This window comes from Elgaria multicarinata, chromosome 2 (genome assembly GCF_023053635.1).
Source record: "Elgaria multicarinata webbii isolate HBS135686 ecotype San Diego chromosome 2, rElgMul1.1.pri, whole genome shotgun sequence".
NCBI classification, from domain to species: domain Eukaryota; kingdom Metazoa; phylum Chordata; class Lepidosauria; order Squamata; family Anguidae; genus Elgaria; species Elgaria multicarinata.
This window is the reverse complement of record NC_086172.1, coordinates 79,684,696-79,803,912: the sequence shown is the minus strand read 5'-3', so window position 1 is coordinate 79,803,912 and position 119,217 is coordinate 79,684,696. Positions and strand designations below refer to the sequence as shown.

The 119,217-nt window shown below is 42.3% G+C and overlaps 3 protein-coding genes and 1 long non-coding RNA gene across 9 annotated transcripts; 1 reads left to right on the top strand and 3 right to left on the bottom strand.

The window, feature by feature from the left end:
- Nucleotides 1-3,372: 3,372 nt before the first annotated feature.
- On the bottom strand, nucleotides 3,373-68,255 carry ZDHHC5 (zinc finger DHHC-type palmitoyltransferase 5). Of its 5 annotated transcripts, XM_063116913.1 has the most exons (13): nucleotides 68,171-68,255; nucleotides 48,007-48,942; nucleotides 47,516-47,704; nucleotides 20,111-20,232; nucleotides 18,903-19,060; nucleotides 16,479-16,651; nucleotides 16,213-16,315; nucleotides 16,045-16,136; nucleotides 12,053-12,185; nucleotides 11,524-11,647; nucleotides 10,442-10,554; nucleotides 6,087-6,976; nucleotides 3,373-5,108 (listed from the first exon to the last, which is right to left on the bottom strand). In XM_063116913.1, the coding sequence occupies exons 3-13, from the start codon at nucleotides 47,617-47,619 to the stop codon at nucleotides 4,943-4,945; spliced, it is 2,178 nt and encodes a 725-aa protein (XP_062972983.1). In that variant the 5' UTR covers nucleotides 47,620-47,704; nucleotides 48,007-48,942; nucleotides 68,171-68,255; the 3' UTR covers nucleotides 3,373-4,942. The 5 variants fall into 5 exon arrangements, with proteins under 5 accessions (XP_062972983.1, XP_062972981.1, XP_062972982.1 ...); XM_063116911.1 differs by having other exon boundaries at nucleotides 47,516-48,942; XM_063116912.1 differs by lacking the exon at nucleotides 68,171-68,255 and adding an exon at nucleotides 63,783-63,800 and having other exon boundaries at nucleotides 47,516-48,942.
- Nucleotides 68,256-80,816: 12,561 nt separating this feature from the next.
- Nucleotides 80,817-86,250, bottom strand: CLP1 (cleavage factor polyribonucleotide kinase subunit 1). Its single transcript, XM_063116893.1, has 3 exons — nucleotides 86,174-86,250; nucleotides 84,403-85,027; nucleotides 80,817-81,927 (listed from the first exon to the last, which is right to left on the bottom strand). The coding sequence occupies exons 2-3, from the start codon at nucleotides 85,006-85,008 to the stop codon at nucleotides 81,256-81,258; spliced, it is 1,278 nt and encodes a 425-aa protein (XP_062972963.1). The 5' UTR covers nucleotides 85,009-85,027; nucleotides 86,174-86,250; the 3' UTR covers nucleotides 80,817-81,255.
- Nucleotides 86,251-91,582: 5,332 nt separating this feature from the next.
- On the top strand, nucleotides 91,583-98,867 carry YPEL4 (yippee like 4). 2 transcript variants are annotated; one of them, XM_063116894.1, is made up of 5 exons: nucleotides 91,583-91,770; nucleotides 93,608-93,931; nucleotides 94,222-94,265; nucleotides 97,185-97,293; nucleotides 97,689-98,867. In XM_063116894.1, the coding sequence occupies exons 2-5, from the start codon at nucleotides 93,791-93,793 to the stop codon at nucleotides 97,776-97,778; spliced, it is 384 nt and encodes a 127-aa protein (XP_062972964.1). In that variant the 5' UTR covers nucleotides 91,583-91,770; nucleotides 93,608-93,790; the 3' UTR covers nucleotides 97,779-98,867. The 2 variants fall into 2 exon arrangements, with proteins under 2 accessions (XP_062972964.1, XP_062972965.1); XM_063116895.1 differs by lacking the exon at nucleotides 91,583-91,770 and adding an exon at nucleotides 92,461-92,520.
- Nucleotides 96,906-99,857, bottom strand: LOC134392518 (uncharacterized). Its single transcript, XR_010025047.1, has 3 exons — nucleotides 99,251-99,857; nucleotides 98,361-98,470; nucleotides 96,906-96,989 (listed from the first exon to the last, which is right to left on the bottom strand). It is a non-coding gene; the product is annotated as an uncharacterized LOC134392518 (long non-coding RNA).
- Nucleotides 99,858-119,217: the final 19,360 nt, after the last annotated feature.

The following is a 119,217-nucleotide window of genomic DNA, read 5'->3' as shown; positions in this document are numbered from 1 at the left end:
ATAGAGTCTAACTGCTATGCATTCAATAGAAATTCAACAGGTGAAGCACCCATCATAGAATTCCTGCACAATTAAAGGCAGGGATTAGACAGAGCCTGTCTCTTTCAATTTGCACTGTATGTGAATTTGCTGCATTGTGGTATGGAAGCATGTCATTGCAAGGCACACTGTCCAGAGAGGGCACATAGACAGCCTTGTCCTCTAGCAAACAGACAAAAGAACAGAAGCTAGATAATGAAAAGCCATTTACAGGGTTCCCATGATCCTCACTTGAATTAGATGTTATTATAAAGCAGCCTGATGATTCCCACCCACAGGCTATGGGACTTAAATCTTTCTACAATCCTGTTAGTCTGGATAGGGAACTCCCTTTTCTTGCAGATTAGTTACTATGGGATTATAGCCAGCTTTCATGAAAGTGCTGGTCAGATAGCCTCCATGACTATACCACTACAGCCTTAGTCAGCTCTTCCAGGTGATAAACTGGTATCTGGAGATCTAAGCTAGTTTCAAATGCTCCTCCTTCAGGCAAAGTAGAACATCAAGGCTCTGGTTCAGAACTGTAATTGGGACAATTAGCACTCTTGCTGCCTTCAACAGGAGGATTCCTTAGTCACCAAAGAGCTTAAGAACACATTCAAACACAAATATATGTAACTCACAAAGGCCACATACAACTATGGAAACTGAATCACTCAAGAAGACCTAAACCCATTACCACTGGCTACAGGCCCTGATGGCTACAAGCTTTCTCTTTCTCTTCTAAAGAGAAAATGTTGGTGTCTTTAATTATAGACTACCCTATAAATGTTTGATGTCTAATATTTTCATCAGTGTGCAATAAAAACGAGAGCTCGCAGACTTGTCAGTGTGAATGGATAATCCACTAATTACATGCACACAAAAACCCCACCCACAAACCTCAGTTGGAATGTTGTCTTTGTTTACACTCACTTTTGGTGGAAAATAGTTTAAAATATTTGATTGTGCTGTAGTTTTATTATTCTTACACAGTAAACCGCTTTGAGGGCCTAGCAGGATATAAGTTTAAAATTAGCATGATGAGCAAAGAATAAAGTTTATACCTTTGAGATGAAAATGAATGTGTGGCTTTTTAGCCCTGCAAAGAGATGGTTAAAAACAGCATTACAACTGCACTTTTACAAAAGTTATTTAATTGTGGAAGTTGAAACCATAATAAAGGATTGTTACATTTAAGAAAAGGGAGAATGTTAGCACAAAAAATGTTCATTAATAAATCCAGTTTTTATATTAGAACTTTTCTGATTAGGAATGAATTCCTGCAAGTTTCAGGAAGCATAGTAACATTATATAACTTGAAGCTTACTCTATAATGTAATTAGTAAACTGTAATCATGGTAGTGGTTTTAGGTTAACTCTGTACCACCACCACCACCACCTTTCTAGTATCAGAGAAATCAGAGAGTACATGCCAGAGATCTTAGACTAGGAAAACTGCTCAACATTAATCTCATAGAATAGCAGAGTTGGAAGGGGCCTACAAGGCCATCGAGTCCAACCCCCTGCTCAATGCAGGAATCCACCCTAAAGCATCCCTGACAGATGCTTGCCCAGCTGCCTCTTGAAGGCCTCTAGTGTGGGAGAGCCCACAACCTCCCTAGGTAACTGATTCCATTGTCGTACTGCTCTAACTGTCAGGAAGTTTTTCCTGATGTCCAGCTGGAATCTGGCTTCCTTTAACTTGAGCCCGTTCTTCCGTGTCCTGCACTCTGGGAGGATCGAGAAGAGATCCTGGCCCATCCTGGCCCTCCTCTGTGTGACAACCTTTTAAGTATTTGAAGAGTGCTATCATGTCTCCCCTCAATCTTCTCTTCTCCAGGCTAAACATGCCCAGTTCTTTCAGTCTCTCTTCATAGGGCTTTGTTTCCAGACCCCTGATCATCCTGGTTGCCTTCCTCTGAACACGCTCCAGCTTGTCTGCGTCCTTCTTGAATTGTGGAGCCCAGAACTGGACGCAATACTCTAGATGAGGCCTAACCAGGGCCGAATAGAGAGGAACCAGTACCTCACGTGATTTGGAAGCTATACTTCTATTAATGCAGCCCAAAATAGCATTTGCCTTTCTTGCAGCCATATCATGCTATTCTAAAAGCAGGGTTTAATTCTAACTGCCACGTTTGAGGGCAAGAATTCCCTGCTTTACTGTATTCGCTAATGATCTCAGGACTTCACATCTTTCATGATCTCAAAGGCCTCTGTCCTATTGCACTGTTTGCCTACCCTACACAAAATAATATGGCCCAATCTGTTAAGGATGTTGGGTGGAAATATTTGCCTTAGTTCAGGAGACAGTTGATCTTCAGCTTTCTTCTTCGCCAATTGCACTGTAAATGTATATTCAGAACAGAATTGAACTAAAAAAAGTATCCTCCCCAACATGACCTTTGAAACCATTCACCAGACTTTGGAAGCAAGGTTACACGTTCCATTGGTATTCTTTATCATTCTCCATCTTACAACAGCATTTTGCTAGCCAACTTTAAAGACATGTGATCTGTATTACAATACCAAGGTCCATGGTTATATAATAGGAGCAATTCTTGATAAGCCTCTATCTTTTGTACTGAGGTTGAATTTTTCTCTCATCAGAAATTGTACATCAAAAAATGAAGTTGATTTCCAATTTTTTCTGTATTAGGCGTAGTCACTTTAGAGCAACTGTGTGATTGAAGAACCTCCATCGCTTCAAGATTAAGAGCCGAACGACATGTGACATGAATTGCACGTAATCAATGGATGTTTTTCTAAAGGTAAACAGCTACACCAGGATCAGAAGTGTGTTGGGCAGAGAAGGGAAACATAAGCCTTTCTCCTCCTTGCCATGGTCCTCACAAACATCCCCCTGTCCAGAACTGTTATTTGAACTTCTCTCTCAATGCAAGTAAGTAGCTGAGATGAGACTTTTTGTCAGGAGCATCACAAGGCGGAAAAAGATGCCCCCTTCCTAGCCTACCACAGTCCCGATGCTGCCTCTCCTCCATCCTACTGGGATGAGAAACATTAAAGAGAAGTGTATGTTAATTCCTTCTACCTAATTGATGTCATGTCTGGGTTTGCCCTTAATTTGGTTGCAATTTTGAAGAACATCTTGCAGTTTGTATTCTGGCTCAGCACTTGTAATGTAGATGTCGGAATAAGCACTCCTCACTTACCTGAGAAAGCCCTTTACATCAGTAGAAGGCTTGTAGTGCCAATTCCCTTGGGTCAGAACCTTGCAATGCCCTACTGGATCAATGTGGGCGGTAGAGCAGGCGTTATGAAAAGACTATTACTAGATCCTCTACCCCTTTCCCTCCCACCCGTACAAAACAAAAACTACACAAGCATGGAGGGAGTGGCTCATTATATTTTTTTATTCCTCATTTTAAAATGGCTAGTCATAATAAAAATAAAAGTGTGGCTCAGTGAAGACCACAATTAAGATATTGCCATAGAGAAAGAGTCAGTAGTGACTAGAGATTGTTGGATTCCTGGGTTGCTCTGATTTTTTACTTTCATAGGCGTTTATGGGTGGAGAAACATTTTTGGCATATGGAAAAATATTGCTTTTTGGTTTGTTTTTTCCTCTTCTTTCTCTTGCCCAGTTTGTAAATAAAGAACCGTGACACCACAAGAAATCAATATGGAGCAATTCATAAAAGCAATGTAAAAAAGCAGGGGAAACCACCTGGGGGGAGGGGTTTACTAAATACAGTATTTCCACGTAAGGGACCCAAGCCCCAATGCCATTGCCACCCTCCTCCTGCCACTCAGAACCCCAAGCACCTTCCCAGGCCCTAGAACTCTGCATGCGGTTCTGCCTGAGTTGCAGGGGATTGTGTGCTTTTACTGGAAGTCATTTTCTTAAAAAGTCAACGTCAGCCTGGAAGCTGAAAACGCCCCTGGTTTTCTGAAACCTTCTAAGCACCCCAGGAAAGAGGCATTGACTCATGGGGAAAGTCTTCCAGCGCAATATAGCTCAAATGAGCAGGGATGCGGAAGGTGATGGCCTCTGTATGCTCCTTTCCGGAATGGACAATCCAGAACTGCATACAAGGCAAGCTCATGCCTGGGAACAGGCACTGGGATGACTAGGCCAGGTTAAATGCCACGCTGGCATTTCCTCAGCCCTACTTGTCCTGGCGTGGTGGCTTTACAGAGGTTTCGTTGGGGATTGGGGGGGGGCTGCCCGAACCATTCAAAGTAAACCAATTAGCTGATCTAATACATGCCTCTAGACTCCCCTGAACTTAAATGCCCCTGAACTTAACTTAACATGTGGTTTCCTCAGGCCCAGCTAATGGGGTCTGCCTGGGCCTCCCTCCCTCAATATGGGTAGATATATAATTTCTTTTTATAGTTATATTTATATATTTATAGATATTTATATATACACACACCCAGTAACTCAGAAGAGGAAAAAATAGAATCCGTAACAATAATAAAAAAAATAAAAAAATGATCCACTCCTACTGCGCTAGGTGAGCGATTGCACGAGGTCCACAATTGACTGTCCTGTTGGTAGTGGGGCAAGCTTCAGCCTGCACCTTCTCCCACAGAGAGGTGCTGATAGCATGCCCCTCCCCTTCTCTCTCGGCAGTGTGTGCTACAAATTGCAGTCTCTTGGTTGTTGAGAGGAAGAGTGCAGGCTGTGGAGGTGAGCAAGGCTGGATCCTGCTGTAGTGTTTAGGGACTCTCCCAATCCCAGATAGTTTAGTTTTAAAAGGTAATTGTCCCCTGTGCTCTCTCCCACCCTCCAAAAATTAGGTTTGTTAAAAAAAGAAAGGGGGAAAAAAGAAAATAAAGGTCCATGCATGCGATGGGGTAACCATCTGCTGAGCAAGTTCCTGTCTCCTGCTCATCAGGGACAGGACATTTTGGAATCAGCCAGGGAGGAGTAGACAGCGGAGAGATCACCTCCTCATACAGAAATTTCATACGTAGTCCCACCCACTCCAGAGACCTTCTTGACTCCTCCACGAGTAGGGCTGCTGAGAGGTGGCTGGCCAGGGGTGGGTGAGGTTGAGCCCAGGTTCTTGGGCTGTCCATTGGACTTGCTGTAGGAGGGTCTCGTCTGCACCTCGTCTCTGGGGAAAAGGAAGGATAAAAGGGTGTCAGGAAGTGACCACTCATTCAATGGCAATGGAAGTGGAGGATGTCTCACACTCAGGATAAGGAAAGGAAACCTTGGGATACAACTTGCACTGCCTGGGGTAGCAAAAAGGGAACAGAACAGTGGATTGTTAATATCCACAGAAGACTGGCATAGCACTCTAAACACTTTACAATACCAGCAAGTTGGAGCCAGTCATACACTTGTCTAGCAGAGGATGGGACCTTACACATCCAGAACTATTAGGAAAGGATGCCACACATACCCAATACAGCACTCTCTGGAAAGAATGAAAGGAAGGAGGTGCACTGCATAAGAAAAAAGACTTCCCAGGAAAGTGACAAGATTGGTCACACTTCCACCATTTTCAGAAGGGCAGATGTTTTCTTAGAGCCTGTGTCTTGTCTCACCCCACCCCACCCCACCCCACCCCCATGATGATGGACTTGAGTTTCTCTCACATGCACACAGACAAGGAAGGGAAGAGGAACATACTGAGGGCATATAGAAGGAAGGGCAGTCTCATTTAGAATATTTTTATATATGAAGTACAAAATCAGGCAGGCATCACACAGAAGATCTAGGGATCTTGTATAGAAGCCAATGACCATCACACACACCCAAGGAAAGTGAGGATGCTCAAATACACACATATTACAAAAAGGAGCGTGATTCTATGGGATTTGCACTGTGTTGTACACTGAAGGGTGAGATAATGGCTTGGTTCACACACTGGAGGGCAGGAAGGAAAATGGGAAGGAAGGAAGGGGAAGACGAGAGCAGACACTATTTGTAGATCACCCCCAGCCAATCCCTCCAGATGCTGCTGAAAGAAATAAAAATTATCTTGGGGTCCTTGGTCACAGCAGTGATGGGGCAGGGCTGAATGTGGCTCATCCTTTGCCAAGTCAAGGAACACTTAAAACACGAGGCAGGTGTCACTTGTACTTACTTTGGTGCCAGTAAAGGCTGCAAGGCCACCTCCTCAGTCTCTGGGACGATGGCCTGGGGCGACTGTTTTTGGCTGCTGTAAGACACAGATTTGCTCAAGTGGGAGGCTGCAGGCTGGTCTGGTGAGCCCAGTGAGCGCACTCTGAGTGCATGTGGTGGCTCTGGCTTGCCAAAGCGAGGTGCCACTGGGCGGGTGAGTGGGTTCTTGCCCAGGGGTGAGCGCTTTGAATCGTCCGAGGAGGAGCTGGTACGTGGGGCATTGCTGGAGCCTGGTGTGGATTGGATGCCTGAGTCCCCCAGCCCCGTGTCCTCCTCTTTGGCCAGGGGCGGTGGCGTAGGTGACTGCTGAAGCAGCTTCTCCCGCTCCTGCATGGAGGCCACAATGTGGCGTGAAAGATTGTCATAGCGGACAGGTGAAGAATCACGGGGTGGCTGGTGCTTGGGAGAACCAGAGCTTGGGAAACGACTGTGCAGGTCAGCCTCCCGCTGTTGGGCAATACGGGCAGAAAGGAAAGGTGACGTATAACCCATGGGGGGATCTGGCTCTGGGCCCGCCTGCACTGACTCAAAGTCAGGGCTATCAGAGGGTGTGAGAAGACTGTCATATGACAAACTCCCATTGCGTGTCTGGTTCACCAAGCTCTTGTAAGATGTGGAAGTGGTGCCCTCAGAGCGGATTGACTGCAGATGGCCCATTTCAAAGCCTGTGCCTTGGGCAGACTTGAGGCTGGAGGAGCGGGAGCCACTTGAAAGTGGATCAAAATGGAAACTCTTGCCAAAAGTGGGAGAACGAAAACTCTCTGGCTCCAGACTTGGCTCAGAGCGGTAACTGGGGTTTCGGCTGCTCTCAGCAATGGAGGTCGGCTCCTTCAGGCTATCTCCTCGGCTTAGCTGCAGTGGGAAGGGACAGATAAGACAGTAATTTGCAAGCCTGGTGGTTCATAATTACTCAAAAATATGGAGTACAGAGTTTTCTTCCTCAATATGCCCCATAGCCACAGACCTTTATTACTAGAAAAAACCCTCAGCTTTCTTAATGCAGAAACCCCAATTCTACAAGCACATTATAAACACAATCACTCAAACTAGACAATTTAGTTATTTACTTATTGAATGTCAGTGTGGTTTAATAGCTAAAGTATTGGGTCTGGACATGGGTTAAAATCCCTCTATCAAGCCCACTGGGTGACACTGGTCCAGTCGTACTGTCTCAAACTAACCTACCTCACAGAGTTATTTGAAGATAAAATAGAATAACTCCATGTATTTATTTATTTATTTATTGCATTTTTATACCGCCCAATAGCCGAAGCTCCCTGGGCGGTTCACATGTATGTCACCCTCTGAGAAAGGGAAAGATACAGATGTAAAAATATATAAAGTTTTAAATGTTATTTAGGGCACAAATATGATGAGGAATGGCAAACTTCTCTGTGTCCTGTTTGCATTCTGTCTGGTGGGCATGCGGGCACCTGGTGAAAGCTTGCAGCCGTTTTTTTATCCATGAGCTGCAATTCTGTAGATATTGTGGGTGGGAATATTTACAGAAATCACAATTTGCACAAATTCATGGCCATAAATAGAACAATTTGCTCCAAACTGCAGGTGTAAAGGACCATTTACAGCTGCAAATTTGTGCAAATAGCTATTTCTGTAAATGTTCCCACCTGTGATTTTGCACAAATCTGCATTTGTGCAAATCACAATTTCCACAAACAAGCACAAAAAATGCCTCAGCTTTCATACCTACAAAAAAGGGAGATCTACATCAGGGATCTAAAGCAGATTTGTTTCAGCCCGGCTAGGCTCTCTTACGGCTAAATGACATCAGTGGATGTGGCTAGAGCCACTGTCATCATCCCTTTGCCCATTTTGCCTTTCTCTGTGCTGGGAGAGGCATGGAGAAGGGGAATTGGCTTGTGTCAGAAGGAGCAGCTGCTTCTCTTGATGCTGACTGAATCCCTGGTTTGTGCAGTATGTGCCACAAAAAGCCACTCTGCTGGCAGTGGGAAGTGCACCCATCCCCCCGGCACCAACCAAGTCCCCGGCTTCAGGCTGTGCAAAAAAGACCTGGCCTGTGTGCTGGGAAGAGCAGGTAACATTATGTCACATACACAGAATACTGGTGCAGTGTATGTTTGAAATCACATCTTTCTTTTTTCTTTCTTTTTAAATAGAACTCTCAAGGTTTCTGAGTAGCTTTAAAAGGTGTCCACTTAAAAGCTTTGATCCTCAGATGAGAATAACAGTGGGGATTCCTCCAAGGGGGAGGAGCTTCCACCCCCACCCCACCCCACCCCGAGGAACTGTGGGTGGGTGTGGAATGTGTTGGGCTGGATTAGGCCCATGAGACAGAGGTTTCACATCACTGATCTCAATGGGCAGACTGGATGTGCCTACCAATCTAAGTCTATAGTTGAGAGTGACTGAGAATGGAATGTTAGATCTCATGAAAACTGTCCTTTTCTTTTCTCCTCTTCTTTAGTCTTCACCATCACTGAGGGCTGAGCAGCACTACAAGATTACTTTTCTAGGCTGTCTGGAAGCCTGAAGCACTCCTAGGAAGAAATGGATACATGGCAACATTTTGTTGCAGGTGTCCCTTGTGTGTCTGTAAACTAAGGCTAATACTTCATGTATCTGAGGAAGTGGGTTCTAGTCCATGGAAACATGTCACAATTAGGCTATAAACCTATACACACTTACCTGAAAGCCCCACTGAACTCAACAGGACTTGTTTTGAATAGACATGTATAGCATTGCACTGTAATTCAGTTAGCCTTTAAAGGTGCAACAATACTCTGATTTCCCCCCCTACTGAAGCAGACTAACACTGCTACCCCTCTGGAAGTTGTTTATTAGACATAGTGCAAGCAGTAAAGGAGGAGGAGGGAGGTTGTGGCAAGATTTATACAATCTTGAAAGACAACAAGGAACAAGGAAATTGAGACTGAAGTCTGTGGAAAGAGATAAGCATTCACAGCAGTTACTGCCACAGTTACTGCAAATGAGAGCTGCAAAAGGGGGGTGGGGGTGGACCTAGACCTCTCTTATAAGAACTTGCTGGAGACTTGGGGAAGTATGGAATGGAAGCAGGTAACCCACAAGTGTCAGTTCAACACTTAAAACCCTAGGGATCACCATGCAAAGTGGCCAATCTTGTCCCCTTTCCCAACCTGTCACTGTCAACTGCTGTCAAGTTAGCCTATATTGTCAATTTCTTTGTATGTTTCAATATGCACTTCCTTTCTTTTGCCCCTGAAACATACAAGGGCACTGACAAAGCAAGGCTAAATATATTTTACAGCCATAAGTGCACACTTGCACAACTGCAAAGGACCGAAAAGAATAATAATACTAAAAAAATTACCAACACATTTGGGCACATTCCTGGGGCTGATTTTTTTTAAATGGCCCCATTTGCACAAATGTTGGGAACCATGTTTTGTTTTTGTTTTTTGTTTTTTAAAGCCAAGGAATAAAAATGGAGCAAGGAGGAGGACAGGACAGGAAGACAAGACAGTTCTGCCATGCAGGACCTAGGGATACTGTGTGGAGGACTGAAAGAGTAGGAGGGGAAGAACAACCCATAGTAAGCTCAATCGGCTGTTCGAAGCACCGTGGATTGTTCCCAAAATAACCCACGCTGTGTAGCTTATTCACAGGGTGGGTTGTCATGTTATGTGAACCCATCATGTGAAATAGTCACTCTTGTCAATGGATGATCCTTCCCAGACCTACTCTAAGGTCAATGCTTTTAAGTGGACATTTTTTAAAGTTACTCAAAAATCATGAAAGCTCTATTTAAAAAACGGTGAAGGATATGATTCCCAACACATGCTACACTGGAATTCTGCATTCAAGGTATAATAGCAGTGATACAGCAAACCAAAATTCTTTCTTATAGAGTAAGAATGGACAGAAGGTAGACTGGAATCTATCAATAGACCTCTGGGTGATTTGCAGTAGACCAGTAAAGCTCTCCAACTCCCAACTGTTTAACAACAGTACATTTTAGGTCGAAATTAGATTGTTTAAATCCCTGTTCTCTAGTAACTCAGATATAGATTTGTATTTGTGAATGCAGTTCATCCCAGTGTATTGCTCATGGGATTCAGGAGGCAACTGACTCTACCCTCTTAACTGCCATTTTGCATCTGGTTTCAGTTGGTGGAACTTGGAATTCTAGTAAAAAAAATTAAGCATGTCCTCCTCTGTTATAGAGAATGCACGTCAATCAAATTAAGGAGCTAAACCACTGTACAGCCTCAAAGTGAATGCCCCTTCCAACTCCTTACCCTGTATGGTTGCCAACAACCCCCCACCCCCATTCTAAACAAGCTAGTTTTTCATTACCTTGGCGCTGGTGGAGTGAGGCATTGCAGCTGAAGTATTGCTGTTGCTATAGCCAGGTCGGTACTTGTACATGGTTGGAGTTGGAGGGCTGTCCTTGCCTAGCAAACTGCTGTCTGCAGAGAGAAAGAGAGAATACACACACACACTCACAAGCAATGTTATATGCAGTCACTTGCAGCTTTGCCCTGGAAGGTTCCAGGAACAACTCTCTGAACACTGTACAGAAGTTGCATGTATGGTGAACAATTGATCTGTGAGAGCCAGGTAAGAGCCTCGGGCAGGTGGACACACCATGGAGATCAAGGAATCAGTCAGGAACTAAGGGGTGGAGATGAAATGGAGCAAGAGGAACATTTCCCCAACAATGAAATCACACAAGTAGCTTCCAGACTGTGCATGCAAGCCTTGTCAGTCCTGACCCTGGGGGCTCTCAATTTTGAATCCTGCTAGATGGGAAGCGGCAGTACTGACCAGAGAACTCTAATGCACAAACGGAAAAAGAAAGTGATTGGAATTTCTCCACATATCACATTTCCTTTCAGGGTGCTGCTTCTCCTGGGAACACTGGAATAATAGCAAAAGCAGCAGGGGCATTACACCTGCACACAGGGAAGTAACACTAGCTTTTTGTTCTACACTAGTTCAATGATAGCAGAACAAGGCAGAGACCTTTCTCCCCTAATAACCTCACCTTTCACATACAAAAGAGGGGAGCAATATAGTCAGCCCATTCCCAAATCCTGACAGGTTTCAGAAGTCTTTAAAGACAAGAAAGTTAGAGATTTAACATCTGCAGAACTTCTAAAGGTCATTACCTGCTCCAGTACCGACTTAAACTCTTCTCTAAAAAGGCAATAGGCAGCTGCATGTTGAATGAGGCAATTCTGCCTTAGTATTATGCTAACAGTGCACAAAGCTGGCCTAACGGTTATTCCAAAATTAGCCACTGCGTTTTGCCAGTAGCAAAGTAGTGACCAGCATCGCTGCCTGTATTGCAAGTAGGAACTACTTCCCTGACAGAAGACTGTGGTACAAGTACAAAGCTGATTGTGTCCCTTGACTCCCTGGCATGCTCCTCTTACCCTCATTGGTGGTCAGGGTTAAATGCGTCCTCAGACCTGTGTAGCGGCTGAGGTCTGGCTTGGGTGGGGGTGGCGGCTCAGCATCGGCCGACTGGCTCTCCGTCACTTCAAGGCTTCCTTTGGACTGCAGAGAGAAAGCGCAGACGAGCAATCAGAAGAATGAGGCAGGACCCAAAGTCCTGAACATTGCCTCCAATTCGACAAAGGTGCAAGTGTGATAAGAAGGACCTGCGGCCAATTAGCATTTCTGCAAACATAGTTGTAGACTGTGCATGTCTCAGTTGCTGGATGAAAAGGGAAAGGGCAAGTCAGAATTATCTAGGATACAAAGGGAGCAACTCTCATGTAGCAGTGACCACATGGGAGGGAAACAGAACTTCACTTGCCAGGGAAAACTGAAAAAAAAAGAAATGGTAACATGGAGGAAGAATGTTCGAAAGGCTCACTTGGATCCTACTCACGTATACAGAGGCACCTTCAAGGTTTTGAGAAGGCCACTGCCTGGGCAGCACCGTCACAGCTTCCTCACCTTTGATCTCTTCAGCTCAGCCTGGATACCATTGTCCATTATCTTTACAGCAATCTGCCCATCTGATAGTTCTGGCCGCAGGAACGGTGGCCTCACTAACACAGTCTGCTCTGCCTTTGGCCGCCCAAGATACCTAGTGAACCATGGGAAGAAGATGAAACATTCTAGACTAAAATCAAGAAGGATGAGACAGTGCCTCCTGCAAGCATGCTCTGACCTAACTGATGAAGTTTGCATCCCCAGCAAGACAGTCTGAAGTTTGAGTAATGTTTGAGGCATGAACCTCCTTGGATCCAAAGAACTGCCAAGGTAATATTGCCACAAAATAAAAGGCCCAACTTGTAATGACTCCTTCTTCAAGAGGTGTTGTCCACATGACTCTCACTTGGTGTAATGGAATAATGCCTCTGAATTCATGGCAAATGCTCTTGTGCCCTTCCCTGCTACATAAAGACTATATGGCTACACTCTCATGTTAACAGGGAAATAATGAAGTAAGTAATTAAGTTACACTAGTGACATAATAACCTCTCAAGAACACTGAAGTTAGTAACCTGTGGGTTCTCCAAATGACATTAATACAATAACTTTTTATAAACAAAACACTAACCAAATTGATCTATATAACAGATTTATCACAAACTGAGAATAAAAACAGGCTTGCCTACTTTATTCCCCTTGTTTCTCTGAATATGAAGTTAGGATAAAAAACTGAAAGTAATATTGAACTGCACTTCAAGCCTGAGGGAAGAAATGGTGTTATTTTTATTTTATCCGTAAGTCACTCTGGGAGCCTTCACAGAGGAAGGGCAGGGGCATAAACAACAGCCACTACCCCCTATCTGCATGCCACTTTTTATATTGTATTTTGTATTTGTGTTTTAAATTTGTTGGTTGTTTTTATGCTCTTCTTGGTTTTAATTTTTGTGAACCGCCCAGAGAGCTTCGGCTATTGGGCGGTATAAAAATGCAATAAATAAATAAATAATAAGGATGTAGGCAAAAAGAAGAAAGGTACATCAAAATAGTAGAGGGAATCACAAAGTAATAACTTTGCATCACATCAGCCACTACAACTCCAAACACAGGAATAACCTACTAAAAGTAAAGTGCCATGTAACAGAATAGTAAGTGCATTCTATCCTTGTAGATTTCTCTTATATTCATTAATGTAATGAAAAGCAAATAGCTTTTTTTGACACCAGTTCACACTTACAGGCAGTTATGAAGAGTGCACAACAGAGAACACACTGAAATAGTTCATACACAGACTATCGGTAATGATGAACAGAGAATTGTAGTGCTACTAGATTCTGAGAACAGACATGAATGGGTACTAAACAGCAATCTACACAGTTAAGTGGCAGCAACACATAAAATATATATTCATTTCAACAGGCAAAGCAAAAACCTATTATTATAAGGAATGTTTTATCAACGTTTCAGACTGTGGCATGGCTTGAAAAGGGAAATTAGGTTCAACCTGTGCACAATCAGTCATACAGATCTCTGTCCTCTCTAATTACACACACACACAGGTGTGAGGAACACAAGAACATTTTGCAATTGGGTGTATCAATGAAAGCATTGACGTTAATATGTGGCTAATGCATTTTGCACATGACCTCAAGCAGGAGCACTGTGTGTAACACACAGGTGATTCTCCCTAAAAAGTTGGATGCTGGGAGAGTTACTGTCCTTGGGAAAGTTACGTTGACGTGAGCAAAGTTGGGAGAAGACAGCCAAATCCCTGATTATACCCATAACTATGTAAAGAAAATCAGGGGCAACTTGAAAGATATAGAAAAGGGCAACTAAAATTATCAAGGCCTGGAACAATTCCTTATGAGGAAACATTACAACATTTGGGTCTCATTAGCTTAGAAAAACGGTAAGAGAAGACATGATGCAGGTGTATAAAATTATACATGGTGTGGAGGAAGTGGATAATACTAGAATCTGAATCATCCCATGAAGTTGAATGGTGGGAGATTCAGGACAGATAAAAGGAAGTACTTCACACAGTATTGGATACTCTAGGACTGTAGCCAATGCAATACTACTGTTAACATAAATTACACTGCACTAGTTAGTGTAAATGACCTACAGTGCAATATTAATACTTTTTCCTATGACGTGATGAGTTTCCTGTTGTGTTAGCAAGCACTATTTGTGTTGAGCTAGAGGCTGTTTATGCTAGCGCAACATAATTTACATTGATGTAGCATTGTATTGGATATTGCTCATGGGATTTATTGGCTGTGTTCAGATAACCCAATATTTTATTTATTTATTTATTTATTGCACTTGTATACCGCTCCCATAGCCAGGGCTCTCTGGGCTGTTTACAGAAATTCTAAAATTAAGATTAAAACAAGTATACAAAATTTAAAATTTCTAAAACATAGAACATACACACATAAAGCATTAAAAACCGTTAAAAAACTAAAACATGTGGGTAATTAAGATGTGCTGCCATATGCCTGGGCAAAGAGGAAAGTCTTAACCTGGCACCGGAAAGATAGCAGCGTTGGTGCCAGGTGAGCCACGTCAGGGAGATCATTCCATAGTCTGGGGGCCACCACCGAAAAGGCCCTGTCCCTCATTGCCACACTCCGAGCCTCTCTCGGAGTAGGCACCAGGAGGAGGACATTAGATGTTGAACGTAGTGACCGGGTATATTCACGTCGGGAGAGGCATTCCATCAGGTATTGTGGTCCCAAGCCGTGTAAGGCTTTATAGGTCAAAACCAGCACCCTGAATTGGGCTCGGAAACATACAGGCAGCCAGTGCAAGCGGACCAGAGCAGGTGTTATATGGTCGAACCTTCTGGTTCCCGAAATCAATCTGGCCGCTGCATTTTGCACAAGCTGCAGCTTCCGAACCGTCTTCAAAGGCAGCCCTATGTAGAGTGCATTGCAGTAATCTAACTTGGAGGTTACCAGAGCATGGACAACTGAAGCCAGGTTATCCCTGTCTAGATAGGGGCGTAGCTGGGCCATCAACCGGAGTTTGTAGAAGGCACTCTGTGCCACTGAGGTCACGATGTCAACAATGGGGTAATAATCAACTTAACAATTGTTTATCTAGGGGTTACTCCCCACACAACATGATAATAATCAATCATGGTGTGGATTAGGATCAGCGTTGAGTTGATCCACACTGAGTTGATGCACTCATCCCCTGCCCTCTCTTTCCCCCTCAGTCCTCCTGCTAGTATCCCATCAGCCATTGCTGCTGAAAATGTATCCTGCCAATGGGACTAGAGCAGCAGCCACCACTTTGGCCACTCTTGCCTTGCGACTCTGTAGCTGACAAAATAACCAATGAGGGCGGAGGAAATATCCAACAGTGCTCTCCACACAACACGATAACCAAAGGTGGTTCAAATAGCTAACTCTGCACAGCGTTGTTTGTTTGTGTTGGTTATTCTGGCCAAATAATCAACCATGGGTTAAAAAAAACTCCCTCCACACAACATGATAACCTGTGGTGGGTTAAATAACCAACCACTGATTATTTAAACCACCACTGGTTATCGTGTTGTCTGAATCCAGTCACTATGCCCTGCTTGTGGGTTTCCCATGGGTATATTGGCTACTGTGTGAACAGAATTATGGACTAGATAGGCCTTCGGTCTGATCTAGCACATCTTCTATGATGTTATGAAAGAGTACAGACCCTAGGTCAAAGGCCTTTATATAGATACTATTCTTGCATCTCAAGATACCCAGTAGCCTCCCCTTTCTTTACTGCAATCTATGAGGGGGGAGGAAAAACTTACAACTGCTCCAAAGTCGATCTGGCTGTCAACAATTGGTTCCACACACACACACACACACACACACACACACACCATCTCCATGCTGAACTATCCACATGGCTGAGCCCACTTTTCTGCCCTCTTTCATTAACAATCAAGTAAATCAAGGTCTTACTTCTCCAAGAAGAGATAGGGCCTCTACAACTTCCTTGGATAGGGAAGAACTTACCTGGGGGCTGGGGAGCTGCAGAGAACACGACTGACATTCTTACAGCAACCATTGGTGAATGGATTTACTCCACCCCGGAATTTACCTGTAACCTGCAAAAACAGAAGATCAGCCAAGGGAACCAAGGTAAAATTAAGTGAAGTAGGACACCAACTGTGACATACATACCTGTTCATTGGTAGTGCGACCCCTGGCTACCAGTACCACATGGAACCCTGTAAGGCCAGCTACAGGAATGAAAAACAAGCCAGCCACACACATCACAGCCATACTGCCCATGAAGTCAAGGGAAATGCTCAAGAATCATGCAATTCTTATTTGGGGATTCCTTTCCCACCCACCCCTTGGCAGTGTCTCAGGTGGACACATCAATTCCTAGCCAGGGGTCCCATGTAAGGAACTGTTTGTAACCTGGAGGAATAAAAGAAGGATACGTAACAGCCATGCGGATCCCAGAGAGCTCTTCCACTTTATATAGGACATACAGCAAGCCAAAGCCAAATACACCCATGATATGTACTGTAAGTGAGAGTAGGAACAGGAAGAAATAGCGGTAATTGCGCCGCCCTATGCAGTTGTTCACCCAGGGACAGTGATGGTCAAACTCCTACCAATCAAAAGATAAAGAATGAAGTTAGAAAACCTTCACTTCTAGAAAACAATGCTACAGTACTATGTCTTCTGTTACTTACAGAATCACTCTAAACTCCAGCACATCTGGCTCCCTCCCAAATTTTTTACTCCCAGAGAGGGAAAGATGCAACTCCTGTAACAAGGGTAGGTAGAATGACTGTTGTCAACTTGTAGACTATGGATTACAGTAGACTGGTGACTTATGCCTTTTTGCCTCCACTTCCTTTTAAAAAAATGTGTTGTGTGTGTTGTGCAGGAAGAAGCTGAAAAAAATCCATGTATGCATCCAGATCTTGGTGTGCAATAGCCATCCAGCCACCCTCTATTGTTCTTGTCCAGATCTCCCAGCCCCACAAGCAGCAACAAGGAGGAGCTTGGCTGGCTCTATCATTCCCATCTTTCACTGTTGGATAGAGGGTTAAGTGGCTCAGCTTGTAGAGGCATGTACAGAAGATTTGGCACAGATCTGGCTTTATTGCTTTGGATATTTATTATTAATTCTATACTCCCCTTTTTTCCAAGAGGCCACCAGACACAACCCACTTTGTGTCAAGTCTGAAATGGAGCCTTAATTTGGAAAGCCAAAGCTTTGCATGTCTGCTATCTCCCCACTGACTATGATTGGAAAATGGGGGAGTGGGGAGAGCTCACCCTTCACAAAACACCTTTGGGACAACAGGGTCCTTGGCAGAGGGACAGGCTGTTTTCAGAGATGCATGCTTTCCCTCCACCCTATGCCAACCAATGGGGACTTCAGTGTCTCCACTGGTTTGCATATGGGACAAAAATCTGCACTCCCATAAATAGCTGGGGAGGCAGTCCACCCTTGGCACAACAGGGTCCTTGGCAGGGCTGGATCTATCCCAACCATTTTGTGGGTACACAGACTATTTTCCCTCTTTGATAGCTGCCATGATACAAGACTTTAAAGCAGTCTTTGCTAGCAGGGTCAACACAAGCATAGAGCACGGATCAGAGCAGCAGTCAAAGCTCCAGTGCCCCCTTCAGAGCAGTCCCTAGGATCTGCTCTGAAGGCACATACTGAGGCTTTGACAGCTGACCTGAGGATCTCCAAAGCAGGCCCAAAAGCTTTGAGAGCAGCCTTGTTCTCGTCAGGAAAGACCTGCTTCACTTCGGAGGTGGTCTGAATACCTTAAGGGCACAATCCTAGGCATGTTTAGACAAAAAAAAAATCCTACAACTAGTAGTATTCCCCAGCTAACGTGGCTAGCTGCGGAACACTGGGTGTTTTAGGATTTTTTCCTGTCTAAACATGCATGTGATTGTACCCTTAAAGAATCTCACTTCAGTTCAATATTCAGCAGCAGTGGTGAAGGGGAGAAGAAAGGTATGTGGCAAGGCAGAAATATCAGATTTGGGTCAGCTATGTCCAGTCAACTGGTGGCACTTGTGGTGCGTGCACACTATCTGTGTTCTCTCCCCTATATGTTTTAAGTTTTCTGCCATGACAACACATGTATGTTCTTGGGAATAGTGTAAGCCTGTTTTTCCGTATGTAAATGTGAACATTCTCCAGAATGTTAATCCCTTCTTGCACATGTGTGTTACATGTATCACCTAATGTAGCATCTACGCAGGGACTCATCTGCTAGAGTTCTCAGATCAACTTGCACTTTTATTTCTGGCTTTGTGCTTGTGACATAGCTGCAGGGTGAACTGTTGATCTACGGTGACCAGATATAATGTATTAGTAGGTATTAATTACTTGATGACATAGAACTTATATACTTATGTAATAGCTGTGCAATGTGTACTATACAGCCAGGGTATAGTCTGAACACACATGATGCAGCAACCATGCTGAAGCTAGGCAGGTCTGCCTCAGTTTCTGAATGAGAATTTATGTACACCACCTTGAATTCATAGAAGAAAGGTGGGATAAAAGTGTAAAAATAAAGAATACTAGATGAACAATTTTTTTCTGTGAGCTTCCTTACCCACTATAATGCAATTTACTCTGCCCCCCTCAAGTCACCATTTTGTGACTGGTTACAGTTGGTGGAATCTGGGGCTCTGGTTAAAAAAAAGATGGAATATGCTCAAAATGTAATGCTCAAAAATTCATCCTGCAGCCACTCCACCCAACAATGCAAGTTTCTGCACATGATTGTGAAAAGCATTGAATACCCTAAGTTCATAATCCCTTTTAGAACATTCAATTCCAGTCACTTGGACGTAGCTCTTTTCTTTCCCCCTTTTCTCACCTCTACACAGTTGTCGCAGACACTACAATGGGAGCAGCGTGGAGGCCGGTAGAATCTGCATGTTGCACACCATTTCATGCGCACCTGAATACCCTTTATCTCCACAGTCTTGTATAGTGGAGCTCGGAAATCATCCTCCTTGTCCTCATCTTCTTCAGCTGAAATAGAAGAAAGATATCAATGAAAGACAACAGAGCAAGCTCCCCGCTCCCAGTTCACAAAATACACTCTGTTTGCTATTGGCATTTGCTGTTGTTCTGGTGAGATCTTCTGCTCTTCTCCTGAGCTTGGAGAAAGGGATTATGTGCTGATTATGTGCTGAGCCTTGGGAAAGCTTTAAAAGCAGTGAGATGCCACAGTGGTTTCTGAGATTCTGGGAGACTCAGCAGGACAGAAATAACTTAGAAAAGCTGGGGAGGGAGGAAGGGTTTTGTCTCAAAGTTTGTGCTGGATGTACATTGGATGTACATTGCAACATATCAGCATCAATATACATCCCCTCCCACTCAGATTACGGTTGATGGAAAGCACACTTTAGGGAGACTACTAAAGCTAGCCAAAATTTATGGGTCCCAATCTCCCCACAAGAATCCATTCTGCTCTTACATCAAAGTCAGCAGCATCCAGGTTGCTGTTTCAAAATGCACTAGATTGGCCTTCATTTTGTATTGCCTCATATTGTTATTTAGTATAGCCTTTCCCAACCTGGGGCCCTCCACATGTTTGACTTCAACTCCCATCTGCTCAGACAGCATGGTGGGGATTGAAGTACAAAATATCTGGAGGATTGGGGAAGGCTGGTTTCTGAAGCCATCAGTATTCTCTAGACTCTCAGTTTTCAGTGGACTCTGACCAGCACCCTCAAATTCATAATACCAGTTCATGGTATTATGACCAATTCACTGGTCAAGAATAAATTTCTCATGCAGCAATGCTTTAAAGCAGTGGTAGGAAACCTGGTGCCCTCCAGATTTTTTGGACTACAACTCCCATAATCTCATAATGCTGGTTGGAATTTACAGGATTTATAGCTCAAAATATCTAGAGGGCATCATGCAACCTACTCCTGCTGGAAGATTCTTAATCACCAAGATAAAAATATATATTATGCATTTGATCTGGAGAACTGAAATAACCATTCTTAAATCAAAAACTTTTCAGATCATCAGTGCCTTACAAGATGCTTATTGAGAAGGAGCAGTTCTCACCTCGAGGAAATATGCCTGGATCCATGAAGGTGGCCATACTGAAGTTCGCCACCACAAAGAGGAAGACCACAGCATTGTAAATGGGAATGATTGGGGAGATATCAAAGCTGAGCCCTGGGCACCTGCACAAATAAAGGAAAGGTAATCTAAGACAGGCTAGTAGCCTTTAAATTAAATTAATTGTATTTGTTTCAACTTCAAATAAAAGCTGCAAGATCTTTCTCTCTAAATAAAGCTTGAGAACTAGCAAGTGTAAACGAAGAAGAGCAGCTAACTCCCACTACTCTTTGAATGAGAAATAAAGCTACCCTTCTTACACTCTCTACTGCATCTATTTTCATAGAAGCCCTGAAGTCTAAAGATGAGAGGAAAGGCATGGATGCACAGAGCATAGGACAGAATATCTGTTGCATTTCATTGTCTCACAGTAGAACAGAAGGAAGAGAGGGAAAGGGCTTCAGCCTACTCCTTCAATAAGCACTCCACTGGTAGTAGGAAGATTATATCCTTTAGAGTAACCATACGAAAAGGAAGACAGGGCTCCTGTATCTTTAACAGTTGTACAGAAAAAGGAATTTCAGCAGGTGTCATTTGTATGCATGAACCACCTTGTGAAATCCCCTCTTCATCAGGAGCCCTGCTCTCTTTTGTATCTCGTCACTCTAGTATAGTTCCTTCAGCTTTAGCTGTTGTGATGAAGTGGGAATTTCACCAGGAGCTGCATGCATACAAATAACATCTGCTGAAATTCCCTTTTCTATACAACTGTTAAAGATACAGGAGCCCTGTCCTCTTTTTCATAAGGTCACCCTAATATCCTTGCTACTTCTTTTCAATGCTTAGCTAGCTAGCTTTCCCATACATACTAATCTGGTAATCTGGGCAGGCTATACTTTCAAATTCTGAAAAACAATGGGAGCCTACCGGACAAGAGGAGCAAATTCAGGCTTCTTATGATAGACGATAAACACTGGAGCACAGTAGTCATGACCATCATTAGCAAATAGACGTCGCTTACAAAGAAGAGAATTTGTGCCTTTGTAGAAACACTATCCTTTCTAGCACGGGAAAATTGACACTGGAGCTAGGGATGTCAGAGGAATCCGTTTGGGAGGTAGAGCTCAGTGAGTTTTCACTGGCTTGGCCCCTTGGACTCTGGCTCATTCATCCACAAGCTGCCCCAATTCAGTATGTGACAAATCAGCTCAGCTCACAGATTTTTCAGGAGATGGGGTTATTAGCGCAAATCACAATTTGCATAAAATCATAGCTGTACATGGCACAATTTGCACAAAATGTGAGTTTAAATGGTCTAATTTGCAAAAATTAGACCATTTATAAACTGTAATTTTGCACAAATAGCATTATTTATGGCTGTGATTTTGCACAAAGAAAACCTCCGATAAATTTCTCAGGTTTCGGAAATTAACCCACAGCTTGGCTTCAGAGGTAAGCCAAATCATGGGGATCCATTTCGCCCCCCCCAAAAGCTCAATTCTCTTCAACAGACAAACCTAATTGGAGCATACACAATTCAGAAAGTGGTTTAAGCATTTACCCATTAACCTCCTTTATAGTCAGGGATCTACTAGAACAGTATACTGCCTACTTTATAGCAAATTATTACTGTTAAACACTCTCAGGAACCCATTAATTAACAGTGTGGAAATAATGTTTGCCAAATCATTCTTGTCTAATCACTTAATAAAACAACTTAAATAAACATCACCAGCCCACTAGCCCTCTCAAAGCTAAGGATGAACATTCAGTTTCACTGGACAATAGCTGCTGGATAGACTATCTCCCACCATAAACTTGCTCCAATTTAAGGTCAGACTATATAGAGTAGACAACTCCAAAGTCCAAACTCCTCCAAGTTGCATCACTGTTGGTACACTACTTTTGTCACATCATGGAGTATCATGATTGCCAAATTTAGTACAGAACTATGCATATGGTAATTTCCCACTTATAGGTGCAACTATTTCAATCATAATGCGATCAAGGCAGAAAGGTATTACTTGCCAAAATCTTCCCTTCTACACAGCATGTTCAATCTGGCAATCCTGGCATCCTTCAGAGGTAAGCAAACATATTTTTGGTAGTTTTCAGTCCTGATTGTATTAAAACAAACTGATCAAAAGCTCTCCCACAATGCCATTCACATCTCCAACTACAGAACAGGGTCAAAGAAAATTTTCAAGTTTCTAGTCACTCCAGTAATCAACAGAGCCTCTGATGAAGACTGCAAATTACCGACAGGCTGATTCCGGAGGTGGGAACCTTTCTGATACATAATATTAGTAAGGTAGTAGCTAGCTTTTATCATTGGTATCTTATTGTTTATCGCTTTAGATATATTACGTCTCTATTCAAGATACACCTTTTCAACCGTACTCTGTATGCAAATGAGAAAACACTACCTGGGCAAATAATATTTTCATGCCTAGGCACTACACTATCTGTATGAGTCCCATGAGGCTGGGAGTTTTAGACACATTAAAGCCAGATGTAATCCAGCTTGTCAAGAAACAGGATGCAGCAAGACACAGAAACAAGTCTAGCTTGTTTAACTAGAAGATCCACACGTAGAACATCCCACATGAAACCAGCAGTAAAAAAATATGCTAGCTATAGGAAGAAGGGAATGAAGAAAGGAACAGCAAACATCTGCTTAGAACCAAGTCAGACAATGCTAAAATGTCTGTTAAATTCTAAAAAGAGCTAGAAGTATATCAGAGCTAGATCATCTTTGCCTCTAATGGGAAAGATGGACACAAAAGCACTCTACACATAATTTTAAGATGAGAATAGCCTAAAGTCCAAGATTGCTATCTGAATTAGATGAAACCAGGCTATAAAGTTTGATCACACCAATTCAGATTTGTAACTGATGATTCAGTATAATAGTATTTCCAACCTAGTATGGAAGGGAAAGGGAGTGTCATGTCTAGCCCTGCTCCCCCTGGGTTGGAAGAAGGTATTTCAGGTGATCAATCAGAATCAGACTCTGAAGTAGAGGAGTTGGCACCAGAAACAGGCCAGCCTGTACCAGTGGGGGAGAGAAAGGTCTCACAGGCTCTTCACCAGCTGGTGGTGAGGTCTCTCCAGAGCTTATCTCATCAAAGGCAAATAATACACAGTCAGTGCCAACATTCTTCCGAAGGACAGAGCACGGACAGGTTAGCCGATCCTAGAGTACGCTGCAGACTAAAACGGGCAGAGCGAAATGAAAGCGAGAGAAAGTCGGCCTGGCTCGCATTGTGTCAGAAGCCACCTCAGAACTAGTCTCTCTGAAGTTAATGCATCTTGGGAAGAGGCTTTCCATTCTTCTTGAAAAGACAATTGTCTCGCTTAGTTTGTGTAGTTTTGCCTAGGGGAAAGTTCCAAGAGATTAGACTCTCTTCAGGTGGGAAGAGATGTTTATTGCTTAAATAAAGCTTTGTGGATTACTTAGCAGGCCTTGTTATTGTCTCCCAAGAAGGCAGGAAGTTTTAAGAAACACAACAGGGAGTACGCCTGCATTCGCATCTTTAGGTAAATACTCAAGGCAATTCAACATTAATCAGTTGTCTTGCCCCTTTTAAGATATATATTTCCATATACTCAGGCCTGTGGAAGGCTGTACTTTATCAACCTTTCAGTACTTGATTATATAAGAACTGAGATTCTAATTATATTAGTGAATACAACACAAAAGCCTATAAATTATTATTTTAGATTAATTACCCTGGAGTAAAAAGGATGAGAGCTTGCATATGTGATATCAGAACAAGGATATCCACACATCTTTGAAACATATTTAATGCATTTCACCATTGGGAAAATAATAATACTTATATTGCTGTTGGGCCACATCTTCCAAGTGCTTTATAACCAAACAGTATACATTTGATTTAGATTAAACCTTAGAGAACTAAAGCGTGTATAGGAAGATAAACGCACCCACCCACCCATACTGGAAAGTTGATTTTTGCAACTGGTTCCATAGCAGCCCCATTCCAAAGTCTACAAACTAGTGTAACAGTAATGTGTTTATTTATGGGTTAACTTTTTTTTTAAAAAAAGTAACTATGTAATTAAAATGGCCATTTACGATTGTCTCAACACTGATTATCTTTGGTTTGCAAAGATAGTCAAAGTAAGTTAATGAAATTTAGATGCTACTAGAATTAAGTGTGCCCTATTTCATCACAGTAACTGCACAGAATAATATGCTCAGGTGCTCTTGCATGGGTTTCTATGTAAAGGAAACTGTAGCTACTGCTGTATGTCAGTCCTATTACTGCGATAACTGTAGTATAATATACACTAGACATACTAACCCAGTTCGTATGATAACTGGGGCTTACACAATGGCCATGGCCAGTTGTTGGATTTTATGACAGTTGTTCCCCCTCCAATAAGCCATTTCGCCTGGGTTCAGACAAAACAACAAGCTGCATTCAGGCGGGTAATTAGGCAAATAGTACTCTGCACATGTCACAGCTTAAAGCTGCAATAATCACGTGAACTGGGTCTTTGGATGTCAGGATGGACAAAAATAAATGATTAAAAAAATAAGGAGTTCAAAAATTTAAATCAGATTTTTACATTAAAAAAATCAAAGTACTAGATTTCTCTCTTTAAAAAAACATAATTACAAATAAATATCATAAACATGCTAAAACTTTAATTACAGTCTCATAAAAAATATGTTAGCGTGCAATCCTATGCATGTTTAGACTGAAAACATTCCTAAAACTCCCAGAATTCCACACCCAGCACATTCCCCATTCTGAGATTCCTGTGCCTTGCTGAGCTGAAGCCAGTAGGGCAGGAGAAGTGGCGGAGGCGATCTTCACCTCCCTGTTTTCCAATTTTCGTGAGTCAGGCTTTTCAGCCTGTCTAGCAAGGGAAGAGATGGAGGCTGGAGGAGGTTCAGGATAACCCATCTCCTGTTCTCTCCCCGCCCACAGGACTGCCCCCTTTCCTCCTCCTCCTTGATCACTTTTGTGATCTCAGAGAAACTGGCACAGTTCTTTTTGCACTGGCTGTGAGGGGGAAGGTTTTGGGGTCAGATCTCTGACTCCCCCTTTTGAGGTTGTCTCCAACCTTGGAGTGCTCTCTCTCTCTGGCTCTGTCACGCTTTCACACAATGAATTACCACATCAAGCATGGACATTTATTTCAGGCTTTCATCTTATAAAAATGGCTCTGCATCTAGCCTAACTACCAGCTCTTGCTTCTTGAAAATTATGGACTTTCAGTTTCTTTTTCTCTGACTAAAGTCTGATGTGCAAATACTTGGGCCGGATAGGACTGCTCTGTGCCTATCTAGCGGTAGAGCTGGGCCAAGCAAGGCAAAGACATTAGTTCAGACAGCAAGACAATTTAGCCTGGCAAATAAAAAATATGTTGGATCACTGGAGAAGTAGCAGTGAGCATTCTGTTGCATACTCTATTGGATGTCGGAGGGCCAACAGGTTATAGGAACAGGGCAGCGAGGCTGGTAAGCATAAGCAACCTACAGTATGTCTTTGGCAGCACCAATTGCAACTACTGACCATACCAGAAGGGCTGGCAGCCATATCATATTGTAGAAGCCAAAATGCCCATGGCTGAGAGTAGTAGTAACCATGAGATGAGTCATACTAACATGTAAGGACAGGATGCTCTACATGTAGTATTATTTATTTAATTTCAATACTGCACAATAGCTGAAGCTCTCCAAGCAGCTCACAAAATAAGTAAAGTGTCCACGTTTGTCAATGACACCAAATTGTTTAGGGTGGTTAAATAAAAAAAAAAAAAGAATTGTTAAGCACTCCAAAAGTATTTCTCCAAATTGGGAGAATGGTTATTCAAATGGCAAATGCGATTCAACATAAGCAAGTGTAAAGTGCTTTTCTAAATTTTACCTGCTGCTATTGTCTATTTAAAGCGTCATCAGATGTGGGGGGATTATTATGTTTCCCTACTGTCACTTTGCCTCCTGCTTCTGTCCCACAATAGGCAAGAGCAGTTTCCTCTTTCTTCACATGGGGAAGAAAGAAAAGCAAACAACGTGGCCCATTTGGATTTTTTGTGACAGGAAAACAAGCTGAATGAGCGGGAGGCGTGTGAGCGGTGGATAGCATCATGAAAAGAACCCACGAAAATCCATGAGTGGCCAGTAACGAGCTTGTGTCAAACGCTTGTCTGATAGTTGTGGGATTAGTTTTTGTAGCTATTTTTAAACTGTTGTAATTTTCCTGAGCATTTTGACTGCATAGAAGGGCAGGGTATAAATTTTCTAAATAAAGTACTCAAACTTCATTGTAAATAAAATACAGCAACTCAAGTACACTACCATACACTTGCAAGTCTACATCCCATTAGCCATACTGTATAAGCACACAACTTTCCCCAAGTATTTATTTATTTTAAATTTATTTTATTTATTACATTTTTATACCGCCCAATAGCCGAAGCTCTCCGGGCAGTTCACAAAACTGAATCCACTGCTGCATCATCCCTGTGTTAATTTGGCCTTTTGCATTTTCGGTAGTAGAATGAATTGGTCCAGATGCTTCCACTGGGATGGAAAAATGGAGCAAAGAATGTCCAACCTGAGGCAGTACATGACCCTTGAGATAACAGGTTGGTTAATCACCAGTGCAGCACTGACTAGTCTTCTCTCAGTCTTCCTTAGTCAGCTCCAACCTGACAACAACACCCATAGTTAAGGGTGGGAGAGGAGGGGAGGAGCTGGGCTGAGCTGACTGGCTGGTGTGCATGGAGCCAGCTCTCTTCTCACCCTCAACTGTACATGATATTTCAATCTGGCAGGGCATTGGGGAGCACTGCTCTTCTGGATGTCCTAATTTGGTCCTGTTCAGCTCCTCAGAACCAGTCTCAGTACCTAGTTATTCATGTAAGGAAAATAGAGCACCAACTGTACGTACCTATGGCCAGTTGTGTGTTTATTCTTCTCCTGGCTGCAACTACTCAATGCAGTAAATTGAGAACAGACTTAGACAACAGAGGAAAGCAGCAGTGATGCAACAACGGAGAGTAGAGGTGATAAGGAACAGAGGGTGCAGACTTTGGCAGCCAGTGAATTAATTTAATTTTAAAAATAAAAAGTGTTTTCAAAAAATCTTTAACCTACTAGCTAGGGTGCAATGAAAAGCCAAAATCTGGATCCCAGCCAGCAATTTTATTTCTTAATGACTACATCCTGCTGCTCCTGCTGCTCAGTTACTTGTCCCTTCCTTCCTTCCATCTCCTGTTCCCCCTTCCCCTCCATGTTCCTGTCCTCCCAGTTGACCTCTACACTCCTCCGTCCTAGTCCCAAAGAACATGACTTTAAAGACACAGCTAGCAGAAGCTATGTGTTCCCCCATTTTTACTCTAGGGTAAGCATACAATCCAGATTAGAACCCTATTGTGCAAGGTTCAGGGGTGCTAGGGTCTCAATTCAGGTTAGGCTCCTGCAGCTGCAATTATTCTGCAAAATAGTGATTCATTTGCTTTAAGTGATCATTATTTTGAAATATAAATTGCAGGAAAAAGCTTCCTGATCCATATTGCAATCCTACAACAGGGGAGGATTAAAGCCACTCAACTCCCCATGTTATGTCCCAATCTGGATTTGACGCCTTGCACTTACTTTAGAGTAAGCATGCAGAACAAGATGTCATGTCTGCTTTGGGGCTTATTCAAGTGGTGATCTCCTTCCCAAATGAATAGAGTTGGGGATGGACGGACACCCTATCTCGTCAGTATTGCAACTGCTTGGCCAAGCACAAGGAAACGTTTTTTTAGTGTACAGAACTTCTTGTGAACAGCTGTCCTAATACACGAACAGCCAATTGAAGGGAGGTGAAAACTTTGTGCTAGCTCGGCAGGGGGCGAAAACGCTGTAGCAGTTGCAAGTGATTGTAAAAGGTAAGAAAGTAAAACAATAACCTGGTAGTAGGAATGGGGGGGGGGGGAGAGAGAATCAAATAGAACATTGAGAGGGAAATGCAAGAGAAAAGATGATGTCCAGCTCAGGCAATCTCAAGAAAATAAAAATGATACCTGGAAGCTGGGGCTTCACTTTTTGGTGCCTCCTGGCTGGTCGATAGGTTAAAGAAGAAAAATGCACCTGAGGGTACTGTGTGCCTGGTAAGCTGGAGGCAGGGGGCATTGCGCAACCATTGTGCAATGGGGAGCAGGAGGTCTTAAGCAGTGCAATCTTATACATGTCTACTAATATGTAAGTCCAACTGATTTCAATGAAGCCTTCTTGCAGATAAGTGGGTACAGGATTAAAGCCTGAGTGTGAGAAACATTTCCTTCCCTAGCTTTATTTCCCCGCAATGTTTTCTTCAGTGTAATGGAGATTGCTGCTGCTCCTGCAGCAGAAAAATGTGGGTCCAAAGGAATGCTTTTCTGTTATTGTATGGATCTCTCCACTGCTTGGCATTCATGGTGTTAAAATGTACTTGCCCCAGTATCCCCTTTCTGTTCAATGGCTCGCTGATGGAGCAGACAAATGTGGATTCAAAGGAGTTGTTTTGTGGTGTGGTTTGCATCAGTTTCTCTCCCTCTAAACTTCTGCATTGTACTTATGATCTTTAAGTTTACTTGCATGCCTCAGTTTTACCTTTCTGAGCAAGGGGTTTCTACTCTCGAGCAAGATACCTTGGCTCTGCCTACTGTTAGCTACTCTATCGTCTGCCCCTCCAGACTCAATGGGCACCAGCTGCCACTGGTGCCACAAGGAAATACGGGTAGAATCTAGGTCAGAGAGTATTAAGATAGCACCCACAGTAAGACCTGCTTGACAGTGGAATAGACTGCCTTGGGAGACGGTGGGCTCTCCTTCAATGGAGGTGTTTAAGAATAGGTTGGACAGCCAATTGACAGGGATGCTGCAGTTGCAAGAGCCCTGTACTGAATAGAGAGTTGGACTAGAAGACCTCCAAGGCTCCTCCCAACTTTGAAATTCTATCATAAGATTATATTGAAGAGTCCTTTCTATGGAAAATCCTGGGCTCAGAACCCAGCGGGCTTCCCCCTTGAAGACGCCAGTGTAATACCCTAATCTGCTTTGCTGCTGGGAGTTTAATCCCACAGATTTAGGGCAGCATCTGTCCCTCTTTCCCCAATCAGAGCAGTCTGTGATAAACAGATGGATTTAGGCAGCAGTAGCAAAGAGCTGGGAAGAGAAATACATTGCTACCTTAACAAAATGGCATATGGAGCAAACCACATAATTGACAGGACACTCAGAGCCTTCTAAGGGTTTCTGAGGGCCACACACTAAATTAGAAATGAGGGTGAGGCACTCACCCCAAATATTATATATTCTCCCCCATTACCAAAGTATTCACAAGACAAAGGCCATTTCAACTCCACCTTTCATTTGTGGGTCAGTGGGAGCACAGGTTTAATCTTTAATACAGGGCAAGGGGGAGGCAGCAGCAGCAGCTAAACACTGACTCAACAAACCCAACCTACTGGCACAAGGCCTGCTAATCATTAAAAAATAGTAGGGTGGTAGTTGGAGGCAGAGAGAAATACTCTTAAAGTTCAGTGTATTCTGAACAGCAGTATCAAACAATAAAAACAGATACAGTTATAGCAAACATAACTTGCTAGAATACAGCAAAGAAAAACTTTACACAGGTCAAGGAGAGAAACTGCCAGACTCTTTTAGGTGAATAAAAGAAAACTGATAAGGTGCCTTTTGTGCCACTAGACTAGAGTAACCCATTTCAATTTGGCACTCATTTTCATTCCTCTTCTGGTTGTCTAAGTATTGCAGTGATATGAAATTCAATAATGTGAATGTGTTTGTCCATTTATCAAACATGCAGACATCCTGGAGCAATTAACATGCAAGATGTTCAGCGAAAATATATTAAGGCCAAACAAGACGATGGGGAATTGAATGTTTCTTGGAAAGTGAGACAGAGGGCAAGATATGATAGGTGAGACTGATGACCATCCACAAGTACTTTTTTTTAAGGAGACCTGTTCTGCTTATACATTGCAGGCAAGACATCTAAAAATCTGAATTTAAAGCACAGAGGCAATGTGCAAGCAAGGAAAGATCCATGTCTTTTGCTCCCCATTCAGAAGGAACTACTCCATATAGCTGTATTTTAAAGATATAACCTTCTGCCATGGAAAAATGGAAAGAAGCAAGAGGAACAAAGAAGATGGTGACAAAATAAAAGGCAGCCAAAGCGTTCTAGGCAGATACAGGTACTGGAGGCTTCACCCTGTCGGACGACGCAATGTTCAAAGAGTGATTCAGGCAGGAACTCTCATGGCTTATCCCAGCAATTAAACTAATTTATTTTATAACTTTCTCCCTACAGAAGAGATCATCTAGGTCAAATTCCCTCCCAATCATCTTATTACACAGGCATGCCCCATCCACTTTTATATTTTACTTGCTGCAACTGATGGAACAGAAGGAGTGACTTGTTTACAGTTCCACATCTATTATTGAACCTTTCTAGCCCTGCAAATATACTAGTGGAGTTCTTGCAGAAAGCGCATAAAGTGAGAATGGGATATGTTTTTCTGTCATATTACTATCTCTTTGATTTCTCATATGCTAACCTTTAGCACTTAACCTCTTAAGAGTTTCTTATGTGTGCTGCAAAAGTCTATATTGTTCTCACTTTGCTTTGATAAGTTACCACCTAGAGATTTACAGCAACCCAATTACATGCAAAACAGAGTGAGAAATATACTTATCCATATGAGAACAGGTGTGGGCATGAAACTAAAGCTATCTAAGCAGGCACTAAGCAGTACACACATGCATATACACTTTTTGTTCACTGCCTGTAAAGAAATAGCATGTATATACAGTAACTGTTGTTCTGTAACTACTATGTGTGACTTCTGAGAGGCTATAATGTATCTGTGTAGGCCTGAAACCCAGTGTTTTTTAATGTGTTGTAGTAGCTTGTCACATTCTGGTTGGTGGTACCATTATAGAGGGTCTAGGAGAAAGCTGAGGAAAAACTAAATAGCTAAGGCCTGAATATTAAGCTATTCCTTTTCTGTAGGATAACCATACATGGCTGGTGAAGATCAGGACTGTTATGCCAAGAGACTGGCCTTAAATTTTGTCAGGAGGTTACAGAAGCAAGCATTAAAACTCAGATATTTCTGGGTATTTTCTGTTGTATTTCTTTCTAGTTGTCAGCTTATTTGGGTGGGGTGGAAGTTTAGGAATTTGGCTGGAAGTAAAAGAAGTTATCAAGGGGCTTATATCAGCAACAGTGTCTCTTGAGTCCTTAAGAAGTGACAACAAGCATTCACCTGAAAACCCAAATTAAATATTAGTATTCCCTTATGTACAAAATTCCCCTTTAATAAATTATCTTATTTAATAGTTAGTCTTATCTCTAGTACTGGTGCCCATCTCATGGCTAAGCCTCTTAGATTAATGTAAAACCTCGTGGTATCTTGGCCTAAGAAAATTGGTGGTAGTGAGAAAGGGTCAGCTTGCGGAACTCTTGAGTTATTGTGGCAGAGAGTTCCTTAGGCCCTGAAATATAAGCATTTGCTAAAAAAGTAAGAAACCCCATAAGTGGGATTACCCGGTGAAGGAGCGGTTTCCTCATAGGTGGTTGCAGTGCCAGACAGAAAATCCCCCAGTGCCCAAATCATCAACCACGTTAAAGTAGAATGTTACCACCTTGAAGCAGAATTTGATATGAATTGTGGTTTCCAATATGAATAAATATAATTTTTCATAGCATATGAGAATTTGGTTCCAACATTTTTATAGTACAGATTGGGGAGATGGGTCTTGGGCAATGACTGTTCAGTAGGTGACAAAAAACCCGGGCGGGAAAGTGTTTTTGCAGTTATTGTAAGCACAACCTACTCTTATTCTTTTAGAACACCTCTATGTGTCTGGAATTCTGCCCCAATCAGAAGCAATCCTGTCCCAAAATCAGGAACTACCACATTCTGTATTAGAGGTAACATTCTGTGGTTTGCAGTTCATGTAGTTTTCTAGATACCTATGAAAGATGTGATAACTATGCATAAAAATTTAGATACAATTAGATTGCTGTTCCACAGTCTTCATGCTTGCTCACACACTTGTCTCCTTCATTTTCTCTTTCCACCTCTGGTGCCAAACCTTTTAGCCCAAGGAAAGCATTCCCTCTCAGCCTAGGTTACCAGGATCCACACTGCTGCAGGGAAGCCCCACAACCGGCTCAGCCTTGGTCTTTTATCGGCTCGGTTGCACGTACACCAGGGGGATGTCGGCCAGGTGCAGAGTTGGATGACTCGACACAATAATTACTCAAGGTCGGTCCTTGACATCCCAGTCCCAGATCTGCCCAGAGATCAGCTTTGGCAGTAGTCTTAAAGGGACCGCACTCCCCAAGCCCCTCACAATCATTACACATGGATTAAGTTTTTTCACTTCAATTATAGTATTCTGTTAAAATTCACGTCCTGTTTCTCATTATTATTCCTCTTTTAAAATGAAATAATGATCATCACTAGGGTGGGGGAGAAGAGAAAAACACTAGTCTCTAGAAATGTAGTACCAAGGCATTTCCAATATTTTTCTAGCTCCTTACTCTTATACAGCTCACAAAGGAAAGCCAGCTATGTCATGTATACCAGACATAGCTTAACAACAAACTTTACCAAAAGTCCAATCACTGGTGTTTTGAAGATTAAAAATAAGGCAGATGTCCTCCACTACCATTTTGTAGATGGGACAGGGCAAATATGCCTATTAATCCAGACAATCTCTTTATTGTGAGGTCTAAGTGCCACCTTAAATGTCTTGAGATCATCTGAAAAGACCCCTCAGCAGGTTTCTGTGCATTGGATGCCAATTTCTTGATTAAAAAAATGGAAAAGTTCTCATCTATTTGAATCTTACTGCTGTATATGGCTTCTGTCCAGCAATTTAGCTATGAGACATACGTTTACTTTTTGTGGTTACTTTTAGCTAGACAATTCCCCTTACTCCCCTACATGATTGATAAAGTCTTGCTTCTTGTCACAACACTCCTACAACTAAGAAAAAGAAAAATAATATTTTCTCCTACAACTAAGTTCCAGACATAAGTAATCAGAACTTCTTATGGTTTCTACAATAAATACACTAGAAAATATTGTGATACTATAAGGCATGATGCTATCAATTGCAGGATCTGATGACTTTCATGCATTAAACAGAAACAAACCTGGGTTTCTGTCCAAATGTATACTCAACAGGGAGCCCTTGGTCACTCCCATATCTGATAAATTTATGATACATATTTTCAATCATGCGTCATATTCACACTTTACATTTAGATGTACACATTAAAAAGTAGATGTAAACCTAAAATAATTTGTGAAGAGTAGCTCAGATATACAAGGCTCTAGAAGACAATCAAAATCTGCAACTGAGTATGATTTAGAGGTGTAACCCTCCAGAAATACTGAAGCCATGAAAAAGATAGTACAGGGTATTTTCTTAGGGAGGGGAAAACTCAATTGAGGGTAGTGTGTATGTGATTAAGACAAACAATATTTTCTTATTAAATCTAAGCTTATTTCTTTAAGAACATGAAACATATTATGAGTAACAGTATAAATGGCAGTATTTTAATCAAAATAATTATAGACTCTAAAGTACTACAGCTGCAAGCTGCTGTAGTTGTCAGATATAGGTGCAAGACCAGAGGCCACATAGAATGTAAGTAGATTTATTAGGAATTGTTATAGAATGTCAAATGTCTCTGCAAGCTTATCTTCGTCAGAACTTCTCATGGGACTAGCTTGCTTACTCCCTGCTGCAGCCTTGAAGCTGCTGGTTCTCTGGGAACTTGCGAATGTTTTGGAAAGGTGGGGGCCATGGAAGCATCACCTTAGTGGGTTGTGCCGTCCCGCCCTGTTGGCACATGGGCATGGCTTACAGGTCAGAAGACCTGTCAAGTGGCTTTGATGCTAGTGCAAAGCTGAAAAGGCTTTGCTAGGTTTCATCTCTTGATACAAGGCCTGAAATCCCTCCTGCCTTGGATTCCATCTCAGCTTGGGACCTTGAAAGCACTCTGCATATGGATGCTTCGCTATTTAGCCTTTGGATATCTAAGAACTATGCCATGAAAAGTACTGTGAGGCTTTTCATAGACTTAGACTTGCATTTGCTGTAGACTCTGTGTGTGTGGGGGGGCTGTCTCAGGTGGCAAGAGATGCCGGTGGTGTCTGGCGAGGTGATGTTTGCCCTGTCCTGGACGGGGTTGCACTCTCCCTAAAGGATCGGGTCCATAGTTTCTGGGTGCTCTTGGATCCAGAACTGTCACTTGAGGCACAGGTGAACTCAGTGGCAAAGAGCGCCTTTTATCAGCTTAAGTTGATATACCACATACGCCCTTATCTGGACAGAGATAGCCTAGCTACAGTTATCCATGCTCTGATAACCTCTCGTTTGGATTACTGCAATGCGTTATACGTGGGGCTGCCTTTGAAAACGGTCCGGAACCTTCAGCTGGTACAAAACAGGGCAGCCTGTTTACTAACAGGGACTGGCCGGCGGGGTCACATTACGCCAGTCCTTTTACAACTTCATTGGCTGCCAGTCCAGGTCCGGGCCCGATTCAAAGTGCTGGTATTGACATTTAAAGCCCTAAATGGTTTGGGGCCAGGTTATTTGAAGGAACGCCTCCTCCCATATGTACCTGCCCGGACCTTAAGATCATCTACAGGGGCCCTTCTCCGTGAGCCCCTGCCAAAGGAAGTGAGGCAGTTGGCTACTAGGAGGAGGGCTTTCTCCGCTGTGGCACCCCGGTTGTGGAATGAGCTCCCCAGAGAGGTCCGCCTGGCGGCTAGACTGTACTCCTTTCGTCGCCAGCTGAAGACCTTTTTATTTTCTCAGTATTTTAACACTTAAATTTAACTTAAATTTAAATTTTACTGTTTTAACTCTGTATTTTAATTTTATATCAATTTTGCTGTGTGGTTTTTATCCTGGTTGTGCTTTTTATACTGTATTTTGTATTTGTGCTTTTAACCTGTTGGTTGTTTTATTATGGTTTTAATTTTTGTGAACCGCCCAGAGAGCTTCGGCTATTGGGCGGTATAAAAATGTAATAAATAAATAAATAAATAAATAAATAAAATAAGTAAATAAAGAGAGCTCCCCCGGAGCTAACATTATGTGCAGGGGAATTCCTGAGCTTGAGATATTCCTTTCCCTGTGATCACACTTACCAGGGTCAGCTCAGTGTTCAGCAGGCTAGGACTGACTGGTGCGTGATGTTTCTCTCTGACCGACTCAGGTGGCAAAGAATTGCCAGTGCTAAGCAGAAAGCATGAGACTCCTGTGCCCAGGTGCTTTACCCTACCCATGATCTTATTTTGGCTTTATTTATTACATTTTTATACAGCTCAATAGCCAAAGCTCTCTGGGTGGTTCACAAAAATGAAAATCATGAGGAACGTAATAAAACAATCAACAATCTAAAAACCCAAATACAAAAAACAATATAAAAAGCACAACCAGGATAAAACCACACTTTAGTCATATCCTCATGCGACATCTAGAGAAGCTCCCTTGGAATGGTTTGCTCAGCTTTTCAAGATTCCCCCCTCCACACACACACACACACCCTTTGTGATTTCCTGAAGCATGGAGCCTAAAGCGTTCTGACCATCATTTAGCTTTACGTAGGTTTTGGAGAATGTGTAACCATTTAGCCTGTTACTGTGAGATTTCCTCAATTAAAAAAAGTCTCACTTACGTGAGTGTCTCCTGTTAGTTTGCCAGTATATGTGAATGCCAGAGGGAATGGGCATGCACACAACAGTAGTGTAAAGTACCCAAGTATATCTGAGCAATCATTTGGGGAAATGGAGGAAAGAGGGGACTTAAAAATAGAAGCCATCAACGTTGCATTTGTTTAGCCATTTAGCCCTGCACCTTTCAAATAAAATTTTCCCAATGTAGCTTATGCTATTAAAAACACAATGTAAGAACTATAATGCAGAACAGGATAAAACACACTTTAACATAATTCATATAGGGGCAGCAAAAAGATCAATGAAAAGCTTTGCAAAATAAAAATGTTTTCATGGTATACTTTAAAAAACAACAACAGATCTGGTGGAGTGTACTTGAACTACCACCAAGACAGCCTTGTTTCTGATAACTACGATCTGACCTTTACTAATTATGGGTGACAGAATACGACTTCTGAAGGCTTGGGTTCAGATGGAGTAGGCCAATCTTCCTTAACTTGGTGCTCTCCAGATATTTTGGATAATAAAATTATCTGATCCTATACCATCAAGAACTTTAAAATGTTAAAACCAGCACTTTAAAACTGAGCCAGGAAACTAATTGGTAAGTAATGTAATTGGTAGAAATTAATGTAGTATAAACTGACTGTGCTGCCCCAAAGTCTCAAACAATTACAATTTTTGAACTGTCTTTAAAGGTGGTCCCACATAGACCACAGTACAGTAGTCCACCAGTGCATGAATAACTGAATCTAAGTCCACCTCCTCCAGACAAGAGAAATAGCTGTAGTTGGTAAACAGCACTCCTAGAACCCCCACACTTCAAGAAGCTTCAGAGGGGAGTAAAACCCCATCTAAAAATATTGCACAGTAGTAAACAAAGGAAGATTTGATTATCTAGGCTACAAACAGTATTTTAATCTCAGCATCATTAAGAAACAAATAGAACCATTTTTTAAACAAAAAATACTCAGAAAAACAAACATTCCCATAATGCCACCAAATATCAATGAATTTAGATATTCAGTTAAACACCACTACGGTCTTTTAAATAATATACTGTAAGGCTGAAATTGTAAGCAGACTTACTTGAAAGCAAACCCATTAAATTCAATGGCATTTTCTTCTGATTAAACAGGCATTGTATTAGGCTGCAAGTGTCATAGTACATAGAAAAAATTAACTATGCCGAACCCCCCAAGTATACCGTGATCCATCCCAGATGTTTTTGAAAAACTATTTCTAAAGAGAATCAATGCGGGGGGGGGGGGGGGGGGAATCAATAGCTTCCAATTCTGAATGTTCATTTTGAGCTTCATGGTCTTCAAAAAAAGAATATTTATATGAATTGAAAGAAGCTTCTCTACCTTTATATATTTCTTCCTTGACTCTGCATACTGTATATTCAAATATTTGTTTATTTTACCTGATACAGAGGGTAGAGAAATTTGTGGCCATGTTGGCAAGGCCTTGATATGGACAAGTTGCATTAACAAAATGCTTGGCAGATTCGCATACTGCACTTCTGCATCAAATACTTGGATATGTTCCATATTCTGAAACACCTGAAAGTACTGTTCCAGCAGTAAGTACTGAATGGTGTTTGTTTAATAATCTAGTCAGATAGTAGCTATAAATTCTATAATTGCTGGCATTACATTGGAATCTTAGCGATTTGTAACAGTATTGGTTAAAGATCAATGGTTTTTTAAAGATTTTTTAAAATCAGATTTTAAAAGTAAAAGCATTTTTAAAAGCATAAATATACTGCATTTCTCTTCTGAAAAATAACATAGTTACAAATACATCTCATCACAAACATGTTAAACCTTCACTTATAGTCTCATAAAAATGTATTAATGGCTCTATTACATTCACACATTGCCTATCAAGCAAACATGGGGATTCATTACAGCTTTTCATCTCATGAAAATGGCTTTGTCCAGCCTAACTACCAGGCCTTGCATCTGGAAAGTTCTGGGCTTTCAGTTTCTGTTTCTCTGACTGAAGGCCTATGTGCAAAGAAACAGGCTGATATGATAGTTATTGTTCTGTGCTTATGTGGAGGTGGAGCTGGGCCAAGCAAGGCAAAAAGAGCTAGTTCAGACAGTAAGACTGAAAGATAAATAAAAATTGATTAAAAGTGTCAGAAAAATTGATTTTAAAAAATGTAAATTAGATTCCCTGATTTTTTTTTTAAAAAAATGTAAATGCTATGTTTCTCTTTAATAATAATTAGGTTAACATTAAATAATCTGGAAATAAATGTGTCAGCCATGTACTCAGTCTTTTAACTGAAGCAACAGTTCTACAAGATACATTGAGTTAAAGGAGATATTTCTATGAAAATGAAGAACCAATCTGATCACTTCTCAAATATCAATATTTATACTCTACCTACAAAAGATAGGCATAACTGTTCTAGTCCACCCAGTAACAATCAAACCTTGCTTCAACCTACCAATCATAGGCATTTCATTTTTGTTTAGTACTTTGTTTTTGTGAGGATAAGAGTGAAGCACAAAGGAGTAGCACTGGAAAGAGAAGAAAAATTGTCTAGTGTGCATCATTCTGTATTCCCATTTTTCAATTAAAATCGTATAATCATTCACCTAGGAGTAAGCTCCATTTAACTCAATGGAACTTATTCCTGAGTAGACATGTATAACATTGCGCTATTTATCCCATACTTTCATGGGCACGGGCCAAAAGACACAGCTTATCTGGGTATATTTTAAATACATTCCTTCATAAAAAGAAGAAGAAAGCATACAAAGTATCTACAATGAGAAACTGTTTATAAGAATGAAACACTGCAAATAATACAGTGAAAATAATGGTTTAATGGTATGATTTGTACCATTTTACAAGGAAATACATGAAAAAGTTTTAATCGGAAACCTTTTTCCTTGATGATTTAAATAACTGATTTAAATTACTGTGATTTAAATCCATCCATCCTGCAGCAGTATGAATTACTGTAACATTTTAAAATGCCTCATGAAATTTCTCTTGCAGAAAGTGAAATATTTTCTATGTGATTTTCAGTTTTTCCATTTCAAGCCTTGGAAATCTTTCTCTCTTTAGCCTTTATATCTCTAGTACATCTTTTCACTCCTTACAATCCAATCTATCCTCACAGCTACTCGGAGAAACAGCTGAATAACAGCAAGAGGAAACTATTCCTTGAGATGGCAGTTCGAGAAGCCAACTTTGCTCTTCCTTCAGGGAGGGGGCAGAGCCTAACTATGGGAGACCTGGTGGACAGCATAGCTGTTCTACACAATGAGCTAGAGACGTAGCCTTCTATCTGCATGAATGCCAGTGTTTCCACAGTGACAAACTAGAACTCCAGATCACTACATTTTCACTCCTTGATACCCAGCCAGTAGAAAATTCCAGTAGTTGAACAGTGGAAGGATCCTCTATGAAGTGAAGTACTTGAAAAGCAAAAAGGTGTGCAAACTACAAAATTATAGAAACGGTGCAACTGAAACAAAAAGCTAGGAAACCCCTTCAGAGAAGCTCTCATTATTGGAGACTAGACATCACCTTTACATTAGAAATGGAGAATCCTGCACAAAGAATGCACATAAAAACAGGCAAGTGCTTGATATAAGAGAAAATGTGGAGTCATCTGTTAAAAAGGAATTAATCGTTTTTTTCTGGATCATAGGATACTGTACCTAACTTGAAAAACAGACTACTCTTGCAGGGGGATTGTTTTCAACTTCAGAAAACCCGTTCTTCAGAAAACTCTTTCTACCAAGAGCCCAGTTCCGCTATCATAGAACCACTGTGCATTGCAGATGCTTAGGGTTATAATGTAGGGTGCAGATATTTCATGGAGAGTGCTGACCATTTACACTGGTTCTCACTATTGCCCCTCACTACAGCTTATAACACTTACTGCAGCTGTGCATTTCAGGTGACGATATGTAAACCATTACATACCTGTCCACCATTCCAGAACAGTCGGAAAGCCACTGTTGTAGAAGAGCATGGTGTTGAATTAGAGACCTATATACATAGCTCCAAGTGCACAGTGGGGCTTTTAGTCCCTCCACAGTGGCTTCCTACACTATTTGATAAGCTTATGATGTAGAGGAAGCTCAGTTAGATAATGGAATTAAATACACTGCAAAGATATATTAACGTTAAGGGAGCTTTCAGGAATATAGCTCTCTGTATTAATTAAAAATAAGTTGAACATTGAAGGAACCAGAAGAATGTTTTTAGATTCCTATGGCACACAAACACATCTACTCTTAAATGAACTACAGTTTCAAAACAAAATTGTCATAGAACTGGATGGAACAAACCTGTTCCAAACACAGAAAAAGCCAAAGTTCCAGTTCCACTGGCTGATCTTGCCACCTCATTGGTTAGAACTTCAATTGACTGAACTCACTTCATGAAATATGTGTTAATTTAAAGAAAAAAAAACATGTTCTCTTACTCAAATTAGAGGACATGTCCACAATTGGACAGCACTGTTAAAGGAAATGCTATTTTATAAAAAATGCAATATAACTAAAGTTAAGTGCAGTACTAACAGTCTGAACACAGCACAATTCACACTCCAAAGTATGAATATATCAGTTTGCAGTCAGTTTTCATTTGTGGCATCTGAATGCCTCTTTAAAATCCAAACTACTAGTTTAAATTGTATTTATTTATTTAAAATGACTTTAGGACATCTTTAAGGATAGAACCCTCTCAAGGCAGCACACAAAATAAAAATACATTAATGTGCCAAAAACAAATAGAAAAGCAATAAATATTCAATAAAGTACTATAAAACACTATAGAACAGATAATGCCAATAAAACATACAGCCCACAGATTATGTGTGTAGGGGGTTGGGGGAGTGAGAAAGAGAAAAGCATTAATACACAATAGTCACAGTAGGGACCATTTCTTTGCAAAATACTTTCTCAGAATGAGGAAGAAGGTTTCGAGAGGCACACTATACTACCAGATGACTTACAAGAGAAGTTCTCAATACATAAAACAGATCCGTGACTTAGAAGGCAAGTTCTCAAAACGTAAAACAGATCCAAGACATTTACAAGTGTCAAGTTCATTCACTCTGGTGTGGTACAACATACCAATCAATGTATATTTAGAGGGAACATCTTGCTATCAAGGCCCACGACTAAACTCCATTATAAGACTGAGAGGGTGGGGGGGAGAGTACTTATAACTGCTTCCTGAGCTACCATGAAAAACCTTAAGAGCTCTTTCATGTAAACACCCCCAAGATCTGTTGTATCTTGCTTTTCCACTGTAGATAAGAGGCCTCTTCAAAACTGATCTCTTCCTAATTGCCATTTTTGGACCTAGAGGGCTTTCTTTTTATGAACAGCTGCAACTGGGCCTAGATATAACTCACTTCAGATTAGCCAAAAAGATCCTAAACATATGTTCCCAATCTAACATCTAACAGCACACATCAAAACAATGTATCACAATCCCCTGATGCGTTCCCCTGCCACCCTCTGAATTTAAATAAACATTTTAAAAAGGATGCCTGGCAGCTACGGAGCACTAAAATAGAGAATTTAGTTATTTCCAAGCTACATTTGGCCTTTTTGGTGCTCCATAGCTACTACAGAGTGCCAAAAGGGCAAAATTTAGCTTGGAAACAAGTTAAAGGTAATTATAATAATAATTTATTTCTTACCCGCCTCTCCTATTGGATGGAGGCGGGGAACAACAACAAGCATAAAATACTGATTATAGTGCTATGTAGTGGCTTATCGCTGAAATTTGGTGACAAATGGGCTTCTTTTTTTCCTTTTGGGGGCACCCACGGAGGCATGCAGGGGGGTGTCCAGGAGAAACAAAAATAGCACCCAGACCTCCTGAAGTTGCCCACCCCTGGTATAAGTGAACCAGAGAAGAACAGCCAAGGAAAGAAAACCTCTCACATATGGATTACCATAACAAGGGACAGGAAATAATACCTCATTCTGGTAGAGAGGAAGAGTTTTCAAAGATAGTCTGATCAATCCTATAAAGATCATAGGATAAGGTGTGCTCAGAATTGTCCTACCAGGAACACAGACATCTGAGATGATTTGCCAGTGTCTGAAATAATCAGAAACCAGACAGTAGTAACATGCCACTATATTAGCAGAGACGCTTTGGACCATTCAAACCAGTTTAACAGATTAAATTTAATTCAAGACAACTGAATATAGTATAGCTATGACATTTAGATTTCACAGATTGGAGGTAATGGTAAACAAAAGTTGAAAGATTTCCCCTTTGCAACCATAAAGCAGTTCAAGCAAGTTATGAGTGAAAGGAGAAACACTGCTACTTTCTATCAGTGAGCCTGGGATAAGACAGAGTACAGCAGTGGCACAGATATTGACCTGGTTCATATGACTCAACAGCCTGCCATAACTTAATTTCCCACGGGGATGTTGTTTTGTGCTACGCACCTACAGGCACCATTTTTACATGGCATCCATGGGCACCTGGCTTGGGGTGTCATGTAAACCCAGAAGGCAGGGAATTTTTGCGGGTTGGAAAACCTTCAGAGCAATGGATTATTTGAGGGTTGTCTAATCCTCAAACAACCCCTACAACTGGGTTTGTACAACATGACAAGCTTGGTGCCCAGCACAATGCAGCAACCCCCATAGAAAATTCAGCCACCATGGCTGTTGTGCCGTGTGAACCAGGTCATAGTTTTCTCATGCTGCCCCTCCACCAGCTCTGGCATTTAGGGGTTCTCCTATCTCCTTTCCTCATCAGTTGTGACTACTCAAATCCCTACTTTGAGGGCAAAGTACAAAGTGTTGGTCATCACCTTTAAAGCCCTAAATGGTTTGGGTCCAGGTTACCTGCGGGATCACCTTCTCCCATATAGTCCGCTCCGCAAACTCAGGTCCTCTGGGGTGAACTTACTTCAGTTAGCTAAAACTAGGCTGACATCAGTTTCCCAAAGGACCTTTTCTTCTGTCGCCCCCAGATTGTGGAATGGCCTACCGGAGGAGATTCGTAAAATTAACACTATGTGTGATTTTAAGGCAGCTTTAAAGACTAGCCTTTTCCGGCAGGCCTATCCAGATCAATGTTAAATCATGATTTTTTAAGATGTATTGATTCCTGTTCTAATGTTGTTCCCTGCCTCGATCCAAAGGGAGAGGCGGGTAAGAAATAAATTTATTATTATTATTATTATTATTATTATTATTATTATTATTATTACTTAGCTCAACACACTAGAAAGTAGCAATACCTACAAACTGTGTTCATTGAGTACAAATATTTTCCCAAATTGAAATTATTATTCAAATTATTTAAATATGAGGCCTTCAAGCATTATGCCAATATTTCAACATATTTTTCTTAGTAAAGAAATTGAATAGCTACAAATTACAACAGAACTGCACTGAAGGTATTTTACAGCTTATAACAATCAGAAATCTAACAGTACAAACCAGTTGTTCACAGAACTCTTCAACAATGATTAAAGTATCTTTGTGAAACTGGGAATATTCCTCACCTCAGTTTGCTTATGCTCTCCCCAAACAGAGCAATCAAGAAGAAAAATCACTACTAATTAGTTTAAGCTGAATCACACGACCTGATGCCTTTCCTAATTAAGTTCATAAATTAAAATGGACTTCTTGGCCCAGGAATGTAATTCCTAGGCCAGAAGTCTGATGAGCCAATAGGAAATACAGCTGGTAAAGTGTAAGGATGCTATACAAGATCAAGATGAGTCATGTAATTATGGAACTTCTGTAAAGATAAGCACATACACTCTAAACAGGAAAAATCTACAATCAGCTTCTCACACCTCAAAGCAGAAAAATATCGAAAGCTAAACAGTTGACGCTCATTCAAATAAATGTCTAGTTTTTCCTACACTGCTTTCATTTACTTTAGACCCTGTAACTATATTATTTGAATTTTCCAGGAACAAACATTTTGCAGTAGAATGCATACCAGTGCTCCAGGGCAGAATCCAATGTCGCACAAGAGGACATCTGCTCACACAATGAGATTTGCTCATGCAAGAAGACTTTTCTCTCCTCCTCCTGCAGACCCCTTTGCCCCTCTCCCAATTCTACTCCAGAGGGTCCCTCAACCCTCTGGTGCAAATTTTGAGGACACATGGGGAGACTGCAGGGGGAATTACCTCCCTCCATGTTTAGCTGACAGAAGCCATTTTATCAGCAGGATGGGTTAATTGGATTCTATCCACAATTCTTATAAGCAACTCTGCAATAAAAAAGCTTGCTTCTGAATAATCCTGCTGAAGGATATATGAAATAAGTACTGGTTTGCATTGCTCTCAGTTGCCTAAAAGTTGAAGCAACAAAATGAAAGAATGCTTATACAATGTTTAATTTGTCTGCAGTTTCTGCTGTCACACTCCTACTTCATAAAAAACAAGGTTGTTTATCAAGAAAACCAATTTCAATGTCAGAATTCCTCCCCTATCACAGGATAATGATAATGATGACTCAAGGGGGAAAAACCCCTTTAAAAGACCAGCTCACACATGTATGCTCATTACAGGATGACTATAAGCTCACTTAAATGACTTGAATATGTGAATGTATTGCCATAGATCAAAATTTCATATCACCTCAACCAGTGTTTCAATGCAATCACATCACATTCAGCTGCAATTAATCAAATGATGAGAAATCAAGTCATACACATGCATGAATGAACTGCCCCAAAGTTACCTCTACATATTTCGCTTTGTGTCACATCTTGCATCACTTCTGAAAGAAGTTCGTAAGCTCCCACCTCTACACCTATATCTAAAGATCTGTGAAAATGCTATATGCCCATCTTAGTCAGTTGCATATTGGGAAGGATTACAAAAGTACACTTCAGACTTTACAACAAGTCTTTATGTGGGTCACATCTCAGTGCACTTGTATTTTTAAAAAGTGATGATAGAAGCAGCACTCAGAAGTTACAATGTGCAGATTAGATACAGTGCAAGGAGAAAGTACAATTAAACCCACTCCAAATTGCTCCAAATAAAACTTTCAGTAGACATAACTGCAGTTCCCTGTGGAATACTACCATGGTACTCAGGGTGAAAATAGCTCAAACATAAGTTGTTGTGAGTACATTATATGATTCTGTAAATGTGTATCTGTTACAACTAGTGTGTGAAATAGCCGTAAGAATTCCTTGAAAATTGCTTTGCTACTATGTGATCCTGCAACTAAGCTCCTTTTTGCCTGTCAAATTATCACCAGTGGTATTTATGTCCTCTTCACAAACATTACTCACCATACTACATGTCAAGAAGCTAAACGTTGATGTGTTTACCCAGCAAGAGGTGACCTGCTAGCAAACCTAATTTTATACTTATGTGAAGTCACAACAACAAACTATAAATGTTAATATATTCTAGTTGTTGGGGAGCAGCTAGGCTTGTGAATTAAATCTTCAATGATCCTTCAGATTTAATTAACTTGGTACCAATTATAATGCAGGCCTTAAAAAAATCAATTTAATGCTGCACCACCTTAACAAAAGGTAAGTCTGCTTTCAATTTTATTGCAGAATGTCTGTTGGTCAAGGAGTATTCTAACTTTTGAGTTATACGGAAGAGTTTTCTTAATTTAAAGGCTTGTTCACAACATTACCAGAAGTTCCAGAACAAGGTATGAGTATCACAGCAGTGCTATTTCAGTAAGACATCCCTAGTAATGTTATTACATAAAATTCGGTTCAAACCAGATTTAGAAAACGGTATGGAATTCTCTGGAAATCTGAAACAGACCAATGGACCATACCAATTTATCTTACTTTCTGCAAGATACCAAGCAGACCAAATGGTATTCATGTAAAGTTCTGAAATTGTATGACTAGCTAAATCTCTGTTGCCCCACCATCCATTCAAGCAGTGGAGATGTGAAGGTCCAGAAAAAATGAAAAAAATTCAACAAACTCATTTCCCCCCCTAAGGTGTTGTATTTTTGCATATTTATTTATTTTTGCAATTTCTCCAATGGAAAAAATCAAAACTTGGGGAAACACTAAAAAAAACCTCCTATGAAATATTTTCTATTTTGGAATAAGTGAAATGCTTTTTAAGTCAAGGTCTTGCATACTCAAAATGTTTATGTAAGACAACCTACACAGCATTAGAAAATGGCAATGCACTATTGAAGAAGTCAACATTTTCAATGTTGTAACAAAGTTTAACTCCCTATCTAAATATGCTGCTAGTGCTTAACATCATGGCTATAGGAGACTATTTATGTCTAAGAAATCACAGAGATGATGATGAAGAATTTGTAGTTTTTACTTTCAACTCCCCACCCCTACTCCATAGGTCTCAGATGGCAAACTAAAATACATGAGCTTAGCTAGCATAGAGTGCAGCAGCTTGCAGCTCTTGCTTTCTCTATTATTGAATATATTCACAACTTTACTTGTACAAAACTAAGGAATTTATACTTTTGAGATGCACACACACTTATCTGGGGAAAAACTCCACTAAGGCAGCAGTCCTATGGATTTGCCATCTGTACAGAAAAAAGTACAGCATGGAGTTGTACTTTTAATATCTTAAACATCCATAGGATTGCAGCCTAAATAGAATGGATCACTTATGAGAAAACACGTATAGGATTCTTTTATGTAAGCTGCCTTGGGAGGCTTTTAAAAGGCAGCCTAAATATTAAAGAACAAAATTGTCTGGAATGCAAGGAAGAGGATCCTCACTGCAGCAGATCAGAATGGGTACCCAGGGCAGAAGAGAAGGGGAACTCTTGGTACATGACATAGAAGTTTATGGTGTCTAAAAACTAGAATTGCCCCATTTTGTATGACCAAAGAGTTGTGTGCACATATCAATCATCTTGCACTACACATTGGTGAGCTCATTACCTCACACAAATCCAAAGAAAACAATGTTACAATAAATTCACATATTAAAATGAATATACTTAAACCAGAAATTGAATAAAACTATCCCTTCAAGTCTGTGCACCACATACCCAATATTTTAATTTACATGACTACAATTATCCAATGAGGAAGAAGTTACAACCTTAATAATAAGTACGGGTATTAGAATGTAAGACCCCAACACTTGCGGTTTATATCCCTGCTTATTATCAAATCTATTTATATTTATATCCCACACTTCCTCACAAGGAACCCAGGGTGGCCTGCTCTCTATACAATCTATGCTCTCTAATCCCTGCCAATCAAGTGAAACATTATGTTCTATACTGAATATGCACTTCAATCAATATTCCTCTTACATGACATTTACACTTATTTCCAAGGGGCTCCTATCTTAAAAGCTGTAGAAATTAAAGCCTTCATCATAGAAAGATTGAAATGAACCTTCTCTATTGCAAGTAAGGAAAACATAATATCTTTTCCCTTTAATTTATATATGATTTGTCTGCAAACTTCAACAAGGCTAACCTGGGTTTTGAACAAGTGAATTTTATCTTGCTTCAATCATACTACGTCTGCAAAGTCAACTTATCTTGCTTCAATCACATTATCACGTCTGCAAAGTCAACTTAACAGAAAAAGAGTGCACAGTTGGTTTTTATATGCAGTGGCACCAGATTTTCACACAGCCACTAGCTTTACAGGCCATACTGCAAACCCACCCATGTCATCCACCCCATATACTAGATTTTCTTTACTCACGTAAAAGCGAAGAAGAGAGTGGTGGATCCTACTAGGAAGATTGCAGCAGCTGATACTGGGACATACTTGCTGGGTTTGAATCTCTTTCCAGATGCTGCTGGCATGTTGGAGCTCTGGTGGATGATCCGCCCTGCAGCATAGCCTAGGCCCAACTGGAGTCAGAATGGTCAAGAAAATGGGGAAAGGGACCTTCAAAAAGGAATGCAACTATGAGTGGAGAAGGTTTAAACAATTATCCAGGTTTTTGAACTTAGCTGTTCAAAGTCAGAGCAGATTTATAGTATGAAAAAGGTGGAACTGACATCAACGAAATAATGAATCAGGGTAATATTCAAAACTGAAATACGAATCAAAATGACAACCAAAGGAATTCAATACTATTCCCAAGACTCCTGGGGGGGGGGAGGAATTAAAAAATATAAAATAGAATCTTGTACTCCAATTTAAAATGCTAGTATTGAAGAGCTAGAAGAAATTATGCAGGTTCTTACACCAGGTAAGTTCTGGAAGAAAATACCCCCTTCAAGTAGCTTTTGGAGATGGTCTTCTTCTTAAGGTGGCACAAATAGTTGAGAAATGCAGCACTGAAGTAGCTGAACTGGAACTTTTAATGTAAGAGGGCAGGATGAACACGCCAAGGAAGATGAGCAATAAAAGACACAAGGTGTCCACTGGGTTTTGGTGTTTTATTTATTGTTTTATTTTCATAAAGCCCACAGTTATTTCCAAGGCAAACTCTGGGGCAAAGTTTCTCCTTTTCAATCTGCGCTTGGTATACAGCAGTGCATTCTGGTAGCTGCTCAGGGAAAGGTTATCCTGCTAGAAATCTGCCAGTCTTGCACATATCTCTTTCTTCCACCCCACAAAAGTCCTCTTCTACTGCAAGAGCACTCTCCCCTGATTTCATCAGGAATTGGGGCTGTATGTCTGGCAGTTGTTGTTTAATTTTGTTTGTTTCTCTCTTGACTGCTAAATCCGGGTAACAGCTGGTGTAAGGTTGAGCTGAAAATCCTTTTCTTTCAAGGGGGAGTTGGGGGCATGTTGGAGGGCTAGTCTTGTGCTTTAGTCTTATTTGTGTCCTTGTACACAATGCCCCAAATACTTCAACAAGTCCAGTTTTTATTTGCAAAAAGAGAAAATAAAGTTTCAAGTTGCTTCTTTATGATGCATCAGTTGTGTCTACAACAGATCCAGATAAGGAGACTCAATTTTCAAATAACATCTTCCTAAAATTCCAAAATGTTATCAACAATTAAAAAATGCTGTCTCAGCCCTTCACATCCATGTCCTAGAGAACTTTGTCTGCTCCAAGCTGCTCCATTGTCATTCTCCCATCATACAAGTAAAATTAATCCTTAATCATTCATGTTTGCTTTAATAGTCTTAACTTTATTAAAAAGCTTGTCATCTTCCTCTCCTCCCTTTACCTAAAAGAAATAAAGATAGTTATTTCCATCAGTAAGACATTTTTAAGAGTATTCAATAAGCATGGTTTGGTACTGGATCTTTAGCACAGATTTAAAAGTCAAGAGAGAGAGCTACTCCCAATTTAAAAAGCTATAAACATGCATAACAGTCTTCTGAGACTCAGTTTCTATACCCATAAGCTTATGTCTTTGTGAGTCATATATTTAGGACAAGCAGCAGGGCACATGTTGCACTCAAGGAACTTTAAACATTTAATAAACCCCTCTATAGTTCCAATTACCTCAGTATTAATGTTAATAAAACTGAATCTCAAACACCAGATTGCTTGTGTATATTTAAGGTACAATCGGAGCCAGGTAGATCAATGAAATTACTACTCTTTGAAAGAAAACACATATTGACTCAGCAAAATCACTGTTCTGCCAAAATTATGTAATTGTCCTTCAAAATGTCGAGGACCAAGCTAGCCATTCAAAGAAAAACCAGAAGGAAATAGGAAAATTGTTTTTTGGTCAAGTATTCCATAAGTTATACCTTGGGAAAGATGGTGTATGTACTGTTAAATCAACACACCTTTAAAACAGATTTTTTTGGATCTACCTCTCATATCTGTTTATCAGTCCATTTAAGCCCCTCCTCAACTCTCTCCCATCCCAGCCATAATTTCCATTATAGGATCTTTGCCTTTCTTCTACTGGTCATATTCTCTCTCCTTCCTTCCTTCCTTCCATACTTCCAAACAATCTATGTGCTGTTTGCAAGAATATTAGTAGCCTTTTCTTGACTTGCAGGTTTCACAAATAGAATCCTACAGTGGACCTTGCACAGTTTCCCAGCCCATAATGTTTCTATGTATCCCAAGTCCATAAAAGGAAATTGTCTGATCAGTGCTCAAGCCAACCATGAACAGCAAGGGCACAGGGAAGAAGAAGAAAGTATACTATAGTAGGGGTCCCCAATTTTTTTGACCCATGGGCACATTTGGGAATTTGAGAAATTGCTGTGTGCATCATCATAAAACGGCTCTCACAAAGAATGTGGCTAGTCACATAATGGCTGCCTTGAGGGTCTGGCTAGTCAAAAATGAACTAAAGAGGTATGTGTAGCAGTAGTGAGGGAGGGCAAGAACAAGGAGGCTAGAAGCTGGCAGGGAGGGGGAAATAGCAAGGCAAAGGGTAGCGGGCAGAGAAAAAGCAAGGCTAGAATCTTGAAAGGGAGAGAAAGAAGACTGCTCTAACATTTTACAGTTTTTTTCATTGAAATATGTATTTTTTGAAGGGGAAGGAATGGAGAGCTTCATGGGAGCTACTGGAAGTTCTGGCAGGCTGAGTTAGGGATCCTTGCCATATAGGATGGGGAAGATTGTTTAGTTATAACTTCATGACATTATTCTCACAGATCCTAATCTCCCCCTTCAGGATTCAAGCAGGCCAATTCCTGGTCTCCATTTTCATTATTTCTTCTTCTTCAAACCACACCCTCAACATTCCATTGCTCAACTACCCTTTAAATTCTATCAATCCTGAAAGTCACTGAGCACAAGTCGTTGGGAAGGTTCTTTAAAAATCCTTTTCTTAAGGCTTTCAACACACCTATAACTCAAAGGTAATCATCACTTCAGGGGAAGAGACCAAGGAAGATGAGAATCTAGTTCACTCAGGCTGTCTACTGGGCTGCCTTCATCATCCACTGAAGTGATGCCCTAGGCCAGGCCTGGGAAACTTGTGGCCATCCAAATGTTTTGGCCTAGAACTCCCATCAGCCCTAGTCAGTATAGCCAATGATTAGATAATGCATATTTGTAGACTAAAACATTTGGAGGACCACAAGTTACCCACCCATGCGCTAGACCATCACAGCCACATTTCTCTGTTCCTGAAAGCTGTAGCTTCTGGTCCCATCGGTCAAAGGCTGCCCGAAGACTCTCCTAAGTGTTTACAGAATATTGTTGTATGTTTTATAGTACTCTGAGAGGGTTTATTAAATATATGTTTGTTCCCAATTTACCATCAGGCCCAGTCTTAACTGAAATTACTCAGAGGACATTTGTGAAACAAAGGTTTAAGGCTTTAGCTTTACATTAAGCGAATGTGGATTTAGGGTGGTAGTGTCCTGCTTGAATTCAGTTACTTAAAATTGTTTGACTCTTGTACTTTTAACTGCTTCCAACATGGTATATAAACATAGTCTTTGGAAACCTCCTGTTCCTTTCCTATTATATATCTTAGTAGTATTTAAAAATAACTTGGAATAAGCTGACCCCTGCCTCATTTATTGTGTTGTCCTTGGATTCTGTGGATGAAGGACACAAGTGTTCCCTCTATTATTCCTAATCATTCCTAGCTTTTGCATACTATCTCCTTCATACAATTATATATCCATTTTCTGTGATTACAAAAACTATCTTATTTTCAGATGAGAAAGTTGTGGACTTATTCCCATACCAATACTTCATCATACAGGCAGACTATCTTCTTTAACTAGATCTTTATAACAATCTAATCTGTGAAATTTCTTCATTCCATTTAGGTTAACATTTATGAAGTTTTAAAAATCCACTATTTCTGACTGAAGTCATTGGTGATATAGCACTTAGAGGAAAAGAAAGAACCAGAGCTGAGATAGCAGAGTGCATATTTACACAATTAAATTGTATAGATTAAATGTCATGATTTAGGAGCTGGAAAGTACTCCCTTTTTTCAAGTGATTAAGCTATCCTGGGAATTTAAGTTTATCAGCATTAATGTTTACATCACATTCTTAAAGATCTGGGAAAATTTAGATACATAGTTTAAAAGGATTGTTGACAAATATCTACATCCCCAGCTACATTAACAGTTCATTGTTTAAAATAGGGGGTGGGACTTCAATTTACTGAGAGGTAATTTGAATAGCTACCTGATCACAACAAAACTGAAGGTCTCATAATCTTCATAACTAGTATTGGGCTTTACAAGCAGATTATGGGAAATTTATATTCCTCTAGCTTTGTACCCTAACATTTGGATCAGATATATGGAGGTTAATTTGAACAACTGGAAATAACACAAACAAAAAAGATCTCCGCTTGGTGCCTCACCTGGGAATACTACAGCTTGTATCAGAATTGTAATCAATGCCTGTTAAAGTATTAAGTTGCATATCTTTATAGCAGACTTTTTAGATTATTGTAAAGTACAACATGGATGAGAACAAGCTACCAAAAATGTTTTCTGAAACATACACAGACTAACAGGAGTTGGATGTTCAATTGTGAAAACAAAATGCAGGCATTTGGCATCTATTTTCAGAATGAAAAAAAAAATTAGGGTCAGGACAGGAGCAGAAAAATACTAAGAGCAGGTTGAGGTAGTTTGTACAGATTTAATCAATTACTATCTTTTTATATTAAACTAAACCACACTTTTGGAAGCTATTGTCATGACTTGACATCATGACCTCTTTGTGAAAAGTCTTCTTAGCACTAAGGTTTCAAACAGTACCTGGGTGGCTCTGCTGGGGTAAGAGCTCCCGCCGGAGAGCTCTCCGCTTCCGGTTCCGCCGAGCTCTCCGACCTGGGTGGCTCTTAGCCCGGCAGCAAGAGGCCTGTGGGGAGGCGGCGGCAGCAAGGACGCGGCCAGTTCCCCAGCCGCCTCCTCCTCCGCCTCTTCCTCCGTCTCTTCTTTCTCGGTCTACACAGTCGTTGTGGGGGCGCACTGGGGGCGCATGTAAGCACCCTCACAACGACGTGTAGATTCCCTCCTAGAGAAGGATTATATTGCTTATTTTAATAATTGCTTAATTTAAAATTTGTGATGATCCTACGAAATACATAAGACTTGAAAAATCAGTAACAGCCATTTTATTAAGTAAACACAAATTTTCATCAGCAGTACTAGGCTCTTGAATCCACAAGAAATAAACTGCTGGGTTAAATAAGGGAGGGGCTATAGTTCAGCGGTATCCTTTGCATGCAGAAGGTCCCAGTTCAAACCCTGGTATCTCCAGGTAGGGAAAAATAGGGTCAACAAAACTGGACTAAATGGGCTAATGGTCTGATTCCATATAAGGCAGCTTTCTATGTTCCTAAACTGTTAACAGTATTCCATTTCTAATAGTAGAATTCAGATGCCTCTGCAAGCTCACAACCAAGGAATTAAAGCAATTGTCTTCCTGTACAACCTCAGGATCTGGTACTACAGTAATACTGCTGCTGTACATGGAGATTGTTTTTGTGATGGCTAATAGCTGTTGATGGGTTTATGCGCCTTGAATTTTTCTAGATCATTTTAAAACCTCAAAAAGTACTGACCATTACTACATCTTCCTTATGCATTAACAGTAACTACTGCAGTACCAAAAACTAGGAAAACGACAACTCCCTTTCAGTTAGGGTAACATCTGCACAGTACTCTAGGGCAGGGCTCCCAAAAGTTCTTGCACCCACAGGCACATTTGGGAATTTGAGATATTGCTGTAGGTACATACCAGCACAAAATGGCTCAAGCTGAGGATATGGCTAGTCACATAACAGCTGCCAAGGTGGGCCAGGGTGGATAAAAAATCAATGATTTAAAAAAAAAAATCAAAAAAATTGTTTTATTTATATTGATTTTTTTTAATGAAATGCTTTTTGAGGAAAAATCTATCTAAAGATAGTTTTCTATTTAAGATACATTATAGTCCAAAAGTTATTCATCATGAAATAAGGATTAGTTTTTAATTATGTAGCATGAGGCTGTTTAAATTTTTTGGTAAATGAATTCCATTAATCTATTCACAATGTCATGCTCTTCCAGAGGTTTCTGTAAGATTATTTTTTCCTTCCAATAAAGTACAGCAGAAAAGTTGTCCAAATATGAATGATTAACCTCTTAAACTGGAGATAGTTCACCTCGTAATAATTTCATAATTATCTATGATGTGTTTCTAATAGTATAACCAAATCAGTATTGTTTTGATATAACTGTAAAACTAATCTGAAAAGTTGCTATTTTAAAAATGAAACCTTCATCTGGTTGTAAATATTAAGATTATACCAGTGAGAAAGAGTCTTTGGTAACTCTGAGTTGTGTAAAATATAGCGAGGAAGAGTGCACTTTTTTTGGGGGGGGGGGGGAGTCACATGATTAAATCAAGTCTTTCTGAGTAGTGATTTAAATCAAATTGATTTAAATCAAATCCACTTTGGGATGGGTACAGTGAGACTAGAGACTGGCAGGAGGGGGAAATAGCAAGGCAAAAGGGGAGAGGAGAGAGAAAGAGCAAGGCTAGAGGTTAGAAATGGAGAGAAAGACTACCCTAACATTTTACAAAGTTTTTATTAAAAAAAAAAAATTATTATTATTATTTATTTATTTATATAGCACCATCAATGTACATGGTGCTGTACAGAGTAAAACAGTAAATAGCAAGACCCTGCCGCATAGGCTTACATTCTAATAAAATCATAATAAAAGTTTCAACATCGTTAGAGACCCCTCAGGCACCGCCTTGGGGACCCCTGCTCTAGGGGTAGCTAAACAGATTGATATAAAGACCAGGATTCTATGTTAACTGAAAAGAAGAACGTTCATAGAAGCAAAGTTTTTATTTGCTGCTTCCCCTACCCCCACCTACTGCAGTCACCAGTACTCTGCCACAAAAGCTTCTCTAGAACAATATGAAATGGAGTATGAGAGGCTGCTGGGCAGTGGCCGGGAATATCGAAAATCTGAGGGTGACTGCCAGATTTGGGATGATACTCCCTTCTCCCACACCCTATCCCATGTTGGTTAGGAGGGGCCCTCAACCCGAAGGCGAGACTTTTTAGGAGCAAAGAATAGAGATGTAAAATTTCTGGAAATTTTGAAGCCATGGGGAAAAAATGTTTCTTTTCCAGGGAGTTTCCGGGGGAAATGGCAATTTTCAGAAAAATTGAAATAATGCAATATTAGCACTTTGTACAGACTAAAAGTCACTTTGTTACTTTAGGAACATAACATGTAATTATGTCCAAGTTGGTTTGGCATAAAGTTATTAAGTTTGGTATATTAAAAGTACAGTGTATTCAAAGAATTACTACAAATTGAATTTATTTTAAATTTTTACTTTTTTTGGTAACAAATGGAGCTACAAGCTCCTGAACTGTTAGGAACACTGTAAGGAACCTCTTTGGTTTTGCCAGTTTATGAGGAGCAGGCAAAAAACAAATTAAAAATAACAACAGAAGAAACCATCAACATTAGTAACAAAGAAAATTATTTATGTCTGCGCTAGTCCTCCACATTGTCAAGTAGACATAAAGCATTGTCAAGCAGACATAAAGAAAATCAATAATTTTCTTTGAGAAAAAGGTTCAATGAATATGCATGAAATTTAATCAGACTCATTTTCTGTGCTATAGCTTTCACTATCAGTTTCAGTCTCTGCTTCAATGGCAGTGGCCCCTAGAGGCAGAAATGCATCTTGTTCTTGCATTTATTTTATTTTATTTTATTTATTTTATTTATTACATTTTTATACCGCCCAATAGCCGAAGCTCTCTGGGCGGTTCACAAAAATTAAAACCATCATAAAACAACCAACAAGTTAAAAACACAAATACAAAATACAATATAAAAAGCACAACCAGGATAAAACCATGCAGCAAAATTGATATAAGGTTAAAATACAGAGTTAAAACATTATAATTTAAATTTAAGTTAAAATTAAGTGTTAAAATACTGAGTGAATAAAAAGGTCTTCAGCTTTTTATTTGAGAGTTGTAGTCTCAATTTGCAACCTAGGACTTGCTTGTCCTTGATGCACTGAAATTGTAGTAATGTGATACTGTACATCGTTTTTAGAAATTATTTGCAGAAGTAAATATCTGAACACCTTGTCTTAAACATTTTATTCATCATGCTAAAGTGAAACATTCCATAATCCATTTTTTCAGAAACGCGCCCCCCCCCCAAGGCTTCGGGGGGAAATTGGGGGGAAAACACTTTTTTTCTGAATTTTTCTGTTTTTTCCCCGGGCCTTCACAACTCTAGCAAAGAAAGCTACAGGGATGAGGAAGGGGCAGAATGCTCTCTGTGAATTTCCTTTCATTTACTTATTTTTTAATCCAATCCACTAATACCTACTATTTCATTTTTCTGATAATCCAATGAATACTTTCAGTGTCAGAACATACAGTCTTCATATTTTCAGTGACCTTCAGTGAGCACGACCCCAAGATCTCTATGCTGGATAGTTCAGCCAGTTTATACCCCATTTGTGGTAATTGCATAGTTCAGATTCTCCCCCACCCCCATGCTAGTATGCATCCCTTCACATCCCTTCACATCCACTATAGGAAACCTGGAAGTGCCTTTGGTGAGGAAATCTGTCAAACTTTTTTGAAAACCCAAGAATGTATTATGGGTTAGATCAAGACTTAGCCACACCAACATGGCTGGCTGGGGAAGGCTGGGAGTTGAAAGAACTTTTTCTGTCTAAACAGGCATAGGATCGCACCCTATGTTTTCTAAAATGCTAATAAGGCTTATTAATGTTTCTCTCCAGCTACTGATGGTTATAATTTAGGTTAATGGGCATGTGATTTCAGCAACCATCTTTTGATAAGGCTACTGATTGTTAGCACTACATTTTATCTTTTTTAAATCAATTTTAAATGAATAACTTCTGAGTTAATCTGACCCTAGTGATTGACTCATAAATTAGCTTGGAAATTCAGCCTTGGACATGCATCTAGTTGTTAAGATGCACTCTGAATAATGCTTCTATTTATTTACTTTCTCAAAGTATATCCTACTTCTTTTCTAACTAGAACTCAAAACAGTTCAGGTGAATACTCTCTACATTAGTCTTCACTGAAGAAGACACTGGCTTTGATTCTAAAATAAGGAAGCTCACAGAATGAAAGTTTCCTGTCACCTCATGCATGATGCAGTCACCTGCAACCCACGAAAATACTCTCTGGAAAGTTCGGGCCCCTCCTGAACAATGTGGGAGGGGGTGGGAAAATTCACCTCCATCAACTTCCTTACGATAATTTCTCTTTGGATACAAGCCATTGCAAATACCTTATTTTGTTTACCTGCAACTGTCCATCTTCCTTCAGTAATCTTACGCCTAAAATGAGACCAATGTATTTTTTTAAAAAAATACTTCAAATCATGAGCAACATGTTCCAGTTTCCCTCTTCTGCAATCCAGATGTAAAGTGATAAACCAGCCAGAGCTTATTTTCTTCCTTTGGGCAAAATTTCCCAAAGCAAATATTTATATGTTATAGAGCAATGACAAATCTTGATAAAATAGTTAAGCGCAGAGACACCACACTGACAACAAAGGTCCGCATAGTTAAAGCAATGGTATTCCCCGTAGTAACCTATGGCTGCGAGAGCTGGACCATAAGGAAAGCTGAGCGAAGGAAGATCGATGCTTTTGAACTGTGGTGTTGGAGGAAAATTCTGAGAGTGCCTTGGACTGCAAGAAGATCAAACCAGTCCATACTCCAGGAGATCAAGCCAGACTGCTCACTTGAGGGAATGTCATTAAAGGCAAAACTGAAGTACTTTGGCCACATAATGAGAAGACAGGACACCCTGGAGAAGATGCTGATGCTAGGGAAAGTGGAAGGCAAAAGGAAGAGGGGCCGACCAAGGGCGAGATGGATGGATGATATTCGGGAGGTGACAGACTTGACCTTGGGGGAGCTAGGGGTGGCAACGGCCGACAGAAAGTTCTGGCATGGGCTAGTCCATGAAGTCATGAAGAGTCAGAAGCGACTGAGTGAATAAACAACAAAAATCCTTGACAGTGCTATTTACCCATGTAGGCACAATTTTGTCTTATTTGTATGTTTTTCAATTGGTGGCATATATTTTATTTGATCTTTTGTAATGTTGTTTAATCCACAAATAACCCACACTTGCCAGGTTCACATGACATGACAACCCTAAGCAAGGGTTGCATATGCATTGGTTAAATAACCCATGACAAGCCGCAGCATGTTGTCTAAACCTGGTCTGTGTCACTATCAACTGTATCTCAACTGGATATGTGTGTATAAAAGCACCAAGTCAATTATTTGTTTGATTATCTTCACCATAGGTCTGTCTTAACAAGCACAAAGCAAATGAATTTATTAGTCTGTAGAAACTACCCTCTGAAAATTTCTATATTAAATTGCCCCCCTCCCAACCCACTCAATTTACAATTGCTATTCCAAGGAACTATGCTAAATTTCAACTATATATAAATATAATCACCAAATGAACATTTTATTATTTTCACGCTAATACATGCCTGGGCCAAATAAGCATCTCTTAAACTGAGCTACAGGGAGCTCCTGTTGAGGCATGAGCTTTCCAATAGAGTTTCATGCAGTAGCTTCAGCCTTCATTAATAACCTGCTTATTCTGAAACAAAGATATTTACTATAGCCCAGATGCAGATAAACCTCTTAGATGCTCAGGTCTCTTTGTTTCACAACAGCTATGTTAAGGATTTATGCCTGAACTGGAAATACAGACATGCACACTATTGTCCCACCCACAACACCCATATGCACACCAGCCACAACCTCAACATGGGACGGATACTACATGTGTTTGCTTGAACGCAAGCAGAAGCTTCTGTGTGATCAAGAACACTACTTTATTTTATAGAACCCCCTTTACATCTTCTTGCTCAACACTAGAAAGGCAGGGATTCATGTGCAACCCCATGCCCTCCCCATGTTGCTATTCCATGTTCTGGCTAATTTCTTCCTCCAATCTGAATCAGATACCTTGTTTCCAATCCACAAATGATGTTCTCTCTTATATTTTATATTTTATTTATTACATTTTTGTATTACCCAATAATGAAGTCTCTGGGCAGTTCACAATTAAAACCATAACATACAAAAAGATTTAAAACTTTAAAGTATCATATAAAACCCAAATTAGTTATAGTCCAGGGAAAGCTTGTCTAAAAATATGTTTTCAGGAGACGTTTAAAGGATGTTACCTTTTCTGCCTCCTGAACTGCATGAGGGAGGGTTTTCCAGAGGGTGGGTACTGCTACAGAGAAGGCCCATCCTCGAGGTTCTTCATGACAACATTCCGCTCATTTTTGTCATATTTATTTATTATATTACTCTACTGCCCAATAGCTGAAGCCCAAGAGTTCCAAGATGGCCAGCAGAAAGAGGCAAAAGGGCCCTCCTTTGAGATCTTAAATGTTGTCTGGCTGTATATTATTATTATTATTATTATTATTATTATTATTATTATTATTATTATATTTATTTGTATCCTGCCTTTTGCCCAATGCTGGGCCTCAAGGCAGCCTTACAAAGTTTAAAACATACGGGGGGGGGGGAACAAAACCATAAACATTTAAAATACACAACAAAATTATAAGACATTAACATAGATGGAGGGCCAGATTATTCTCCAAAAGCCTGCTGGAACAAAAAAGTTTTAGCCTGCTTCCGAAAGCCCGTCAAGGAGGGAGCCAGCCTAGCTTCCCTGGGAAGAGAATTCTAGAGCACTGGAGCAGCCACCGAGAAGGCCCTCTCCCATGTTCCCACCAAGCATGCCTGTGAAGATGGTGGAACTGAAAGAAGGGCTTCTCCAGAAGATCTTAAAGCACGGGCAGGCTCATAAGGGAGAATACGTTTTTTCAAATAACTTGGACCCGAGCCATATAGGGCTTTATAAATCATAACCAGCACTTTGAATTGTGCCCAGAAACAGACTGGAAGCCAGTGGAGCTGTTTTAACAGGGGAGTTGTGTGCTTCCTGTAACCAGCCCCGGTCAACAATCTGGCTGCAGCTCTTTGAACCAGCTGGAGTTTCCGAACACTCTTCAAAGGCAGCCCCACGTAGAGCGCGTTACAGTAATCCAATCGGGATGTAACTAAGGCATATGTCGCTGTGGCCAGGTCCGACATCTCTAGGAACGGGCGCAGCTGGCACACTAGCTTTAACTGTGCAAATGCACTCCTGGCCACCACCAAAACCTGGGCATCCAGGCTCAGGGCTGAATCATGAACATATAATGAACATATATTCCTGACTCCTAGGAATGGACAGTTTCACTTTCTCTCACATTCATTTTTTTTTAAAAAAAACCCTCACATTCTTTCTGTCCTATTTATTAAATCATTTGTGAATGTTGGTAATTTCTTATAAAAATCTAAGTTAAACAGAATTCTCACCAATTCCAATTTATAGCAACCTCAAAGCTCTTCTATTCAGCCACCATGCTTCCTGCTTTAGCAAAGCTACCAATTTAAGTCAAATGACCCTCTGCCCTTCATTCAGTCCTTTTCTCTAGTATATTTTTCTTCAAATGAAAGTGTTTCCATTGATTTTGCTCATCAACTTTTGTAGTTCTCCCTAATCACCCTTTTAAGCATCTGTTCCACAATTCTCCCCAACTTATCCCTGACAGAATTCTTCAGGCCCCACCCCTAGTATCCCTTCCAACTCAATGAATTCAATTCCAAGTCATTACTCAAGGCAAAGCCAATTATTAAAGCCATAGGTTGTAGCCAGTACTGACCATCTGCCAGCAGAACAGAAACTGCTGGCAAAATTATGGGGGGACTGTCTGGAGTAAATCGGGAGGGTGTGCAAGGGAGATGAGTAGAGGAGAGCAAAGCGAAGTACTATTGTACAAGTAGAAATTCACTCACATGACTTTTTTTCTTCCCAATTTCTTTCCCTAATTCCTTGACCTTTACATTCTCATAATAGCTCCACATTAAGCTAACCATTTCCAGAGGGCTAGCAATATTAGTCTGTTGCAGCAGAAACATGGTGGCTTGTGACAATGGAAAGGCTAACAAATTTAATATGGCATAAGTTTTTAATGGACCACAGTCCATTTCATGAGATACAGCTGATGAAGTACTCTAATCCATCAAAGCAGAAGTCATAATAATTTTTTAACTCTTTAAGGAAGGGGTCCCCAGGCTTTTAGGACCCTTGGGCATATTTTAGAATTGAGAAACTGCTGTGGCCACACTACAAAATGGTACCATGACACCTGTGAGCACTGCATCAGGGACCCCTGCATTAATGTGCCACATCTTTGTTTTTATTACTAAGCTAGCACCTTCAATCCAACTCCATATATACATACTGCCCTCACTACACTGTTTCTTCTTTTCATATCCCATCCTACAGCTATACAAATATTGTTGTGCTATGTTTTTATGTAATTACTGTATTAATGGTTACAAATTCCTCTCCTCCCTGCTCCCATTCATACCTTCCTCTAGGATATTATCAATAATAGTCACATTAATCATCCTGAGACAATGCTACATTCTCCTTTCAAAAACGTATCAGCTTTCCACTCACTGCCTCAAAGTCAAGCTCATAGTCAATCCTATTTGATAAGAAGACTAAGGATGTCATTCTGTGCAACATGCTCCAGTAAGTGTGGAAGAAACAATGATATATGTGCCATGTAGGCCCACCTTTCAAGATACCATGCAAAACCATGCTCTCTAAGCTGCTGCCATTTATCACAAACTACTCTGAACAATATAGATCTAACTACAAAGCTGCATAAACACAATCTCAATAGATCTACATTAAGTAGGGCTAACATTAGATACAAACAACCTGGGTGAGAGTTGATTGAAGGAAAGGACTGTGACCACCATCAGAGGCTTTTCCAACTGCTGAACTTTTCCACCTAATTTCCCATACCTCCTTACCAGGAAGCCTTATCAGAAGCAGATTCAACAAAGAAAGTGAAGTAGAATAAAGCAGCCAGACAACATGGAGCTGGAGTAAACTGGGGTTTTAATTAATAGTGAGGAGATGATAGGGAGGGAAAGAACACGATATTAGTAGCAATGGGCAAAGGGCATTATGGCAGTGAGGGACAGGTATGTCAGGTGTCACTAAGGCAATCTCAACGTCTATATGCTATTTCATCTTTCAGGCAATCCTCCAGCCTGGATAACAGCAGTGGCCTTTCTGTAGTCCTGTCAAGTGGTGCTGATAAATGACCATCTATGCTCTGGTCCAGAAAGAGAAAGCTGACCTGATGTGCATAACTGAGACCTGGTTAGATGAAGTGAGAAGTGTAAACCTCTCCCAAATGTATCCTCCAGAGTATGGGTTGCAGCACCAATCAAAGCTTGAGGGGAGGTGGGGTGTTATTATTATTAATAATATTTATTTATATAGGGCCATCAATGTTCATGGTGCTGTACAGAATAAAACAAACAAAACAGCCTGCCATATGGCTTACATTCTAAAAACACAGTAACAAACAGGACAGGGAGGGGAAAAGCCAGCGAGGGTGGGGGACCTTAAAATTAAAATATAAGCTAGTGTTGTCACGCTACGGTTGATAAGCTTTTGGAAAAAAGAAACATTTACTAGTGAGATTTAAATACTGAAATCGACATCGCAGTCCGCAGATGGGCCATAAAGATTCCATCTTAATGACCAGATACCCGATTCAGCAGTTGGCCATTTCTGAGTGGTTGTACCTGCTGTTGGATAACAGAGACAAGATGGATATCCTGTTGCTGTACCATCCACTCCACTGCCTAATGGTCTCCCTACCGTAGCTGACAGAAGCAGTCTTGGAGGTGATGTTGAAAACCACAAAACTTCTAGTCTTGGGAAACTTTAACATCTACACTGAGGTTGCTTTCTGTGGAGTGACTCAGGACTTTATGGCTGCCACAACAACCATGGGCCTGTCTCAAATAATATGTGGCCCAATACATATGACAAGACACACATTGGATTTGATCTTCTGTATTGAAATGGGGGGGGGGTGGTAATCTGTGGTTGGAGGAGCCTACGATGAATCTACTTTCATGGATTCACTGCTATCTAGTGAGGTTTGGGTTACAAGCTACCTCTTCCCTTTGCAGTGGCAGACATCTGTCCTCAGTAACATATGGATCTGGATGGTTGCCTGATGCAAGTGGGAGTGTTTCCTACAGAATTGGCTAGTAGTCCTGCCAAGGTCCTAGTCAACTTCTGGAATCAGTAAGTAAGTAGACTATCAGTACAATTGGTTCTAAATGTCCTCATTTACTACAGACTTATATTGGCTGAAAGTGATGAAACAGCAAGCTCGTTGACTAGAATACAGGTGGCATAAGACTCAAAGGCAAATATGACTAAACAGATTAGATCCCACTTTAGGGCCTACTATGTAGTTTTGATGGTGACCAAAAAGGTTTATTTCCAACTGCACAATGTTGGCCAATGGAGCTGTTTGGGTTGATCAGGAAGCCTGCTTGGTATAGGCCTAGTGAGCCAACAGTTCAAAGGCCTGCTGTGATCCAATTTGCATTACAATTTGTAAAAAAAAATTGGTATTTGCTCCAACTTAGATGCCACAGTTTTGACAGAATCACAGATGGATGTGCCATGGTACTGTTTAGTTCTGTTATGGATCATTTTCAGCTTGTGTATCTTGAGGATGTTGATAAGCTGCTTGGAGACCAGAGACCTGCCACTTGCTCTTTAGATCTTTGCCTCTCTTGGCTAGTGAAGTATGCTAAGGCTGAGCTCACAATATGGATATCAGAAATGGTCAGTGCCTTAAGGGGTGGGTAGTTCTGGCAGTTCTAAAGAAGGCAGTAAATGGGGTAATGGCACTCTTGAAGAGACCAGATGTAGATCCCTTGCCTACAGAGAACTATCTCCCAGTTTCAAGTCTACTATTTCTGAGCAAGGTCTTGGAGCAAGTAGTGTCATGTCAACTCCAGGCAGTTTTGGATGACAATGATTATTTACATTCCAGTCTGGGTTCCAAGCTGGGTTTGGAATAGCAATTGCCCTGGTGGCTGAATTATGCTGGGGAACCAATCCTATTGGTTCTCCTGAACCTCTCAGCTTTCCATACCACTGACCATGGTATCTTCTGGACCAACTATCTGGAAAAGGACTTGGGTATCCAGTCTTGCAGTGGTTCCAGTCCTTCCTGGGAGGACATATCCAGAAGTTGAAACTGGGGACTTTTGTTGCACTCCTTCACCACTGATATTTGGGGTACCTCAAGTTTCCATCTTGTCCCTCATGCTTTTCAACATCTGCTTTTAATGATGTATTAGTTTTGAATGCTTTAATTGTATTTATTTTGTGGCATTTGCATTTGTGTGGTACCCCGCCTTGATCCGGAGGGAGAGGGGGGTAACAAATAATTTATTATTATTATTATTACTATTACATGGATGTAGTGGGAGAAATCAATATACAAATTACATACAGCAATGCCTCTCTTTTCCACCACTAATCCCAGGGAGGCAGTTTAATCCTTGGACAGGTATATTGAAGCAGTATTGGAAGGGAGGGCTGATAAACTGAAACTTTTTCCAGATAAGATGGAAGTACTATGGTTTGGGAAATCTCGTAATCTGGTGAAAGTTTGCCTCTAATTATTGATGAGGTCACATTCCCTTTGAAGGGTCAGGTACGTAGTCTGGGACTAGTCCTGGACTCAGCGCTGTCTATGGATTTTCAGGTGGCATCAGCTGCCAGGAGTGCTTTTGACCAACTTAGACTGGTTTGAAAGCTGAACTAGCCACAGTGACACATGCCTCGGTTACATCTAGGTTAAATTATTATAATGAACTCTGTGTGGGGCTACTCTTTAAGACAATTCAGAAACTGCAATTAGTACAGAATGTGGCAGCTCAAACACTTGTGGGAACTAGGCTCTCAGATCAAATTGCTCCTATTCTGTAAAGTTTACATTAACTGCCTGTTAGTTTCCAGGCCCAGTTCAAGAAGCTTGATTTGGCCTCTAAAGCTGTAAATTGTCTGGTACTACTTTATCTGAATGACTACCTACACCTGTAAGAGCCTGCCCGATAATTAAGATTAGAGTGACAGGTCCTACTCTTTGGACCACCAGCAAGAGCCATCAGGCCAGCCTTCCACAACATGGTGCCCTCCAGATATTTTGATTTTAACTCCCTTCAGACCCATCCTGCATGGCTAATGATCAGGAATTCTGGAAATTGCAGTCTAAAACATCTGGAGGGCATTGGCCCCACATATTTGGAACTCCCTCCCCACAGAGGTATGTATGTAGAGCTTCGGACGGTATAGAAATACAATAAATAAATAAAATAAATAAAATAAATAAATTTCAGTCCGCATTTGGTGCTTAAAAAACATTAGCTGCTGCTGCTGTGTGTTTAACTGTAATATTGTAAGCAGTTTGTGAGCATAGTGCACCCTGAAAGGTGGACTAAAGTTTATTTAAAAAACAAATAAATTAACAGTGGGAGAAGCAAATTTCAATCTGATTAAATTAAAGCTTGGAGGCCTATTCCTTATCCCACAAGGGTACACATATTCTTTAAAGTCTCTCTTCTACTATTGTTTTCAAATTTCAGTTTCCTTCTATGTTTCCTTTTTCTACATTTGAAATGTTCTCTGAAATACTCCTCTGCTATGTATCCTTGCTTGAACAGTTGCTGTTACCTAGCTCTTCTCCTTTTCCTTATCTGCAGGGCAGGGCAAGGTTCTCCTCATACAATGTAGGCTTTCTGCTGCAAAAATCAGCTTATCACTAAATACCCTTATCTGTGTCTGCTCCCTCTGTTAAGTGAGCCAGATTCTCCTAACAACCGTTAGGTATGTGGGAAGGATATACAATGTGATTTATATTTTACCTGTAAAAACACATTTAAGATGTGGAGATATCTATGTCATTGTATTCACTGATAACCTAAACTTTGTCAATGTTATCAATATTTAGATGTGATTTAATATTTAGATGTGATTTATAGTAATGTTTATCTAATCAACGCCTCATTTCCATGTGACTTGCCCCACCTCTGGAAACATGTATTTAAAGTTGTTTAGAAGATTTATACAAAGCACCCTTCAGCAGAGCTTCTAGATTATCTAGCTTACAAAAACAAGATAAAATATACATGTTAAAGACAAATTCATGAAAAAGCCTAAAAGAATAAAAAACCCTCAGCCTAGTGCCAAAAGGATAAGAACATTGACATGAGGAAGGCCTCTGGGTAGGGAAAACCACAAATAGGGCACTACCACTGAGAAGACTCTCTCTTATCTCCACATTTTCCCTCAGATGGTGACGACACCTGGAAGAGAACCTCTTGAGTTAACCTGAATGCACAGACAGGTTGTTATAAGAGCAGGCATTCCTACAAGTACCTGGCTCCTAAGCCTTATAAAGCCTGAAAAGTTAGCCCTAATACTTTGAATTCTACTTGGAAACTGAGAAGAAGCCAGTAAAGTTCTTTTAGTATTGGTGAGATATGTTCCCACTTATTGGTCCCAGTCATAACAGTAGTCAATCCTAGATCTGATCAGAGGATGGATAACTGCGGCCAATTTACAACTGAATGGTTGGCCAGTATTTTCCAGTGTTGTAGTCCAGTGACACTGCATGGGCCACCTACATCAGAGTTTCCCTCAGTATGTTAATTGATGGGAAATTACCACAGAGTTCAACAGGAATGAATCGAGATAAAGCAGCAGGTGGAGGGAGGAGGGGGAGAAACAAAAAGGCTCACAGAAGAGAGGAGTAGTGATGAAAGTTGAGATCCCTGTGGCAAGGAGAAAGAGGGTGTGGCATACAGGGGTGCAGGGAGATGAGAAAGCATGCCATGGGATACAGAAAGTACAAGAGGTAACGAATACAGATTTCTAAGATCTCAGGTGCAGAAACAGAAAAGACCCAAAAATTGTGATACTGACCCAAAAAGCCTGTGTATGAATCATGGGTGCAGACAGAAGTATGAACATACACACTATGGAGTGGAGAGAGAAAAGGAAGGATGGTTAACAAAGAGAGGGGATTCAGAAAGTCTTGTAGTGATGCAAAGAGAGGAATGTGTGTACTGCTTAGATACAGAGATGAAGGTGTCTAACAGTGATTGAATTAGAGGGGGGAAACTGGAGTTAGAATTGTACCAAAAATATTTTCCCCAGTGTAATGTAACTATGCAGTCTGCAAGTTAAAATCTAAAATTTGGGCTCAAAATAACATGAGTTGTGCACATCTGCTCTATTCTTGTTGGAGAGTTAGGAAACTCAAATCAGCACATATACTGCAACTCTTAAAATGCTTGTTCAAGCAAACTTTACCAGACAGGGGCCTGCTCCATCCATCACCAAGGTGGCTTTGTGCACCACAGACAGAAAGGCTATTTACCTTCTGGAAAGTAAAGTGGAGAACTATGGGAAATCCTCACAACATCTTTCACTGAACATGATCTTGTTTGGGTAAAAATATGGGGTCTATCTTGCTGTGCAAGAAGAGTAAATACAGAAATAAGGCATGTTCTCCTGAAAAACTCCTAAAGAAGCAGTTCATGCTCTTTACCTTTCCTTCATATGGAAACAAACTGAGCAGGGGCCATTGGCAAAGTATAAAATATAGTGAAGAAGACTCAGTGTAAGAGTGCCAGCTAATTAATCCAAGTTTGCTGACCTACTACTACTTATATCTCTGCTTTCAGCCACATGTTTCCAAAGGCTTGGAAAAGTAATTATCATGAAGATAAGTAATGCTATAGTCACACACCCAATACAGACACATAGCCGGAAACCAAAACCCAATTTATTTCCAAACCTAGTATGTCCCCTACACCTCACCAACTACCACCACACGTCCAGGCCTGACCAACAACTATAATTGCAGACCTATTAGTAGGCACAAACTACCCATAAACAGTAGCCTTAAGTAGGCCAGCACCATATCAAGCCGCCACGTTTTTATGAAACAGCATGCGGGGTGTTGTTGTTAGCGACGAAGTTCGGGGAAAGTAACTTATCCACTCATGAGTATTACCGGTTGCACAAGCTGTTACTGACAGCCAAAGGTGGGGTGGGGGAAGAGTCTTTGTAAGCGAAAAAGAAATAGCAGTAGTAGCCGGGGTTAGAACCCATTGAAGTTGTCACCAAGGGACTGACAACCCCGGAGAGAGCAGAGGGAGGCGAGTGCCACATATATGGGAAGGGCCCTGAGGGGGTGGGTGGGCCAGGCAGAAGTTACCCTCGCGGCCCCTTCACGACAGGAAAAGATGGGAGTGGGAGGAATGGAGAGAAGACGGAGGAGGAGGAAAACGCGCAACGCAGCCACTTCCCTCCCTTCTACCTCGTTCTTTATTACCCCGAGGAAGCACAGGGAGCCGTTAGGCCCACGGAGCCTTCACCCCGTGGCCGGGGGCCCCCTCTCCACTCCCGCCTCGCCCTTAGGTGGAGATGAACTGCTCCCACCTTTCACCCCTGACCCGCCTCGCCCGGCACTCACCCGCCAACACCGTCCCTTGTGCCGCCGCGCCTAGCTCCCGCCCCGTGAGGCACGGAACTCGGTCGCTCGCACGGCCCAAGCAATAAGAAGAAGCACCAGCGAGGAAAGCTGGGCGCGCACGCGCGTTCTCAAAGCCGTTCGGGCTCGCGACGGGGCTTGCCGGTTGGTCAGGTCGCCGCCCGCCCGCCCGCCAGCGCGCGCGCGCGCTCACTCACCGCCCCCTCCTTTTCCTTTCCTCGCGCTCCCGCGGTCATGCACAGGAAGCGATAGGCTGAAAGGGGGAAACGATTCGTTGACGTAAAAGGGGGGGGAGCCGCACATCGACAAATCGTGATTGAGGGAAGAGGAGCGCAGAAGCAATAGCAACAGCAGCAGGCTTTGCCTGTGCGCATGCGTCTACACGGCATCGTGGTTCTGAGAGGACCAGGACCATTGACTTAAGAATTGGGCGGGGCAGAGGCGAAAGTCTAGAACGAGCATGCGTAAATCCTCTTCCCTTTTTGCGGATTATTTCTTTGCATTCCCATTTCCGGAGACTTTATTGGCACGGTCGGGCTCCCATTGACTAATCTGACATTTGTTATCTAGTCAGATATGCTATTGTACCTATCATTTGTAATTTCGTTTCTAGGTCTTTGAAGGGGTTTTTGTTTGTTAAAAATACACACAAGTATAGGTTAATTGAAAATACTAAAACCTTTAGTATTTTAAAGACTAAAAATGGACTGGCCACAGTCGTGTTCATAGATTCGCAACTTTAAAAGCTATTTCATAGATAGTACCATTACCAACCAGCATGTATGAAAAGGGATGTGCATGTGTTCTTACTCCCGTAAATTTCCGAGCTAGATCTTCAGAAGTAGAGTAGATATTGGTTATGAACACTTATATTGTATTAACATTGAAAAGGTGCTACTTGCTTTATACTTTAAATAAGCGTGTTCATATTCCTTCAACACTTTATGAAGCAAGCAGACAAGCTCTCCTTCCATGTGAGAAGTGGGAAGGTTAATTTTTATTTATTCCCAAATTCTTGTACCCTCACGCTCCCAGTGCTAAGGGTAAAATTCATTTGGAAGGTTGGAATGCAGGAGAGAGAAAGCAACCCAAATAGTCAGGAAAGTGATTGCCTGGATATAATGAAAGAATGCATTATTATATTTTATGTGTGTCGCTTCCCACCACAGAAAACAGTTTCAAAATGATTTACATGCACAAATACAGAAATCCATAAATTTAACAAAAAACACCAAAAACAATATAAGCCATAATCAGCACAAATAACACAATATGAAACATGTTCATCCACAATACACAAAATCTCACACACACAGCCTAGAATAAACACAACAGAAGCAACACACAATAATTTGGCCAAAACCAATGAACAAATGCCTGGGGAAATAAGTATGTCTTTGTCTGCCACCGAAAAGTCAACATTGGTCTGTTCAGACAGCATTAAAATCCGCTACAAAACATGGAGGAACAAAATGCCACATAAACATGCTCTATAGCATTTTTTATTTTTATTTTTTAGAGAAATTGTGCTGCAGTGAAATAACAGCATCACCAAAATAAACAAGTGATTCTGTTCCGGGATCATATGATATCTTACAAATGAAGCATGGTAAGACGCATATCATAGTTGTCACTTGATTTATTTATTTATTTATTTATTTATTTTATTACGTTTATATACCGCCCCACAGCCGAAGCTCTCTGGGCGGTTTACAACATTTAAAAATAGTAAACATTAAAAGTATACAATTTTTTTTTAAAAAAACATAAAAACAGTATAAAAACAACAGTATCCATTTAAAAACAACAATTGTGGGGTCCATTAAAAACAAACTTAACGTTGTTAAATGCTGTTAAAATGCCTGGGAGAAGAGAAAGGTCTTGACCTGGCGCTGAAAAGATAACAACGTTGGCGCCAGGCGAGCCTTATCGGGAAGATCATTCCACAGTCGGGGGGCAACCACTGAGAAGGCCCTCTCCCTTGTTGCCATCCTCCGAGCTTCCCTCAGAGTAGGCACTCGGAGGAGGACCTTAGATGTTGAGCGTAGTGTACGGGTAGGTTCATGTCAGGAGAGGCGTTCCATCAGGTATTGTGGTCCCAAGCCATGTAGGGCTTTATAGGTTAAGACCAGCACCTTGAATTGGGCTCGGAAACATATAGGCAGCCAATGCACGCGGGCCAGAATTGGTGTTATATGCTCAAATCTCCCTGTTCTAGCTATCAATCTGGCCGCCGCATTTTGCACAAGCTGCAGCTTCCGGACCGTCTTCAAAGGCTGCCCCATGTAGAGGGCATTGCAGTAATCTAATTTGGAAGTTACCAGAGTATGGACAACTGAAGCTAGTTTATCCCTGTCCAGATAGAGGCGTAGCTGGGCCACCAACCGAAGTTGGTAGAAAGCACTCCGTGCCACCGAGGCCACCTGAGCCTCAAGTGACAAAGATGGTTCTAGGAGAACCCCCAAGCTACGAACCTGCTCCTTCAGGGGGAGTGCAACCCCATCCAGAACCGGTTGAACACCCCCCCATCCGATCAGAGGAACCACCCACCAGCAGCATCTCAGTCTTGTCTGGATTGAGCTTCAGTTTATTAGCCCTCATCCAGTCCATTGTCGCAGCCAAGCACCGGTTCAGCACATCTACAGCCACACCTGATGAGGATGAAAAGGAGCAGTAGAGCTGCGTGTCGTCAGCGTACTGATGACAGCGCACTCCAAAACTCCGGATGACCGCACCCAACGGTTTCATGTACATGTTAAACAGCATGGGGGACAAGACCGATCCCTGCGGAACTCCTTACTGAAGAGTCCACGGGGCCGAGCAATGTTCCCCAAGCACCACCTTCTGGAGCCGTCCTGCTAAGTAGGAGCGGAACCACTGCAATGCAGTGCCCCCCACTCCCAACTCAGCCAGACGTTCCAGAAGGATACCATGGTCGATGGTATCGAAAGCCGCTGAGAGATCAAGGAGAATCAACAGAGTCACACTCCCCCTGTCCTTCTCCCGACATAGGTCATCATACAGGCGACCAAGGCAGTTTCCGTGCCAAAACCGGACCTGAAACCCGACTGAAATGGATCCAGATGATCACTTTTCCCTGTGGCACAATACTTCACAGGAACTAGGAAGTCCAGATGCAACCTTAGGCAGGCAACAATTTCAATAGCAATGATTGGCAGAGACTGCAGTTAGCTTCCCCGACACAAAATATGGAGCACACCATCTGAAAGCCATTGGTAAACACTTGGCAATTTCAATAAAATATGTAATAATTGCCAATGTGGGGGAGGTTCATCTCTCTAGCAAGTGTTTTTCATTAGCATTTCTGTAGCTATTACATGCTGACTGAAAGGGCAGGCCCATGACATTTTGCTACTTGAAGTGAAGGAAAAGAGCGAGCGAGCTCACACACACACCATTCTATGTACTAAAACTGACCAGACTTGAATCTTACTTCACACTGGTGATGGAACCACATCTGCCACCACACCTGAGAACAGCAAGCTCACTTAAGGTGTGCAAGGCAAGATGCATGATATGCACAATTCTGTCCTTTGATACCTCACTGCCAGTCAACTGCTCCACCCACTGTTACTTGCTGCTCATTCAAACAAATGCTACAATGCACCAGTGGAAGCACCAGTGTCTTGTGAGCAGAACAATGCATGTGCAATTGCATAGATGACACCTGTTGGAGTGCCTAATTTGACCTAGATCCCTCTCTGTCTGCTTGGTCCATCAGGGGCCTTTACCAATGCCGCTGTCTGTGATATGCTGGGTGAAGGGGACTACACCAGACAGACAGACAGCCCAGGCCAGTATCACCACAGCCAGGGTGCCAATTTGGAAGGATGGAACAATGAAAAGATTCAGGAGAAATGGCATACAATGCCACTGTCGCAAGCATCTTCTGATAACTTAACTCTGCCTAATGTTAGAACCGGTTATTATCGTAGACTGCTGCTAGGCTGACACACCAGAGCTGATAGTGGTGCAGAGGGTATTTAGAAGGGCAGCACATTCTGGCCTCATCTCTCAGCCAGGAGACCAAGGTCCACATAGAGACTGAACCTCCGCTTCTCAAGAAGAACATAACAAGAGGAAAACCAACTTGATTCCACCCATTGGCCAGAGCATCATCTGGAAGAAGCTTGATTTGCACTTTCCTCCCAGAAAGAACACCATTTAGAACCGAGACAAGGGGTAAGCAACTTGCAAGCCTCTAGATGTTTTGTCCTACAACTCCCATCATCCCTCACCATTGGCTATTCTGGCTAGGGATGATGGGAGTTGTGGCCATCCAGATGTTTTGGCCTACAAGTTGCCCGCTCATGAACTGAGAACCATCCTTCAGCCAGAGAAGGAACTGCACTTAATAAAAGTTAGGCACTTTATAATTGTGAAATAATAATAAATAAACAGTAGCTCTCTGCTATTACAGTGCAATCCTATGCATCTTTATGCAGAAATAAGTCCTAAGGTATTCAGTGTGACTGATTGCCAGAAAATGTGCATAGAATTGCAGTCTTACAGCACAGTTCCATTGAGGTCTTCTCAAAATCAAGCCCCAGCAATTCAATGGTACTTACTCCCAGGTAAGTGCTTGTAGCAGCTTTTCCCAACCTGGTGTCCTGGGAATTTTAGTCCAAGACATCTGGAGGGCACCAGGTTGGAAAGGCTGGTCTACAGGTTTGCAGCAATTAAGGCTGTTTGTTTTCATCTTCATTGTTATCTTGGCTATATTGTTCCCTCCTTTGTTTTCTTACACTATCTGTAATCAAGCTGCCTATTAAGAAAGTTTAAAATAGGCCTCACTTCTGTCAAGAATGTCTGACAACTGCAATCCATGTGGAAAAAATATTTAAAAGAAGTGATTATTTGACCAACTGTGTCTACTGTTCAAATACTTAAAAGGTTGTCACACAGAGGAGGACCAGGATCTCTTCTCAATCCTCCCAAAGTGCAGGACATGGAATAACAGGCTCAAGTTAAAGGAACCCTGGTTCCGGCTGGACATCAGGAAAAACTTCCTGACTCTTAGAGCAGTACGACAATGGAACCAGTTACCTAGGGAGGTTGTGGGCTCTCCCACACTAGAGGCCTTCAAGAGGCACCTGGACAACCATCTGTCAGGGATGCTTTAGGGTGGATTCCTGCATTAAGCAGGGGGTTGGACTCAATGGCCTTGTAGGCCCCTTCCAACTCTGCTATTCTATGATTCTATAATACTTCAACACTTACAAAACAGATTTGAGGGAAACAATATTGAATAGTAATGAACACTACTGTAGCAGCTCGGTATTGAACCCTATGAAAATGGATGGGGATTTTTTTAGAAAAAGAAATCACATCTGCCACCTGAAATGTAACATCATTCACTTTCTACTTTTCCACTGGCAAATTCCAGCCCAATAGTAATAATACATATCCAGGAAACTTTCTCAACGCTAGGGCCAAATTCCAATCCAGAAAAGGTCTCTGGAACTACACCTCATTTGTGGGTTGAATGAAAATATGATTCTTACCTATTTTAAGCCTATTCAGAAGTAAGTAGGACAAGTCTCTGCATGTTTGCTCAGAAGTAAGCATGAGCAGCATGTCTACTCACAAGTAATCAGGGCAAGCCTCTACTAGGACTGTGCACGGACCCCCTGATTCGCTTCAGATCCCAATTCAGACTTTCTGAATGTCTGTCTATCTGTGCTTGGGAAACAGTCCGAATCAATTCAAATCTATTTGGATCATGCCAATTCGCTTTGGACTGATTCAGACCTGTTTTGATTCGCTTTGGATCTGTTTCAAAGCCCTCCAAAATCACTCTGATTTGCCTCAGATTCGGGATTTGGATCCAAAGTGATGTTACAGCCGTAGCCTCTACATCAGGGGTCCCCAATGTGGTGCCCACAAGCACCAGCAAAACCTAATTTTAATTTACTTATTTAAATATATGTACATAGGATTGTATATATCCATAGCAATAGATACATATGAAATGCATACAACATTCTTACAATTACAGCTAGGCTTCAACAGAAGTAGACCAAATATCCAAATAAGTATCCATTTGAAGGTGGCGTGTACATGCCACCAGTTCAAATGCTGAAAATGTTGTAAGGTCCTCAGTCCATTATATTATAGGAGGCAGGTGTTTATCTTTCCAGCGATGTAACATCAGCTGTCAAAAGTGCACAGAGAATACATTCATGCTGACTATTCATTAATTTCCATGAAGCAGGTAAATAATTTAAAAGAGCGTGCACATCTTTGAATATTAAAGACGGTAACACAATTTTTTTTCTGTGTAATAACCTCCTCCCAAAAAGAAGCAACTACTGGACATTGCCAAACATATGTATAAAAGAAGCATTAGCTCTTTTGCACCACCAGCAAATAGCTGAACTCGGCAATCCCTTATTAAAGAGATGTTGTGGTATCCAATAGACACAAAGCAAAGTTTTTTGCTGAATAAGCCTAAGATCCATAGACAGGACAGGTAGACATCAACATGGCAATCCACTGATTAGGCATTTTGCGGTGGTGGTGACCACAGCAGTTTCTCAAATTACTAAATGTGCAGACGGGTCCAAAAAGGTTGGGGACCCCTGGTCTACGCATCTACTCAGGAGAAAGCAGAACCAAAACAATCAGCAGGTTCCTCCTTAGACTCCCCCAGCCCCTGCTAGAAAAAGTGATGGAGCCTGAGGAAGAATTGGCAGGCCAAATGGGAAAACCCTTTGCCCATAGGTTCCCTGTGCCTGCTTTATAGGAAGTTAACCATTCACATATTGGGGACCTGGTTCCCATTTGTTCTAATTCAGGCCAATAAAAGTTCAGTCATTGTTTTGACAAACCTAAAGTAACCACTGCAGTTCCAGTTAAAGTGGGAAGTTTTAAATAAAATTCAGCAATTTATATATTCTCATGCTTAACCCTATATATAATCCTAAAATAACTTGTATAGGAAGTTGTAATGTGGGGGAAGAATATAGAGAAAACATATTCATTTATCATGGATTAATGGTTATTTATATATGATGGGATATATATCTGTTTCTCATATCGCATCTCTCCTTCTTGTAACTTGGAATGATCTACCCCAGACCCTGGAGGCTGCTGAACTCTGTACTGCCTGGCTCCTGCAGCCCTAATTACCACAGATGCAGACTGTCAGGGAACCTACCATTTAACAAACAATTATGTAAATGCTGACCCTTAGATCAAAAGTCAGCAGAAAAAAATAGGTTCCAGCCACAACTGACAACTACTGGCTGAGCACGACCGCATGGGGAAAAGAACCCTGCAGCGCACAGAAGAGTTGCCTTTCCCCCCTTCCTCTACCAGGATGTTTATCTTCACTCTCTGCTCTAGAATGAATTGCAGACTTTAAGCAGCAGGTCTTCATCCTGCCTGCTGTTTCCCCGGCCTTGGAAGGGGACACAGCAGCTTGGAGAAACTCAGTATGAAAATCCTCTCCCATATTGCTTTTTGTGTATTCATGTTTCATTTTAATTGGGGCCAGTCATGGGCCACTACATCCCTTCCTAAATTCTAACTCATATCCGGAGCCAGTAACCTGATTTTGTGGGACAGGAAGAGGATAAGAAGAGGACACTCAGCTCTACCTCTCCTTTTCATCAAACCCAGGTGAGGCAGTGGCTGTTCTGAATCAGTGCCTGTGCATGGTAATGGACTGGATGAGGGGCAATAAACTTAGACTCAATCCAGACAAGATGGAGGTACTGTTAGCGGGTGATTTGCCTGCCCGGCTAGGTGATGTTCACCCTTTTCTGAATGGGGTGGCACTCCCCCTAAAGGATCAGGTTCGTAGTTTGGGGGTGCTCTTGGATCCAGAGCTGTCACTTTAGGCACAAATGAACTCAGTGGCAAAGAGCACCTTTTATCAGCTTAGGCTGATATACCAACTGCACCCTTATCTGGACAGAGATAGCCTAGCTACAGTTATCCATGCTCTGATAACCTCTCATTTGGATTACTGTAATTGCATTATATGTGGGGCTGCCTTTGAAAATGGTCCGGAAACTTCAGCTGGTACAAAACAAGGCATCACGTTTATTGACAGGGACTGGCCAACAAGACCACATCATACCAGTCCTCTTCTAGCTTCATTGGCTGCCAGTCCAGGTCCGGGCTTGATTCAAAGTGCTGGTATTAACATTTAAAGCCCTAAACGGCTTGGGGCCAGGCTATCTGAAGGAATGCCTCCTCCCATATGTACCTCCCTGGACCCTAAGGTCATCCTCAGGGGTCCTTCTCCATGAGCCTCTGCCAAATGAAGTGAGGCAGGTGGCTACCAGGAGAAAGGCCTTCTCTGCTGTGGCACCCCGCTGTGGGATGAGCTCCCTAAGGAGGTTCGCCTGGCACACCTACACTATATTCTTTTAGATGCTAGGTGAAGACTTTTTTATTCTCTCAGTATTTTAACAGTTTATAAATTAATTTTAACTTCGCTGTTTTATGCAACATTGCTTCTTAGTTCCTGTATACTTCCCTTTTCAATTACAGGAGTGTGAGGATTAGGGCCCACCCTTAGGGTCAGGAGGCTTTCCCCAGATCTTGAATCTGGAGGAGCAGAGGTCAGATGACATCCTGCCTTGATCACAGGTAGGCAGATTTCTTTATGGCTCTGATGTTATGAAAGCCCAATGGGTTTTTTAAAAAAAGATAAAGTGCAAATTTAGTGGGAGTAATAGTATGCCTCAGTGGGTCTCCTGCAGGGCACAAAAGGATCACATTGGTCTCTCTGAACATTTCCATCTCAAGTCACCACAGGGAAAGAAGTCTAGATATGTAAGCGATCCCCTTCCCACTCTCTGAGATGTTTCCCCAAGTTGCTCAGGATCCAGAGCTTCTCCCAGGTAGGCTCAGACTCAAGGAAGTGGATGGCAAACTTTCAGAGGATGATAGCTCCAAGGAAAAACCAACTTAGGACAGGTTATTTTCCCATGATATTTTCCCAAGACTACTGGCAAAGGAAACAGTTCCTCTCTCCTAGCTCAAGCCACTGTAAGTGTAAGTGAGGATGAACCTAATGCTGTAACCAAGTCAACTAAGATTGTAGTGCCTGAATTTGCTTTGCTTTCCTTTCCCCCCTTTCCTCCTCCTCCTCCCTCCCAATCCCCTTTCCTTTTGTGTCATGTCTTTTAGATTGTAAGCCTGTGGGCAGGGACTGTCAAGAAATACTTTTGTAAGCCGCCGTGAGAGCCTTTTTTGGCTGAATGGTGGCATAAAAATCTTTAGATAAATAAAATAAATAAAACTAACCTTTCAGGAATCACCTTTGCCTTCCCCACAGCTCCCCTTCAGCACCAACAGTGCCTTTTCATTACATTTCTATACTGCCCAATAGCCAAAAATCTCTGGGGAGTTTACAAAGCTTAAAAATACAACATTGTCCAGAATATAAAAATAGTTTACATACAAACAAGTAAACAGACAGCACGTGCACGCACACACACACACACACTTCAACAATTTTAACAACCAACAATCAAAAACCTAGAATTAAAAAAACTTATCATATACTGCCAAGTGCCAGCAAAGAGAGGAAGGTCTTAACCTGGTGTTGAAAGGATAACAAAGCTGGGCATCTGGCAGGCTCACTGAGAGATCATTCCATAATCAGGGTGCCACCACTGAGAAGGCCCTCTTGTTGACACATTCAAAGCCTCTCTCAGAAGAGGCATGTGGAGGAGGGCCTGAGATGATGAGCATAGTGCACAGGTAGGTTTATGCTGGGAGAGGTACTCCATCAGATATTGTAAGGCTTTGTAGATCAATACCAGCATCTTGAATTGGGCTTGGAAACATATAGGCAGCCAGTGCAAGCAGGCCAGAAACAATGTTATACATTTAGACCTTCTTGTCCCTGTTACTAATCTGGCCCCTGCATTTTGCACAAGCTGCAGCTTCTAAACCATCTTCAATGGCAGCCCCATGTAGAATGCATTGCAGTAATCTAACTTGGAGGTTACCAGAGCATAGACTACTGAAGCCAGGTTATTTCTGTCCAGATAGGGGTATAGCTGGGCCACCAATCATAGTTGGTAGAAGACAATCCATGCCACTGAGGCCACCTGAACCCCAAGTGACAAAGATAGCTCCAGGAGGACCCCCCTACAAACCTTATCCTTCAGTGAGAGTGCAGCCCCCATCCAGAACAGCTTGGGACTTCCCATGCAGTCAAAAGAACCACACGTCTTGGCCTTATGTGGATTGAGCATCAGTTTATATACCTAATGCAGTCCAATGTTGCAGCCAAGCACTGATCTAGCATATCCATTCCACAGCATCACCTGATGAAGATGAAAAGGAGAAATAGAACTGTGTGTCATCAGCCTACTGGTGACAATGCAAAACTCCAGATGACTGCACTTAAGTTCCATGTAGCTGTTAAATAGCGGGGGGCGGGGGATGACAACAAATGCAGAACCCCATACTGGAGAATCGATGGGGCTGGGCAATATTCCCCAAGCATTACCTTCTGGAGCTGACCATCCAAGTAGCAGCAACACCAGTGAAAGACAGTACTTCCCAGCCTCAACTCAGACCACTATCCCAGGTCACACCTCCCTTGTCTCTCTCCTGAGATATCAGCCCTGTCAAGCAACCTGAACCTCATTAGGCAATCACGAACACATTCAAAGATTCCCAAAGATGGCTGCTCTCATTGTTTCTCCCTGCCCGGCCCCTGGTTTATCAAGTTCCCACCTGGAGGCTTAACGTGGTCTTGAGAGAGTTAACAAGATCTCCTTTCGAGACACTAGGAGCTACATCTCTTAAGATCCTGACCTTGAAAATGATTTTCTTAATAGCAGTGACATCAGTTAGAAGGGTGTCCAAACTTGGGAGCATGAGCTGTGGATTATTCATTTAAAGTCTTAAGGCCAGACTCCATGTTCACTCCAAAGGTCAGTTTGGTACTTCACAGGGCACAAGAGCTGATCTTCCTTTCCTTTTCCCCTCAATCAACCACAACTACCAAAACTGAATGGCATTCCTTCTATGCATGCAGGAATATATTTTATATTTATATTTTATGTAGATTTATACTTTTATTATTGTACATCACCTGGATATGTTACACACCTAAGTGGCAGTATAGACATTTCTTAAAAAATAAAATACAGTACATTGAGAAGACAAGGCTTCACCAGCAGCATAGTACACTGTTTGTGTCTTTCAAATGTTGGTACTGGATCAGAATGTAACCATGATCTCTCTTGCTCATTGGCCAAGTGAAAGTATTGGCCTCACCTATACTTCAAGTTCTCAAAGACACTGTAACACACTCAGTTACAGGGGCCACTGCCTCAGTCGTTTTCTGGGAAAGGGCTCCCTTGGAGATCTGCAAAGCAGCTAGTTTACTTTCACCAAAAAATATAAAATTAACATTTTCACCTTTTCCTCTGTGGTTGCCTTCAAGATGCATGTCCTTCAAAGGATTTTACATCTATAGAATGTTTTGCAGGGTTGTTGGCACTAGGGTCCCACCCTGGAATGTACTGTTTTTTGACATCCCTCTGCTAGCTGTCGTCCTCCATTTGGAAGAAAGAGAAATTCTGTATCAGCAACATTTCTGTTCTTCTCAGGGGGAGGTAGGCCTACTCTCCTTTGAATTGGGTCTTTGAGGATGTACTTTCAGTGGCTTGTTGTCCTGATAGGTGTAAGGCCCAGGGGAAGTGGACTGCAACATGATGCTCGCTGTCTGTCCTGGATCATGTCATGTCAGGCAAAGCAGGACCTTGGATAGCACACTGCAGAAAGTGCCTGCTGGAGTATTTTCCCATAAGGAACTGTTTTCTCAACAAAAGAGCTGTCAACTGAGACCTTAAGAAGGCTGGCAGAGCCTGGTCCGTCAGTGACTCCACCCCTGCTGGATGCTAACTGTAGTTCTTAATGAACCAGTGTCTGTTTCTGCAGTCTTACGCTCCTGGATGACTGAGGGACAGGAAAAGCTGCAGGGGAGTTATCCTGAGACTCAGATGATGGGGGAGCTACATCCTTAGGCTGGGAAGATATAGACAGGAGTGCTGCGGGCTCCCCTTCAAGTGGGTGACCTATGACCCACCTGTATCAGAGTGAGCTATTGTAGAATTACAATCTACAGTAATTCCAGTGACAAGAGGCTCTAGGTAAACTTTGCTTTTTCTATACCACTAGTACTACATTGCATCCATTCAAAGTCTGAGAGAATCACTCCAGTTTCTAGAAGAAGGGAATCTTATTCTCCCCCTTTTTGGTTAGCCACAATATTATCAGTTTACTGTTCATTATCTCTGGAGGTCCTGATAACTTTCTCCAAGGTTACCCGGTTGTATTCTTTATTAAAATCTACCCCTCTTTTGACATACACTCTCTTCTGGATTAAAGCTTTGGAGACTGTCTCTGAGCCCTGATGGAGAGGCCAAATCCCCTCCATGCTAGTTTCTTCATTCTTTGAAAAATAACAGAAATTAACTGGTAAGTTCAGAATTTCCATTTATTACACAAAACATTCCCCATTTGCCCTGCCTTACCTTCTATCTACCTATATGTCAACGTGTTTTTTTTTACATTCTAAAACCAGCCTTTACTTCCCTGTAGACAGAAGCACAATCATGAAAAGATACACATTTTAGAATTTATTAAAGTTTTAAAAAATACAAAGTAAAAAATCTGCCCTCTCTACAACATGGCCAGATGTAACAATGTAGGAAGGATTTCAGTTTCAAAGACTGAGAAGATAAAAGTGAACCCAAGGAGAAAGGCAAACCAACTAGCTTGCTAGCAGAGAGCCCTTTTGTCCGTTATGGCTGTTCATACATCAAAATCCACAAATCTTCTCAGCTTCATCCTCTGGCATTCTACTCAATGCTTATTTCTAATGGCTGAGGGAAAATTGAAAGGATTGTTTCAAATAACTGAAACTGTAATCCCTTCTTATGACTCCTTTCTCTCTTCCTCAGTCTGAGGGATAATGCTGTTTCATTCAGGACTGTAACGGTTTTGTTTATATGGAAACAAGACATGGCCTGAGGAAGTCTAAAAAATTCTTGCCAGCGCTGGTACTACTTGAGATCCATGAAACGAATGTCCATGATGAGCAGGAAGTTCTTGGGCAATGGGCGAGGTGCTGGTGAAAGTACAGTGAAAACCTGGCGTTCCAGATCCACTCCAGTGACAACAATAAAACCAGCCACACTAGTTTCAGAGATGTTCTCATCAGTGCCATCAGCCGTACTCACACTTAACAGGTGGTGCACCATGTCACGGCCGGGTGTAACTGGCACCAGCTTGAGTTGGTTGTCTTCCTGTGACATGCCCAGGGGCAGACATGAGTCAGGGATGGTGGGAGCTCCCACCTTATATATCTTGACATCAGCGAACTTGACATCAAAGGCATGTGGATAGAAGCACCCTCGGAAGCCATAGAAGTATTCACGTATGCGGTCATCACGAAACTCCCGGCGGAAGTCTTTGGAGCGTTCCACCACTCCACCTGACTTGGGGAGCAGCACTGTCCGAACAAAGTGAGGCAAGTCTCGCTTCAGTTCATTGTAGAGGCGCTCTTGGTCCAGGACTACTACAACATCAACTTCAAAGGCAGAGGCAGCATGTACAAGTGCCTGGTACCCAGATCCCTTCACCCAGCCACAGGTATTTATGACACAGCCACTGACTGAAGCCCGGCGGTTCACCTCACAACGTTGGTTAAATACATCAGCCAAGCGAGATGTGATCTGCCAATAGGAAGAAGCAGGACCAACATAACTAACAGGAAACTACACAAAACTCAGAGGTTAAAAGACTTATGACATAATGACAGCTGGCTTTTTTGGGAGATCCTAAGAGATCTGAAGATCTTTTACAAACACTGTTGTCTTACCTTAAATAGTAGCCTATGTATTTTTAAGAGTCTATCTGTATTGTCATTCTATGAACAGATGAATCTACCTTACACTGAGCCAAACCATTTGTCCACATAGCCCACTACAAACTATTCTGACTGGCAGTGCTTCTTCAAGGCCTCATGCAGGGCCTTTCCCAAGCCTGCTACTTGAAAGCCTTTTAAATGAAAACTGAACCTGGGACCTTATGAGTCAAACCACTAAGCTACAGCCTTCTCCCTCTTCTAAAGAGTGGACACAATAATCTGATATAAGGTTAGGCATACCCCTATGGGCCTGGCACCTGGACATGTCAAAACAGTTGCTGCTGATAAGAGTCTAAAATCACCTGTGTACAAGAATTTGAAATATTTGTCCATCCCTGTCCCCTGCAACTTTGTGCATACCTTGATCAAATCCTGACTCAAATAGAAAGTTCACTGGGTAGCCTTGGGCAGGTAACTAGCAAACAACCTGGACTATTATTCAGAGCTACTGAGCCTTCAATGTTAAACACGTTTACTAGGGAATAAGCTCCACTGAATACAGTGGCTGGGTTCACACATAACACTAAGCCATGATGGCTTGCTAACCACTATGTGTCAGATATTATGCCCGTTCTACAGAGCATGAGTTATCAGAGTGGGTAATTTGGGCAGATTAACCCATCATGGGTGGCAAAAACATCCCACAGATGACACGTGAACCCATCATGGGTTCTGCAAGAAAATAAACCATCATGGCTTAGTGTGATGTATGAACCCAGCTAGTGGGACTTATTTATACAAGTAAATATGTACTGTGAGAAGCTCAAATGCTGCTCTAAGCTCTTCAGAAAAAGGAGGTGAGGACATATGCATAACAAATTTAAATAAAATTGGTTACTCTTGATTAGTGTTGGTGAAAAAATTTCAAGGCAGAAAATTGGCATGTTACAGTAATCTCTGGTTGCAGAAAAGATTTCTGCAGTATTGATACATGGCAGTAGACAAGTAAACATCACTCATGAAACAGGGAGCCACTCAGACTTGAGCCTAAACTGAAATACAGTGAACAAATTTATAAAGACAGCATTCCCCAAACTGGTGCCCTACAGATGTTTTTGACTTCAACTCTCAGAATTCCTGACCATTGACCATGCTGTCTTGGGCTGGTAAGAGTTGGTCTAAAACATCTGGAAGGCACCAAGCTGTGAAAGGCTACCACTGAATTTGTCAAAGTAAGCTTGGTATGTTATTATTATTATTCAAGTTCACTAACAGTCCAATCCTATATATGTGGTTACACATGCCTACATTCGTTCAAATCAATGGACTCAAGCTGACCTAGGTCTAAATTAATCAGAGTTAGAATACAACTGGATGAAGAATCAGATTAACAGGACTAATGATTAAAAGAATATTAATTAGGAAACTATTGGAGTACCATTGCCTGGCTCAAGTCTTCTCTTTCAAATACAGTGCCCTGCTCTTTTTCAGATCAAACACGCAGTAGCCTGTTTAATCAGCATAGGTGTTTTCTTAAATAATGAACTAATCAGAGTAGTTGCTAAAGATTTGACTTCATGAGAGACAAATATGCTATCCAAGACAATATCTTTGACTTGGATAACATACCTACCTCTGATGAAGACATAGCTTTATTTACACTCCCTCTAAAATGACTTGCCTTCCACAATTTACTTCTTAGATAAATAAATCTCTAAGTCTACCGCAGCATATTTTAATTTATTGTTCTTCTATAAAAAATAAAGATCTGAAGAATTATTGGTGAAATTATCACAAATAGCCCACTGGCAGATTCTGGGAGAACAAGTTGCACATTCCTTGCAACCACAATTAATGGTTACCTATATGGTTTCTACTCATTAGCCTATCAAATTCAAAATCACCCTATCAAAATACAGTTGATACATTTTCACTCCCACATTATTTACGTTTGTATATGTAAACCAGATGTTCATGGTAATAATTATATCCTGTTTGTCCCCAGTATCTGGTAATCAGAGATGAAGAAGGAGATTCAGTTTCCAACTACCATCCCTATTCTCCTTCTGATGGAGACACAAATAGCTATGCCATCAAACCCAGTAGCTGGCGTTAGATAATTTATAGTCTTATGAGCAGGGTCTCTTTAAATGGCAATGTATATTATTTCACTTACTTTAAAATGTGATATGCCAGTCCTTCTATATTTGGGGACCCTCCTGTTCATTCTACAGAGTAGGGCCCTAGAATTCAGACTGAAAGTTCTGCCTGCCTGCACCACTGGGACCAGGATGTATGCAGAGAATCGCCATAATCACACACTACTCGAGATGTTACTGACCTTATTATAGAGTTTGATGTTAGTGCCAGGTGTAGTGGACCCAAAGTGATAGACCAGAGGGGCCTGCACAGAGAATCCTTCTTCAACATCTGCAGGTCGCTCAATATAGAGTGCTCCCATTGTGCCTGGGATAGAGATTGAGCCCTGGCCTACATCCAACTCCACAAAAGTGGGTCGGCGCCCTAGGCGCACAGCATAATTCAGTAGTAAGCGGCAGACAGTTGACTTGCCCACATCTGTGGGTCCCACCACCATGACCCGAGGACCCCGTTCATCTTCACGTTCAGCCTGCCACCGCATCTGCTCCAGGGCTGTATGGGTGTTGAGATACAGCAGCATGGGGGTGTCCTTAGAGACATAGGCTACTTCAGTCCGACCAGTCAGCTGCACTGAACAGCCATGCCAGGTGAAGACGGCCACTTTAGAACCAGCATCAAAGGTAAATTTCTTGTTGCGTGTCAGTTCCGTTCCAAAGATTTCAGCCATGCCTGTCATAAGCTCTAGCTGGACAGTTTGTGAGGCTTCAACCTCAAAGCGGAGCTCAGTCTCCCTCTCCAGCTCAAACTTGGCCACCAGTTTCTTATCATCCCCAGCTTCTTCTGCCATCTTGTTTTACTTGCAAGTTCTACAGACACAAAACATAATGGATTTAATTAAATAATGTTTTAAAAATAAAACATGAATTCTGGTTAGCTGACATGCAAAACTCTTTGAGGTTTCTTCCTTCTCCTGATGTCTATTCCCCCATAAAAATATACATTCTTCAAAGAGTGGACAGGTCTTGCTTTTATGTTTAGGGTCTAAATCAGGTTTCCCCATCTAGGTGTCACAGGATGTTTTGGTCTACAAATCCATCATTCCTGACCATGGATCAACTTGACTGGGGCTAACAGGAGTTATAGTCCAAAACATTTGGAGCGACCCAGATTGTGGAAGGTTAGTGTAACTGATGGTCTTTGGGGCTTGGTAGGAAGTTTTCCCAGATTACTTAAGAAGCCTAAAGGTTTGCCATGTTCTGTACATGTATGGATCATACCACTGGCCTAAGACATTTGGATTTATTAAGCTGTTCCTTGAATTTTAACTACCATGAAAGCAGAAATTGTATTCATTCCCTTTGCTTACAAGCATCTAAAAGGGGCTGTCTGTGAGCTTGTGCCTAAAGGATCCTGCTTTAAGGCTTCATTTTATTTCGATCCTTCGCCAGCAACAGTTTTATTGGAGGAACATTTTGAAGGGAGGGTTGATGCGAGTCAGCCCTTCCACGCCACAGTGAGCTGCCAGCAAGGTTCATGGCTGCATCCCACTACTCTCTCTCCTCACTTAAATTGGCATCATAATAGCTTCTACTTTGAATAACCAGATTTGGCTCTGGGGCGAAAGTTACTGATCTGTACATCGGCTCCATGGAGTCATGTGATTTTGTTTCTATGGCTGCGAAACTATTCCAGAGTTCATCAAGTACTCCCATGTGCATACAGTGTAAGAGCCCGCTATTTCATTGACAGTAGCTAACACACTCCCCACCCCCACCCCGCCCAATGAAGTTCCCATCCCCACCCCATCAAGGATTCTGGGTCCTGCTCTTGTCCTAGTTTTTCGGTGACTACAAAGAGTGTCCGGCCAGCAGTACGATGTTCCCCATGAAGACCCCACGAAAAGAGGCACTCTGCTTCCCGCTTCGCCGCGTGGACGGCGAGGCCTGAAGGCTGCGCGTCTCCGTGGGAACGGAGCCAGGGCCTTCGGAAGCTATGGAAAGTCACCCACTTACTGAATCTACAGAGATCCAACCGCACGAGACCCGGATCGGGCCAGGCACCAGAAGTGCCGGTTGCCCCGGAAGTGAAGGAGCATGGTGATTGTGTGATGTGCGCATGCCCCAGCAGCGCCTCCTCGTTCGTTGACTAGGAAATGTAGTTCCTCTGCGCATGCAAATAACGAGACTAGAGGAGGAAATGGTCGCTGTTCGCGCGGCCTCCTGGGAAATGTGGTTTCTGCCCGCAATTCTGACCTTCGTTTTATAGTCGTTCAGCCGCCTAAACGCTAGAGCAAGGAGGCGGAGGACGAACGTGTTGCTCTTTTTTTGTCCCTTAGTGTAGGATTGTTTCTGCTTCAGCCAAAGGTCCTTCAGGATGATTGTCGCTTAGATCCCTGAATCCATAGAACAAATACAAATAAATCTTCTTTCTGTCACGTACATAGATCAACAATGTATTTTTTAAAAAAATCTGCAGGGGATTGTCAAATGGGAATAGGCGTTACTGCTTACCGGAGATGCCCAGATCGACTGGGGTTTGAATGTATTGTGAGTTATTTTCAGGTTCCAATTCCTAAAAGTGGGGGTGGGGGCTGCCAAAAAAAGTAGAGAGTGTCAGTTCATCTGGTTTGCAGGCCTTTTAAAGACAACATTGTGAACTGATTTTAATTATGTTTGTAAAAAAAAAAAAAAAAATAGGGGGCAGAGAAAATTTAGGGGGCCAAGCCCCCACTAGCCTACCCTTGACTACAGGCCTGCCTGACAGAATAGTATAATGACAAATTTGGTGTATACGTGTTTAAATACTCAGACCCACAAGTACTTTATTTTTGTTACTTTTTGACAGCAAATGGCATTTCATGGTCTTTGATTATTTGATGACAAATTGAGAAAAGAGGTAGCTGCTACAGCAAACACACACACAGAGTCTTGAGGCATTTTAAAGTCTAACATATTTATTGTAGTATAACATAAGTGTTCAGGGGCTAGAGATCACAAAAGCTTGTGCCACACAAAAAGTCTAATGCTGGGAGTGGGAGGACCTTTTTCTATCTAAATATGCACAGGATTGTGCCATAAGCTACCTAGCAAGTTGTGTTCTGGCTTTTTCATCAGCAGATGTCAATTCCGAATGAAAAACAACATTGTAGAATTCATAATATTTTTAATTATTGCTACTGTGATATGTGACCTGTAAGACTTATTTTGCTCTGTGTGTCCAAATTAAGAACATAAAAACAACAGTTGCCTATGGGAAATCCACAAGCAAGGCATGTGCTCCTCAGCAACTGATATTTAGAGATCATATATAGCCATCATGACTAGTAGCCTTATACTCTCTGAATTTGTCTAATATCGTTTTAAAGTCACCAAGGTGAGTGACCATCACTAACCTGGGTGTCAATGTAGCAAATTCCACAGTCTGACTACGTGCTGTGTAAACAATTGCCTCTTTTTATCTGTCCTCAATCTCCCACCATTCAGCTTCATTGGGTGACTGTGTTGTAGAACTACAAGAGAAGACTTTTCCACACCATACATAATTTTGTACATCTATATCACATCCCCTCACTGTTTTCAAAGACAAAACCCCCCAAATATAATGTTTGAGAACATAAGAAGTGCCCTGCTGGATCAGACCGAGGGTCCATCTAGTCCAGCACTTTGTTCACACAGTGGCCAACCAGCCGTCGGCCAGGGACCAACGAAACAGGACATGGTGCAACAGCACTCTCCCACCCATGTTCCCCAGCAACTGGTGCACACAGTTTACTACCTCGGATTTATTATTATTATTATTATTATTATTATTATTATTATTATATTTATTTGTATCCCGCCTTTTGCCCAATACTGGGCCTCAAGGCGGTATTACAAAGTTTAAAACATACATATTAAAACATAGGAAAATAAATGTAAAAAAAGAAGTTTAAAATACACAACAAAATTATAAGTCATTAACATAGATGGAGGACCAAATTACTCTCCAAAGGCCTGCTGGAACTAACAAGTTTTAGCTTGCTTCCGAAAGCCCATCAAGGAAGGAGCCAGTCTAGCTTCCCTGGGAAGAGATACTAAAGGTAGCACATAGTAGCCATTGATAGCCTTCTCCTCCAGGAATTTATCCAATCCCCTTTTAAAGCCATCCAAATTGGTGGCTATCACTGCATCATGTGGTAGTGAATTTAACTATGGAGAGTTGGTCCACCCTAACAAAGCAATCAGTGCAGTCCTAAACATGTTTATTCAGAAGTAGCCCCCACTGTGTTCAATGGGACTTATTCTCAGGCAAGTATGTATATAATTGCAGCCTAAGACAAGGAAAAGGAAGGAACGGGTTGTTAGCTGGGGAGAGGTTATTAACTTAGGTTCAGCCACAATGTACACATAAATTTCCCTTGACTTTGATGTCCTCAACTTAAACAATTATAGTCACCAGCTAGAATGACTTACCGTATTTCTTTGATTGTAAGACACCGTCGATTGTAAGACGCACACTAATTTCAGTACCACCAACAGAAAAAAAGCTTTGATTCTAAGAAATAATAAATGCACCCGTGATTCTAAGATGCACCCCATTTTTAGAGCTGTTTACATGAGAAAAAAAGTGCATCTTAGAATCGAAGAAATACGGTACTTCTGCGTAAACATGCATAAGCTTGTGTTGCAAGAGACTTTAGGTAACTGGGGTTACTACTCTGTGGCTTTATGGTTGTTCCTATGGTCCTCCATCCTCAGCCATTTTGTGAAGTAGGGTGTGAAATATGCTTTATGGCTGCAGTGCTAAACTGAATGAGATTTACATCTGAGTACACGTGTATAGGATGGCATTGTAAGAATCTATACTCCATGGCTAGTATGGAGGTAGAGCAGGGAATCTGTACTCCATGGCTGGTATGGAGTTGGAGCAGGATATCCGTTTTCTAGAACCCATAAAGGTCCATGGGAAAGAGTGTACACTTTTGGACATACCCTCTTCCTAGCTGCTGTAACTTGACTCCCTGGAGCAGCCTCCAGCTCATGGTCAGAACAGCAAGGTGACAATATTGGGGGTGGGGGGATGGATTTACCTCAACAATCAGTTGAAGAGATTTCTGGCTTCTGTCTCTGGTTAACAGTGGCACCAACAGCTGGAATTGTGCCAATGGCGATTTTAGTCTACCACACTTTGCAAGGCCAGCTCTAACAATTGACAGAGTGAGCTGACTGACTGATGCACTTGCTTTTGCTTTCTACTAGAAGTTCTGCAATAACAGAATATATTGTTCAGCATGTTCACTGAAAGACAAGTTTTTAACCCTTTGCTTAGAATATTTATAGATGTACTGGTGACCCCTGGTTTTAAAATGGTAGCTTTTATCAACCTAATAAGAGAGGGGGGAAACACCACCTGCTGTGTGCTTATAAACCAATTGTCATTATATGTACATATGGAGCTGTAGAGTACAGAGAGGCAGGCCTATGATCCACATTGGCTCACTGATGCACCACTGATGGGCAACTTCCCTCCAGAATAGGTCAGCTAACACTGCATGATTTGGAAGTTCAACTGGTAAAACTATATTGTGGTTTGATAAGCCCGTAAATTTCATAGTTAATCCGACAAGCCTATATATTTAACCCATCCCTAAACCCACCAGCCTCTTTCCATAGCCCAGGCTCAACTCTGCCTCCACCTTGGATTTGAGGGGTTCAGTCTCTGGCAGGGATGTGTACTGTGTATAGTAGTACTGTCCTGAATCTCTTACAATTTAGCTTCATTGAATAATCCTGGGTTCTAATATTATTGGGGGGAAACAGCCAACATTTGTCCTCTGATAGAATGGAGTCTCTTCCAGACACTCTCCAGTGACAGAGATATTATCTCTTTTTTATATGAAGCACATAACAGCACACAGTTTCCAGATGCTTCCATGCCCAACGTGATTGACTGTGGCACACACAACGGTGTTCTGATTTAACTGCAATATTGATGTTCAGCCACAAAGAGCATATCCTCTGTATTTCTTGGTTTTCTAAATATGGATCACTGACTAAAGGTACCAACAATGCCAAATTGTAGAATGGAAACAAATTTAATATCAGCATGGTAAGGGTTCAAAATGTGCAACGGCTTTGGGCTTCAAAATGAAAAGGAGAAAACGGGGAATCTGCATTTAGGAAAACAATATAGTGGTGGAAAGTGAAGTATAAAGGATCAGAAAGTGCAGTAATTCTTGAATATTACCATTTAGAACTGCCGCTTATTTAGGGTTAGGACCTACTTGCATGAGTTTTAGCCTGTGGCAACTGAGGTTTCCAGTGCCATGGCTTTTAGCCCCAGAGGCAACTGCAGCTTCTCAAGACAAATATATATACAAGGGATGGTATAGCACAAGTGAATTATGTCTACAGAGAATGGACATTGGAACAAACATTAATGCAAAACCAACCCTTTTGGAGACAAAACTTGCTTGGTGAGGAATTCTGTGCAATTCAAAACGTTGCCTGCCTTTTCAAAACCACAAAAGCCGGTCTATTATATTGCTTACTTGAAAGAGCTGGATGTGCCTCCACCCTGTACTTAAGTCTTGGTTGTGTAGTTCATACTTTCGCCAAGTAAGGCAGGTGCTCATTATTCCCTATAGCAGCACCAACAGGATCTAATTTGACTCTCTGCTGCTTAGTAACAGACCAAATGGCTGCAACTCTATGCCTATAGAAACCAATGCCAAACTCCGGTTGGTTTTAATGGGGCAAGACTATAGTCGAAGAAGGCTGCTCTCCTGGTAATTGCCTCATTTTGATCCTAAGCTCACATTGGCTTGGGAAAGGCATTGGGGACACGGGGAGGCTATTCGTTGGGGGGTGGGGGTGCCATGCCAATTTGGAAGTGGGCGGGCGGGCGAAGGCCTGACTCGCAATGACGGGGCTTGTGGCCGCTCAAGGTTGAGGACCGTCAAACATTCTAGGGCCCCGGGCCTTTGTGTTTTGGGGTGTCCTGGTCTTGGGAGCACTTCGCCGAATGACTGGATGTTTGGGGAGCCGGATGGTGCGCCTCGGAGAGTGATATTGCAGATTTGCAGCCCGTGACCCTTAGCTGCGTCGCTCGCTTCTCTCCCTGCGTCAGAGTTTGCCACGGGCGCGCAACGTGGGATTTATCACCTGCGCGTCTCTCTCCCCTCAGCCCCCCGTCTCCATCCGTCCTCCTCGCCTCCCTGTCTGCGCGTCACTGCCTGCCCTCCGCGATCGTCAGCTACCCCTTCTTTCACCCCACCTTTCTACCCCGCCGGGGCCATTGCCCCGCCGTGCCTCCCTCTCCCCGCAGCATCCCTGCCCCGGTGGCCCCTGCTTGTCCCCTCCCTCTTTGATCCGTGTCTCCGGCCCCGCTCTGACGTAGCGGGAGACTGAAGGAGGGTGGAGGGGACGGGAGGAGGAGGAGGAGGAGAAGGGGAGGGATGGATGACTCACAATGTTATGATGCGGTTCCACAACACACAGCCACATTCGGCTACAGACGGAGCACAAAAGCTTGGCTGCCCTGAAGCTGAGCTCCCCTTGACGCGACCCCTCGCAGAGCGCGGGCAGGAGCAGGCAGAGGCGGAGGCAGCCCCCTGGGAGAGGGTTTCAAGGTGAGCAGCGCGGAGGGCAAAGCCGACGGCGCCGCTGAAACTTTCCCTCCGCCCCCCTCCCTCGGCGAGTCCATTCTCCTCGGCCGCGGGCCGCCTCTCACCCGGCGGAGCCCAGTCCCTTGCCCGCTGCCCGCCTGCCTTCCCCGCCATCCCCTCCATGGCCAAGTCCCAATGGGAACTTCGCGACGCCCAATCCTCCTTTATTTTCCTTCCTCGCACGCAGCCACGTGAGTCAGACCCTGCGGTAGTTAACGCGCCCGGGTCCCCAGCCGCTCCTCCCAATTCAGTTCTTTTCTCACCCCCCTAGTCTCTCTGTTTCACCTCCCGCACCTCCGATCCTTGCTCCTTTAGGGGGTGGTTGGGGAGGAGAGCGAAACCCGAGGTAATGCAGCGTGCAGGAGGGAATTGCTAAAACGATTCTCGCTGCATGGATCACAATCCGGGCTTTTGGAAGCCGGAGTTGCGCGGAGAGCGTCCCCACGCTTGATTCGCCGCAGGACGGATTTGGGGACGCGGATGCTCTCACCGCGGTGACAAACACACGAAGCCGCTGGGAGGGGGAGTTTTCCGAGCGTCAGTTCGGAAGGTGTAATACCTCTTTTCTACCGGCAGGGGGCGGGCTCGCAGGGGTTGGGCGTCATTGATACAACGGGGGGTGAGTGGAGCGGGAGACTTTGAATGAAGATGCGTGGTGGAAATAACCTCGAGGCTCCAGTAGAGGGCTCTCACGGGCGCAAGAATGGAGAAGAGGTTTGTGGTTTGTGTGTGTGTACGTGTATGGGGGAGAAAGGGTAGTATCAGACTACTCCCAGCGACTGCTCAGAAGACATTTAGGACTTCAACTATCATCAGCCGAGTCAACATGGCCAGTGACCAGGAATTCTGGGAAGGCACCAGGTTGGGGAAGGCTAGAAAGTTGGGATCCGGGCTGAGAAATTACTACTGAATGGTTTCTTGGTGACCCTTGGCAAGTCATGTTTACACACGTTGCATGAACCACTCAAGTCACTGTATAACAGCATGTGAGTGTTGTTAATGTGGGGAGGGGATCGAAAGCAGAACAGCAGCTCCTGTATCAAATGGGCATTTTAGATGAGGAGGGTATTACTTTTAATTCAGACACTAGAATTACAGAAACCAAGATGCAATAAAATCTGCATACTTACCTAGGAGTAATTCTACTGAACATAGTAAGATTTACCTCTAAGTATACATGCACAGGGTTGGGCAATTACAGGTGAAAATAGCCAACATCCTTAACATAAGATTAGTTTATCAGGTTATGAAAGCTGTAAGGACAGACTGAACATATAATGGAAGGAATCTGAGTTCTTTGGATTGGGGAGGAAAGACATCCAAATAAAGTTCCTCAGCTCCTCCAATCTCACAAGAATCACATGAAATAGGTCTGTTCTAAAACAATAGGCTGAGCTGGGGATTTGAATTCTGCAGACCCAAAATTGCTTGATACAGATTAGTCAGTGACCCTTTGGGTCTCTTTCCCTTTTGAATTTGGTTGAAACTGGCAGGTTCTGTATACACACGCACACACACACACCTCTTTTGCAGTGCTTGTTTTAGAGGTGGACTGAGGATTGTAATCACAGTACTGACTGTGAATATGGAACAAGGTAATTATTCGAGATTGATGAATCCATCCAGCTCTCTATCTCCTGGAATGACACATTCATATTGTACAGTGTATGGCAAGGCTTCCACCCCCAGAAATAGTCCAGATCACCTTCCCCAGGAGCTGATACAAAAAGGGAAGGGGAGGAATGTTTCTATGGGCTGCTCCACTTGCCTGATAATCACTTGCTCCTTTCTCTCTCTGTAGGTGACTCCCCTTTCGGTCTGGTTCTCATCTGGGGGGGCCCTGGCAGTGCAGCCCCCCCAAACTTCACTTTTCTGAAACACGGCTCTAGCCAACCTGCTTCGCTGCTTCACTTGCGACCGCCTGTGTGGGGGCTGCACAGCACCGGCTCCCCCACCCCGACAGGGCATTGCTCTCCAGCCTGTCATGCCCAGCTGTGAGCCGGTACCACCTGCTGCCTGTCTCCCCACCAAGACCTTCCGCAGTTACCTGCCCCGGTGCCACCGGACATACAGCTGTGTCCACTGTCGGGCACACCTGGCCAAGCATGATGAGCTCATCTCCAAGGTATGCATGTCTTGGGATCATGGCAAGCTTTAATGACAGCTATCATTTATCTGTGCCCTAACTGGATCTCTGGCATTATGTGCTTTCCCTTTAGCAGTGCCATCCCAGGGCCCCATGAGCACAGTATCTAACAACAACTGGGGCTTTTTACCAGCAGTAACTGTCTAGGAACAGTCTGATCTTTCTCACCTTTGGGAGTACTGCTTTTAAGCAAAATGTTTGGGTTTGGGGAGTGGGTCAAAGAACCTTTCAAGGGAGAGGGTCATAACTCCTATACTTTATCTCCACAGTCCTTCCAGGGAAGTCATGGTCGCGCCTATCTTTTCAATTCTGTGTGAGTGTCCTCTGCAATTGGTTTTATTTGGTGCGGGTGGGGTATCAGGCGGGAAGAATGCAAGAGCAGAGGCAAGCAAAGAGCTGGTTTTGTTTCAAACCTGAAGGAAGCAGAGAACTGCTGCTACATCCTTTCTGAAAAGGGAGGGAATGGTGGCCTGCCCCAAGAGCAAAATCCCTGGGGTGGGATGAAGGTAGCGTTACATCTGAATATTCCCCTGGAGAATATATATGATAGTTTGTATCCATCATGTCTCACTCAGCATCCCATAGTCCACAGGCATTTGTATAATCAAAGATCAGTATACTAAGCTCTCAAACATAAGAAGGAATGCTGAGAGATTCTATTATATTCAGTGGTATATAAATCTTACAAATAAATAAGGAATAAAACAAGAGAGTACCTCTGTACAGGTGCAGAGTGTTTCTCTCATACCACCACCACCGCCCCAGTACCCTCAGCCTAGGATTAGAGATAAGGGCATCAAAGTCAGTAGGCATGACTTCTAGCAGCTTTACCCCTGAGCAATTCTCTTCTCAGAAATTAAGTCTTTGTGCAGCCTTTGCTCCTGGAGTCTCACCAGTGCCATTCCCTAAGTCAGCACTGGTCTCCACTACATCATCCTGTTGAACTCAGTAGTAGCACTACCAGGCCTTGTAATGGAACTCCTGACATCTTGCTTTGTGTCATCGCATTTCTCTCTCTTGGGTGTTGGCTTAACCACCCAGAGGATTATATACTCTTTGACCTTCAAGCATGATTTACCCTTGATTCTAAATTGCTGGTGATGAAATCTCTTCTCCCTCTGACGTAATATTAATCATATTATCTATGAAATGTTCCCTTATTTACCATTTGTTTTTCTTCCAATTTAACTCCAAACCATTCATCCCTCTGCTCTTTTCAAGAGCCATTCAATACCAAATGCATCTGCAAAGATTGGTGTATGATTAATCCTGTCCCAATACACCGAGAAGGACCAGAGCATTCCTGATCATCTTTCAAGCTTACCATGGTGTGTTGTTGTTATTATAATATATGCAAATACAGCTTATGGCGCAGAAGGCTCTTCAAGTCCTGCACTGTGTGCCATGGTTCTGGCAGTGAAGAAAAACACAGCCCTTTCCTTCTCTTCATTTCTGATTGGCCTTTGGTAGGGAGAAGGCTGAGCTCCAAGTCAGTCAGACTGAGTCACGGAGATTTAGCGTTCCTCTGCCATGGCTGCCGAACCCAGCCAAGCAAACTGTTGTTTTGGAATGGTGAATTCTTTCCCCCTCAGAAATAGTTGCTCTTTTCTGTATGGTAGGAATGTATGGGGCTGGCCAAAGCAAGGATTTCCTTGACTAATTCTGTTGGAAACTATAAAACAGCTCATAATTCAGTTTGTTTGGACAATTTACATGGAGATTCCAGATTATGTCTGTCAGTGCATTTTGTAATTTTGATAATTACACTGCTCTGGTGTCAGTAGTGTTCTCTGTTGTGATCCTTCTCTGGCTTTGCCCTTACCTGGACAAATGTGAACAGTTTATCTAAACAGAGTATAGAACAGCTCTCATTCCTGCTGCTCTGTTTTTCAGAGGGGTGTGAAACTGGAGCATTATTATCATTGTATTACTCAACACAAGACAAGAGGCAAGAACTGCAATTATGGGACCTTCCACCTCAGTGGATGGTCAGTTTATTGGTAGAGCTAAAGTAATTGATGGAGACCAAACTGGAATGTAAGGATAAGATCTGTCTTCCTTTTCCTCTCCCTCAGGTTCTCCTAATTCTACATCTCAAGATAATTTAACTTCTCAATTTAAAATAATGAAGGAAGGCCACAAGTTGTTTAGTGTTTTGGAAACTCAGGTTTTGCTGCCTCCTACTCTTATTAGGGCCTGATCTGCTTTCTCATTCCAAGAGGGCATTGATTATGAATATCTATAGTAAGAGGCTGCTTTGGTGAGCAGAAGCATCATGCATCTGTACCTGTGAGGGAAATTGACAAGTCCTATTCTAGATCCATCATGGTTTCTAGGCCCCCAGCTACCAGGGGAGGTCTTTATTCCCACTCTACCCTCATCATCTACAGCTGACTTGGGAGACCGCAAACAGCTTATAGAAAGCTTCCCTGAAGTTCAAACATCTGGCACTTCCTATGGATCTCACATTATCATGCCCAGTGCGGGCATGACACACACCGCATTTCAGCTGACAGAACAGCGGGCTTTAAGATGAACTCTTCATACTGCTGCTTAGATAGGTGCTGTGGTTACCAAGTTACACTGGAATATGGAACACTAAACCAGAGATGAGGAAGGGATCTAGGGTTCTGAGTAACATTCAACATGGCTATCAGAGCTCTCTCTTTTCCTAGACACCAGTGTGGGAACTGGGATAGTTCTTCACTGCAGCGTGGATGTTCTTGTTCTGGGTGAGGTTTACTGTTCTGTAGGCCCTTCTCCTGGCCATTGGAGGTCGCTGTGGGACTGAAATGAGTCCTTCTGTTCTCAGACTTTGGTGGAACAGTCTTCTGTTCTCAGTGCTCCATCTTCAGGTTCCTAGCTGAACAGGCTGGGTTTTCTTTTCTTTTAAAGATCAATTGTGACACTTCTGCATCCTAAGAAAACAGCTGCTCCGTAGGTTTTGATATTCAAACAAATAATTGAGGTGTTCTGGTTTTCCTTAACCAAACATGTAAATGTTTCTGTTGCTGAGAACTTTTCATTAAGAAGTCACCTGAAAAAGCAGCAATGTGGCTTGTAAGACATTTCTTTTGTGCGATTACTTGGAAAGGTTTTAGGATTGGGACATCCCCACCCCCTTCCTTGCAAAGAGTTTGCAGTGATCCCCTTTGGAGGCAGAACAGAATAGGGGGGTAACTCTGATAAGGATAACATGAGAGATGGTGCCCTCCAATTTCTTTGACTGCAGGGTTAATGTGGGCTGTGGTCCAGCCGAGCAACGCCTCTTGCTCACTGGTCTCCATTCAGTCGCCGACATTTTCTGTGAAAGCTGCAAGACCACATTGGGCTGGAAATATGTGAGTATTGAATGCAGGTAGATTTCATGGGTAGACAATAAATCCCCCTTCAAAATAAGGATTCTTGCAAACTCCCATGCTGGACAGACTTGCCAGCTACAGAGAACCTCTGTAACACTGCTGAATTGGGGAGAATAGCCCAGGCATGCGACCGCTGCGTGATCAATAAGGCCCTTGTCAAAACCATGGTGCCAGACATTTAGATAGCACTGTCCGGCTGTCATTCTATTCCAATGGTAATTTCTTACCCCCCCAATTGTTGATGGTCTTGCTTCGCATATTGTTCCTCGCCTTTTGAGAACAATTGTCTGTGTGGGTGCTATACTCTATGGAGGGAGGCAAGGCAGATGTCTGAAGCAAGTGGGCTTATCTCTTCCAATTTCCTCATTTGCTAGGAACAAGCGTTCGAGACCAGCCAGAAGTACAAAGAAGGGAAGTACATTATTGAGATGTCACATATGGTGAAGGACAACGGCTGGGACTGAGGGGGGATGGGGACTCTGGGTGCACACCCTTCTGCGTAGCATGCCTTGCCCATTCCTAACCCCACTGCCACAGCTGGCATCCCGGCACAACCAACCCAGCCCTCTCACCCCCGTCTCCTGCACAGCATCACCCGTGGAAGTGGAGATACCAGGACCCTTCTCCCAAACCTCTTGGACTTTCTGAAATGCTGGATTCACAGCTTGGAGGATCCCACCCTGCCCGTACAGCAGAAGGGGAAGCTCACAGGGTTCAAGGGCCAGTTTGTGCGCACACACGGATTTTGGATTAGATTCTACTTGACCTGTATGGGTGGGGACGATGCCACTCCCATTGCTAGCGTCTGCTGGGTGGCATCCAGAACTATGAGCCTGGAAGTGGGTTTGGACTTTGCAGTCCCTTGTATAAGAAAGCCACATGACTTTCTGGAATGGGACAGAAAGGGCTGTGGGCACAGGGCAAGCTCTTGGGGAGGGGCCGTAGCTCAGAGGCAGAGCACATGCTTTGCATGCAGAAGGTCCCAGGTTCAGCCCCTGGCAGCTCCAGTTTACGAAGGAACCTCATGTAGCCGGGCAGCTACAGACCTCTACCCAAGGCCCTGTCATAATTGCTGCCAGTCAAAGCTGACAATGTTGATCTGGATGAAGCGGTGGTCTGGTTCAGTATAAGGCAGCTTCTTATGCTCCTCTCCTTTCTGGGGAGAAATAAAAATTGTGTGTCAGTCTACCGGTTGGACAGAGAAGGCCGGAGGGAGAGTAAACCCCTCCCAATATGAGACAAAAGGTATCCTGGAGGTAGGGGACAGAGGAGCCGTCCCTCTCCACATGGGGCCATGGTAGTTCACATCCCCCTTCACCCTAACCCTTTCCCAGACACTGCCGTGGTATTTCCCCCATGTTTATTCTATGGAGTCTGTTTCTTTTGTTTTGGGTCTCCATGTGCTTGTGATCCCTGGGCACTATGACTCCCCCACCACTCCCCCACACCCTACATGAAGAAAAGGTGGGGAGGTCAGGTGGGGGCAAAGCCTCAGTACTGTCACCAGCGCAGGAATTTTTTTGTATAATAAAGGTGTTTTATATTTAAAAAAAGGGCACTGTGCCAATGGCTTCTGTCATCCTATTTCCTACAAAGCTACCAATTCTGTTCCCATGAAATAAGCTTGCTGGTTAAACATTCCAAGATGACTTCTTTCAAACAAGAATAGAACACAAAACTATTGCTGCTTGCTTGAACTTTAAGGGTGCCATCTATGCCTGTTGAGACAGAAAAAAGTCCGACAATTGGGAGTTGTCGGACTTTTTTCTGTCTCTACAGGCATATGATTGTGCCCCAAGTCTACTTCAACACTTTAAAGCAAACACCAGCACTATTTGGATAAGAATTGGGAAACCCAAATATACAATAAAATACCAACCAACATGTTTCTTCCCATTTATAACTGGGGAAACCATATATGTGAAATTACCCATACCTGCTAACACAGATGCCCATATCTTCTTTCTGACATCTAGAAAGTCAGAGCTTCCTTTCCACAGGCTTTAGCATTTACCAACAGTCAGCCAAGTCTAGAAGAACAGAAGACGCACCCAAGGGTCAACATAGTAACATTTATTTGGTGGTAGATTGCTGCAATGGCCTCAGAAACAGAAGTGACAAAGGTAACTTGCAAGGATTGAACCAACCCTTCAAGTACCATACCCCATTGGCTTGTGAACTATCCAAATCCAGCAGTTGACATTGAACATGTAAGAGGTGCGGTGGATATACTGCTTGAGGTGTCACAGGAGCCCACTTTTTGCTACTGTTGTGTGTGTGTGTGTATAGGGAGGGGGGGAGAGGGAACTATCATTTTTCTCCATCACACATCCTTTTGCCTTATACAACAAGGCTCCATGCCTACCCCTTGAGCTTTACCAATGGAGGTACAGAGCTTTTGTGCTGCTGTGGCCATCCACCCAATGCCCTTTTAACATTGCACTGCTTGGGTCGGGCTTAGACAGTAGCACAATGTGAAAAGAGCCTCGGACAGGGGCCATGCCCAGTGCATCGCAGGGCCCTTCACTCTCTCTGCTGAAACAAGACAAGGATCCCACCGGAAGACTGGGATGTATCTAACTCTTTATCAGTGTGCTTTCTGTAGAAAGCCCTCTATGGGATGCGGGGCTGTGGTAGTGCCCAAATCAATTCAACCATCCTCTTTAGTCTTCGTCCAGCAGGAGCATCCAGTTTTGTGTTTCTAGAAGATTGCACAGGAATTCCCCCTAGGGAAAAAAAGAAAGAAAGGGGGAATAAAGGGAGATGAGATGACTTGTCTCTACCACTGAACTGTTCTCTGACACTGCACCCACGAATTCTACATCTACAATGCTGTAGGAGGCCATGCAGCTAAAGTTGCACTGGAATGACATAGATGACTTTTGAGATCCCTGTTCTGTTTTGAAGATTGCAAAAACAACAAAAACCACCAGATTTATGCCATGTACCAGTACCCAGATCAGAACAGCCTTGATTCTAATGTAAGTACAGTGTTTCAATTGTTCAACAACTGAACAATCTGCTGGATCCAAAAAACTGAGTTTAGCTCTTATCTCTCATCAGAAATTTCTGTATCTTTGTGTTCTTCTAATGCCAACCTGTCACAGGAGAATATTCTGCATCAAGATGGAATTAAGCCACAATTGTAGAACAACAACACCCATCAACATCAGATATTAGGGTAATAGGCTTAATATTTTCACTTTTCCCCCTGGATATTAAATTCATAGCTATATCCGTTATCTCTCACATAGCGCTTCTGGCTCTACATCCCATCTCTCAGATACAGAGGGATGATTCATTTCCCTCACACAGCTGAAAAAGTGGTTTTACACTCACAATCATTTAGCAGGCCAGGAGCAGAGCCAGGGATAGGCACTAGGTTTCCCCAATTCCATGTCTGCTCCTGTATCTGTCAACTACTGTGCAAGGGATAGGAGCCTTTTTCCATTTTCAGATCATTCCTAGGTCAACTATTATATTTCCTTGATTCTCTGTTCATTAATGCCCTTGCTAATGGCATGTCAGGGTTGATGTATGCATAGATCACCACAGATGTGGGGGCTGCAATATATGTAAGCTTAATCTGAATACTTCCTAGCAGTGGGGTGGGTGGATGGATGGGTGGGGTGCCCTCTGAGGGGATGGGTTTTGGAGTCTAAGCCCAGCCCCTTGGAGGAACCCCAAGTGACTGCATGGGCTGGATTGGGATACCATACAGGCTGGAAGCTTTGCATTCCTGTTCTGCAGATTGCCAGCATGCAGAAACAGGTATGTGAATAAATTAGCTTAATCTGGAGCATATGGCGGCCTCATTATAGCTCCCCTAAAATATATAAGCCAGGCCTCCAATAATATATACTGTAATTGTTATCAACTGCTGCACTAGCTATTTGGCTGTGGGTCTACATGCCTTGTGTGCCCTTGAGAATTTGTTCTCTTGATCCTCTGGAATTCACTAGGGATGCTATAAAGTAGCTGAAATTATTTTTACTTGATGTAACAACTAGAGGTTCTGTTGTAAACACTGGCTGTTGAAATATAGGGTAAAAGCCACTCTCCACCCAGAAAAAATCCAAAAGTAAATAGATAATAAAGGTCAGGATGGCAAACAGAGCTGCAGGCGTGGGAGGCTGATTTCCCAAAGAAGTGAGTGCAGTCAGTTGAGGCTGGGAGTCTTTCACCCCACTGCCTTAACCCAAAGCCCCATGGCTCTGTCACACAACAAGACCTTGGAGTTTGATTCATGTAAACACCAGGTAGAAAAGATGTAACTTCCTTTCCCAGAACCAAAGCCTTGCTAACTAATAGATTTGCTTAAGGAGACATCAAAAAGAGTACCAGTCAACAGTCTGCCAGTAAAAAAGAATGTTGGTGCATGAATTAACAAAAGAAAGCTATTCTAAGCCTGTCCATTGGCTTAGCTGGGAGAAACGCCATGACAATGGGGGGAGAGATTGATCCGTTTAGTCACAAGAATTTGAGGCATGGGTACAACAGGATGCTCTGATTGATAGGTCATTCACCTACCAATGGCACTGAACCCTGTGACCAGATACGAAGCCAATGGAATTGGGAAATGACAACACACTTCTGGAACAAAGGGAGGAAGAAACAGTTCTCGCTATGAGTCTGAAGTCAAAGCTAGACAAGAAGTGAGCTGCAATGGCATTTATAACTACTTATCTCTCCTCTTACACACAGCTCACACCACCTATATATAATGGCAGGAGGACCTATATGTAACAGTTGCTATATTCCACACAGTCTGATTGATTGCTAGAGCCAGACTTTCTATTACAGTAAATCTGCACCATTTCAGCAGTTGATAGGAATAGCTGCAAAGACCGAACAGATATCATATAGGCAAACCTATTTTACAATGAAACTCATTGGAGTGTTATTATGAGGTTAATCAAGGCCATTAAATATATATCTGGTCATGGCACTTTTTTGTTTTGTTTTGTGGAAAAGCTATATGTTAGATAGATCATGGAGAATCCACTTGCTCCCTTGACAGTCTCATTAATTTAACTGTTACACATAATAATCACAAATGGATAAAGAGCAACACAAGGCCGAAACAATCCATGAATCCTTGAAAGCCAAACATTCAAAATCCATTGTAAAGTAAGTGTAGACTTCATATAAAACCCACAAAAAATTGCAGAAGTATATATGTAAGTAACAAAATTGAGATGATCCATTCACATCTGTGAAAGTCAATATCCATATGCTATTGAGATCAGATATAGCAGTCCGCATTCAGAGGCAGAGCAGTCAATCCTCTCCTCCAATCTGTGAAGGATACTGCACGTTTCCTAACACACTCAATCGGTCCCATTGGATTTATGTATGTGAAATAGAGCTGTTCCATGCATGCAACTGCCCCATGGTGGGAAGTAAGAGATCACTTGATCAGGAGACGTGTTACTGGCTAAAAATGCCTGGGTTTCCAACTACTATAACTCCTTGTAATACTTTAAACACCCGATTAAGATTGTTATAGTGTTATACTTCAACCTAATTAAGCTTTAAGCTCCATTGAGGTGAATGGGTGGCAATTAGTTGTAAGTACTGAGAAAACTAAGACCAATACAGTACAAGATATTTAGAAACAACAACGAAGTGTCTTGTGGCACCTTAAGGACTAACAAATTTATTCTGGTACAGTCCACAAAAGCTTACGCCAGAATAAATTTGTTAAGTCTTTAAGGAGCCACAAGACTCTTCGTTGTTTTTGCTGCAATAGACTAACACGGTTTCCCTCTGGAAGATATTTAGAGTACCACTAACATTTCTAACCTTATTGTAATATTTCTGGACTTCCCTTGGATTCCATTTCAATCCCCTAAAATAAAGATTCTCCCTCCCGCAAAAAGAAATGGGCTTATGTGCAGGTGTTGCAGGAGAGGGTTTGCACTTGTGTACCAGATTTAAGTCTCTCAGTCTCTCTCTTTCTCTAACACACATACACACGCACACACACCTTCCAGCATTTGGTTTTATTCTTGAAAGAGTAATACAGCAAAGGACTTAGGAGTTCCTTCAAACTTTCATTGATAAGGTATACTTATAAAAACAACAACACCCTTTTCTTTCAGGAGTTCCTTCACTATCAGAGCATGGTGTCTAATGGAGAAGATTTTCAAATAAGCCAAGTAAAAATTGCTGCCCCCAGTCATAAGCAATTTTCAGTTTGGTGGCATATAAATACTTGACCTTGTAATGGCAACATAAATGTTGCAAGGGCAAGTATTTCCAGGCCTATATTTCTATACAGGGCTGTTTCAACCATTGAAACCAACATTCTAGTTCCTAGGGCAGCCTGGAGGTAAGCCCAGAGCATGTCCAAAACCCAACAATTTCTGGGTGGCTGTGTAGGATCTCGTTCAAAGGAATCATGGGAACTCTAGGCTTAATACACTTCCTAACAGTGGCAACATCATGCCAGAACCTTATACCTTGGTCTAATTCCAGTAAAAGCAAGGACAAGTTATTTAGGCCAGGCCTAATTCACACAAATATTTCTTAGGTTTCCGCCTTAATCTGTATAGACCGTTTTTCTACATAGATGGACCACATCCACATTAAACACCACGCCATATGAAACTGCATTTAGCAGGCACTGCCAGCTGCTTCCGCTCAGATTGAAAAATAAGCCTGCACAAGTTTTGTGCATTATTGACCCTTAAATTGGAATTTTTCCTCACCAGTGCAATGATGCTGCCATAATGTATGACAGCTTTCTCAGGTTTATGCAGATGCTAGGTTTGGTGCTCCAAAAACTGGAATTTTCAAAGGGGCGGAATCTAAACTTCAAAGGCTAATTGTTTTTGCAGGGGTGGAAAAGTCCTCCAAAACTTGGGAGCTTGAAGGTTTTAGAGGCACTCTTTAATAGGCATTCCAGCGAACCTTCCATCTCACAGTACTTAAAACTTAGTTGTTGCTCATCAAACTGAATTAGAAATCCTACAAAGCCTTTACACTCGGATGTGTTCCCGAAGGCTCAGTTTCTCCATATTGCATTCTGGCCAGGGGCAGATCTACACTGGAGCTTCCTATGACACTGGTTTGGTGCTTTACTGGTAAATCACAGAGCAGTACCTGAGCAAAAGAAAGCATAGCAGTTCTGAGTTTTGTGCACTGTTGACACTCTTTCCCCCATGTGGGACTGTGCCATACTGTGCATAGCTCATGAGTCCTTTGTTATTTTGATGAGAGAGGAAAGAACAAACTTGCTGGACACAGTTGAATGAGGGCATACTTGTTGAAGGAGGGCGTGCGAAATTCCCCCTCCACACACACATACAAAGTTGTGGACACATCCAAGCACCATTTGTATTTCCTGTATGTGGGGTGCAAGCAAACACACACACGTTGGCTAGAATGTACATCCAGTATTAAAACCTGTTCCGCTTTCAATCCTACTTTAACATTCACATATAAGCACAAGTACTGAGAGGAAGGGTGTTTAAGGGTGCTTTTGGTGTCATGTAGAACTGGGAAGATATTGCGGGGGTGGGGAGAGGCTGAACGGGTTCAGAGAGGGTCATTCTCAGGTCCCCACTAGCCACATTGCATCTTTCTCCAGACCCAGGCCACTGAGACAAGAGGCCCTGCAAAGGAAAAAAAGTGCCCAGCGGACTCTTCAAGACATTACTCCTGCTCTACAGCCAAGAGCAAGAAAGCGTCGGATATAGGACAAGGAAAAAAACCCCTTTCTTTTCTTTTCGGCCATTCTACAGACCGTTCCCGAAGAAGCATCGCCTGCGGGACTGAGGTGAACTGGCGGATGTAAGGGGTGGAGAGAGATTTAAAGAAGCTTCCAAGAGCCCTCCGCCTCGTGTCTCCAGCAGCGCTCTCGACGCCCTCCACCACCACCTCCCTTCTCCTCAGACCCAACGAAAACTTCAACCCTCCACACCCACCCCGCGCTTTCAACACGGCGCGTGTGAAAAGGAATTGGGGTGTGCGTGTGGGGTGCGTGGGTGGGTCACCCCCCTTGTGCCTACGAGCGAGCCGTTGGACATCTTTACCCTTTCATCTTTTGCTCCTCCTCGTGGGTCGCCTCTCCCAGTAGCAGAGGTTAAAACTTGCGGGGTGAAGGTTCCCCCTTTTCCCGGGCATGAAAGTGGCGGGCACTAGAAGCCGCTCTCGCTTCTCCTCTCCGCATTCCCTTCCGTCCATCTTGAATACTTGAGATTCTTGAATGGAGCGTGTGGGATCCGCTCTGCGCGGCTCCCATTGGCTGCCCATTAACCCTTTGGAGAGGGGCTTCGCCTTCTCATTGGACGCGGTCTCTCTGTCGTCGTCCCCCTCCTGCTTCCCTCGCCTCCCCGGCAAACCCCCTCGGTGTCCAGCTACAACCATTCTTCACGACCGTGCCTTGATCGCTTGCAGGCTGGGGATCACTGGAAAAGGTCGCGTGGAAATATATTTACTCCACCACACGCCAGACCAAAAGTCCTGAATGTAACTTCAGGCACAGCTAGACGAACTTTTGTGTTAGGCGCTGTACGGGATGAAGAGGCGAGCACCCACGATTCCCTTAGGGTCTCGGTAAAGGCTTATCAGGGAAGAGATCCGTAATGGGGGGGGGCGACCCCAAAAACCGCTGTGTAAGGCGCACTTTACATATTACATTTTAAAGTGTACGCCTAACAAGATTTTAGTTTGCAGATGGATACCTGTCTTAGGCTTTTGCACTAAAAACAACGAGTCTTGTGGCACCTTAAAGCCTTCAACACATTTACCAGAAATGCTCTTATTATGGCATAAGCTTTTGTGGACTAGGATGTATCCACTCCATCAGAAGCATTGGCCTGGTTCAGTCAACACGCTAAACCATGCTGCTTAACCACAAAATGGTTAACTGAATGCATGGATCTTAATGCATTTCATTAACCATTTTGTGGTTAAGCAGTGTTGTCTGAACCAGGCCATTAAGTGTTATCCTAAATTGGCAGGTATATATACACATAGGTGTAGAGAGAGGAAAATGTGAGCAGTGAGGTCAGAGGGAAATGAAATTAAAGATAAAAATACAGACTGTGATAATTATTTTAAAGCTTAAATGTATGTAAAATAATTACAGTGAGTGTTCACAAAGTGTTGTTGATGATACAAACTTCTAGGCACTGGTAAGTTAACACATACAGTGGGATACAACCTTATCTTAATTCAGGTCACAGATGATAGAACTGATTTTTTTTTAATGAGTTGTATTTCAATGGTTTCCCACTGGAATCTCTTTTGAAGTTACTTTGTTCAAGAATGGCCACTTTAAGGTCAGTACATAAAATGTGATATATGGGAATATGGCAAACTTGCATCTCAAACAGGAACAATAATCAAGGAGCTTGATTTGGAACATCCCATATTATGTACAGTTGGTGGCAAACTAGGGTTTGTCTCTCTGTAATGTGTGAAATGGCCCATGTGAGTCTATATGAAGACAAAATGTGTGTTGGTGCTTTAGATTTGTGTCTCAATCAAAGTTAAGCTAAAAAGTAAAGATAACAGGAGTACAGCATGAAAACTGGAATTCCAAACAAAATACAATCTGTAATCTAAATATTAACTGTAGTGATTTGGGCTAAACTCACCAAAGGAACCATTTGTACTAACAAGAAACATTCAATGGCAGGACTGGTTCAAGACATTTTGCTGCCTGAAGCAAAGAAGAAGATGGTAGGGCTGTGCACGCCCCCCCCCGAAGTGCTTCGGATCCCGATCTGGACCTTCTGGATCGGGCCCAAACTGGTTTGGGTCGATCCGGACCCCCCCCGACCCACTCTGGAACCAGATCCAGAGATCTGGATCTATATTCGGATGCCATTTTGCCCCCCTTCCTCACTTACCTGTCTCCGCGGCAGATGGCGGAGGCAGGTAAGTGGGGAAGGGGGGACAAAATGCGACCCAAATAAGCCCCCCTCCCTCCCTTACCTGGCTCCAACATCTGCCGCTGTATGGACCATCGCGGCAGCAGACGGCGGAGCCACATAAGCCCCCCTCCCCCACCTGGCTGCGCCACTATCGCTGCATGGACCGCAGCGGTGGCAGACTGCGGAGCCAGGTAAGCCCCCTCCCCCACTTACCTGGTGCTGTCGCTGTCGTAGTCTGTGCGGCGGCTCCGACTGCTGCCAATGCCTAAGAGCATCTGGATGGAGGCAATTTTTAGCATTGTAAAAGGTGTACAAGGGGGAAAGTTTAGAAGCCACTACACAAACACACCCACCCATGCTGGTCTTTTAAGAAAAAGTAAGATTTCTCAAAAAAGAAAACGAAATGTCTCTCAAAAGAATCAGGGAACTACTAGAGTGTAGTTCTGCCCTTAGGCACTCTGTCGTAGAATAATGTCCCCAAGTGACCACAGACTAAAGGAACATGGAGGAAACAAATTGCAGACAAAATACTAGCTAGACCCAAGTTGACATCTCATGCATCTCAAGAAGTAGGTCATTTCCTAAGAAAATTCAAGCTCCCAACAAGCCAGCTGGGGACACTTTGTATTTGTATTCATTTACACTACAGACACCTTGAATGCCCTTTGAATGATGCACATTTGTGCGTCCAAGTTTTCTGAATGAACATATATTTTGTACTTTTACTTGCACATATCCCAAAAACTCCTTCCCTTTGGTTGGCAAAGTATATTGGTTTATGAGGAGTTGTTGCTTATATATCAGTATAATAAAGTATTTTCTAATGGAGAATTACCCCCATTCAGTGCTAAACACAAGACTAGCAAGATGCAACCCAAGGGAGCATGTGGGAGAAATGAACACAGCTCAACTACTGGATCAGACAGAACAACACCCATACTCAGTTATTCTGGTTAAAATATTTTGGTAGCCTTAAAAAACAAACACAAAAAATCTGTAAAATCCATTACTCAATATGGGTGTTGTTTTATTGTTCTATTATTGTACATATTTTATCTTTTATAGCTCCTGAAGAAGGATTGTATAGATGCATCATTAAAGATACATGCTTTTCAAAGCACCAGAGTACATATCTCCCCTTTTGTTGCAATGGACCAGTATGGCTACCCTCTGGAAATGGTTTCCCACGGTGGCCAACCAGAAGCCAATGGGAAACACACAAGCTGAAGATGAATGTAATAATAATAATAATAATAATAATAATAATAATAATAATAATAATAATTTCTTACCCGCCTCTCCGTTCTGATCGAGGCGGGGAACAACAATAAACAATAAAATACATAAAACTGAATTAAAATAATATACATTGTAAAAAAAAATTCTAAAAATATCTTAAATTCCACTGGATAGGCCTGCTGGAAGAGATCAGTCTTTATAGCTTTCTTGAATGCTAGTAGACTGTTAAGTTGCCGAGTCTCCTCCGGCAGGCCATTCCAAAGACTGGGAGCAGCAGAAGAGAAGGTCCTCTGGGTAACAGTTGTTAATCTAGTTTTTGCTAGCTGAAGTAGATTTTTCCCAGAGGACCTGAGTGTGCGGGGCAGATTGTATGGGAGAAGGCGATCCCGCAGGTAGCCTGGACCCAAACTATGTAGGGCTTTAAAGTATAGTATTCTCCTTCATCTTCTCTAACCACTGGTAATAAAACTGGTAACAGCTGCCTCTGATACTAGGGGGTAATGCATAGCCATCATGACCAGTAGCCATCAATAGTCTTTGGGTATTTTTCTGTCAGAGCCAGGCCGAGAGTAAAGTGCCTAGGGTAGTGTAGTAGCGGGAGGTAAGACAAGGAAGGTGAGAGACTTCTGTTCCTTTGCACCTCTTGCGACATTAAAATTAGCCCCCACTTGCTTTATGTATGAACAGGGCAATCAAGTAAGGCCACAGCTAGACCTAAGGTTTATCCTGGGATCATCCAGGGTTCGCTCCTGCCTGAGCACTGGATCCCGTGTGTCACCTAGATGAACAGGTTTGACCCCTGGACGATCCAGGGATAAACCTTAGGTCTAGCTGTGGCCTAAGTAAACAAATGGAATAAGTTTGAGCCTGACAGTACTGAGCAAAGAAAACAAAATGTAGTTGGGGCCCACTTCGCTTGGCAAAGCTCTTCTATACAGAGGAACCTTTTGGGTAACAATCACTTTGAGATGACAAATGTTGAGATGAAGTTGTCAAAGTTGATCCCCCCACCCCTTCGAAGTGGCATGCTGTCATGGACTTGGTGGCTCACCATCTGCATTCTATTTTCACATTCCGGAAAACTTTGGCCATAATAATAAAATAAATATCCTTAGACAACAGTGCTAAGGATCTGTATGTTACTTCTCTGTGCTGGACATGGAGAAGATCTGGGTGATGATAGTTTAAGAAAGCATGAGGATATTTTCCATTTGGACCCCCAGTTGGATTGGAAGGGGCCGGAAGATGAAGACTAGCCAGAGCAATGATAAAACAAATTGGCATCAAAATATATTTCATTTCAACAAGGATAGGAGGACTTCCAGACAAACCCAAACATCGCTATGGTGCTTTTGAGGAAATAATTTCTTAATTGCATATGCTGGGAAAGACAGGTATTATGTTCAATCACGTTCCTGAAATCACGTCTTATAGGCATGTATGTACCTATGCAATGATTTCTCACATACGATCCTGGTGGATTACAGTAAGGAGCAGCCCCAAGCTATATTCTTTGCTTCATTTCCTATTAGGTAAGGAAGTGTGGGAGCTAGATAAGTCATTCTCTCCCCGCCCCCCCCCCCCATGAAACAGAATAGCAGGAGACTATGGGACTTCCAGCACTGCTCCTGAAGTGGAGGCTACCTACTTTACATGGCTTGCATAGAAGAGGTCTGCAGGTAGAACTTAAGAAATAAGTGCAGGGTGTGTTACATAAATAACTGTGATACTGAAAGAAAAACGAATTAAAAAGATTTTATCAGAGGGCTAGGAGTGATCTTCTGGACCCCATTTTACAATCTTTTCCTGGTTACCCAACTGAATTCCTAATGACCTTATTACTTCAGAACTCTGACAAGTCAATCACTGAGCAAGTGGCCAAATTTTTGAACTTGGCCATTTCTATTAGATCCTTCATGACTACTTGTCTTTTTAATAGCTAAATATATGCTCTGTCCTTTTGTATGTAACTTTTGGTGTGCTGGAATCATTGACTGAAATAAAATTTGCTGTTGTTGAATACAACTGTTAAGAACATGAGAAGAGCCATGCTGGAGCTGACCAAGGATCCATCTAGTTCAGCACTCTGTTCACACAGTGGCTAACCAGCTGTCGACGGGAGATCCACAAGCAAGGCATGAGTACAACAGTACCCTTCTGCCCATTTTCCCCAACAACTGGTGTACATAGGCTTACTGACTCAGATACTGGAGATAGTTTATTGTTGTCGATTATGAGAAATACAGTCCTACAAGAGCTGGAGGGCCACAGGCTTGACAACCCTGCAGTATAGCTACCCCTAGTGGTAGTACAATGGATATAACATTATATTCTCTCTCTCTCTCTCTCTCTCTCTCTGTGTGTGTGTGTGTGTGTGTGTTCAAACAATGTGCCAGTTTGAGAATGGGTCAAACTGTGGGTTGTCATTTAACTGTGGGTTGTTGTGGAATCATGCTTTTTTGTGTTGTGTGAACTCAGCCAACCTAACAGACCATGGTTTGTTAATCACAAACAACCCCCAAAAGAAACCCATGGGACCTGTTCAGACAACACGCTAAGCCATAGTTAGGCCACTAACCAGAGATGCCTCTAGACTCTTTGTTGGTTTTGGTGCAACAAGCTAAAATGTTGCACCATTTCCTTCTGAAAATGGCAGACATAGCCCCAAAACAGACATAGACTAAATGGGAAGTGCACACAGCACAGTGGCAACTGAAGGAGGGCATTTTTTAATTTCTAGGCAGATGTTGAAGACCAGTCTGTTTATGAAAACCTTTCATGTGTGATAGTGTAGCCTACCATCTTATGTAGATGCAATATATTTTATGTATTGGTCTTTTATTTTATATATCTAAAGATTTGTGTGCACCACTTTGAAATGTTTGGCTCAAGCAGTTTATAAATACCAGCAAATAAATAAATAAATAAATAAATCCCTGAAAATACCAGCAGCTTCTACCTGGAGGTGCATAAGATGCAGACCCCAGCTGTGAGGGGGCCCTACAGAGAAATAAACAATAATTGCAGCAAATCAAACTCCATTTTATATCTCTAGTCATGATGTTGCTATGATGAGTCTACAATGCAAAACTGTAGATGATTCAGAATGTATTTATTTCTATATCAGGGTTGGCAAACAGTTTTCTTATTGTTATTCTAGCATATGAGGAATGCAGAAGCAATGGTAAAGCATGGAGTTGTGGGGTTTGGGTGGGAAAGAACATTAGGGGGCTGTCTATATGCTCTATTTACCCCAAGGTGTTTGTGCAGTGGTGCTGCATTGGTTATACGATGCAGCAGCCAACTTGCAGCCACCATGGGTCTTTCCTCCAAAATGATGCCTTAAAAACGTTGCTGACTTACTATGACTTTTTTCTTTCCTCCAAGGCCACCACCTTATTTCCACCATCTGTTGATTGTGACCTTGCTTTGCATTGATGCCTGGGGGAGTTCCAGGGGGCAGATCAAGACCTGTGGTACATTGCGTGGAGCATGGGAAGGTGGAGCAGGGGGCTGCTCCATGAGCCCAATGTCTGCTGGAAAGCCTGCACTCCTTTCCTGCTGTGCGGATTGACTGTTCCCACCCAGAAGCTGCAATGCCGTGGGATTTCTAAGGAATGCATGGCCAAAGTGCTGCCATAAAGACACCCCTTGGGTGGATGGCATGGGGCTCAGCCTAGATTTTAGTGGTATGGCCAACATGAAATGATTTACAGTTTGCTAGAAGTTTCTGTGTAGATGATGCATGGACACATATGGATTGAATGAGCCTGGGCTCATGCTTCCCACTCCACCTTGCTCACTACCAGACAATGACAATTGGTAGGTGCTGGGATCCTCCCCCCTGCTCCCATCCCTTCAGCTGCACTGACTGTCCAAGAGCAGCAGAATGCACAGGCTCATGAACTGCAGCGGCTTGTAGTAATTAAGTCCTTTTGAAACAGCTGCTATGACTATTTACACGAGAGATGAGAAAATTAATGTCTCTTCGTGTGGGTCCAGGGCCCAAGGCAGCCAGTTTGTCATGCCCACCTATGGAAAGTCTTTACGTTCAAGTACTAAACCACTGATCACATTCCTGCATAAGGCACGCTGCTTTTTAAATTAACATCCAGTAACACTTTAAATGCAATCAGCAGCCCGCACTTTCTAGATGTTACAAAAGCAAAATAAAATGAACATAATGTTTAAAGAAATAGGGTCCTTTTGCTAATCTATTCATTGAGCAGGCCCCTTCCAACTCTACTATTCTATGATTCTAAGTCCTCTCAGGAACATAGGAGGCTGCCTTACACTGACTTTGATCATTTGCCTAAGTACATCAGTATTATCAACACCGACTGGCTGACTGGCTGTCGCTCTCCAGAGCTTCCAGGTGGAAGACTTTCCTAGCTCTGCACAGAAATTCCAGGGTTGAACCTGAAACCTGCTCCAGACAAAGCATATGCTCAACCACTGAGAAATGTCCCCTTAAGATAAATGTCACTTAGGTAGAGCGAGTTATTTGGAGTGTCAAGAAAAGGCAGAAAATTGTTAGTTATTTGATTTATTCTTGTTGTGTTTTTACTCCCAAGGAGAGACATTTTGGGGATTTACTACCCTGGGTACAAAATAATTTGGTCATGCATCTAATGAAATGGACAATATCCCCAAAAGGTTATGCCAGAATAAATGTATTAGTCTTTAAGGTGCTACAAGATTCTCTTGTTTTTGGTCAGCCTCGGGTACTATGCAACTGAACTGGGCGGGGGTGTATTTGGTGTCCTGCCTCAGGCAGCAAAATGTCTTGGGCCAGCCTTGCTTATTTCATCAGGACCAACACTCACCAGGGCCCAAGTTTTCCAACTTGATATATACTTCTCGATATATATGTCTATGAGGCAAATGGCAGGATCTGGCATGCCGGAAAATTACTACTTTTTGTTAAAGTGAGTTCAGGAACTGCCCTACCCTAAGTCTTTCATTCCACACTGAATGATTTGCATTTCACTTCTTCTTCTGTGGATGTGGTTGCTCCAAGCGAGACTAAGGGTTTGTACAGCCATAGCTGTAGAAGTTTCCCTTTGTGCAACTTCTGGTCTACATGTCATTGGGGGCATGGGTGTGTGTAGGGAGGCACAATTGTTGTGTGCTCTGACACAGGAGACACTGAAGAAAACAGAAGTGAAGACTCACCTCAAAGCAGTCCAAAATGGTAAGGCACACATTTTAAGGCCCCAATTTCATCCCTCAGTTGAATACTCCAGTTTAAAAATGGATGTGAGGCAGCAGGGCTAGGAAAGATCTTTACTGAAACTTTGAGGCAGGACTGCCAACATTTGAATTCAAAGACCAGGCAGCCTGGAGACAATGTCTGAATTCAAAGACTGGGGGCAGACCAGATAGCTTGGTCAGAGTCATGAGGTGGAGGCATTAAATGGCCTGGGACCTCGATATTGAGGGAGCAACTCTCCCTATATATGCCTGCCCGACATTTGAGATCTGTTGGAGATCCCTCCTTTGCCTCCCACCAATGTGAGACATACATTATGGTGGGACACGGGAGAGGGCTTTCTCAGTTGTGACATACCAGTTGTTGAATGCCCTCCTCTTGGAGGCCTGACTGGTGCTGATGCTGGCTTTGTTTTGGTACCAGGTTAAGACATGGCTTTTTAAAAATCAAAGCCTTTGAGGGCCAAATTTGCTTAAAGCTGCACATAGTTTTAATAGTTTGACTTTGAGCCTGTCACCAACTCTGAGACTAACCCACTTCACAGGGTTGTTATGAGAAGAAAATGGAGAGGATGAGGACCATGTAAGCTGTTTTGGGTTCCTTGTAAGAGGGGGGTGGGAAAGCAAGATACAAACGTGATAATACATTTGATGCACATTTATACACATTTTATATACATTTTATACACACTTGTAATGACAACCAGCTTATATAAGCACACAGTGGTGGTCTTGCTATTCTTTATTTATTATTACTTATTACATTTATATACTGCCCCATAGCCAAAGCTCTCTGAGCGGTTTACAAAGGTTAAAAACAGTGAACATTAAAAACAAATATACAAAAATTTTAAACCAACAAAAGCATAACCCTGATTCAAAAGCAAACAAACTCTCAGCATGTGAAAATTTGCATTTTAAGTCTTGAGTAAGGAACCAGTAAATCTTGATTTTATAAATTTGGAGATGCACAGCTTCGCTTGATCATAGGAAAGGAAAATCGATCCTCCACACTGATTAGAAGCTCTAATCTTCTTCAACGCAGTGGTGTAACTAGGGCTGGACCATGGGGTCAAAGTACCCCCAAAGGCCCTTGCAGTCCATGGAGGCCCAAGATGACCACAGACAGAGCAGCAGGTGCAGAAGCAAACTCCAATTTATTTCTATATGCATAATGGTACTAAGATTTAAGTGATTCAAATTTGCCATGGCTAAAGCCCTCCTGAAGAGCTATCACCTTGTCACATTTGATCTCTTTATCTTTAAAATTATGCAGATATAAGCATTTTTGTTAATTTCCATTTTAAAACTGATATGTTAGAACAACAAAACAGCTCAGCTCATCATCCACTAAGGCTGCAGTTCTATGGCCACAGACCTCTGATTAATTCTCACTGACATCAGAGGAACTCACTCATATTACACTTACACACACACACACACAATTTATGAAGCACCTCAAAGGAGGCTGGGCGCCTTACATATGCCGTAGCTAGACCTAAGGTTTAGCCCAGGATTGTCCTGGGGTCAAACCTGTTCATCTAAGTGCCACACAGGGCATCCAGCGCTCAGGCAGGGACGGACCCAGGATGATCCTGGGATAAACCTTAGGTCTAGCTATGGCCATAGATTAAAAATGCCCAGTTCTGTCCCATAAATTTAGGAACATAAGAAAAGCCCTTCTAGATCAGACCAAAGTCCTGTTTGGTCCAGCAAAGTGTTCCTGCACAGGTCAATCAGATGCCCCAATGAGAAGCCCATAAGCTTATATATGTGTGGAGGAAGTCCTCTCTCATAACGCTACAACTGACAGTCACCCAATGAAGCTGAATGGTGGGAGATTGAGGACAGATAAAATGAAGTACTTCTTTAAACAGCACGTAGCCAGACTGTGGAACTTACTTCCACAAGATGTAGTGATGGCCACCAATTTGAATGACTTTAAAAGGGAATTGGCCAAATTCATGGAGGAGAACACTAACAATGGCTACTAGTCCTGATGACACTTTTCCTGATAGTCCACCAGTGCGAAGTATCGATTTTCCTTTCCTTTGATCATGTGAAGCTGTGCATCTCCAAGTTCATAAAATCAAGATCTGCTGGTTCCGACCCTTATTCAAGACTAAATCCCATCAATTTCAACTGCATTTACAACCAAGTCATACTAAAATCCCATGCAGTAAACCACATTTTAGTAAGTCTCTCTCTGTTCAGTGGGGTTTACTCAAAGGTAAGCATGCATCTGATGAGGAGAAGTGTTTAAGGGAGGAAATTAAAGTGGGATATAATGGAGCAACAAAAGGCCTGGCCTCTAATTGATATAACTCAAGAAACCGGTACAAACAACTCACTTAAGATGGTCTGGGAATGAGACTTAGGAATCCGTATTGAGGGAAAAGACTGGAATGCTTTGTGAGATAGATGTCCACTTAAAACAACATCAAGTAAAATATGGAATTAATGTTGAAACTAACCCATAGATGGTATTTGACACCTAGAAGATTATCAGTGATGAGCCCAGGGTCATCCCCAGAGTGTTGGAGGGGATGTTCCGGAGTAGGGATGTACATACATATGTGGTAGTTGTGGTGGAATTGCTCTGTTTGACTCAGCAATTCCCTGGCCGGAGAAGGGGGGCCTGACTCAGCCAGCCCAGGCACACACACCTTCACTGCCGCTTGTTAACCATTTATAGTCTAGGTTCTCAAGGAAACAACACCACACTCCAGAGATAGGGACCAAACACTTTTATTCTTCAAACTACACACTTCCGTAAGGGCCCACACATTAAGGTAAACACGTAAGAGGTTTTTTGGGGAAAACACGGACAAAGGAATGACACACTTAGGACAGCAGGAACTAATAACTTACCCTCCCACTTTACATGCTCAAGCCAATAGAATTCGCACTCACTCCCCACTTAACCACCCACCAACCGTAACTCTGGCAAGGTCCCTTGCCCACTTGTACCCAAACCTAGACTAAAACATAACAAACATTTGACTCTGTGACTCAACCTCTTGTTGCTCACTCCGACTTGGCTTTATGCCACTCAAACTCAGACTCTTTCCCTCAGCTACCGCATGGAGCTTCCGCCATCCAGCCGGCCCGGCCTGGATGCTCTAACTCACCACACACACGCTGGACTCCTGACACCCACAGGAGAGAGACCGGACCCTTAGGTGCCTAAGCCTTTTATCCCTTTCGGGGACCCCCTTGTCACCAGACCCACCCTGACCAATAGAAACCCCATAGCAACCCACACCTCTCCCGAAGGGAGGGGGGAATGCTCCCAGACATTGCACAACTGCAACTTGTTACTCTCCCGTGTACCAGCCCGGGGAGGCGTTATCAGATGCCAGGCACTTCTCGTCCAGTGTGGCCTTGGCATTTTGCTTGCTACTCCATTTTGAGACACAAAGAAACCCCTCTCCCTGGGATGAAGCAAAAAAGATGTTCTCTTAAAGGAACCATGGGCTCAGCCTATGACAGTAGTCATGCCCTAAGGAGAATATATATTGGAAAAATGCGTTCCAGGAAATCAGTCTGGTAACCGGACAATGGGTTCACCCATCCTCTTATTTAGCTTTGCTAAATTTATCTAGGGGATTAGATACCAAACTTTTAAATAAGGAATTAATAAACCATCTACTATTGGCGGCTAGGTGGTTGATAGCTAAACATTGGAAAGATGGCAAAGGGCTTCATATTGATAATTGGTACCAAAGGGTGTGGCAGATTGCCCTCCTAGAAAAGTTGATGCAAAAACTGAGGAAAGCACAAAGACAACTAAGTGAAGATAAATTTGAGGGGGTATGGAGGAAATTTATTGATAATGTGAACAAAGAAGAAGATGAGAGAACACCGCCTTTGGTGTATATAATGGAAAGTATAAGTGGATGGGTAAAGAGATTAATTTCTGGGATCCCCTAAATTAAATTAATTAATGTTAAACAACCTCAAACCCAGACAGGAACATGTATTTATATTTGTACGGACTCTGAATGTGTGTGTGTGTGTGTGTGTGTGTGTGTTTTATTACTTGACCTATGTAACCAGAACTATAAAAATAAAAACTATTAAAAAATAATAAAAAAATTAAATTAAAAAATTCCTTTAAAAATCAAGGGATGAACCGATCTGAATCAAACTTGGCATGCTGAAAGCTCTATAGCAGGTGCATTTTCCATGAAAATGTACTCCTGGTCATGCCTACTCAGGAGTAAGAACACAGAGTTAAATGGGACCTCTCTCCGTCCCCCTTCATGGTTGAGTGGAGAACCACACTGACCTCCACTTTTGCAAGCGAGACCACCCTTAGACACCCACCCATCCAACAAAGAATGGGATGGTCAGACAGAATGCAATGACAGCAATATATGGGAGGGAGGAGTGCATTTATTTCACATGGAGGAAAAATAATCAAGACTTTCCCCTCTCCAAAAAGAAACCAAACATGGAGGGGAAGAGACAAAATGAGTGCAGGACATGGATGACGTCATGTGAGTACCGGGCTGCAAAACTGCATACCAGGCTTGGCAAGTGTGTGATAAATCACTGGTGTGATGGAGCCCTTAGTTGTTTGCTTCACACATGGCCATCTAAAGGACCTCCTCATAAGGCCATTAGGTTCAGGGTCTAAAATTACTGAGCAGCAGCACTACTTTAACAACTCTTTGACAGAGTGTTTACATGCAAAAATCACGTTCACCAAGCATTACCTAACTATGCAAATGTGAAAGTTTGAAAGAACACATCAGTAGCCACAGGATGCTATCACGGAAGCCTCTGTTGCTGTCACAGCCCTCATGATTAATTCCAAATAATGGGGAATGTGTAAAAGATATCCTGCCTGGAAAATTTCCTTTCCCTGTTCCCATTTTGCCCAATAATAATACTACACCCTTTCACCATAAAACCACTAATAAAAAAGAGTTGCTCTCAGACATTGGGCGCTAGTCAACCACACCCTTTCTTTGAGCTTTCTTCCAAGAACTCTGTACTTTCTTAGGACTCCTGTGTTGCTCCATTCTTTTAACTATTCGGGTAAACTATTTGGGTAAATGATGCTGGAGCATCAGTTTAACCCCCAGTTCACATTTCCCCATCCACAACATTGATGTAATTCATCCACAATTTCCTCTCCCTCAGGGGCATCTCTCAGATTCCTTAATTTATTCATGTTGTCTGTAATTTCTTGTGCAACATCCCCACAGGCTTGTCTCTAGTACTCACGAGATCACTCTCACAGCTATTGCGTATTTAAAGAAATGTGGTTTGCATTCCGAAATTCTAAGGAACTCCTTTCTCTTAAAGATGCCTTCCTCTGTATTGGTGGTCTTTGTTCCAATAGCTACAGTCTCACTCATGAGGCATTTTTAACTTGGGCTTTATTGTTTGCTGCTTATTTGTCTTCGTGGAGTTTCAATTGCTAGAGCTTTTGTGTGCATAATTGCTATATATATGATAAACTAAACACTAATAGGTTCATCAGACGAGCATTTATCGCACGCTCACTGCTGCTCACTTACGGATGTGTGCATATCCTTTCAACAGCGGCGACGTC

Bases quoted from the DNA above. Each gene is read 5' to 3' on its own strand.
- ZDHHC5 (XM_063116911.1), bottom strand. From the start codon at position 47,619: ATGCCAGCAGCATCTGGAAAGAGATTCAAACCCAGCAAGTATGTCCCA. The intron at 20,233-47,515 runs GTGAGTAAAGAA...TTATTTGTGCAG, and splicing joins ACTCTCTTCTTCGCTTTTAC to GTGCCCAGGGCTCAGCTTTG. The intron at 12,186-16,044 runs GTAAGTTCTTCC...ATGGTTCACTAG, and splicing joins TGCAGCTCCCCAGCCCCCAG to GTATCTTGGGCGGCCAAAGG.
- CLP1 (XM_063116893.1), bottom strand. From the start codon at position 85,008: ATGGCAGAAGAAGCTGGGGATGATAAGAAACTGGTGGCCAAGTTTGAG. The intron at 81,928-84,402 runs GTCAGTAACATC...TCCTATTGGCAG, and splicing joins ACATCAAACTCTATAATAAG to ATCACATCTCGCTTGGCTGA.
- YPEL4 (XM_063116894.1), top strand. From the start codon at position 93,791: ATGCCCAGCTGTGAGCCGGTACCACCTGCTGCCTGTCTCCCCACCAAG. The intron at 93,932-94,221 runs GTATGCATGTCT...TTATCTCCACAG, and splicing joins ATGATGAGCTCATCTCCAAG to TCCTTCCAGGGAAGTCATGG. The intron at 94,266-97,184 runs GTGAGTGTCCTC...CTTTGACTGCAG, and splicing joins GCCTATCTTTTCAATTCTGT to GGTTAATGTGGGCTGTGGTC.